Genomic DNA, 144,179 nt, shown 5'->3' on the forward strand with positions numbered 1-144,179 from the left:
AGTCAGCCATTAATATAGACTTCCACTGGGGAAGGAAGTGATGCGCAGTGAAGCTAGAAATCATCCTCTTACGGACGCGCATGACCTGTGACACCATTCGTTCGCCATCTCCGCGCGGCAGAAGGCCGCCATCGATTGGAGTCGACTAGCGAAATGTGTCAACCACCTGACCTGATGGCAACACCTTCACTTGTTTTTGGAAGGAAGTGGTTGATAATTACCACCTAGGATGTAGCCATCTGTGCTGCTCTTTCACGGCCTGTTAAACTTGCTTTTCAAAAAGTTTACTGGCGACAGAGGGCACGCCGTCGAAAAAAAGAGTGTACACTCAAGCATTATTAAAGCCAGAGCTAAGGAGCTCGTAGAAACATGGAATTACTGTAGTGGCTATATACAGTAGACTGCTCTGAGAAACGTGAAATTACTCATAGGTAAATAGGAAGGCTGGAGAGAAAACATGTTATTTCTTAAAAAGGTGAATATTCATTTTAAGTAAAATGCTTACATGTATAAGGATCTAATTTGCTTGAACAGAACAAATGACTCACCCAAAGCCAACAACCTAGTGTCACCATGACATGACAAGAGTCCATCATTGTTTGCTTCATACGTCTCCCACGAATGGCCATTAGTTTGACATCGACCCCGATTCCAGAAAAACAGTCAGCGACTATCAGCATTGTCAATTACATCTGGGTTTTGTCCCTAGCCTGAGACACCGGTGTTTACACAATAAGGCACCAGCTATCAACAACACGCTGCTGGATGTCATCCGTCTGTCAGTTTGAGAGTCTTTGTGGGAAGCGTCACTCGTCAGAACTATTTCTGTCAACTTTCGTCCGGAGTTTTTTTTTTAATGAGAAACGCCAAGCAAAATCCACAAGCAACACGAGAGCAGGAGGAAGGAACAGGTGCATGGCTGGGAGCGCTGGGGTAACTGAACATCCATCGGAGAGCTGTGCTACACATCTCTTCTGATTACTGCCACATCCAATCACACTAATCAAACACACATAAAAGAGAATAAGTAATACAGATGTAGGATCTTACTTTGAGCCGGTTTGCTACAGCAGGAAAACATGAATTCAGGTTCTCTCTACTGCCCGAGGCTGTGCAGCAGTTTGAAGTCTAAAGACAAAATGTACACTTTGAACACTGGCAAATTCTTGGCAAACTGGAGTCCAATCTACTTAGATCCATAACCAGGGGTGGTGTATCGTGGAGTTTAGGGAAAGTGGAAGGCAAATAAATACAATTAGCTTTTTTGTGACAATGAACATCAATATGTAATTGAGCTCTTAACTGTCATTTGACACCTATAAAAGGAAAACTATGCAAAGAATGAGAACTTAAGTCACACAAAATTCTCATAATTTCAGTCATTTCCCTTATGACACATCCCGTCTCGTGTCCTGTGTTCTTATATAATCAATCTTCCCAAGACATAGGTATGGTTGTTTGCAGATTGACTCGGTGATCTCCACTTCAAACATGTTTGTGCATCTGCATTTGCCTGCATTCACTACCAATAAATTCCTCTGGCATGCTCAGGTCTGAGGGCGTGTCAGAACAGACACAGAGAAACAGGGCTTTTTGCCCGTGCGGCAGGGAACAACATTTCCACGGAAGCCAGCAGATATGTCAAAGAGAGAGAACGGCTGAGAAGACTCAGGTGAATGACTGCAGGCGGCCTCAGAGGGAGAGGAGGAGGGTGGAGCCCTTATGGAGAAGAGACATGTCAACACTATTGGCAGTTGTTACATAACAGCTTCTACTGTACATCATGAATGTCGTAGGTCCTACCTTTGGTATCGTAACATTCACTGGAATGGTTACTCAATAAACACACTGTAGAACAATACATACTGTATGTTGATATGAGGTTATTTGGGTGATTTGGTGCAATACACTCTTAGAAAAAAGGGTTCCAAAAGGGTTCTGCGGCTGAGAACCCTTTTTGGTGTCAGGTAGAACACTTTTTGTTTCCAGCTCTTTTGGGTTCCCTCTGTGGAAAGGGTTCTACATTGAACACAAAAGAGTTCTATGTGGAAACAAAAGGAGTTATTCAAAGGGCTCTCCTATGGGGACAGTGTACATAAAGCAATGACTTGGAATTAAATGTATTCTGCCCTGGTATCTGAATGTTTATGCTCATCAATCAATCAATCAAATGTATTTATAAAGCCCGACATCAGCTGATGTCACAAAGTGCTGTACAGAAACCCAGCCTAAAACCCCAAACAGCAAGCAATGCAGGTGTAGAAGCACGGTGGCTAGGAAAAACTCCCTAGAAAGGCCAGAACCTAGGAAGAAACCTAGAGAGGAACCAGGCTATGAGGGGTGGCCAGTCCTCTTCTGGCTGTGCCGTCAGGAATATGGTGAGTTTAGAATTACTTCCATCTGTCAAAAGGAGTATGATGGTAATTTGCCTTATGCTATACATTGATCCCAGAATGGATTTTATTGCCTCCCATATGTGTGACATCATGGGCAGAACATCTTGTCAAAGGCGCAAGAAGACCTTTGGAAAGCCACCAATAAGTGCATCCTTTGTTGGTCGGAGGCCAACAAGCCTTTTCTTCTTCTGCTAATGTCACACAGCGTGAGAGGACCAAGGCCACGCCGAACCACAGGAAGTTAATAGGTGTCATGGGTGACATGGACAAAGAGCAGCACTGTAGCATGCTGGGAGAAAACTGATCAACATGTCATCTGATGACAGTCACATGGCCTCCGGTCACAGCTTGAGTCACATCACCCCGCTCATTATTAACCTTTGACCTTTCGGGGGCGTCCCCGACGGCAACCTGTGTTTACTCCATTCATCTATGTGTGGGAAACAAACAACCCCTGTCAACAGATCATAGCAGGCATGTATGCCTCCACTGACCTCACAACAATCAACACTGTGTCAGCTATGGATATGAAGCAATATATGGGCTACATTCAGGAAGGTTGAAGCGTTACAGAATGTTTAAGAAAAAAGAGGAATATGGTTCCTGGTCCATATGCAACACTACATGTTGTTAAACTCTACTAAATAATTCACTTGAAGCACAACTTGTCGTCATGTTGTGGCCAGAAGGTGACGTACTCTAGGTTAGCTCTATATTCAGGTTATCAGTCACATAATGTGTATTAGTGTGTGTGTGTGTGTGTGGGGGGGGGGGGGGGGGCATGCCGTCTGTGTTGTAGATGATAGCACTCTAGTTCCCTCTTCTGGCAAACTGATCTATAGCATCACCTTGGTCTTCTACATGGCATCCTTTACACTGCTCATATCCCTTGAATTAAGCCCCCAAAGATCATAGAAGCAAAGACAATCACAACGTTATTTACAGTATTTACTGATTTAGTTAACATCCTATAGCACATTTATGAGGACAAGTGAGTTAAAGGAAATAACTTGAGATTAATATTGCACATTTAAATCCAGGTAGATATAAACAACCATGTCACTGGGCCAGTAAAATTGTGAAATTCAACCCCATACATTTCCCAGATGATTGCGTGACACAGTTGATCAACAGGAAGTGATAATCATATTCTATTCATATTGTATGCATTTCTTACAAATCACTGCTGTGAATCTAATGTGTTGTAGGTGGTGGTAAGAAGAACCCGATACATGCTAACTGAAGCGAATGAGTTAGTTTAAGTGATAATGATTATATTCAAAGTTGAATACTTGAACTAAAAATACTATTATTAATTGCCACAGCGCTGCACTCCTTACATGTTTTTAAGTGAAAGTCGGAAGGACCAAAATAACCATTTGCGATGTGTTAATCATATTAACTCAATTCAACACACATTATAGACAATTAACAAAAACTAAGAACCAAAAATGGATCATCACCGACACCTTAAAAAGTTTGAACGTTCCAATATTGGCTAATTCATCTAACCATATGTGCCGTGTATATGAGGTGTGTGAAATGATTAACTACTTACATTGCAAAGGTTAAGGTGAGCTTTACTGATACTGAAACAGAAACCATACATGGAAGTTAAGGCATGAGTAGGTAATGAACCAATAAACTGTGGTCTGTGTCACTCGTCACTGAAAAACATTTTGTGACATTGGGTTGAGCATGAACTGCCATTTGTCAATATCAATGTGACACCCTTATCTCAAGTTCTAACACAACTCAACCACTGATGGACCAAAAGGAGCTCTTCGCTTGCAGTATTATCCAAGCAAAGATGTGCATTTTCCCATAACACGATGGGGGCGATGAATCAACAAAGCCCCATTCATTTTCAATGGAGGGAAGTGAAGTGGGCGGGGGGGGGGGGGGGGGGGGGGGGGGGGGGACCGCTGGGTGATGCGAGAGAGCGTGAACAAGGCGGGACCAAACTTGGTGAAAGCTGAACTTCATGCAAATACACAGCAATATCGCGACGCTACTGACCAGTCGAAGCTCTCTATAGCTCACTGAATTAGCTGTTGATACCGAGCACTCCCTAGCCAGCTTGCTATCTCGCTAGCTCCCACATGAGGGCAAAGATACGTGGCTATGGATAGGATCGGTCCAATACCGGCTGGGCAGCACCTGGGGCCTATTTTACAGTACCAAATCACTTTGAGACATTTTACGGGCTATCCATCAAGTTGCCACTTAGAGATGATGAGAAATTCCAACCACATACCATCACCAGTCCAGTCCAGCCCAGTCTCTCCACAGCCAAGTTTACAGCTGCCTCCCAGCTCCTAGTAGCTTGTTACAAACCACAGAGACAGGAAGAGGACCTCTGAAAGAACAGGCAGGGTCTGCAGATGTAGAACAGAGCAGAGTCCTATCTAAGGTAATATATAATTGTGACATTTTATATACAGTACCAGTCTAAAGTTTGGACACACCTACTCATTTCAGGGTTTTTCTTAATTTTTTTCCCTATTTTCTACATTGTAGAATAATACTGAAGACATCAAAACTATGAAATAACCCATGGAATCATGTAACCAAAAAAGTGTTCAACAAATAAAAATATATTTTATATTCTTCAATGTAGCCATCCTTTGCCTTGATGACAGCTTTGCACACTGGAATGCATTTCAATTAACAGGTGTGCCTTGATAATTTGTGGAATTTCTTTCCTTCTTAAAGCATTTGAGCTAATCAGTTGTGTTGTGACAAGGTAGGGTTGGTATACAGAAGATAGCCCTATTTGGTAAGAGACCAACTCCATATTATAGCAAGAACAGCTCAAATAAGCTAATAGAAATGACAGTCCATCATTACTTTAAGACATGAAGGTCAGTCAATACGGAAAATATCAAGAACTTTGAAAGTTTATTCAAGTGCAGTCGCAAAAACCATCAAGCGCATAATGAAACTGGCTCTCATGAGGACTGCCACAGGAAAGGAAGACCCAGAGTTACCTCTGCTGCAGAGGATAAGTTCATTATCCTCTGCACCTCAGATTGCAGCCCAAATAAATGCTTCACAGAGTTCAAGTAACAGACACATCAACATCAACTGTTCAGAGGAGACAACGTGAAGCAGGCCTTCAGGGTCAAATTGCTGCAAAGAAACCACTACTAAAGGACACCAATAATCAGAAGAGACTTGCTTCGGCAAGGAAAAACACGAGCAATGGACATTAGGCTGGTGGAAATCTGTCCTTTGGTCTAATGAGTCCAAATTTGAGATTTTTGGTTCCAACAGCCGTGTCATTTTGAGACAAAGAGTAGGTGAATGGATGATCTCCGCATGTGTGGTTCCCACCGTGAAGCACGGAGGAGGAGGTGTGATGGTGCTTTGCTGGTGACACTGATTTATTTAGAATTCAAGGCACACTTAACCAGCATGGCTACCACAGCGTTCTGCAGTGATACGCCATCCCATCTGGTTTGCACTTAGTGGGACTATCATTTGTTTTTCAACAAGACAATGACCCAAAGCACACCTCCAGGCTGTGTAAGGGCTATTTGACCAAGAAGGAGAGTGATGGAGTGCTGCATCAGATGACCTGGCCTCCACAATCAGTCAACCTCAACACAATTGAGACGGTTTGGGATGAGTTGGAACGTAGAGTGAAGGAAAAGCAGACAACAAATGCTCAGCATATGTGGAAACTCCTTCAAGACTGTTGGAAAAGCATTCCTCATGAAGCCGGTTGAGAGAATGCCAAGAGTATGCAAAGCTGTCAAAGGGTGGCTACTTTGAAGAAACTAAAATATATTTTGATGCTTAACACTTTTTTGTTTAATACATGATTCCCTGTGATATTTTATAGTTTTAAGGTCTTCACTATTATTCTACATTGTAGAAAATAGTACAAAATAAAGAAAAACCCTTGAATGAGTAGGTGTGTCCAAACTTTTGACTGGTACTGTGTGTATATCATGGGTATGAAGAGGGTGTGTTTGGGTAAGTACAGATACAACTAAATCATGTACGTACATGAAAGATCAACCTAAAAGAAATGATGACCTACTCATGAACCTGCATATTTGCACAATCCAATTACTATGCAGGTCCACTCTAGAGACAGTACAGCAATTATTGTGTGTAACATTTCACAGAAATACACCCTGGAAGACACAAGGAGAAAGAAGTAACCGAAGTATAAAGTACACTCTTTTCCCCAAAGGATAAAGTACAGGAGAGAGCGAAGGAAGGATTTGGCAGAGCAGTGGATAAACCCAGCCCTGCGGCCGGACGCCCACACACGTGTGATTTCAGGACTTTGTGTACCCTAAAGTGCAGGTGTGAGGGCCTGGTGCTGGCTTCCTATCCACTCTCCTTGCTTAATTCGCTCCAGATAACCCATCAGCCTCAGCACCCGCAACCCTGTCGCCATGGCGCCCACAGATGGCGCTTTCTGCGGCCGGGCCCTGCGATTGGTGGGGGCCTTCCAAACAGAGAACAGCTGCTGGGGGATGATATATCACGGAGTTGTTATTTGGCGTTAGCAATTGCATTTCAGGCTCGTCTGCTTGACACTTCCAGACCCACATCTGGCAGGAAATAGAAGCACAATGAAAGAAAGAGGGAGAGAAAGAGAGAGAAAAGAGAGAGTGATTAACAAAGGGCTGAAGAGCAGGTGTTGGTTTGACAGGGCCACACAGGACTACAATGTGTGAGGAGAAATGGAGGTTGCTTGCAGAAGGCTTTTCAATAGCTTTAGTGAGCATGTATTCTATAGCTTCTTGATACTCAAAAAGTTCTACAGCTGCACCATCGAGAGCATCGTGAACGGTTGCATCACCGCCTGGTATGGCAACTGCTCGGCATCTGACCAGAAGGCGCTACAGATGGTAATGCGTACGGCCCAGTACATCACTGTGGCCAAGCTTCCTACCATCCAGGACCTATATACTAGGCTGTGTCAGAGGAAGGCCCAAAACATTGTCGAAGACTCCAGTCACCCAAGTCATAGACTGTTCTCTCTGCTACCACACGGCAAGCGGTACCGGAGCACCAAGTCTAGGACCAAAAGGCTCCTTAACAGCTTCTACCCCCAAGCCATAAGACTGTTGAACAATTAATAAAATGCCCCTCCCCCCTTCCTTTGTTTTTACACTGCTGCTACTCGCTGTTTATTATCTATGCAGTCACTTTACCCCTACCTACATGTAAAAAATAACTTAACTAACCAGTATCCCCGCACATTGACTCTGTATCGGTACCACCTGTATATAGCCTCGTTATTTCTATTTTTACTTTAGTTTATTTAGTAAATATTTTAACTCTTTCTTGAACTGCATTGTTGGTTAAGGGCTTCAACTCGGTATGTACAGTACAGAAACCCAAAGCTATACGAAAATAGTTTGAGACCAAAACAACATTGTGAATGGTACCACACAAACATATTACATTTCTATGAATGTACTGCATTTATTTATTAAAATGGTACCAGGAAATGAATGTTGACTATCCTAATTCTCTGTAGTCTTTGTTAATTCTGAGAATCGGTCTCTGTGCAAAGATGATAACAGGAATAAAATAAAATAAAGGCCATCAGCTACACTATGAATAGACTTGAATGTCGCTCTCTCTTTCCCTCTCAAAAAAAAGATCCTTTGGAAGCTTAGCAACACTAGATTAGAGCCCGGCCGATATGATCTACCTATATTGGCCTTTTAACGCTACATCGGTATCGGCCGATAACTCCACTCATAACCGATATTCCAAAAATAGGAGGGGAAAAAAAGGAAATTATTCTCATGGCGTCTTTGTCACAATGTATGAAATCAACATTTGAAGCATAGTTATTGGACAATTGCTCTTTTTTGGATGCCAATTTATGAGAATTCATTGTGGAAAAATGTCACTTTAGCGATTTCCCTGCTGTAAAACGTCGGACCCCCCCCAAAAAATATTGGTCGGCCTGTCTTCAAACAAGACAAGTACATTAATGGCTCTTGCTCACATACTCAACATTAACTTCTTATGGCTGGGGGCAGTATTGAGTAGCTTGGATGAATAAGGTGCCCAGAGTAAACTGCCTGCTACTCAGTCCCAGAAGCTAAGATATGCATATTATTTGGATAAAAAAAACACTCTGAAGTTTCTAAAACTGTTTGAATGATGTCTGTGAGTATAACAGAACTCCTATGGCAGGCAAAAACCTGAGAAAAAATCCAACCAGGAAGTTGGAAATCTGAGGTTTGTAGTTTTTCAACTCATCGCCTATCATATATACAGTGCGATATTGGTCATATTGCACTTCCTAAGGCTTCCACTAGATGTCAACAGTCTTTAGAACCTTGTTTGATGCTACTACTGTGAAGGAGGGGGGAATGAGGGCTCTTTGAGTCAGGGGTCTGGCAGAGTGCCATGAGCTGACCACACGCGTTCACGTGAGAGTTAGCTTGCATTCCATTGCATTTCTGAAGACAAAGGAATTCTCAGGTTGAAGCATTATTGAAGATTTATGATAAAAACATCCTAAAGATTGATTCTATACATCGTTTGACATGTTTCTACGGACTGTAACGGAACTTTTGGACTTTTCGTCTGCTCGCGTCTCATGAATTTGGATTACTGGGCTAAACGTGCGAACAAAAAGGAGGTATTTGGACATAAATTATGTACTTTATCGAACATTTATTGTGGAACTGGGATTCCTGGGAGTGCATTCTGATGAATATCATCAAAAGGTAAGTGAATATTTATAACGCTATTTCTGACTTCTGTTGACTCCAACATGGTTTTGTTGTCTGAGCGCTGTACTCAGATTATTGCATGGTTTGCTTTTTCCGTAAAGTTTTTTTGAAATCTGACACAGCGGTTGCATTAAGGAGAAGTATATCTCTAATTCTGTGCATAACACTTGTATCTTATATTGAAGTTTATGATGACTATTTCTGTAAATTGATGTGGCTCTCTGCAAAATCACTGGATGTTTTGGAAGCAAAACAATACTGAACATAACGCGCTAATGTAAACTGAGATTTTTGGATATAAATATGCACTTTATCGAACAAAACATACATGTATTGTGTAACATGAAGTCCTATGAGTGTCATCTGATGAAGATCATCAAAGGTTAGTGATTCATTTTATCTCAATTTCTGCTTTTTGTGAGTCCTCTCTTTGGCTGGAAAAATGGCTGTGTTTTTCTGTGACTATGTACTGACCTAACATAATCCTTTTTGAAATCGGACACTGTGGTGGGATTAACAACAAGGTTATCTTTAAAATGGTGTGAAATAGTTGTATGTTTGAGGAATTTTAATTATGAGATTTCTGTTGTTTGAATTTGGCGCCCTGCACTTTCACTGGCTGTTGTCAAATCGATCCTGTTAACGGGATCTTAGCCGATCTCAACCATAAGAGGTTAATCTCTATTCAGTGACCTTTACATGAACCGAGCGCTGACTAGAAAGACAATATCCCATCAAGTGTTGGCTGAGATATGAACATTACATCTTCCAACACCAGAGGGCACACTTGAACATGAGACTCATGTGTTTGGAACTGATGACAGGGACTGGTGAGACATGTATTGCCTTATTCACACCATACGGCCAAAGCTGAGCCAAGCTGTACTGGTCTGGACTGGTTACACATCCACCATAGTTGCTGGAAACGTGCTGGAAAGGACAATGCGAAAAGAAAATCTGAGCCAGCACAGTACGATTCAGCCCGACCTATAGCGTGAACTAATGTCAATATGCTTGCAGCATTTATGTCCAGAGGAGAGGCGAGTCACAAAAAACAACCACATTTATTCCATTTCACAGTGTTAGTGGAACAATAGATACATGGGAGAAGTACAATGTGTTTATCCAATGCTCTCCACACATGCCAATTTACAAGGTTACATCTTTTGAAAAGTTGGAAATATGAATCCTTCCACAGTTAACACAAATACAAGCCATTACTGTATGATTTACTGCATCAAAGCCTACAGAACAAGTATAACACAAAGGCAACCTAAGTACGGTAAGTGTGAAAGTCAAACTTAGAATCCAGGATAAAGGGTACGTCATGACAGAAACCTTCGGACCTTTTGTGCACACAATGTTGTTTCGGACTCCCTAAAATTAAGAGGCACAGTTTGACCTCTTTTTAAAAACATATAGCATTGTTATCATCTGATATAACAGGTTGAAATATAGTTTAGAAGCCCAACAGTGTGAACAAAGAGCAAAATAGGTTTCAAGCCATAGAATATAATTGTGCAACAGGCTTGGTCTCACCTCGAGGTGAATGGAGTTTATTAAATGTTTTGTGTCCCTTCGCTGCATAATGCTGAAAGAAACCAGATGATAACACTAATGACTGTACGAGTCATCGGAGTTTGATTGGTATACTGGCAAAATCAGTTGAGTCAGAGGACTTTGTGACAAGCATTCAAGATTCTCTCAGCTCAAAGCCCCTCTAAACCAAATGGAAGATGAGAACTTGTTTCCACTTCTCTTGAATGTACATTTCCTATAGTCACGCAATGCCATCCTCCCAAGTCTCTGAGTTCTGAGGAAGCCTGGAAATAGAGGCTACATTTCTTAAAATTACAATCCCCGAACCCCTTTAATAAGGACAACAAAAAGTGTCGGTGACAGCTTTACACATTTCCAAAGAGAAGGCAATATTTAATGGGCAGGGCCGGCTATAGCCTTTTGGGGCCCTAAGTGAGATTTGTTTGGGGGACCCCCACCTAGCGGGATCTTTTTTATTAGTGGCCCCCGTCTTGACGATGGGGGATTTCCTGCAGTTCTATAAAAAAATCCTCTGCGTGCGCAGCTTTGAGCAACAATTTAAGAAAAACGTACAGAAAGTTTAACTATACACACATCCCCAGGCGTTTTTTTAGATAACAGCTATTCTAGTTATGCTAATGTTAGCTAGCGAGCTGAATGGCTGAATGCCTATGACTGAATACCTCGATATAACTGGCAATTAATCACAATTCATTCTTTTCATTGTTTGACAGACCTCATTTCCACACTATGAGGTTGGAATAATACTGTGAATGTGTGAACATGATAATTCCCTTTTAGTGTTTAAGCTGTTTGAAAAGACTGTCTGAAATGTCATCCTGTTTTCATGGAATGGTGTTTTGGCCTTCCATGGTGACATCACCATGCAGTAAATTAGTTAATAGACCAACAAGAAAGAGAGTTCCAAACCTTTTTGCCAATAACAGCTACTTTTCAGTTTTCCCCTCCCCACTCAGACCACTCCCAGACAATCCTAGCAAAAATGTTGCCTGAGAAATTGCTCTTAGCTAAGAAGCCATCTTTGTTTATTTTTTACCGTTTTAATTGAAAACAATCACAGAAATGATTTGATATTGAGATGAAAATGGCTGCATTGGACCTTTAAAGCATGTTTTTTTCTGCAATTTTACATACTTTGCCATGGGGTGGGGATAGAACTTTGCAATTGTAGAAATGTCAGGTAATTCTACAAATTTTGCCATGGGGCAGAAAGAAAACATTTCAGGTTTACAGCCAATTTACTGCAATTCTACACATTTTATAATGACTTATGCCATGTTAATATGATATCGGAGTGAGAATGACCAACACAATCAAAAACGGGGGCCCCCTGGAGGTCAGGGCCCCTGGGCACGTGCCATGCATGCCCGGTAGGTATGCGGCCATGATTACTACGAGTTTAGATAGATGGCTAGACTAAGTACCACTCTGAAAATTGTTAACTGACATTGCTAATTGACTGTCAGTGAGTGACATAAGAGAACAACTGCTAATGCACAACAAAATTCCAAAATGGCACCTGGTGTACTCTACTTTTCTTACTCGCAATAGTAAGTCGAGACCCTGATTGGCTTATGCCTGGAACTGGCCATACGGACATAAGATCTCCACTTTTACTTTACAAACCTTAAAACGCTTGAAACTATTCACTCACTCTCGATCTCCACCCACAAGACTTGCTTGGCATGATTGTCACCCAAAGACACGGTCAGCTCAGTGATCCACATGCTCAGTTGGGACCTTCATATTCCCTATTGCCAGAAAATAAGGGTAAATTAGCTCAACTGAAATGTTTTTTTATTTTTTATTTTAAAATCGAGTCTTTGACTACTTGCATGCATTAAGGATTAACGGGAAATGATGAGGCTAAAGGTACGAGGTACTGAAAAGTTAAGGCTAATGTTTTCTTTGTGTGTGGTGGCTACCATGAGCTAGAGGTGAATGGCTAATGCTAGTTCCAGTAACTGCCATACCCACTCTTCAAATGCTACGTGGAGACCAATACGGAAGAGCAAAATAAAAAAATCTGGGATTTCTGCAGAAGAGTATCTCAGCATTCTATATGTAGTCTACAGTAGTCCCGGATTTGTTTGTGCTTTTTCCCTAATCCATTGTCAAGCCAGTTTTGCGTGACAATTTCATAAGGAGTTGGCAAGAGAGCAGAAACAGACTGCCACCCAGGATTTTCTGTACGTGTTCCAAAGTGGCTTATTGATGACGGAACGCCAATGACCGATCTCTTGAGTTTAAATGTGTTTCAGAGTGAGAAATGGTGTCGCTACAGTAAATGCCTCCTCACCACACGTTCTGATGGAACAACTTAAGGGAAAACGATGGTGATGAAATAATGTATGGCTTCCCTGATAGATAAAAAATCAAATAAAATCAAATGAAACGGATGTAAGTCAACCGCCCTTTTGTGAAATTCTACTGTATGATGTGATAAATGGCACATGGAATCTGGTATAACATACTGGACCACTTGATATGACCACACTGTTAGCAAGACTAAGATAGGAAATGTACAAACTTGCATAGATACAGTCATGTGTAGAGCAGTTTTCAGATGTGTCCTAAACAGTCCGGTGAAGTTCTTGACATTTTATATCCCTGCAAAGGTTGCAGTAGCTGCATGTAGTGAGAGCTCTCGACTTGCTCCCAACAAAAACGTTGACAACAATACCACTAACATTATGCAAGTTTGCCACAGATTCACACAATTAAAAAATACATTGTATAGGATTATTGTTCATTACAGTAGTTGGATATATGACCAACATCAATGTAATATAGATCATATGAAGGGACATCTTTGTATCAGAGAGACAATTTAATTTCCTATGTTCTACCTGAAAATAGACAGGTTTTAATGAATGACTGATGCATTAAACAAATTCATTATTTAAGTGTGCTTTCACAAGGACGGAATTGGACAATGGCCATGTGTTTTTGTAAGACAGTTTTTTCTTCTTCTGAATACTGGAGGTGACGTTTTTGGCTTCGTTTCTTATTCATTTAAGGCCATTTGTTGCTATGTGGCTAAATATTATTCTTATTTGAGTTGAGAGGAACTCAGAAGGAAAACCACGACATCTATAGTAAAGTATTCCATTCGACAACACAAGTCAGAACCAGTTCCGGATGGTTTGTTCACGTCTGTGTGGACGGGGAGACGAATGTTCAGGGCCCATGTTCACAAAGTGTCTTGAAGTAGGAGTATCGATATAGGATCAGTTTTGTCTTGCCTAGATGAGCACTCCTACTCTGAGACTCTTCGACAAACACAGGACCAGGAGTCCTCTTTTTGGGCTGTGAGAAGGAGTTTGGGACACCCTCTCAAAAAGACACATATAGGAGTTCAAATCCATTTTGTAAAAAGAATAACTTCTTGCTGATAGTGGGAACAGAGCAAAAGATTACAGAAACACAGACATCACCAAGAGAGCGTGCTGTACAGGGGAGTGAGAGACAGAAAATCTCCCAACTCCCGCCCCGGTTCTTAAAGCGACAAACGGAGAGTCTTTAATGTGCAAACAGAGTAAACACAAAACGTTTGTCAAAACGTAACTCCAGTGCTATTTCCTGTATGTTGAGAGCTAAAAAGAGAGAGAAGAGGGGGGGAAAGCATTGTGTTCGACAAACCAACAAAAACAAGAAACTCGACTGAAACGAGTTAAGGTGAAGCTCCTCCGATAGTAGCAGCTCCTGCATGAAAATGTCTCCGACATCACGTCTTTATTTATCTCTTGATAAAACATCCTCTTCTTCTTCGGTTCTGTACTACACCACTGTCTGTAGCTCACCTCAAGGCCTCAGAGTGGCCCTGCTACAGTAAACGGACACATGCCCCCAAGCCCACAGAGAGGCGCATCATTGTCGTCCTCAAAGCCTGACCTCTGTGAACCCATCTTCCACCAGGCCAGGGAGCACAGGGTCAACACAACTCCTCTCCCACCATGACACTGCGAGCGAGATGGATCGGGACGCGGCTGGGCCCGAGACAGTGCAGCTAGGCCCCAGCCCCGTTAAATGAAGCACCGCAAGAAGCTTGGAGGGAGAAAACAGAAGGGACGAAAAATAAATATGGCCGCCTGCTTAGATGAGTGAGGCGGGGTTTAGGTGGGCAGGGGGTCGTCGTCCCCTTTGCTGCACTTGCACTTACAGCAGAGGACAAAGGGCGTGGCCAGGAGGAGAAAGGGAGAGGCCACCAGCAGGAGAAGGCCGAAGCCAGCGAAGATCCCCACCACCTTGGAGAAAGAGAGAGAGGAGAGAGAGTAAGAGACTGCAAACAAGACAGAGGCACCAGCAAATAAGATACCTTTTGTTTAGCCACACTGCAAACATATAACTAAAGACTATCACTAAGGAAGAACACAATTGGCACTATATGGAAATACTTTGAAAAAAACAGGACTAGCGTATGAGAGATCCCTTAACAAGATAACACACACCAAATTATTTCCACTTCCCTTCTCAAAACTTGCTCTCGTTTGACGTGATCATAACCCGTGCGAGTTATTTTCAATCTTTGTAGTGCAAGTCTCCCATCTCACCACACGGGGGCATCATATACGAGCAGAAACATCTCAGCTACAAAATGGCCTTCGAAAGTAGCAATTGCACGCAATCCTGCCTTCTTAGAATAAATGAATGGACTTCTGCCAGTGTCAGAGTAGGAGAGTCATTTTGAGGATCATCCAGGGCGGGCCAATGAAGGACAAGACAGCAGAGAGTGGCATCCTATGACAAAGACCTTTTGATAAAATAGCTCCATGCATGTACATACATTGTTGTTGCCATCCATTCTTGTGTATTTCTGTCCACTTCCCCCTTTTTGGAGGTCTTAGTAGTCACATTATTTACCCAGACGAGCTCCCCATGAACCTTTAGTTGCACCGGCATACCTGTGTTAACATGAGATCCTATTTGCTCAGATCAACCAACCCTTGGCAAAGCTACCGTACGTAATAGACCATGTCTGGTCTGAGAACAGTAAGCATCGAGAGCGGTGACCTTCATTCCTTCTATGGCGTCCCTAGCGGATGCAACCCCCTCAGCTCAAATCTCAAAACTGATTTGAAAATCAGATACAGAGGCGAAAAGAGAAAACACAGAGGCTGAGCTTTCTTAATAAAAAGGCAGGATATAGTAGGGCCTTTATTATATATTAGGGCCTTAATTCAGAAAATGTCTGAGTAGGAATGCTGATCTAGGATCTGTTTTTGCCATAATGAATAAGATTACATTGACAGGGAGGACCTCATCCTAGATCAGCACTTCTTTTGTGAATAAGGGCCCCGGAGTCCTTTCTGTATGTGTTATGCATTCATGAGGAGCTAAAGAGAGAGACTGGGCTTGGGAAGCAGTGAGGTTGCATGGGCTGGGTGAAGGAGGTGCAGTACCACAAGCTGTAATCATGCTCAAATGACTCAGCCTGTCCTACTGGGCAACAGATGTCAGTGTGTACGCTAGCGTTCACAACGCTCTGTTAAACCCGGGAAATGTGCTCGTCTATGACTAGATATGTGCCGGATGATAGCTAGAGCTGAACAATGACTGGGTGATGACCGGGTGAACAAGAACATATATAACGTCTACTCAATATTCTCATTCGATATTAGAATCAGAATTCTGAAGGATGTGTTGACTTTTATTTCGTAATGTATGGCATGCATTATGTATGTTGTAACTGAACATCTTAACAGTACCATAAAATAATATTGCGCAACTTTGGTTTTAATGAATATAATTTTTTATCCAGTCAACTCGGAGGTGTCCGCATGGTCCTAAAGCACACCGTTGCCTCATTTTGTATCACGTTCCAATGACAAAACTGGGGGGGACAAAAATGACATTTCAAAATGTGCAGTGAAAGTTGCGCCCCCTGCTTTTTACTTTAGAGATTGTGCCAAAGTAAAAGCATTACTCTAACCCATAAGTGACGTGCAAATGTCCACATATTATACACAGAAAGAAATCAACTATAAGAAAGCAATGCTGGAGACATGTTGACACTAACAACAACGGGCCAACACACAGAGCACATCGACCAAGCTGTGCTCTCCTACCGACTAGTGTTTTCACAGAGCACCATCCATGTTTATTCATGTTAAACATGTGTGTGCGTGTGTGGAAGTGTTTGTGTGAGGTGAAAGGTGTGTGCATGTTCCCTGCCACATGCTGCAGACATAGGGGAAGTCCAGTGTGTGTGTGAGTGAGTGTGAGAGAGAGAGAGAGACAAGGGAGGAAAGTGGGCGCACTAACTTTACTCACCTGTGTTCTGTGCCAGATGACAGACGCCCTGGAGTGGCCCAGTTTGTTTCGACAGGGCCCTTTGTCATAGTGGATCAGGAGGAAGTCATCCTGTGTCACACACACACACACACACACACACACACACACACACACACACACACACACACACACACACACACACACACACACACACACACACACACACACACACACACACACAGAAAGAGGAGAAAATAATGATCTATCATTAGTACTGAGAGGTAGGCTGCTTGGAGAAAATTGCTTTTAAATTACCAGTGTGGTGTAAAATCGCCTGTGGTCTGCAATTAGAATTGACTTAAGCCACTGCCAGTAAAGCCTCCTAGCCTCCTACAAGCCCAGATAAAATCCCTCCGTTTCAGTTCCATTGTCTTGTATCAAACATCATAAAAACGGGTTTGGATTTAGAAATCCATCCGCCTGCAGCCTTATCACACCTCCTGCAGTGCTGTTATTCCCTGATAACACATTGGATCACTGCTCACACTGCTAACACCAGACATGCGAAATATACACAGAGTGAATTCTATGCACATTTCAGACTGCTGTATTGAAGTCAGGACCAACATACTGAATAGGGAAATTAAGACCCAAAGATACGTGTGTATTATTCTATACGAACATGTTGCAGCAGCACAGATGTGGGGAGGTGTTTTGGGGAAACATTGGGACAAAGTTCTACTCATATCCAGGGGCTCCAGAAAGTTCCACTAGAAAGGGGTGTGTGTGCGCGTGCGACAAGGTTCTCTACTCACGTCCAGTGACTCCAGACAGTACCAGCAGAAGGCGTGTTTGCAGTTCTTGCACATCATCTGGGCACAGCCCTCGTCCCTCTCGATGTACACCTTACACTTGGGACAGCGCTTGATGGGACCACCGTCATCGTCACTCTTGTAGAAGGATCTGAAGAGACACGGTGAGCGCGCGTGAGAGAGAGAGCAATGTTCAGTGTGTTACGTTTCTTAAACAAATGTTGGTTGAAACAATTGCTTTTGCTGAATGACGCTAAAGAACAAAGACCATGAGACATCAGAGATCCAGAATGCCACAAGAGATTATCCACTCAGAGTTTATCATGCCACAGATCTTGAACAGCCTTTGTTAATGTACAATAGATCTAAGCTTGCAATAAACATCAACAGAATTTGCTCCTAACACCTGAAATGCAAACGAAATGAGAAACGAGAAACTCCTTCTTCTATTCATCTTAAAGGCAGGTCTTTTGTGTCCTTTTCCCACCTGAGTGCTGCTGACTCTTGAAGGCCAGAAAGGAGAGCAGGTGATGCTGTCGGCTGTCCTCTCAAGTGTCAGAGAGGCGGACAGACAACAAGCACATTCATTTTCTGAGCCAATTCTCCGGCTATTGATCGCATCTGGCCAGAGTGAATTAATGCACACCTTTCGTGTCCTACTTCATTTGACACCCTGGCAGTCATTTTGTAACTAAACAGGACTTTCGGATCCTAGCTTTTGCTCTGGAAGGAACGGGATAGAGGCCTGAATGTAATGGAATACTGGCTAAAGATCAGAAGGTAAAATACCTGGATCAGTGTGAGGATTAAGGAGAGAGTGTCCTTCTCCTGAATGCTGGCTGTTATGTCAGAGGAATATCATGGGAATAAAAAATCGTATCAGCAAAAGGCAGCAAGATCCAGGCAAAATGGGAAAGGTCCACAGAGTAATACATTTGCCCTTTGCAGTAATTGCTGCATGTGTCAGCTGGGTGCAGATCGGGCTAACAGTGTACGTGGAGTCCATTCGAATTAGGACACTAATTTCCCACACTCTTGAAGGGGAGAGAGGAGAAGAACGTACTCCAGAGCTTATTGTTTAGATAAGTGCAGTATGTACAGTAATCACAGTAAGAGCCTTACAAGCCACACTTGGAGTCCTGACAGGGGTAGAGAGAGAGAGAGAGAGAGAGGAGGCGCCAGAGTTTAAAGGGGAAGTTCAGGATTTTACAACTTGATGTTAGATGGTTCGCAAGCTAAAAGTAGTCTATGGGCCTGGAAAAACTGTAATCCATGGCTAGAGTTCAAGTTAGATGAAGTTTGTTGTGGCTGTTTAGAGAAAACAACTATGGATTACAGTTTCTTCTGGCCCATAGACTACTTTTTCAGGGTGAGGAACCATCTAACATTAAGTTGTAAAGTCCAAAACTTTCCCTTTAAACCACTGTGGCCTTTCGTGACATCTGAGGACAACTCCACAACCCTCCCTCTCTCGCTCTCGCTTTATTTTTAGATATACTTTTGTGTGTGTATATATATATATATATAGTGTGTCTACACCCCTTCAAATTAGTGGATTCGGCTATTTCAGCCACACCCGTTGCTGACCGGTGTACAAAATCGGGCACAAAGTCATGCAATCTCCATAGACAAACACTGACAGTAGAAGGGCCTTACTGAAGAGCTCATGGAATTTCAACGTGGCACCGTCATAGGATGCCACCTTTCCAACAAGTCAGTTTGTCAAATTTCTGCTGTTATTGTGACGTGGAAACGTCTAGGAGCAACAACGGCTCAGCCACCAAGTGGTAGGCCATTCATTTTCACAGAACGGGACTGCAGAGTGCTAAAGCGCATGGCGCGTAAAAACAGTCTGTCCTTGGTTGCAACACTCACTACTGTTCCAAATTGCCTCCGGAAGCAACGTCAGCACAAGAACTGTTCGTCGGGAGCTTCGTGAAATGGGTTTCCGTGGCCGAGCAGCCGCACACTAGCCTAAGATCACCATGCGCAATGCCAAACGTCTGCTGGAGTGGTGTAAAGCTCGGCGCCATTGGACTCTGGAGTCGACAGACAAAATCTCGGTTTGACTCGTGGCTAAATGGAAGCCAGTCCCCGCAGCAATGTTTCAACCTCTAGTGGAAACTCTTCCCAGAAGTGTGGAGGCTGTTACAGCAGCAGAGCCCATGATTTATGAATGAGACGTTCGACGAGCAGATGTCCACATACTTTTGGTCATGTACTGTAGCTTAGCCACTGGGCCACCACATTCTAGAGTTTTAAGTAGACAAATAGTCCAAATGCAGGTTGGCTAAGAGTTACGGCCTTGACTTCTATTGGCTCCTTATACTGACATATTATGCCTTCCTCTATGACCTTGGTCAACCCCGGCTAGCCTTATCTGAGCCCACGGGTCCCAGCACTATCATCAGGCAATCTGCTCCAGCAATACACTCAGTCATATTAAATATGCACTAGAAGGCACTAGATGACTAGTGCCTGGATGGTTATGCATGAGAGCAGCTGGCTTCATGGAGACATCAACACAGCGGTAGCTAGGCTGGTATCCAGGGTGGTAAATACAGGTTCCCACGGGGACCAGAGGCTGTGTCCTCACAGTGTCCTCAGTAGAGGGGTGAGAGCAGGTGAGGGCAGATCATCAACCACAGGAGAAAACAACTACGAGCTGTTTGTGTGTGTGCGGGCGCGCGAGCGCGTGAGTGTACGTGTGTGTGGATAATGGCACCAGGGTTTCCAGGGTAAGGACATCATTCCTGTCAAACGTACGAGTTTATTGTCTCAACAACACAGTGTTTACAGTGTGGCTCATTGCGGAAAGCCAGTTACCCCGATTGATTGAATGAGAACCTAATGTTTTTTGGGATGAAATGTCATTCAACGGTCACGGAGTCTAACCTCTCTCAACTAGCTTGAGGAGGTGATGGGGAGGAGAGTGCGATTGAGATGGTGAAGACAGAGGAGGAAGAAGAGGAAAAACTCCAGCTCCCTCTATACCTGGTCTCTAGGGATATCAAAGAATTGATGAGGTGGAGAGGAAGTGATTGATATGATGAAGGAAGGGGAGAGTCCAGTTCCATACCTGGTCTCTCCGGGTAGGAAAGCGGTGATGGGCAGGTTGTTCTCCTGGGGTGGGCAGACCTGCCCGGGGTGCCAGTTAGCCTTGCAGGCCGAGCAGAACTCCAGGGTGCACACGGCACACTTCACCAGCTGGGGCTGCGCCACCTCCATCTCCTTCAGCTGGCACACTGCCTGGCACGACGACGATGGGCACCACGTCCGGCACGGGTCCAGAAGCACCTCTGTGGTGGCACAAAACCAGGTGTCACCACCAACAGTTCTGTATACAGTGACTGCTTCCAAAGCATGGTGACAGGCCATGAGGTCACGAGGTGATTATAGCACCTATGTCTCTGTGTTAATACACACACACACACACACACACACAATTTCTCATTTGCAATGGCTTTTTGCACAGATTACAGATGGATCCATCTGTAATCTGTGCAAAAAGCCATTGCAAATGAGAAAGTGTGTGTGTGTGTGTTAACAAAGACATAGGCACTATGTGCCGGACGTGGTTTACTACTTTACTGTTGATAGTTGTCTTTTTTCGTGTCTATTAATAAAACATTTATCTTTTTATTTCATGCTTTTGACCGATGCACAAGTACACACTCTCGGAAGCACAAGTGTCATTTGACATCTGCACACACAGATCAGCGGCTAAATCAACATCTATTTTTCTCCAATCACCCTATTTAAATGTGCTTCTACCAAACTAAAACAAAGTTGGCAGACGCTCAATGTTTGGTCTGTGGCTACAAAACAAGTCCAACCATCCTGTCCCAATGACTAACACACACTGCTTGCCATCACATGGCTCTGTTCTGTTGACTCTCGCATGTTCCTCAGTCTGTTGCTGTTGAACCAAAATGGCAGCCCCCTGCCCTCCTGTCTGTGCTGCTCTGGCTCTGCGTCTCTCCATCCCTGTGTGTCTGTGTTTGTGCCTTTGGGTGGGTGGAGTACCTTCGAGGCACATGCCATATAGAGTGGGTGTGCAAGTCTGGCTGAGGTTAGCGTGGGAACCCCATGTCACAGATTAGCACATATCAATCACAATATTATTCACATTTTTGATGGTATTTGAGGTTTGTTAATAATAAAAGTTCTAAATGTGCTTTATGAGTAGCGTATGACCTTAGGGTGGCATTTGTATGACCATAAATGGGGCTTTGTCCATTCTGATTGTTTTATACTGTTCAATGAAACTTCAACCAAAAGTTGGAATATAGTAGGCACTTTGAATAGTGAAAAAAACAGGGCTATTGGGACAGGGAAGGAACCAAAGTGTTGGTCAGTGTTTCCCAGTGGACAATAATGAATGCTACATAAAAAAAAAAGTATTTTACTGTTGCTTTGATGTAGCTAAAATGTCCATGCTTTGCCTATTCCTCTCATATTTAGAATATACCATTGCGCAAACATGCTGATCTAGGCCTACACCAGCACTGGTATCAGGCTGTATTAGCTAGCTAGCTACTTTTGCTCTGACTAAGTACATTTAGCTAGCTAGCTGGCTAGCTGACTAGCCAGATCTGCAGCATTGCATCTGCACCATTGACCATGAAGACTGACTGCGAGTGGTTGTTGCGACTCATTCACTCGTGGTAGCGCAAAAACTGCTCTCCTTGAATGACAGGGGGCGGGGAATGGTGTGTGTGGAAGGAGAGAGACGACTCACGTAGCAAACGGAGTAAACAACAAAAACGGACATTATTTCACCGCCGAAGAGCCGGCGTTAACACGTTTAACAAACCAAACATTGAAATACCGTTATACAAGACTACATTTAGGTAGGGTGGCCTAGTGGTTAGAGTGTTGGACTAGTAACCAAAAGGTTGCAAGTTCAAATCCCCGAGCTGACAAGGTACAAATCTGTCGTTCTGCCCCTGAAAATAAGAATTTGTTCTTAACTGACTTGCCTAGAAAAAAAGAAAAAAAGGTATACCGCCCAGCCATACACCATTCACAGCAGAATGGCAGAATACTCCTCAGTGAGACTTTAACAACACTGCTCACATTCGAAAGGTATAAAAATATACCTTATTAAATATACAGACAACCACAGATGATGAATTCATAACCGAACACAGGGACTAAATATTAAAGGCTTTGAATTAGGATATTTAGACATACTGTATAGACATATAGTCCACAGCCAGACACAGTTTAGGTTATGATATAGCACTACCTATCCAATTAACATCACTTTAAATGTACCTGAAAAGGCTTTCCCCTCATGCATTTTTGATGGTGGCTGTGTTAAACTTTGATACAGAATTTAGGTTAAATCAGAACACAATAAAAAAGTTAGAGGGCTGTCATTGTCCTCCAGGTCAAATTGATATTGGACTCCAGGAAGAGTAGTTTCTGCCTTGGCAGCAGCTAATGGGGATCCCTAATAAATTCTAAATGGTGTGGGGAGACAAGGGAGTCAGGTGGGGCTCAATTACCTACACGCCCCACACACGCCTATGAGCAGCGATGCGGTCAGTGCGGTTACTCTCCCACTTACCCCTCTCAAACTGCAGCTTCTTGTATCTCTGCATAATCGCTGTAGCCACTATGCACTCAATCTGCAGGAGAAAGAAGAGGAAGAGTTAGGAACGTGATAGCTTACCAAACGAATACAGGAACATGATGCTTTCAGCCACACTACAGTCTGAAGATGATCAATTACAAAACCCCACTCAATTCCAGCATAATTAGGACTAGCCCACCGGTTTTATTCACATGTTCCGTGAGAGGTATATTTGCATACTGGCTACATATGCTAAAGGTTAAATGTAGTCATTATGCAATGATGAAAAAAACATTCGGGGGTGGGGGGTTTGAGTGTGAGAACAGTCAATTATGAGTCAAAGACATATCTGTCACAGTGGCTGGATGAGAGACGCCTCGTCTCAAGCCGGGTCCCATTAAAAGCCAGTGACTATGATTGATTGAAAACATACGGTCGTGCCGCCGGCCTCCGAAACAGAGAGTGAGAGGTGAGGCGCAGTGCCCTCAGCTTGACCTCAAATCGGGGAAGGACGCAGACGAGCGGGGCCCATGCACTCTGTATAAACACGCTGACACGTCTAGAAGGTGGGCCAGAGCTGAGACGGAGCTAGGCCAGACTGGTTTGTGCAGGTAGTTTTGGAGAAGACGGAGAGCGATATTCACAGAGAGGGCTAATGTCTGCTCGGCAAGGGACCCCAATTAAAAACACTGTCCTTCTGCAGCCTCAGAGGTCTCTGGAATGGATGTGGAGGTCTTTGAGGTCATGTTAAGAGATTTCTTTGATCTAAATAAAGCACATACATCATATGTATAGTATATGTATAGTAATTAGTAGTAGTAATAGAAAAAGTTCAACAGGTCTAAATATCAATAAAAGTAAATAAGTATTGGGCCAGGAAAGACACGAATCCCCGATATATATATATTTTTTATGTCTTTCAAATCCACGAAGGCCACTTGAAATTCATTGGTTTTGGTCATCAATGCTAATATTAGCAGTTGATAGCAGCGGCTTAGTAAATAAATCTGAAGAGTGAATTAAAGTTTCTCTTGGCCCATACAAGTTTAAAGGTAAGGAGACTATTTCTGTAACTATCCCTTTAAATTGGAACTTTCCACTTCCCCCGCATGTGTAAATAACTACCGTACTAACTGTGTAAATATGGAAGAAAGAAAATACTTAAATATATATTCTTAAATTGTTTTTACCTACAGTACATCCGGAGAGTATTCAGACCCCTTGACTTTTTTCACATCATATAACGTTACAGCCATATTCTAAAACAAATTAAATTAAAGAAATAATGACAGTGAAAAAAGGTTTTTAGAAATGTTTGCAAATGTATACATTTTTAAACAGAAATACCTTATTGACATAGGTATTCAAACCCTTTGCTATGAGACTGAAAATTGAGCTTAGGTGCATCCTATATCCATTGATCATCCTTGAGAGGTTTCCACAACTTGATTGGAGTCCACCTGTGGTAAATTCAATTGGTTGAACATGATTTGGAAAGGCACACACCTGTCTATACAAGGTCCCACAGTTGACAGTGCATGTCAGGGAAAAAAACAAGCCCTAAGGTCGAAGGAATTGTCCGTAGAGCTGTCTGCAGAAATGAAGGTCCCCAAGAATAGAGTGGCCTCCATCATTCCTAAATAGAAGAAGTATGCAACCACCAAGACTATTCCTAGAGCTGGCAGCCCAGCCAAACTGAGCAATCGGGGGAGAAGGGCATTGGTCAGGGAAGTGACCAAGAACCCAAATGGTCACTCAGACAGAGCTCCAGAGTTCCTCTGTTGAGATGGGAGAACCTTCCAGAAGGACAACCATTTCTGCAGCACTCCACCAATCAGGTCTTTATGGTATAGTGGCCAGACGGAAGCCACTCCTCAGTAAAAGGCAAGACAGCCCACTTGGAGTTTGCCAAAAGGCACCTAAAATAGTCTCAGATCACGAGAAACAAGATTCTCTGGGTCTCATGAAACCAAGATTAAACTCATTGGCCTGAATGCCAAGGGTCACGTCTGGAGGAAACCTGGCATCATCCCTACAGTAAAGCATGGTGGTGGCAGCATCATGCTGTGGGGGTGTTTTTCAGCGGCAGGGACTGGTAGACTAGTCAGGATTGAGGGAAAGATAAATTTAGCAAAGTACTAAGAGATCCTAGATGAAAACCTGCTCCAGAGTGCTCAAGACCTCAGAATGGGGCGAAGGTTCACCTTCCAACAGGACAACAACCCTAAGCACACAGCCAAGACAACACAGGAGTGGCTTCAGGACAAGTCTCTGAATGTCCTTGAGTGGTCAGAGCCAGGACTTGAACCCGATCAAACATCTATGGAGAGACCTGAAAATAGCTGTTTAGCGACACTCCCCATCCAACCTGACAGAGCTTGAGAGGATCTGCAGAGAAGAATGGGAGAACTTCCCCAAACACAGGTGTGCCAAGCTTGTAGCATCATACCCAAGACTCAAGGCTGTAATCGCTGCCAAAGGTGCTTAAACAACGTAGTAGTAAAGGGTCTGAGTACTTAAGTAAATGTGATATTTAATTTTGACTTTTTTGCAAAAATGTCTAAAAACCAGTTTTTGCTTTGTCATTATGGGGTATTGTCTATAGATTGAAGAGGATCATCCGTCTGTGCTGAACAAAGAGGGAGCCCCATACGCACTGAGCCTGGCCAACCATCTGTAAAGAGAGCAGTCTTTCCTCAGTGAAACCAAGAAGTACTACGGTGCCGAGTTGGAGGTCCAGTGCAGAGGCTGCAAGGGGGTACGTATAAAGCTGGGTGGAGAAATAGAGGGTACAATGAATTACCTGATGGGAGGGGACTTTCAAGTCTTTAACAAAACTAGTGTTGGTGACTGCAATCTACTTCAAGGGCAAGTGGAGAGAGGCATTTGAGGAGTCCTGAGAAGATCAGGTTCAAAGTGAGCAAGATTTAGAAACTGCCAGTGGAAAATATGAAATTTGCATTCAATGTCCACTTGACCTTCATCCCTGATATCAACTTCCAGATTCTGGAGATGCCCTATGAAGGAACCAATGTGAGCATGCTCATTATGCTCCCTGATGAGGGCTGGAGGAGCAGCTCACATATGAGAACTTTGCGGCGTGGACGGGGCCAGTGAGGATCCAGTACATGGAGGCACGAGCATAACATCCACAATGTAAGTTGGATGAGACCTACAACCTGAATGACATTTTGTCTAGGACGGGCATAGTTGACACCTTAGTCTGGTCTAGCGACTTCTCAGGCATGTCGCCCGATGACGACCTGCAGTTGGCTGGAGTGGTGAAAAAGGCCTTTGCAGAAGTGAACGAGCAGTGCACCAAGGCCGCTGCCATCACCGCTCGCTTGCTTGAATAATATGACTTATGTTCTTCTTTTTGGAAACCTAAAGTACACACCTTCAAAGCCGACCAGCCCTTTTTGTTCTTCACCCGCCACAACGACACACAGAAAATCCTCTTCTGTGGCAACTACTGTTCCCTTAAGGCTTGGTCACATGGTTTTCCTTGATGATCTGATGGTACACATGTAATGCATTGTGCCTCACTATGAAATAGTCAGAGTTACCCTACTTTGTAGTGTCTCCATAGCCAGGTCCCGGATCTGTTTGTTCTTGCCAACTCCATTGCTCAACGTCAAGCCAATCATTGGCATGACAATGAATGACAAGAAGTTGATATGATAGCACAAACAGACCGGCCCTCAGGCTAGTTTCCCCATCATCTATCATGACTGTGTTGTGTCTGTGTAACCTCCCTGTTGTCGTCTCGATATGAACACACTTTATGAAAGAGACTTCTGTCAATTCTGCATCGATTCTGTTTTGTTGCTGTAAAACGCAAGCATCGAGTCCAGTAAAATCAAATGCAATTATCCTCCAACTTGCCACAACTTTGTGTATTGTGATCATGAATTCACTCACATGAATTATGAAGATGTGCGTGTTCTGATGTAAGAAAGGATTTCTTACAATTAAGCAACTGTTCACTGGAAATAAGCGCCAGCTGAAGTGTGATGGTACAATACATGACTGTTTTTCGTTGAATGTATCAATATCATAATTGTATCTTCCCCTCAATCAAATTATTAAAAGTAAAATACAAATAGTTGGAAATAATACCTCATTTTCCAATAAGTGTCCTCGTTTTGGACAGGCAGAGTCTGGACAGCTAATAGCAGTTTCAAGGCCCTCTTTGATCAGGAGTTCCACATACTGCTTCAGGCACTGAAAGAAAAAAAAAGAGCATAACATTGATCTCATTCTATGGCCAGAATCAGAAAATGTGTAGGCATATTGTGTGGTGCGATGACAAACTCCACTGTGCCTCTCCCTCTCTGAAACCCATAGTAGATGTTCTCTGCTTTCTTTATTTACAGTGTCTGGTTAGCTGAAGAGAAGCATGCTAACCACATAACATTCTAATGAAAGTATTTTTTTAATGAATGAGATAATGATAGAGGGACTTCTAAACTAAGGCTCCTCTCAGCTACAAGATGAATGCTTGTATTGTGGTACAAATCCTGCCCATTCCCTATAAGCAACTGCAGTGAACATTAGTTTACTCCCAAACTAAAAGCCATTGCTCTTTCATAGCTCTGATTGAGCTCCAGTGAACAGGAACGGTATAATCAAAACTTGTTAATGGCGCGATGCTTCACTGTTCAAATAGGCCATCGTCGTAAAATAAGTACAGCAGACCTGATATTTATCACTGAGTTATTGACTTTTTATGCCTCATTATTTTTACGGTTCCGAAAACAAATGTTTTTTCATGTTTTGTATTTCTCCCACTCTCCAAACACTGAGTGGCAAGAGAAATAGCATGATTCATATTAAGGCGGAGGATGAAAGGGACTGAGTTTTCAAGCATGTTTAGACATTTCCCATGCTGGGAGAGTCATGGCTGTGGTATCTGTACAGCACTTCGAGATATTAGCTGATGTACGAAGGGCTATATAAAATAAACTTGATTTGATTTTTGATTTTGGTACCAGCTTGCTTGTCAGGTAAAATGTCCATTTGCCTCTCTGTCTTCATGCAGGACATCAGTCCAGATTGACTGCAGGAGAAATGTAGTTCAGTGGAGTTTAATGACATGTAAACACTGGAAGATACCAGTTATATTTCTGTACATGCAATGCAAACAAAATAGCAAGATCAGGAAGTCGAGAAGGGATTTAAAGTTGCAGTGAGATTTCAGATTTACCCTGGTAGATGGACCATGGACTTACGTGTGTAGGAGTTGCTCACTCCCAATAGGTCCTAGATCTAAGTATTAACTAAGTATGTGAGGTACAGTGGGGTCCGAAATTATTGGATCCCTTGATAAAGATGAGCAAAAAAGACTGCATAAAATAAATAATAGAAATACTGAGATGTATTGTATGCACATTATTTTATATTAATACAATTGCTCAGAGAAAGAGATTGTTTAAAAAGAATCAAATATCAAAAAAACATTATCAAAATTATTGGATCTCCTGATTCTAATACTCCAGCAGCCTCACCTTGTGAGGATAACGACACTGAGCCTTGAATATATTTTATGACATACATGATTTTGTTAACTAGTAAATAGTAGCCTACAGCAAAGTGTGTTCAAATCATTTCTAACTTGTTAACAATTTCTGCTAGTTATTTTTTGCTACCATGTGGGTTTTAGCTTGCTTGAGCCTGCTAACTGAGGAGTGTTAATTCACCTGTTTCCAAACATGTTATTATTATTTTTTTTTTACTAGTTTTTTTTCTAATCTTAACAGGAAAATGCCACGGGCACTATCTGATGTGTGGAGACATTTCACTGCAGCTAATGTAGAAGGAAAAGCTGTGTACATTTGCAAATACTGTGCCAAATCATGTGAAGAATGCAACAAAGCTGCAGAATCATCTGGCCAAGTGCATAAAGTTGCCTCAGCGGTCACAACTAGCAACTTCTGACAAAAGTCCCTCTACTTCTATTCGAGGTGAAAATGATGAATCAGACACCTTATTGATAGCAACAGCTCATGGTCCTCCTGGAATCAGAAGTTATTTTGACTCAATGGAGGGACGCAGACAGAGAAATGCTGATGAATGTCTTACTCGAGCTGTGTATGCAACTGGTTCACCTCTGATGCTCACAGGCAATGTGTATTGGAAGAGATTTCTGAATGTTCTTCGCTCAGCATATACCCCTCCAACCAGACATGCTTTATCTACTCATTTGTTGGATGCAGAGTTCAAGTGAAGGTCAAGAAAATCATAGAGAAAGTAGACTATTGCAATCATCTCTGATGGGTGGTCGAATGTCCGTGGGCAAGGAATAATTAACTACATAATTTCCACCCCTCAACCAGTATTCTACAAGAGCACAGACACACCATTCTCTACATTGCAGATGAGCTGAAGGCAGTCATCAATGACCTTGGACCACAGAAGGTATTTGCACTGGTGACAGACAACGCTGCGAACATGAAGGCTGCTTGGTCTAAAGTGGAGGAGTCCTACCCTCACCTCACATCACATCCATTGGCTGTGCTGTTCATGCATTGAATCTGCTCCTCAGGGACATCATGGCACTGAAAACAATGGCTACACTCTACAAGAGAGCCAAAGAAATGGTTAGGTATGTGAAGGGTCATCAAGTTATAGCAGCAATCTACCTCACCAAGCAAAGTGAGAAGAATAAGAGCACCACATTGAAGCTGCCCAGCAACACCTGTTGGGGTGGTGTTGTCATCATGTTTGACAGTCTCCTGGAGGGGAAGGAGTCTCTCGAAGAAATGGCCATATCACAGTCTGCCGATATGGACTGCGCCATCAAGGGGATCCTCCTGGATGATATATTATGGGAGAGAGTGGTAAAAGCAGCCTTAAACTCCTGAAACCTATAGCAGTAGCCATTGCGTGGATTGAGGGAGGCAATGCCATCCTGTCTGATGTTCAGACTCTGCTTGCAGAAGTAAGAGAAGAAATCCATACTGCCCTGCCCACTTCACTGTTGCTCCAAGCAGAGTACACCGCAGTTCTGAAATACATCAAAAAGCGTGAAGACTTCTGCCTGAAGCCCAAATACGCCACAACATACATGTTGGACCCCAAGTATGCAGGCAAGAGCATCATGTCTGCTGCAGAGATCAACAAGGCCTATGGTGTCATCACTACCCTGTCTCGCCACCTTGGCCTGGAAGAGGGCAAGGTTCTTGGCAGTCTGGCGAAGTACACTTCCAAGCAAGGGCTTTGGGATGGAGATGTAATATGGCAGTCGTGCCAACATATCTCCTCAGCCACCTGGTAGAAGGGACTTTGTGGATCTGAGGCTCTTTCCCCTGTTGCCTCCATCATCCTCCAAATCCCACCAACATCAGCCGCCTCAGAGCGCAACTGGTCCTTGTTTGGGAACACACACACCAAAGCACGTAACAGGTTGACAACAGGGTTAAAAATTGGTGGCCATCCAGGCAAATTTTAGGCTTTTTGAGCCTGACAACGAGCCAAAACCAACAAGGTTGGAAAGTGACAGTGAAGATGAGGCCTCAGAGTCTGACGTTCAAGAGGTGGACATTGAGGAGGTCCAGGGAGAAGACATGGAAGCCTAAGAGGAAGACAACCAAAGCTTTTGTTTCTTGAATATAATTTTACAGATGTATGTTGAAAACTTTTTGGGGAGATGCGATGGATCATTGGGGATCATTCAATAGTCCCTTTTGTTGTTCAGTGAAATCATCCCATGTGAAGAGTCAACTCATTTAATTAAAGTTCAATTCGTAACTAAATCAAATCAAATTTATATTGGAAGGATTTTATCATTTGCAATTATGTCTACTTAAAAGATAAGGTAAAAGGTTTATGTTTCTGTCTCCATATGATATGGTAAATATATCTAAACATAATATTTACTAACTTAATATTAATTTGCATATATTTCCACAGAAAGTTTACACCTCTGAATATTCCCCAAAATGTGCAACCTGAGCTGCATGTGGGACATAACTTATATCATAAATATGACTGGTGGAGTTATGAAGATTAAACCTGTTCTCTTTGTTGTTTTGTTGTTTTCCCAATTAGTACATTTGAGTTTAACCACAATATGTATTGTATTATTTGTTCTGTCTTTTCTGGTGGATTAAATTGAAATCGCAACAAACTTTCTAGGTCTCGTTTTAAAAATAGCCATATTTGAGAGATTATTTCCTTTTCAAATAACTGAAAGTGAGACGTTGTAATCTGAATAAAGGGGAAAAGGCCATTCTTGAACATGGGGTGAGACATTCTTATTAATTTGCTATACAGAATCTTTACAGATCCTTGATATCCTTCGTCTGTGTTAATGGAGTGCCCTCTTCAAGAATAATTAAAAAAAATTAAAAAAGGTTTTCAAGTCCAGAGACTGATTTTGTGGTCAATTAACCATTTCTTTGTGGATTTTGATGTATGCTTTGAGTGAATGTCTTGCAGCCAAGCTTCAGCCCACCCACCCACACAGTGCATTGGGAAAGTATTCAGACCCCTTGACTTTTTCCACAATTTGTTACGTTACAGCCTTATTCTAAAATTGTACAAAATTATACATTTTTCCTCAATCTACACACAATACCCCATAATGAAAAAAGCAAAAACAGGTTTTTAGAAAAACCTTATTTACATAAGTATTCAGACCCTTTGCTATGACTCGAAATTGAGCTCAGGTGCATATTGTTTCCATTGATCAGCCTTGAGCTGTTTCTACAACTTGATTGGAGTCCACCTGTGGTAAATTCAATTGATTGGACATGATTTGGAAAGACACCTGTCTATATAAAGGTCCCACAGTTGACAGTGCATGTCAGAGCAAAAACCAAGCCATGAGGTTGATGGAATTGTCCGTTGAGCTCCGAGACAAGATTGTGTCAAGGCACAGATCTGCAGAAGGGTACCAAAAAATGTATGCAGCATTGAAGGTTCCCAAGAACAATGGCCTCCATCATTCTTAAATGGAAGAAGTTTATAAAACGGCAAGACTTGTCCTAGATCTGGCCGCCCGGCCAAACTGAGCAATCGGGAGAGAAAGGCCTTGGACAGGGAGGTGACCAAGAACCCAATGGTCACTCTGAATTCCTTTGTGGAGATGAGAACCTTCCAGAAGGACAACCATCTCTGCAGCACTCCACCAAAAATCAGGCCTTGGTAGAGTGGCCAGACAGAAGCCACTCCTCAGTAAAAGGCAAACGACAGCCCGCTTGGAGTTTACAAAAAAGACTCTAAAACCATGAAAAACAAGATTCTCTGGTCTGATGAAACCAAGATTGAACTCTTTGGCCTGAATGCCAAGCGTCACATTTGGTGGAAACCTGGCACCAGCCCTACGGTGAAGCATGCGGGTGGCAGCATCATGCTGTGGGGATGTTTTTCAGCGGCAGAGAAACTCCCCAAATATAGGTGTGCCAAGCTTGTAGCATCATACCCAAGAAGACTCGAGGCTGTAATCGCTACCAAAGGTGCTTCAACAAAGTACTGATTAGAGGGTCTGAATAGTTGTGTAAATGTGATGACTTTTTATTTTTAATGCATTTTCCAAAATTTCTAAAAACCTGTTTTTGCTTTGTCATTATGGGGTATTGTGTGTAGATTGATGAGGAAAAACTGACTAGTTTTGCTACTCTCGTGTCCTTATATCGGTTGTTAGATGTAAACCAGGCTTACTTTTTTTACTCAGTTTGTTGACTTGAATATGAATTTGATTAAGATTTTTTTTTTTTATTACATTTTGTAATCTATAAAAAGCGGTCATTTAATTTTGATGACGGTCTTCAACCATAAATCGGCGGTTACACGATTATACAATTACTGAGCCAGCCCTAATGCATACAGAGGACATTTTGACAAGATGGGTAAAAGACGATGAAAGGGCACTCACTAGTGTACAGAAGACACATTGGCACTGCGTGATGGTGGTCATCTGCTCCAGCGGGAACTCTCCAAGGCACAGTTTGCAGGAGACCAGGGGGTCCAGGGCCAGGTCCCAGGTGGGCCGATACCTGGCTGTGGTCATCTTGCCTGGCACAGAGCTGACAGAGACAGAGAGAGAGACAGAGAACGAGGGGAGTTAAAGAAATAGGTTGGCTAATGTTTGTTGTTTCACAGACAACAAAAGGAAACTGATATGATATTCACGAGGTGTGAATGAAGCTAGCTCAATATGAGCATGTATACACGATCTGTCCCCTAATCCAAGGCGTGCACATATTTTCCTGTGATATTATGCATTGGACAAAAAGGCTTAGTGAGTTACGTCCAAGTGAGGACACAGAGACACAGGACAATGCAGAGTGACACCAGCTCTTTGCCTAAACGTCCCTCGTCAGTAACTATCATTTCCGTTCTGTTCTGGTTGCTCACAGACAGAGAATACATTTAGGGCCCTTTAAAATGCGTGATACGGACAGAATCACGGAACCCAGACATTTAAACGGAATTCAACAATAGCATTGAACTTAGTAGGGAATCAACTAATTGAATCACTTGTTCATATCTTATGATAAACTTGGGCAAACGTAATACATTTATGCGGAAACACATTTCAGTTGAATGCATTCAGTTGTACAACTGACTAGTCAGCTGAATGCATTCAGTTGTACAACTGACTAGTCAGCTGAATGCATTCAACTGAAATGTGTTTCCGCATAAATGTATTACGTTTGCCCAAGTTTATCATAAGATATGAACAAGTGATTCAATTTTCCTGCAACTTTCTGAAGAGGCAACGAAATCCCCCCCCGGGCTGTGTATGTACAGAGCGCACATCTACCACTTTGTGTAGCCGTTAGCGATGATGCTAATGAAAAGTCTTCTGGTAGATGAAAAGGCTTTTCCCAAAAAACCTTCTCAATTGAATGTTAACTATAAAGTAGCCTATGCTGACCTGGCAGAATGATATCATGATTATTTGCATCAATCCAATGGGTATTTTGTTTTGAAAACTCTACCATCACATACAAAAACATCAAAACAACATCCCCTTGCTAGGGAATTAAAGGGTAACTACACCCAAAAATCTACATTTCTCAGTTCTCCCAGACCTCAAAAGTGTTCTCCTGATGTGGTTAAAGCTTTGTTGTAGACTTAGAACATCCAATTTAATCGATTTTCTATTATCAATTGTGATTTTCAGAGGGTAAACCTGGAAAAAAAAAACAGGTGAAAACAGAAACCTGAAAAAACGAAACGGAGAAATTTGAATTTTGGAAAAAACTAAACGGAATCAGTAAAAAAATTCAACATTTTATAGAGCCCTAAATAAATACATCTCAAAACAAACAGTCCTGCAGCAAGCGTCTTGTTCCCCCATATGATAAAAGCATTCATATTAAAAAAGTACCCTTTCCAGTCATCTCCTTTCTATTTGGAGAAAGTGGTTTATTTTGGGCCACCTCAACTCTGATTCCCACTCTCTTTCTTCCACCGTGGATGAGAGCGGAGGCGGCGAGATAGAGAGACACAGAAAGAGAGCGAGCACAGAGTGGCTTAATGTCTCTGAGTGTTTACAGGGAGTGCCCCCATGCAGGCAACGTCAACACTGTCAAAATCTCCCATTGCTGCTAGGCAACTGGGGGGAGAGACGAGGGAGATTAGAAGGGGCCGACCAAATAAATAGTAGTTACTGCTTAGACAAGTGAAAGCTAACAGAATAGGGTCCCTCTCAGAAACATAAAAGGGGAAGGAGGTGGAGTAGGAGGGAAGGAGGAGGGGCTGCTGTGGGGGATGGGAATGAGTAAAGGCAGCCCAACGCTGTCTACATGTGCTGCGGGGAGATAACGTGTCCTGACCTGTGCTAGGGGCTGACTGACAACACACTGGCCAGAGTGAGTTGCCCACAGGAACAGTGTGCTGGTATTGTAGCTGTATGTCAACAAGGTCAACACGCTGCATGGGAAGTCACCAAAACCACCCTGTGTCTACTCGACAAAAACATGGAGACAACAGTTGTGGGAATCATTATGTGATAAATTATTATACTAATGATATGACCCCTCCTGTCTCAGCCTCCAGTATTTATGCTGCAGTAGTTAATGTGTCGGGGGGCTAGGGTCAGTTTGTTATATCTGGAGGACTTCTCCTGTCTTATCCGGTGTCCTGTGTGAATTTAAGTATGCTCTCTCTAATTCTCTCCTTCTCTCTTTCTTTCTCTCGGAGGACCTGAGCCCTAGGACCATGCGTCAGGACTACCTGGCATGATGACTCCTTGCTGTCCCCAGTCCACCTGGCCTTGCTGCTGCTCCAGTTTCAACTGTTCTGCCTGCGGCTATGGAACCCTGACCTGTTCACCGGACGTGCTAAAAAAGCCAACTGACATTTACTCCTGAGGTGCTGACTTGCTGCACCCTCGATAACTACTGTGATTATTATTATTTGACCATGCTGGTCATTTATGAACATTTGAACATCTTGGCCATGTTCTGTTATAATCTCCACCCGGCACAGCCAGAAGAGGACTGGCCACCCCTCATAGCCTGGTTCCTCTCTAGGTTTCTTCCTAGGTTTTGGCCTTTCTAGGGAGTTTTTCCTAGCCACCGTGCTTCTACACCTGCATTGCTTGCTGTTTGGGGTTTTAGGCTGGGTTTCTGTACAGCACTTTGAAATATCAGCTGAAGTACGAAGGGCTATATAAATAAATTTGATAGCAAGCAACTGAAATGTGCACTTCCTAATTAAAAAGTGATTACCCTTGATTTGTGGACTCTGGTCTTCCCTTCAGCTCAGTGGAGGCAACCAGGTTTTTTGTGTGTGTGTGTGAGTGAGAGTGAGAGTGAGAGAGAGAAAGAGAGCTTGAGGAGATCCTCCCCTCTATCCATTAGCGTACTACACTGGGCCTGCTTTCATCAGGACAGGCAGTGAGGCTAGCCAGGAGCTCTAAAAGCCAGTACTCTACACCAAATCAGACCGGAGGTGTCAAGAGAAGAGTCACTGGCTGCTCAGTGACTACCTGCCAGGGCCAGCTGAGATGGCAGCAAGTGTAAGCGGAATCCCATTAGCACTATAGATAGCCATATAATTGATGAAATTCTACGTGCATTATACAGCAGTCTTTACAGCGAGAGCCTCTTTGAAGAGGTTGTGTTGTCTGTTACAGTAGTACCAGGTAGATGGACTGCCATAATACAGACCGCGTACTCAATCACAGTACTATAAAGCTTCCTCCTCCCTTTTTCCCACCACCATCTCTGTATTGCTGAGGTTAACAATGAGAGTTAAGACGGACAAAGGAGCGTTTCATAAGGCGAGCCAGACGAGTGGAAAAGAGCAGAATTTTCTTGACAAAAAGGTGGTGCAATGCGAAAGGGAGCACTCCCACCGCTGCATTATTTACAAGGCGGTCCATTATCGCTCAGCGAGAAAAACACACACACATACACACCAAATGCATGATCTCGGCTCCCCGCTTTATGAAATGCACGTCTGGCAGGTCACATGTCGGCACCAATCAATACGCAGGGTTCCGTAAGTGAACATGGTTAACCACTGCTAGACGAGGAAGTTGCCAGTCTTATCATATAGATGAACTAAACGGAGTGGGAGTGATGAGTCTGGTGTAGCAGTCTAAGCTTCCAACCACATATGCCCCCTGGCAACAGGGGTTAGCGCCTGCAAAAAAATAACACAAATATATAAGGGGGAGGGTCACATTTCTGACAACAGAGTGTGATTCTGTGTGTGTGTCTACATTTTGTAGTGTCCCAGGGGGTTTGAGGGCAGTTCCGTCATTCTGTTACTATAACTGCACAGAATGTATCTCTGTCTCTGTCAGTGTTGAACTCTTCCATAACATATTACGTGAGCAGCCTAGATAGTGAATGTGTACAGTAGAGAGTAGGGCTGCACGGAAAGTGGAGCAGTGGGCCTTTCTGAGATGAGCTAGCCAAGTAGGCCATCTATAAGTGGACATATCCTGTCCAGTTTATAATGGGCTACAGTATCCCTACGGTCGCTACACAATTCATCTTCCATCAGAGGAAAATGGGTCATCTTCAAAATGTATAGTCCATGACCCGAGTTATGACATGCAGAAACACATGACAATTCATCGTATAGGCCTAGTCGAACCTCCTTTTCGTTCTCAACGCGTCTGTCACTACACTCTACCAGAGACCACACAATAGCCGAGCTCTGCATTAAAATCGATGCGATACGCGCTGCCATCGCTCGTTAATATCAATATTAAAACGCCTACTCGGCCGCGATGCAGACGGAGACCGGTCAAGAACGGCTCTCATTTGAACCTAGAAGCTTTCTCTGTAATTACATAATGTCGTATCAAACTGGGTTGCGTAAGGTCTATTTATACTCTACCTAGGCTAATGTGAGAGAATGCTTATGGCTGCAGCCTCCCGGAGCGGATGCACTCTGTGTTCCACACTCCAAACGCAGGTTCACTTTTGTGAAACGGCCAAGCCACAAGCCGTCGCTGTGCGTTTGTGCAAAACGCAGAGGCTGTGATGGTGGATAGGTGTACTTTCTCAAAGAGACCAAAGCGCTGTTAAACAACTGATGACCTGCCCCTGGTCAATTCAACCTTTGAAGGACATTTAAAATAAAATAAAAAATAGAAAAAGACACAATGGCTTAGAGATGGAATCAAACTGTATTTGTCACATGCACCGAATACAATAGGTGTAGACCCTACCTGAAATGCTTACTTACCAACAATGCAGTTACGAGAAATAAGAGTTAGGGAAGAAAAAAAATATATATATAAAAAATAAGTAACACAATAAAATGAGGCTATATACAGGGGGTACCGGTTAGTCTAAGTAATTGAGTTAATATGTACATGTAGGTACGGGGGGGGGGGGTCAATGCAAATAGTCTGGGTAGCCATTTGATTACCTGTTCAGTTCAGCAGTCTTATGGCTTGGGTGTAGAAGCTGTTAAGGAGCCTTTTGGACCTAGACTTGGCACTCTGGTACCGCTTGCCGTGTGGTAGCAGAGAGAACAGTCTATGACTAGGGTGGCTGTAGTCTGACCATATGTAGGGCCTTCCTCTGACACTGCTTGGCATAGAGGTCCTGGATGGTCCAGGAACCTTGGCCCCAGTGATGTACTGGGCCGTACGACCTACCCTCTGTAGCACCTTGCGGTCGGATGCCGAGCAGTTGCCATACCAGGAGATGATGCAACCAGTCAGTATGCTCTCGATGGTGGAGTTGTAGAACTTTGAGAATCTGAGGACCCATGTCAAATATTTTCAGTCTCCTGAGGGGGAATAGGTGTTGTCGTGCCCTCTTCACAACTGTCTTGGTCTATGATAGTTTGATGGTGATGTGGACACCAAGGAAATTGAAGCTCTCAACCTGCTCCACTACAGCCCCGTCAATGTGAATGGGGGTGTGCTCAGCCATCCTTTTCCTGATCATGTTGAGGGAGAGGATGTTGTCCTGGGACCACACTGCCAGGTCTCTGACCTCCTCCCCATAGGCTGTCTCATCGTTGTCGGTGATCAGGACTACCAACGTTGTGTCGTCTGCAAACTTGATGGTGTTGGAGTCATGCTTGGTCACGCAGTTGTGGGTGAACAAGGAGTACAGGAGGGGACTAAGTACACACCCCTGAGAGGCCACCATGTTGAGGATCAGCCTGGCAGATGTTGTTACCTACCATTACCAGCTGGGGGCGGCGCATCAGGAAGTCCAGGATCACGTTGCAGAGGGAGGTATTTATTCCCAGGGTCCTTAGCTTAGTGATGAGCTTTCAGGGCACTATGGTGTTGAATGCTGAGCTTTAGTCAATGAACAGCATTCTCACGTAGGTGTTCATTTTGTCCAGGTAGGAAAGGGCAGTGTGGAGTGCATTAAAGATTGCATCTGTGGATCTGTTGGGGCGGTATGCGAATTGGAGTGGGTCAGCGCATGCGCTGAGTACATGTCCTGGTAATCCGTCTGGTGAATGTTGATCTGTTTAAAGGTTCTTACTCACATAGGGTACGAAGAGTATGATCACACAGTTGTCCGGAACAGCTGGCGCTCTCATGCATGCTTCAGTGTTGCTTGCCTCGAAGCACGTATAGAAGTAATTTTGCTCGTCTGGTAGGCTTGTGTCACTGGGCAGCTTGCGTCTGGGCTTCCCTTTTTAGTTCATAATAGTTTGCAAGCCCTGCCACATCCGACGAGCATCAGAGCCGGTTTAGTAGGATTCAATCTTAGTCCTTTATTGACGCTTTGCCTGTTTGATGGTTCATCGGAGGGCATAGTGGGATTTCTTAAGCGTCCGGGTTCGACGCCGATACCGTTTATTGGAGGACCAAAAAAAGCCGATACCGATTAAATCGGCCATTTTTATTTATTTATTTGTAATAATGACAATTACAACAATACTGAATGAACACTTTAACTTAATATAATATATAAATAAAATCAATTTAGCCTCAAATAAATAATGAAACATGTTAAATTTGGTTTAAATAATGCAAAAACAAAGTGTCGGAGAAGTAAAAGTGCAATATGTGCATGTAAGAAACATGTAAGAAAGCTAACGTTTAAGTTCCTTGCTCAGAACATGAGAACATATGAAAGCTGGTGGTGGTTCCTTTTAACATGAGTCTTCAATATTCCCAGGTAAGAAGTTTTAGGTTGTAGTTATTATAGGAATTATAGGACTATTTCTCTCTATACGATTTGTATTTCATATACCTTTGACTATTGGATGTTCTTATAGGCACTTTAGTATTGCCAGTGTAACAGTATAGCTTCCGTCCCTCTCCTCGCGCCTACCTGGGCTCGAACCAGGAACACATCGACAACAGCCACCCTCGAAGCAGCGTTACCCATGCAGAGCAAGGGGAACAACTACTCCAAGTCTCAGAGCGAGTGACGTTTGAAACGCTATTAGCGCGCACCCCGCTAACTAGCTAGCCATTTCACATCGGTTACACCAGCCTAAACTCGGGAGTTGATAGTCTTGAATTCATAAACAGCAGAGCTGCTGGCAAAACACACTAAAGTGCTGTTTGAATGAATGCTTACGAGCCTGCTGGTGCCCACCATTGCTCAGTCAGACTGCTCTATCAAATCATAGACTTAATTATAACATAATAACACACAGAAATACGAGCCTTAGGTCATTAATATGGTCAAATCCGGAAACTATCATCTCGAAAAGAAAACATTTATTCTTTCAGTGAAATACGGAACCGTTCCGTATTTTATCTAACGGGTGGCATCCATCAGTCTAAATATTCCTGTTACATTGCACAACCTTCAATGTTATGTCATACTTACGTAAAATTCAGGCAAATTAGTTCGCAATGAGCCAGGCGGCCCAAACTGTTGCATATACCCTGACTCTGCGTGCAATGAACGCAAGAGAAGTGACACAATTTCACCTGGTTAATATTGCCTGCTAACCTGGATTTCTTTTAGCTAAATATGCAGGTTTAAAAATATGTACTTCTGTGTATAGATTTTAAGAAAGGCATTGATGTTTATGGTTAGGTACACGTTGGAGCAACGACAGTCCTTTTTCGCAAATGCGCCCTGCATCGATTATATGCAACGCAGGACACGCTAGATAAACTAGTAATATCCTCAACCATGTGTAGTTATAACTAATGATTATGATTGATTGATTGTTTTTTATAAGATAAGTTTAATGCTAGCTAGCAACTTACCTTGGCTTCTTACTTCATTCGCGTAACAGGCAGGCTCCTCGTGAGGCAGGTGGTTAGAGCGTTGGACTAGTTAACCGTAAGGTTGCAAGATTGAATCCCTGAGCTGACAAGGTAAAAATCTGTCGTTCTGCCCCTGAACAAGGCCAGTTAACCCACCGTTCCTAGGCCGTCATTGAAAATAAGAATGTGGTCTTAACTGACTTGCATAGTTAAATAAATAGAAATCGGCGTCCAAAATGACCGATTTCCGATTGTCATGAAAACTTGAAATGGGCCCTAATTAAAATCGACCATTATGATTAATCGGTCGACCTCTAGTCCGGGTTAGTGTCCCACTCCATGAAAGCGGTAGCTCTCTCCTTTAGCTCAGTGCCGATTTTGCCTGTAATCCATGGCTTCTGGTTGGGGTATGCATGTACGGTCACTGTGGGGACGACGTCATCGATGCACTTAATGATGAAGCTGGTGACTGATGTGGTGTACTCCTCAATGCCATCGGATGAATCCCGGAACATATTCCAGTCTGTGCTAGCAAAACAGTCCTTAGCTTAGAATCTGCCCAGTTCCATATTGAACGAGTCACTGGTACTTCCTTCTTTAGTTTTTACCTGTAAGTAGAAGTCAGGAGGATACAATTATGGTCAGATTTGCAAAATGGAGTGCGAGGGAGAGCTTTGTACGCGTCTCAGTTTTTTCCTTTGGTTGCACGTGACATGGTGGTAGAAATGAGGTAAAACGGATGTAAGTTTTCCTGTAATAAAGTCCCCAGCCACTAGGAGTGCCACCTCTGGATGAGCATTTTCTTGTTTGCTTATGGCCTACAGCTCATTGAGTGCAGTCTTAGTGCCAACATCGGTTTGTTGTGGTTAATAGCCAGCTACAATAAAATATAGATGTGATACAATTACTGCTGAAAGTGCTTGTTTCCTACTGAAGTGAACTCTCTGGAGCACTGCATCAAAGGAAAGCTGTCATTCTGAGGGGAATTATCCATCGTCTTCCACTGAGGAGGGAATGTGAAAAGAAACAACAAGGTTGGTGTGCATTCAGCCAGAGAGGGAATGAATGGCAGTTGAGATGGTTGGATCCATGCTTATGATGTAACCTTCAGGGAAATGGTTTCTGGGTTTATAATGCAGTGAAATTAAAAATATTTTTTTGCTCTCGCAAATGGCCGTATCAATAAAGTACAGATTGGCTCAATGGTCAGCCTCTATGTTCCTATCAAACTGCCAAATTACATCCTGGTCATCCAAAAGCTGCCACTAACCTCATTGAACGTTTAGCCTCTGTAATCTCCCACTTACTGGAAGTTCGTCAACACCAAACATATATTAGGTTGTGATCATAGTGCGAGTCCAAAGATCGTTCGAGTCCAAACCACAAAACTAAAATGACAAACAGGCTAGGTTCATTCTTAAAAGTCTAAGCTGACATATGGAATTGCTTAAAGATGGTCATACTATGGATCATTTAGTTATTTTATGTAGAATTTTAGGACCCCTTCAGGTATCAAAAATGTTTCATCAGTCGCTATCGACAAAAAGGTCAGTGGGAAAAAGTTGTGATGGACTACTTTCAGGAGGACGGTCGTACCACTCTCTGACTCTGAAAATGAATCAGACGATGAGGAAATCCCTGATTTAGGTAAAAACATTTTAATTGAAGACATTGTAGAGTCTTCTGATGACAGTGATGGGGAAGAAACAGCGATCAACAGCGTTGTCACAGAAGAAATTGACCGGGTTCTGAAATCAGTGGAATTTCTGGTAGAAGCATAGTATGATATGGAGATGAATTCAATTCTGGCGTTTGACTGCAAATGCAGAGGGATTCGAAAAGGGAACACAGAAGGCTGTTGTATAAAACACCTGTCTCCGGATTACATCTTCAAACTATGGGCAACCATGGCATCCATGACAGAGAGGGAGAAATATTTTATGATTCTTATGGCATTGCACACAATCAGTGTGAACCAGAGTGACTTGACACAACGGGCCAAGCAAGCTGTACAAACAAAATGGAACACAGGACGTCTTATTTAATGAAAGAGGTTGCGGTTTGCCGTGAAGCATTCATCCATGTATACGGGTAAGAGTCGAGCTACAGTTTCAGATATTATACAATTCAAATTGTGTCAGAAAGTTGTTTTAATTTCAAGTTAAATCTTACTGTTAGCTAGCTAGCTGACATTAGGTGGCTGGCTCGCTAGCTAACATTAGCTATAAGTGTATGATCTGTGTAGTTATATTGTCTCAAAGCCATTCGCATTGCTAGTTATAGCCTAATGTTAGCTAGCTAACATTGAACCTATTTGGTTAACTTTAGCTAGCTATGACAATCAGTTTGTTTTGCTAGTACTCCATGGATTGGGATTATGGTTCATTGTTTAGCTACATGTCTAAACAAAAAGACCAAGTTAAAGCGTACTGTTAGCTAGCTAGCTGACGTTAGATGGCTGGCTCGCTAGCTAACATTACATGTATGATCTGTGTAGTTATATTATATCAGCAAGCCATTTGCATTGCTAATTATAGCTTAATGTTAGCTGGGGGCAAGTTCACAGTCATCAGCACTATCTGCAGTGTCTCTATGCACATTCACATGACTCTCTCCTAACACACACGCCATACGTTGCTGCTACCATTAATTTGTTTATACTGATGTGGGTATAGACAAAAGAGCTCTCCAGTGGGTGTACCAAAACATTCAAATGGTCTTTTTCTCAAAGTGGTGTTACAAGTTATCATCAACTTTCAAAGCAGAATTACTTTCCCATTGTTCCTCAAATGCAGTGCATGATATATCATTTTATCCAATGTAAAAACAGTCAATAAAGAAACCATATAAAGTGTTTGTCCTTTATCTAATGGATATAAGAAAAGGTCAGGAAATATTTAACCCCTTTTTTTGGGTAAGCACAAAACAACTTTCATACTTCCATTCATTTTTAAAAACCGGAAACATGTTACCTTCAGACGGGTCCCGTGACACTCGTGGGGGTCGTAGAGCTAAAAGTATTTGTGAGAATCTCCCCTTTCCATAGAGTGGTCATAATAGTTTTGTAGGTAAAACCGTTCAGACGCTACAGACGTTTCGTGAGAATACCTATTTTTCGGGATGTCTCATGGTCTGACAAACACCGCTCCGGTAGGGTGCGTGGGTCAAATCACTGAGGAAGCCAGAGGGGAAAAAAAGCCATATTACAACCTGTGTGTGATAATTGCGTTGTTTGCTCTATAACCTGTTAGTTCATATGCCTTGCCACTGTGATATATAGGCCTAAAGGCCCAGACAATAAGACAGAGTGGCAGAATAAATTCAATCACACCTTTGTTTCATCACAAAACCGGAGAGCAACCACTGTCTGGTGAAGTCCACAAAGCATTTTACATGTAACAACCAGTTACATGACCTACAGCATGGTCAAGCAAGTGAATGCCTCCGATATTTTCGGACCACTAAACAACCATTGATTTAGAACCACGGAGAGTTTAGAACCATGTACGCTCTCGATGCAAAGTGATTGGATTTGGCGTCACTCCAAACTGGCTTCCCTTGACACTTTTTTTGGGTGCGCCAGGTCCATTCACAGTTGAGCTCACTCAGTTTGGCGCAACGCTGATGGGCTATTGCTTTATACTTTTTTTGTTATCAAGGGAGGCCAAATGCTCGCTGGCTTCCCTTGCAATCAATGCTACAGGTGGCAACAATGTCAATCTTTTTGACCAGACAGCATCAGATAGATGGCCTACACATACAAAGACAGAGTGGCGCTGTGTCGCTTGCTTGGGTGCTGTCTCCGGTGAGATGCATAACTTTCAATTCAATTCGCAAAAGGCTGAATGTAACATAGAAAGACGAAATATACATTCTTTTATATGATTATTATTAATTTCTTTGGTACATTTTCGGGGAAGCCTGGCTTCCCTTTGCATCCATTAATATACGCCACAGCACAACTCTAGCTCTGCCACCTTGCAAAAGTGCGACATCGGCAGATGCGCTGGATTGAGACACACCCAATGCAAAAAAAGTATATCTCTTAAACTGACATATTCATGGGGATTTATTACGTTACTAAGATTGACCTACTCGACTCTAGGGGGTTAACCGGCTAGGCTAATTGAGGCTTAAGGCTAGGCCAACAATCACAATATGATTTTGTCCACAGGGTGATTAGAGTCAGATCGAGGCCTCTAATAGACGTGCTTAGTGGGCCTGCCATCGTCTCGTGTTCCTTCCCTCGCTGCGCTCCTTGTTCTAGAACAGGGATAGGCAACTGGCTGGTCCCCGGATCAATTCCAACCCCCCCAAAAAAATTACTCAGTTGGGTACTTAAATTACTGTTGAAGTGTTAGAATATACAAGATGCAATTTCGAAATTTGGTTTAGCAGTAGAGATATTTCTCTTGTTATGTCAGTAATCAACTAGCCGACGTCAGCTAAGCATTTTTAGATTGGTAAGTTAGCTGGCTAGACTCTCTAAAATTGTAGTAATCATGGTCGAATTTAAAACTGGGGGGGCCAGATTGATTTTGTTAGTCAGTCACTCACCAATACACTACATGGCCGGAAGTACATGGACACCTGCTAGATGAATATCTCACTCCAAAATCATGAGCATTAATATGGAGATGGGTCCCCCCTTTTCTGCTATAACAGCCTCCACTCTTCTGGAAAGGCTTTCCACAAGATGTTGGGAAATTGTTTGGGGCACTGATGTTGGGCAATTAGGCCAGGTCGCAGTCGGCGTTCCAATTCATCCAAATGTGTCCGATGGGGTTGAGGTTAAGGCTCTGTGCAGGCCAGTCAAGTTCTTTCATACACCGATCTCGACAAACCATTTATGTATGGAACTCGCTTTGTGTACAGGGGCATTGTCATGTTGAAACAGGAAAGCTTATTCTCCAAACTGTTGCCACAAAGTTGGAAGCACAGAATCATCTAGAATGTCATTGTATACTGTAGCGTTAAGACTTCCTTTCACCAGAACTAAGGGGCCATAGCCCGAACCATGAGAAAAACAGTCCCAGTCCCTTATTCCTCCCCCACCAAATGTTATAATTGTAACTACGCAGGTAGCGTTCTCCTGGCAAACCCAGATTAGTCCGTCGGACTGCCAGCTGGTGGAACGTGATTCATCACACCAGAGAACGCATTTCCACTGCTCAAGTCCAGCCAACGCTTGGCATTGCTCATGCTGAGCTTGTGTGGACTACGACTTTGCTGCTCCTAGACGTTTACACTTCACAATAACAGCACTTTCAATTGACCGGGGCAGCTCTAGCAGGGCAGACATTTGACGAACTGGCCATGTAGTGTATCATATAAAAAACGTTATACTACTCTGACATTTAATCCACAGATAACAGGGGGAACCTAGTTAGTTTCTAGTACTGTATTCTCTCCTTCAGTAGTAGTAGTAGTAGTAGTAGTTGTCATCGTCTTCTTCTGTAGACTTTATATGTCGGTTGGCAACCAACTTTAAGGTGCATTACCACTACCAACTGGACTGGAGTGTGGACCTCAGTTCATCTTTCAATCACCCACATGAGTATATGCTCATAAAAACAAATGAGGAGATGGGAGAGGCGGGACTTGCAACGCGCCAAGCATCAAATATACAACTACGTTTTATAGTAGTGCCTGGCTATGCAGACGCTCGTTGACGCACGAGAGCAGTTTAGATGAAATTATTGAATAAAATGTGTCAATGTATTTAGCAACGCAAGCGGTGTGATCAGCATGTCATTCTCAGATGAACTAGCTGAAATCATAAGGAAACGGAATGCTACGTGGGCTAAAGCAAGAAGGTCTGATTCAGCTGGTGATTGGATGGAATCATGGTGTGGCTATGACCCGAAAGCAGACCACTACCTCAAATTGTATTTATCACATGCGCCGAATACAACAGGTGTAGACTTTACAGTGAAATGCTTGCACACAAACCTTTCCCAACAATGCAGAGTTAAAAATAATACAAAATAGTAACTAACACAAGAGGAATACAATAAAATACACAAGAACAGAGCTTTAATACAGGAAGTACCAGACCTCAAACCTTCTGCTGATAATCTGAATAATCCTTCAAAATTTGGGGAAGTAAAGACAAATGTAGAGCGCAAAACACAGCTCCCTAAACAACTGTGGGTTGACTTCAGGTGGCAACTGAGAAACCTCTATTCTGAACATCTTTAACCTCACCACAGAATCGAATGAAATCCCCATGTGGTAGAAATCAACATTTGTCCTACTGTACCCCTTTTGAAAGGAAGTGATCCCGCTCTACTGAATAACTAAAATCGGCCAATCTAAGTGGTCTATTCTGGCAAAGGCATTGGAGTCCCTAGTCAATAAGCAGGGCCTACCTCCAGGAAAACAATATTTTGAGTGGTATACAATTAGGTTTCAGGTCAGCACTGTCACAGCAACTTTAAAGGTTTTGAATGATGTTGACTGAGCCCTGGACAGGAAGCTGCATCGTGTATCTGTATTCATGGACACGTCAAAGGCGTTTGACACGGTCTTGGTGCAGAGATTGAAGTGTGTTGGGAATACTGGTCATGCTCTGGCGTGGTTTGTGTGAATTACCTGTCAAATCAAACGTAGTGTGTTAAGGCAGGTGGTGCCTCGAGGATACATTTTAGACCCCCTGTTGATTATTATCTATATCAACAACATTGGGACACAGAGTGAGACAGCTGATGTATATTTTTATGTGGATGACACTGTTCTCCATTCAAGTGGCAGCAGTTTGACTTTGGCTTATGAAAAAGCTCAGACAGCGTTTTAATGTCATTCAACAGAATCTGTATGATTTGAAGCTTGTTCAGAATTCCTCTAAAACAAAATGCATGGTCTTTTCCAATATTAAACACTCCGAAAACCATGTAATTACTACACTGGAAAACGTACAAATATCTTGGAATTTGGGAGGATGACAAGTTGAGCTTCACCACCCATGTAGAGAACCTTATCAAGAAACGCAAGCCTGCGTATTGGGTTTTATTACCGGCACAAAGCTCGTTTTTTCTTTGCCGCCAGAAAATAGTTAATTCATTGTATTTATCTCTGTATTGGACTAGTGATACTATCTACAGTATGGGCAAGCGACAAGCTCTACACTGAAGGTTCTTGTCTCTATATCACGTAGCCCTTCGTTTTGTCACCAATCAGATGTGTAACCGACCATTTTGATCTCTACAGTGCTGTCAGGTAGATATCCCTAGCAACACGTAGGCTCAAACACTGGTACATTCAAGGTTGTTTTATGCTACGAGTCCCGAAAATTAAAACCGAGCATGGAAAAATGTCCTTTCATTACTCAGCACCCTGCTCTTGGCCTTTTGTCTCTTGCCGTCATTGTAAATACGAATTTGTTCTTAAAATGGACTTTCCTGGTTAAACAACATTTTAAGAATTCATCTTTAGCGTCCAGTTTTTATGTCTAGTCCTGGCCATCTGCCAATATCCTCAGTCTCCCGGGTCACCTGGTTTTCGGCAGCGCTGCCTGTTTTCCGGGACACCTTGCTGTGTCTCTCCCACTGGGCATACATTGTACAACACGAGCACAGACATACCTCTGTTCGCGGTCAAGCCCTGCAAGCACGGGGAGGGGGTCTATCTAGTTATCTAGTGTTATGAAGTCAGACAGTGTATTCTATATCCATGTACAAATGAATGAAACCCACAGATGATTCGAAGCCTGCATGTACTTCAACGTGTGGTTGTGAACATTTTCTGTGAGTTTTCCTGTTGTTTATCAAACTGAAATTGCCATAAATGACATATTGTAATGTATAGAGGTATTGGAATAGGGAAAGGATACAACAAGTCACTGCAATCTCTTGGAATCCTGAAAGAGAACAAGATGACAACAGCGTTGACATATTGAAGTGGAACGACGCCGCCTCTGACAGGCAGTCGGAGTACGACATCTTTGATGTTGCAAGCCAGACAAAGGACAAGTCAACGCTATTTCATTGTCTTTGCCAAGGGATTTATTATGTGCAGAGATCAGGGATTTAAAGCATAATCCCAACGGAACATGAGAAACACGTCTCTTCATTTCAAGCCTAGTTGTACTCCAAAAGAAAAGATGGAATCTTCGCTCAACGACCGCAATACATTTTGACAGGAACCAACACACAAGTTGCACCACAAAGGAAGGACACAGTATATTTCCGGATGGTGATTTGGTGCATCCCACTTGCGCTAACCGTGCTCCATGCTATATTAACTCGTTCATCAGTACAAGCAGATAAAGATGAACTCAAATCTGGAGAGCATTCAATCAAATGCACCAGAACATAGCGGCCTTATTCCCATCCAGCCTGCATGTTTGGCTGTGTGTGTGTGTGTGTGTGTGTGTCAGGCTGGTCTGAGGGCCGCCGATATGGTGGACTCGGTGTGGAGTCAACCTGCTCCTAATTTGTCCGTCTCTGTAAAAAGGTCACCCCCCCCCCCCCCCCCCGGCCCTGTGCCAAGAACACGACGACTCATTAACTTCTGGTTGCCATGGAAGTCATGCTTTCACCGTTTCAGGAGGAGTGGAAGACTGTGGGTAGGAGCAGGCGCACGTTGCAATGTGCGACAGTAACACCGCTGTGACGGTGTTGGTTCTAAACGCAGCTGGGCTTAAGATAGACGCTCTCATTATTCCTGAAGCGGTCATTGACATGCGAATTGAGGAATATAGGTACTGTGGTGGTAAGTCAATCCCTCGACCCATCTCACCCTCCCCCAAACATAGGCTCAAGGCACACCAAAAAATGGCACACATTATTCAACACAGAACATTATGAAAGCAATAAGAGAATTCAAAGAATGGAACACTGTTTCTGCTATAGCGACATATGAATTCAGTATAATACATTTGAATGTGCTGGGCCCGGTCGTTATGGTAACAAAATGCCGTGACTGAAATGTTTCAAGCCGCATATTTCATGTCTCTCACGTCGGTCACATTGTTTGAATGTAGGACACAGGCTGCCATTCCTCCGTCATCAACGCTTCTGTAATATAGTGCCTGTGATCTCGGGAGGCCACACACACACACACACACACACACACACACACACACACACACACACAGACTTCTCCAGCCCCAGCCAAATGACCCAAATGTATTACCCAGAGAGATCCAGGGGTCCTTTATTTTGGGTTCGCTCTTTTTTCCCTTAATGAGGATCTCGGAGTTGACATGACATGCATGCCGAGTGTAGTGTAGTACGGGGCGGGCCCAGACATTGAACAACTGGCCTTCTGTCCTTGATGCTGTGGGGGGACTGAACTGGACGCTTAGTTGAGTGTGACAGTAGAGGTCTATTTATTCCATAGCTGGAGGAGTTAGTTACACATCAGACAGACCACCGTCCAAATGTAGAGTTGTAGATTTGATGGAAGGGTATATACAGTGTTGTGCTGTTTGGGATTGAGGTATTCATTCAGACAGGCCAATGGACAGACAGTGGCCAGGCCCGGGTAACTAGGACACAACCAGTCTCATGCCTATTGGGCACGTCACCATCCCAGTGCAGGCCTTGTGATGCTTTCTCTATTCTGGAGGAGAGGGAGGGAGGGAGGGATGGCAGGAGGAAAGGGGTGGCGGTAATGAATGCTGCCGTAGGCCCTAGTCCACTTTCTACACCTTGATAAGTCTCCTAATGTGCCATTAGCCAAACGACCCAGGGTTTAGGCAGAGCTTAATGAATCAGCGTAAATATTCATGAGATTTTGTGCCGCTTTAAGTGGGGCTCCATTTATTCCTTTCCGAATCTCTAAAACGCAGAGGCAGGGACAAAACCCATCTTTCATCTGCTGTGTCTGATTGAAATCCCTCTTGGTTTTGGTTGGCAGTGTGCAATTGTGGCTCAAAAACGCATTCCCCCCCCATAACCTGTGGCTTACTAAGCACACACACACACACAAACTAGAAGGCACTGTTACCGTCAGTGCTAGTCTTGAACTCATCCATACTACTATGTCAACAACAGTCAGCTTGACAACAGTGTTGTTGCCACAGAGGCATTTTGAATGCTGCACACATACGCAGTGCTGGAGAATTCTAAATGGCTTCACACAGCCCGAAAGAGAATGACAACCACAGACTAAACAAAAGCCCGGGTTGTTTTGATTTCGAGTAGGACGAGGTCACCCTAAGACGAGATGACTCATTTCAAAGCAACGTTTGAAGAGGCACAACGACGGAATTAAAGGAGAACAACTGGCTTGAAAGAAAAAAAATGTGAATTGGCTTACTACAGTATATTCATTGTGTCGAACCAAACACAGTAACACACTGACATTGGTCCACACTGAGTAGCAATGGTCATGAAAATGGATTAACAAAAAAAAAGTATAAAATAGAGTTGTAACAGCTGAATAATAGAGTAATATACTCAACTCACTTAGATTTTTTTTATTTTATCCATCAAATAGACTGTATACTATAGGACACAAACAATGAGACAACGGAATCCAGACATTTTGGAAGAACTTCTGGTATTCAATGGAATGTCAAATTTGTTCTTCTTTGAAAACATAAATGCCAAGGTTTTTAATCCACATACACCCTTGTTATATTTTTTGTTATTATGTTGCTGAACAAATAACATCTAATTAGCATTTAAATATGGGCATAATTTAAAACATTTACATTATTCTATCCAACCAGCTCTTTCTAAAGGTACCGCCTAGTGATGAGGGAAAACATCAATAGTTACATATCCGGATATTATTTGACGATACATCGTATTGACAATATGGCAATAGTATTTTTGCGCTAGTTGGCTGTACCTGCACCAAAACTCCAGCATTTTCCCTTCATAGCTTGTTCTCGATCTTCTTTTAAATAGGGAGCTAATTTGTTTACAGCACTTTTATTTCCATGGCTTTTACTCAGACGTGCGGCTTTACTTATTCATGATTGATGTCATCTAGAATATAAAACATGAGGTGGAAATGTTTCGTACCAAATTAGCATAGACCTGTTGTGAACATCAACATATACAATCGCTCTAGAATTAAACAATGTATATTTATTTGACAATAGGGGGAAGAAAAAGTTAGATTTATGTGGATTTTGTGTGTCCGCTTTCTTTTCTGACTGCCGACTTGATCATAAAAATAAAATAATAAATCAGACAAAGGGGAAGACTTACAGTAAGTAGACCATTTTTTGTTCTCTCTTATTCTGTTATCTCATGGCTACCGAGTGGCGCAGCGGTCTAAGGCACTGCATCTCAGTGCAAGAGGTGTCACTACAGTCCCTGGTTCGAATCCAGGCTGTATCACTGTATCACATCCGTCCATGATTGGGAGTCCCATAGGGTGGCGCACATTGGCTCAGGTCTTGTTAACAACCTATAGTTTTGGCAAGTCGGTTAGGACATCTACTTTGTGCATGACAAGTAATTTGTCCAACAATTGCTTACAGTATCACAATTCCAGTGGGTCAGAAGTTTACATGCACTAAGTTGGCTGTGCCTTTAAACAGCTTGGAAAATTCCAGAAAATGTCATGGCTTTAGAAGCTTCTGATAAATTATGTCAATTAGCCTGAGTCAATTGGAGGTGTACATGTGGATGTATTTCAAGGCCTACCTTCAAACTCAGTGCCTCTTTGCTTGACATCATGGGAAAATCTAAAGAAATCAGCCAAGACCTCAGAAAAACAAATTGTAAACCACAATCTGGTTCATCCTTGGGAGCAATTTCCAAACGCCTGAAGGTACCAGGTTCATCTGTACAAACAATAGTATGCAAGTATAAACACCATGGGACCACGCAGCCGTCATACCGCTCAGAAAGGAGTTCTGTCTCCTAGAGATTAACGTACCTTGGTGCAAAAAAGTGCAAATCAATCCCAGAACAACAGCAAAGGACCTTGTGAAGATGCTGGATGAAACAGGTACAAATTATCTATATCCACAGTAAAACGAGTCATATATCGACATAACCTGAAAGGCCGCTCAGCCAGGAAGAAGCCACTGCTCCAAAACCGCCATAAAATAGCCAGACTACGGTTTGCAACTGCACATGGGGACAAAGATTGTACTTTTTGGAGAAATGTCCTCTGGTCTGATGAAACAAAAATAGAACTGTTTGGCCATATTGGCAATCGTTATGTTTGGAGGAAAAAGGGGGAGGCTTGCAAGCCGAAGAACACCATCCCAACCGTGAAGCACGGGGGGGATAGCATCATGTTGTGGGGGTGCTTTGCTGCAGGAGGGACTGGTGCAATTCACAAAATAGATGGCATCATGAGGAAAACAATTATGTGGATATATTGGAAGCAACAGCTCAAGACAGTCAGGAAGTTAAATCTTGGTCGCAAATGGGTCTTCCAAATGGACAATGACCCAAAGCATACTTCCAAAGTTATGGTAAAATGGCTTAAGGACAACAAAGTCAAGGTATTGGAGTGGCCATCACAAAGCCATGGAAAATCAATCCCATAGAAAATTTGTGGGCCAAATTGAAAAAGCGTGTGCGAGCAAGGAGACCTACAAACCTGACTCAGTTACCCCCAGCTCTGTCAGGAGGAATGGGCCAAAATTCACCCAACTTATTGTGGGAAGCTTGTGGAAGGCTACCCGAAGCGTTTGACCCAAGTTAAACAATTTAAAGGCAATGCTACCAAATACTAATTGAGTGTATCTAAACTTCTGACCCACTGGGAATGTGATGAAAGAAATGAAAGCTGAAATAAATAATTCTCTCTACTATTATTCTGACATTTCACATTCATAAAATAAAGTGGTGATCCTAACTGACCTAAAACAGGGAATTTTTACAAGGATTAAATGTCAGCAAATGTGAAAAACTGAGTTTAAATGTATTTGGCTAAGGTGTATGTAAACTTCCGACTTCAACTGCACATACAAGCATACTGTTGACATGTAGGCTATGGTGTAATGAAATGTTTTGCCTTGTGTGGTAGGTTTTGTGGGTTTAACACTTATGTACAGTAGGTGACATAAGCAGCTATAAAGTAATGCAACAGGTCTAAATATACTGTATGTGTCATGATAGTGTTATAACTTATAACCATATTATAACAACTTATGTCAGCCGTTATGACATACTATGACATGGTCATAACCATGTCATAACATGTTATGGCGCTGGGTGTCAAGTAAAGTGTTACCATTTAATCCCCATCGATATATCAATTTTGATAAACACGTGGGTCAAAACTTTGTCCCATGTCTACAATTTCCGACGAAACTCCAATCCTTCTGAGACTTTTCCCCAATAGTGAAGACCAGGAGGAAAGGTTGTTTGCACAAGTAATCGTATGAACATGGTCAGTTTCTATTTTGAACGCAAATCGGTGACATGACAATTAGTAGACAAATAGATTATCCACTTCTCAAACACAGCCAAATGAACAGAGGTGTAATCTCAAGGGGGCGTGACTTGAGTCTTGCACACAGACAGAGAAAGAGAGAGCGCGAGAGAGACAGAGAAGAAAGCATTTGCTGTGCCGTCTTTCCACAGAGGACAAACTGCCACAGTGAATAATGAGATCTTAGAAACAAACAAGAGAAGGCAACATTTTTGTCTTGGTAAACTGCAGCAGGATAAATAAAATCAGTCTTGCCACAATCTTTAAAAAAACGGAGCGCAGAGCAGCTCGAGGACACGTCCTCTCCCCCGAAAAAAAGCCTCTTGGCACATATTAACGACGGAAAAGCTAAGAGGAGACGACGTGTGCACTCCAACGTGCATATCCTTATTGACAGATGCAGAGAGCAAAGGCCCAGGGTTGAATGTGTCTACAATCTGTTGTCTCTCACGCCTCTCTGTGCTCTACTTCTTCCAACAGCTCAAGTCGCATCACAATATATTCACAGTCATCATCAGACAGGGAAAGTGCATTTTAATGTGCTTCCAGGTAAATAAATAAATATACACATACATATATATACACACATATATATACACACACACACACACACACACACACACACACACATATACATATATATACATATATATACATATATATACATACATATACATACATATACATACATATACATATATATACATATATATACATATATATACATATATATACATACATATACATACATATACATATATATACATATATATACATATATATATATATATATACATATATATATATATATATATATATACACACATACTGTACATACATACACTGCTCAAAAAAATAAAGGGAACACTTAAACAACACAATGTAACTCCAAGTCAATCACACTTCTGTGAAATCAAACTGTCCACTTAGGAAGCAACACTGATTGACAATACATTTCACATGCTGTTGTGCAAATGGAATAGACAAAAGGTGGAAATTATAGGCAATTAGTAAGACACCCCCAAAAAAGGAATGGTTCTGCAGGTGGTGACCACAGACCACTTCTCAGTTCCTATGCTTCCTGGCTGATGTTTTGGTCACTTTTGAATGCTGGCGGTGCTTTCACTCTAGTGGTAGCATGAGACGGAGTCTACAACCCACACAAGTGGCTCAGGTAGTGCAGTTCATCCAGGATGGCACATCAATGCGAGCTGTGGCAAAAAGGTTTGCTGTGTCTGTCAGCGTAGTGTCCAGAGCATGGAGGCGCTACCAGGAGACAGGCCAGTACATCAGGAGACGTGGAGGAGGCCGTAGGAGGGCAACAACCCAGCAGCAGGACCGCTACCTCCGCCTTTGTGCAAGGAGGAGCACTGCCAGAGCCCTGCAAAATGACCTCCAGCAGGCCACAAATGTGCATGTGTCTGCTCAAACGGTCAGAAACAGACTCTATGAGGGTGGTATGAGGGCCCGACGTCCACAGGTGGGGGTTGTGCTTACAGCCCATCACCGTGCAGGACGTTTGGCATTTGCCAGAGAACACCAAGATTGGCAAATTCGCCACTGGCGCCCTATGCTCTTCACAGATGAAAGCAGGTTCACACTGAGCACATGAGCACATGTGACAGACGTGACAGAGTCTGGAGACGCCGTGGAGAACGTTCTGCTGCCTGCAACATCCTCCAGCATGACCGGTTTGGCGGTGGGTGAGTCATGGTGTGGGGTGGCATTTCTTTGTGGGGCCGCACAGCCCTCCATGTGCTCGCCAGAGGTAGCCTGACTGCCATTAGGTACCGAGATGAGATCCTCAGACCCCTTGTGAGACCATATGCTGACACCTGCACATTTGTGGCCTGCTGGAGGTCATTTTGCAGGGCTCTGGCAGTGCACCTCCTTGCACAAAGGCGGAGGTAGCGGTCCTGCTGCTGGGTTGTTGCCCTCCTACGGCCTCCTCCACGTCTCCTGATGTACTGGCCTGTCTCCTGGTAGCGCCTCCATACTCTGGACACTACGCTGACAGACACAGCAAACCTTCTTGCCACAGCTCGCATTGATGTGCCATCCTGGATGAGCTGCACTACCTGAGCCACTTGTGTGGGTTGTAGACTCCGTCTCATGCTACTACTAGAGTGAAAGCACCGCCAGCATTCAAAAGTGACCAAAACATCAGCCAGGAAGCATAGGAACTGAGAAGTGGTCTGTGGTCACCACCTGCAGAATCACTCCTTTATTGGGGGTGTCTTGCTAATTGCCTATAATTTCCACATTTTGTCTATTCCATTTGCACAACAGCATGTGAAATGTATTGTCAATCAGTGTTGCTTCCTAAGTGGACAGTTTGATTTCACAGAAGTGTGATTGACTTGGAGTTACATTGTGTTGTTTAAGTGTTCCCTTTATTTTTTTGAGCAGTGTATATACACACACAGTTGAAGTCGGAAGTTTACATACACCTTAGCCAAATACATTTAACCTCAGTTTTTCACAATTCCTGACATTTAAACATAGTAAAAATTCCCTTTCTTAGGTCACTTTATTTTAAGAATGTGAAATGTCAGAATAATAGTAGAGAGAATGATTTATTTCATCACATTCCCAGTGGGTCAGAAGTTTACATACTCTCAATTAGTATTTGGTAGCATTGCCTTTAAATTGTTTAACTTGGGTCAAACGCTTCGGGTAGCCTTCCACAAGCTTCCCACAATAAGTTGGGTGAATGTCGGCCCATTCCTCCTGACAGAGCTGGTGTAACTGAGTCAGGTTTGTAGGCCTTTTTCATGGCGGATTTGGAACAGTGGCTTCTTCCTTGCTGAGAGGCCTTTCAGGATATGTCGATATAGGACTCGTTTTACTGTTGATATAGATACTTTGTAACTGTTTACTCCAGTATCTCCACAAGGTCCTTTGCTGTTATTCTGGGATTGATTTGCACTTCTTGCACCAAAGTACGTTCATCTTGAGGAGACAGAAGGAGTATCCTTCCTGAGCGGTATGACGGCTGCGTTGTCCCATGGTGTTTATACTTGCACACTATTGTTTGTACAGATGAACGTGGTACCTTCAGGCGTTTGGAAATTGCTCCCAAGGATGAACCAGACTTCTGGAGGTCTACGATTGTTTTTCTGAGGTCTTGGCTGATTTCTTTAGATTTTCCCATGATGTCAAGCAAAGAGGCACTGAGTTTGAAGGTAGGCCTTGAAATACATCCACAGGTACACCTCCAATTGACTCAAATGCTGTCAATTGGTCTATCAGAAGCTTCTAAAGCCATGACATTTTCTGGAATTTTCCAAGCTGTTTAAAGGCACAGTCAACTTAGTGCATGTAAACTTCTGACCCACTGGAACTGTGATACAGTGAATTATAAGTGAAATAATCTGTCTGTAAACAATTGTTGGAAAAATGACTTGTGTCATGCACAAAGTACATGTCCTAACCGACTTGCCAAAACTATAGTTTGTTGACAAGAAATGTGTGGACTGGTTGAAAAATGAGTTTTAATGACCCCGACCTAAGTGTATGTAAACTTCCGACTTCAACTGTATATACCTTCACTGTAATGTCAGGAGAAGTGTACACATTTACAAATCCTTTCTAGAACACTCCACAAGGATACATTCTAAATACATGTATACAAAATAGGTTCACTTCCTGTCTTTTTTGGGGCCTTTTGTAAGCAGATGTTGTTTTCCATTACATGACTCAGAGAGCATGCCATAACTGTTAACTCGTTCTTAATGCACATTTAACCCTGTGGGCACAGTCACAATGCGTCTGCCCCGAGTGCCTACTCACCCCTGTTGTGTTGACTTGTGCATGCCTTGTCGGTCATCACGCACACCGGCTAGCACATCGTATGTTCACACACAGCGCTCGATGCTCTCACACACAGAGCTCACTCAAAGTACTGCACACACTCCACGGACCAGAGCATCCAGCGTGTGACTGGCCTTGCTTCCCCCTTTGCCTCCAGACTCAGTGTCCTCAGCGTCCTCTCAGACGTCAGCAGATTCACACTCTCCCAGAGCCCTGGGACGAACACACACGCACACAGAGGCTGGAAAAGCCAATACAGCACAGCTATGCTAGACCACATGTTGACGCTAGGGAAAAGAGCTGGATGAGACCGGATCTACAAGGGTAAAAATACATAAAAGCATCATTCAAGATAACATACCATACAATTGTGTGAAGACAAAATGAACTGACATAAGCATGCAGCAACTAGACTGTAAAACACAACCATACTAGACCCGGCTAATCAGAACCTCCATATTTGAGATGAAAGTGTAGGTCAAATCAAACTCATTCTAACACCAATGTCAACACTAAAGAAGATTCTGTGCACTCTCTCCCATTGCACCAAAAAACCCAGGGCATAAACGGTGCAGCAGATCGTCACTCCCTTACCGTTTTGCCAGGCAGCAATGACACTCTTATTTTTTCACTTTAAAATGTACGTCAAACAAAAAGCAAATGATTGCCAATTTAAACAAACCATACCCATCTATGCACAATAACTACTTTGAACAATTTCCACTGAACATTTGACAGAAACACATTTACTTGAAGAACAGTGCAGACGCAAAGGTTGGTAACAGAATGACAGGTAACGCTGTTTGTGCCGTCGTTCTGTAGAACTCGTCCTACCGGCTGTATTTCTGCCTGCTTGAACGGCGAATAGCTCAGATACACATGAAAATATGAATCTCTGAGCGATAGACAATATAACATAAAAAAACAATATAACATTCAAAATGGTTGAATATTTCCTTTCAGGGACTCCTAAGAGGGAGGCTCTCATCCTGACTGGGCTCAGAGACAGAGACGGTTACATCATCATCACCTGCATTCCACAAGTGCCTGGGCAGGCGGGACACCATGCTATTTTACCACAGAGAGAGATATATAAGGGGGAGACAGAGAGAGAGAGGGGTGCAGATAAAGTGGGAATAAGAGAGAGAGACAAACAGAGACAAAGAAAAACAGAGAGAGACAGATATATAGAGAGAGGGACACAGACAGGGATAAATATATATAGAGACAAACAGAGAAAAACAGAAGGAGAGAGAGAGAGACACACACACACAGATAATATATATACACACAGAGAGAAACAGAGAGAGCGACAGATATATAGAGAGACAGATTTATATATAGAGAGACAAGGAGAAACGGAGAGAGACAAAGAGAAAGAGACAGAGACAGAGTGTGAGTGTGTGAGAGAGACAGACACACACAGCGAGAGAGAGAGAGAGAGAGAGAGAGAAACAGAGGGAAAGAGAGAGACACAGATATAGAGAGAGAGAGACCGAGAGAGTTTATTGTGTTAATTATATACTTCACTTGCTTTGGCAATGTTAACATATGTTTCCCATGCCAATAAAGCCCTCAAATTGAATGACACACAGAGGGGTAAAGACAGAGGGGGAGGGGGAGAGAGAGTTTAATCCAAAGGGCATGGCACAGGGTTATTTTCTCAAGCATAATGCTGTTTGGTAAATTGACAGGAATTTCAAAACTTCTAACCGTAAAAAAAAAATATTCAGTGACGGTGAAAGCTGTCTTTAACAAACGGAAACGGTCACAGATAAAGACATCCTTTGTGTCATCCCGGCACCCGTACCATGGGACTGACACGTTTAAGGCACTTTCTGATTTTCCCAACACAGCACTTCACGGATAATCAGTGGGAAGACTGACTGAGTGGGCACTGAGTCTCACTGAGCCCAACCCCCTCATCCGGGTAAACACTTCCATGTGGCTTGAATGAGATCCAGCAAGGCCACACTGGGCCATCCCAACTACACACTGGGCCATCCCAACTACACACTGGGCCATCCCAACTACACACTGGGCCATCCCAACTACACACTGGGCCATCCCAACTACACACTGGGCCATCCCAACTACACACTGGGCCATCCCAACTACACACTGGGCCATCCCAACTACACACTGGGCCATCCCAACTACCTAGCAGTTCACCACACAGTAAACGCAACGGCAGAGTAAAAGGTCTTTCAGATGGAATGCAATCTCCATTTGCATACTATTGTCCATTAAAACAGATGCAAGCTCTATTGATCACGCTGTACATACTGAAAGGCCTTACGACATACTGGTAAATACAATGCTGCTAAACATGCACCCCTAGTCTGTGGAAACACATTTGCTGTTGTCTGACATTGATAAAATGTACTTCTCCTTAACTCTCTCCCTATGGGCCTAGGCAGCCTGCGATAACACCGTACGCAGCATGTTGGCTCACATCTCCCCACACCCTATTTCAGAATCCAAGTCCGGAAAAAAATGATGGCCCAGCACAATGTACTTCTCATCTCCCCCTTTTCCCCAGACTAGTTCTGCGGCCCTCTCTGGTGTCGACCACAGACTGACTTATACACTAAAGGCCTGGGTCATAATCATTAGGCACCAAATGAAAGAAAACTGACTGAAACACGGAGGGCTAGAGATGGAGAGAGAGGAAGTGAAAAGTACCTAAGGAAACACACACACATCCTATTTGTTTTGTTGAATGCACCGACACAATTGAGCCTGTAGATAGACAGAACACACTCGCTTCAAGTAAGGAACACTCAAAAGAGCAAGGTCTCCGACTTACCATATCAAAAAGGGAGAGACAAAACACCATGGTGACTGACTTAATAGGGAGGGAGTGTGGGCTTTAAGGGCGGTTACGACTAACACATTCATTTATCTGATCAAAGCATTCCCGGTTTTCTCCAGTGGAATTACATAAGCGTACGATATATATTGCTCACTCTAATGGTTCTTTATCGTAGCCTACCAAGCAAGCCTATTGCCTTTTTATTTAAAAATCACACACGAATCAAAGCCCAGGCATACAGGCATCATGTTCAAAAGGTTCAGGTTTGTAGTTCTCCTGAAAATGTGTGAAGTGCGTATCCATTGTAAGGGTGTACTACTACTTTAAACTCCACCGCAGCAGTATGAGTGTACACTCCACTACGTATTTATTTGGACACTAAAGCTAGAACTTTTAATTTGGGTTTATACCCCAGTATTTTGGATTTGAGATCCAATGTGTTCAAATGAGGTGACAGTACAGAATGTCACCTTTTATTTTAAGGTATTTTCATACATATCTGTTTTACCGTTTGAAATGAAAGCACTTTATGAATCTAGTCCCCCATTTGAAGGTGTCATAAGTATTTGGACAAATTCACTTCTAGTGTATTAAAGTAGTCAAAAGTATTTGGTCGCATATTCCCAGCACAGAATGACAACACCTAGCTTGTGACTGACTACATCTAGCTTGTGACTGACTACATCTAGCTTGTGACTGACTACATCTAGCTTGTGACTCTACAAACTTGTTGGATATATTTGTGGTTTGTTTTGGTTGTGTTTCAGATTATGTTGTGCCCAATAGAAATTAATGGTAAATAATGTAGGGTCATTTGCGTCACTTTCATTGTAGATAAGAACAGAATGTGTTTAACACTTCTACATTAATGTGGATCCTACACTGATTATGAATAATCATGAATTAATTGTGAATAGTGATGAGAGGCAAAGATCATACCCCCAAAACATGCTAACCTCTCACTATTACCAATAACAGGGAAGGTTAAGCATTTTGGGGGGGGGTATGATAGTTGTCCTCTAACTTTCTCTCCCAGCCGGCCTAAAAGCATTTACAAGGTAATGGCCTAAAATTAGGCCCTGCTCAGAAAAAATAAATGCTAACCTCCTGTTATTGGTAATGGTGAGAGGTTAGCATGAATGTAAGAATGTCTAATTCACCAGCCCTGTCGCAGGGTGGTCAGTCAGGGCTCTACAGTGCAAACATTTCATTAAAAAATTGTCAAAAGTCAAGTATAAGCAGTCACGTGCAAGTTGTGATTATTAGCAAAAGAATTGCTGCAGTAGCTGTTTTCAAAGTATTTCTGCCATTTTGTTTCATGTCTGGTAATGCATAAAGAAACACACATCCTAACGTTATATCCCCCCTTGTGCAGCAACACAGCCTGGTTGGGGCAAAAAAAACGAAGTTTTAGGCCCTGGCAATGAAGAACTGAAGGTAATTAGGCATTTATTAGCCGGTAACTGCTTCTGTTAAAACTGAACGAGTGTCACATTTCTGGAATGGTTGTGCATGCAGTCACAAGTAACCTGAGCTACTTACACGAGTAACTTTTCATGTTTAACAAGTTTAAAATGGCACGAAACAGATTCATGGCATTCCAATTCTGTGTCAAGGCGTGAGGAGCAGTGTTTTCAGTTACTCCCTCCATACTTATGTGAATGCAATGTGGCAACCTTAACTCCCATTCGGGTAGTCCAGTGCATGGTACAAGCATACCCACAATTTCAGCATGCTACAATTGCCCAGTCACGAATAACATTGATATGGTATTTCTATAAACAAATACCATATCAGAGGGATAGTTTTTCTGCTTATGGCAAAGTAAGCCCTAAATGTTTATCTAGTGACGATGACCAATACATTATAATTGAGTTAAAGTTTGAAGTAACATCTTTGTTGTTTCACCGCTATGGATTCCAGCTTTAAAGTACAACAGTCATAAATCCCTTCATTCAAAAACAACATAAGAGGCTCCCTTCTCGAAACGGAGCAACTAATGGGCACTTCCACAGAGTGATGAGACTCACTCCCCCCCCCCAAAAAAGTATTTCAGACAACTACTTTTAACAATTGCCACTTGAGGAACAGTGCAGAGTAAAGTTTGGTAACAGAATGACAGTAACATCTCGGGCAGTTTTTTTTTTTTAGGCAAATGCGTTTTCGAAAAACTCTTACATTTCTGCTCTGAATTAAGATTCAAAGATGTCTGCAGAAAGAATGGGGTGTCAGCTGTGACGTCACACCTTGAGTTAGAAAAAATATATATATTTTAGTTATTGAACTACAGTAAGTGAAGTGGTTCACGAACCGTTAACAGAATGGTATCATGGGTCCTAAGAAATGCATAACTATGAATGTCATTCTCTTCATGGTGATGTATGCTGAATAGGTACACAAAGGTAGAAAAATATCCTTATTTTGCATGGTATTATTCTGCACACTGGCTTTTAATCTATTGAGCTCCACCCTCAAACAAGACCACATATGGTTGGCCCAGACCGGACCAAATCTGTACCAATCATAGACATCTACACTGAACAATTATAAAACGCAACAATTTCAAAGATTTTACTGAGTTACAGGTCACAAGGAAATCAGTCAATTGAAATAAATTGGGCCCTAATCTATGGATTTCACATGACTGGGAAAACAGATATGCATCTGTTGGTCACAGAGACCTAAAAAAAAAAATTGGTAGGGAAGTGGATCAGAAAACCAGTCAACATTTGCCCACTGAAGTTGGTTACAACGCCGAACTGCAGTCAGGTGAAGACCCTGGTGAGGACAACGAGCACTCAGATGAGCTTCCCTGATACGGTTTCTGACAGTTTGTGCAAAAATTCTTCGGATGTGCAAATCCACAGTTTTTTCAACTGTCCGGGTGGCTGGTCTCAGACAATCCCGGGGGTGAAGAAGCCAGATGTGGAGGTCCTGGGCTGATGTGGTTACACGTGGTCTGCGGTTGTGAGGCTGGTTGGAATACTGAAAAATTCTCTAGGTCGCTTATGGTAGAGAAATGTACATTCAATTATCTGGCAACAGCTCTGGCGGACATTCCTGCATTCAGCATGCCATTTGCACGCTCCCTCAAAACTTGACACATCTGTGGCATTGTGATGTGTGACAAAACTGTATTTTAGGGTGGCCTTTTATTTTCCCCAGCACAAGGTGCACCTGTGTATTGATCATGCTATTTAATCAGGTTACTTTATATGCATTACCTGTCAGGTGGATGGATTATAGGTAAATGATAAATGCTCACTAACATGGATGTAAACTAATTTGTGCACAACACTTCAGAGAAATAAGCTTTTTGCGTAAGGAACATTTTATTTTAGCTCATGAAACATGGAACCAACATTTTACATGTTGTGTTTATATGTTTGTTCAGTGTATATTTCACAAGTTGACATCAGAGTACAGTAGAGTTCAACAGAGTATAGTAAAGTACAGTAAATTAAAGTAGAGTTCAGTACAATACAGTAGAGATGCTAAGCTACAAGACTGTTTCGCTAGCACAGACTGGAATATGTTCTGGGATTCATCCGATAACATTTAGGAATTTACCACATCAGTCACCGGCTTCAATGATAAGTGCATAGATGACGTCCTCCCCACAATGACCATACTGTACATACATATCCTTATAAAAAGCCACGGATTACAGGCAAAATCTGCACTGAGATAAAGGCTAGAGTTGCTGCTTTCAAAGAGCGGGACACTAATCCGGACACTTATAAGAAATCACACTACGACGTCCAACGAGCCATCAAACAGTTAAAACGTCAATACAGCACTAAGATAGAATTGTACTACGCAGGCTCCGACACTCGTTGGATGTGGCAGGGCTTGCAAACTTTCACGAATAACAGAGGGAAACCCAGCTGCGAGCTGCCCAGTGACGCTATGCCTGAATCGAGGCAAGCAACACTGAACAATGCATGAGAGCAATAGCGGTTCCGGATGACTGATCTCGCTCTCCATAGCCGATGTGAGTAAGTTAAAACAGGTTAAGGTTAACATTCACAAGGCCGCGGGCACAGACGGATTACCAGGACTCAGAGCATGCGCTGCCTAGCTGGCAAGTGTCTTCTTGACCAAGTCTGTAATATCTACATGTTTCAAGCAGACCACCGTAGTCCCTGTGCTCAAGAATGCCAAAGTAACATGTCTAAATGACTATCTGTAGCCATGAAAGGCTTTGAAATTCACATACCGCCCCAACAGATCTACAAACGACGCAATCTCTATTCAACTCCATACAGCCCTCTCCCACCTGGACAAGAGGAACACCTACGTGAGAATGCTGTTCATTGACTATAGCTCAGTGCTCAACTGACTCAAATCAGGACCCTGGGACTGAACACCTACCTCTGCAACTGGATCCTGGACTTCCTGACGGGCCACCCCCAGGTGGTGAGAGTAGGAAAACAACCCATTCGCCACACTAACCCTCAACACGGGGGCCACCCATGACTGCATGGCCACGCACGACTGTAACACCATCATTAAGTTTGCCGACGACACGACGGTGGTTGGCCTGACCACCGATGACGATGAGACAGCCTACAGAGAAGAAGTCAGTGACCTGGCAGTGTGGTGCTAACCTCTCCCTCAATGTCAGCAAGACAAAGGAGCTGATCATGGACTACAGGAAACAGAGGGCTGAGCACACCTCCATCCATGCCGACGGGCCTGTAGTGGATCGGGACGAGAGCCTCAAGTTCTTCGGTGTCCACATCACTAAGGAATTATCATGGTACTCACACACACCAGAGTTGTGAAGAAGGCATGACAACGCCTCTTCCCCCACAGGTGGCAGAAAATAAATTGCTATTGGCCCTCAGGTCCTAAAAAAGGTCTACAGCTGCACCATTGAGAGCATCTTGACTTGCTGCACCACCGCTTGGTATGGCAACTGCTTGGCATCCGACCACAAGGCGCTACAGAGGGTAGTGCGTACGGCCCAGTACATCACTGAGGCCGAGCTCCCTGCCATCCAGGACCTCTATACCAGGCGGTGTCCGAGGAAGGCCCTAAAAACTATTAGACTCCAGCCACCAAAGTCATAGACTGTTCTCTCTGCTACCGTACGGCAAGCGGTAACAATGCAGCAAGTCTGGAACCAACCGGACTCTGAACAGCTTCTACGCCCAAGCCATAAGACTACTAAACAGTTAGTGAAATATTTTTTTACATTTACAGAAGGCAAATAATTTCTGCAAAACTAAATATAAATGTTGATATTAGTTGGCAGGGGGCTTTACTTAAACATGATTGCTTGTGTTTTGATTTCTTACACCTTTTTAGACGTTTTCTAGTAATGTTTTTTTAAAGACCCATTTTCCGTCTGTGTGACAAGAAATCAAAGCTGCTTATTGAAAATGTTTAGGATGAAAATTGGTTGAAAAACGGATGTATGCCTTAATTTCACCAACATAGACTCTTAGCTTTCATTTGACACTAAATGTGTTATGTTCCTTTAAGATTCACGTTGGTGCTCATGGGTCCTTTTACATGGAAATGACCTAATCATTCACTAGCAGTCTTTTAAAAACACGCCAAGCCAAGGTCAACGGCCATAAAATGCTTGGACGCACATTGCGAAATGCCCATGTACTTATTACTGAAAAGGAGGCTTGTGCTGTTTGAAGCCAACATAACAAACACACCCACACCCAGATACATGTAGTGCCTGTTTAAATGAAAAGGAATACTCAAGGACGCAGTCAGTATCATTCACCTGGGCTTTCTCCTGGTAAAGGTGGATGCTTGAGGCAGGACTCACAGTCTGAGGGATTGGGGAGTGCAATGTTGACTGTGTTCCCAAGAGGCTGGCAGGTACAGTGGGTTCTCAGCCTGCCTCTCATAACCAGCATATCACATCCATTGAAAAACACATCCATCTTCCTCTCATGCACATCCAGGTCCATTTCCCCCCTGAGAGTGGCTTGTCACTCAGTGAACGCATTTCAATACAACCATTCTTCTCAGAACAATCATTTTTCTTAACGAGAAAACCTTTGGCCATGGAGTTGGATGTGTTTTGTTCCCTAATGGGAATGCCTGCCTCATTCGACTAGGAAAAAGAAAAATGGAAACTCCATCACTTTGCATGCCTGTCTGTGAGGCTGTATTTACTTAACCTTTGAAGTGTTTGATACAATACAGAATCATTTAAGGGAAAAATAATCAATTGTAGAGCATGGGCCAGATAAGAGCAGTGATGGTGAGAGAGAAATGGGCATGTATGTACAGTATAACAATGTGTTCCTCAGCCTTGACCGTGACTGTGCAGACATGCTCTTTGTTCAGTAGCAGGATTTCATGTGTAGGCCTAATCTTTACCACTGAGGTTAACTAGCTGATTTAAAGATGCACTACGCATAAATCACACCGCTATTTCCTGGTTGCTAAAATTGAAATAGTTTGCCTAATTTCAGTTTATGTGACAAAACAAGCAGTCATTGCGTACCATTGTACCATCTAAACCACTGTAAAATATATTTTCCAAAAACAAAAATTATGTATATTCAGCTGCTTGAAGCTGGTGTACAAAACCGAAAGAAAAAGATGCAAAAATGAAACTTCTAAACGGGAAGCATAGAAATGACACACAAAACAGATCTACCTCTTCTTAGAGTTGCTTTCAACAGGAATGAAAGACCTATAACTCATATTTCTATGTGAATTTGGTCAGGTAGTCCAAAAAGTTAGATATTGTATCTTTAAAAATGGAACTGCCATGGCAAGGCACAATATGACATTTTGGTGCCCACAAAGAGCAGTCAACCAGTCTAAACAACACAGGTTGAGATTAATATTGAAATTAACCTCTGCAGTGTTACTGTGCCACCAATGATCTTTTGTGTCTCAATAGGTTTACCTTGAATAATATCATGGATTAACTTTATCTAGAATCTTTGATATTCATTTTTATAGTATCACTATATAGCATTTAATGTTACCTTACTCTGGGTGATGACACTCACTAGAACAACAACCCAGGGGGATATTAGACTCAAACATGTTTTAAGGTGGGGGCGTACGTACGTTCAACTAGCTGTGCATCATATTCAACAAAAAACAAGCAGCCTATCGGATATCAGCACTGTATCAGTCTCGTGGTTGCCGAGGAGCGCTGTACTTGGGCTAATGATAATGTGGCTGCAGTGTCAACAACAGAGAGCAGCAGCTCATGAAATCATAACAGTTGTCACCACCTGAGTGGATCGACAAATAGAGTCGTGGCTAAATGAATTGGAGAGTTCGGGGTATAGACAAGACAAGCAAATGACAAATGCAAAAGAGCTTATTAAACAACAGGTCATTGCAGAACAAAAGCCAATCCTAATGTTGGCACCCTCTCAGTTCATTTTCAATAGGCCTAATTTTATAACAAAAAGCCTACCGTAGGCTGCAACGCTATTAAACACTATTTTCCTGCACCAAGACTATCCCACTGGTCACAGATGTATGACTTTTTGTAAATCCAATCAGTTTTCCACGTTGATTCAACGTCATCAATGAAATGACCTGGAAACAACGTTGATTCAACCAGTTTTTGCCCAGTGGGATGCTACTGTAATCTACCTGTACAATGTAAAAGGTGAGGGATATTTCAGCTTGAATTGCGATAACAATGTAAGCCTATATTGCAAAGCAAATTCGTTCAAAATTGTCCCTCAGCTTATTACAAGATAATGTTACAAAAACAGTGTAGCCTCGCCTGTACGAGAAACACAGCGCAAGGAGAACTGTCGTGTGAACATTACATCTCGGTGCACATGTTGGAAATAAACAAATATTACCTGGCCTTTTGTGACAGCGCAGTCCTCTTGGTTAGGAAATTACTTCAGGAGCGATGAAAGCAGAACTTCAATGGTTATCTCCTGGAAAGATGTAGGTGGCTGATAGCCAGCTGCTACTCGAGAGGCATCGTGAAAGGCAGGTTACAGAGTATCGTTTTTGGTGGTGACTGACATTCTAAATGAATCCATGAAGGTATCTGAAAGATTCGACCATGTATCACCTGGAAAGAAACGAATATGATATTCAATGCAAACAACGACTACCGTTATGTGGGTAACGAAAGCAGCACCACAGCTGACAAGCACTATCGACTGACAGCTACAGTATTAGTAGCTGCATGTGAAAATACTGAGGACTCACTTGCAACGTCCAGAACGTCCCCTTTACCCGCATCGAAACCGTTTGCTCACATAACACAAACCGAGCTTATCTCTGCACATAATATTGTGAATGTCACAAGGTGATGTGCCTACCTTGAAAATGCCCTGCAGCACTACACAAATCGTCACCAGTTACCAAAGCCATAAACCCCGCCCAATTCTACGATTTATATTTTAAAAAATTGATTTTGAACCTAACCATAACCACACTGCTAACCTTATACCTATCACTAAACTGTATTAAATTATGGCCAAAAAGCTAATTGTTGTCTTCATGATTTTCGCGGCCGACGCGCTGGAATGTCTGTAAATGTCTGTGAATGTGACCGGTTCTGTTGACTTCTTCTTCTTCGTGTGTCTTTCCGGCAGACTAGACGCTGTGTTGCGTATTGCTTGCAGCCTTTCACAGATCGTGCGCAATGCACGTTTCGGTCACCCCCCCCCCAAAAGGGAAAAGGGGAATAGGAAACACTTAAATTGCACCATCATCTAACCCTGCACCTATACATTATCTCCCAAAACCCACCACCCCATCCCACTACTTTTAGGGTGTAGGCTCCGCTAATGGTATATATATATAGAGTACAGGCCTCAGTGTAACGCTTATTCCTTCGATGATAAACGCAAATCCGACCATCACCCCTTGTGAGACAAAACCGCGACTCGTCAATGAAGTGCACTTTTTGCCAGTCCTGTCTGGTCCAGCGACAGTGGGTTTGTGCCAATAGGCGACATTGTTGCCGGTGATGTCTGGTGAGGACCTGCTTTACAACAGGCCTACAAGCCCCCAGTCCAGCCTCTCTCAGCCTATTGCGGACAGTCTGAGCACTGATGGAGGGATTGTGCGTTCCTGGTGTAACTCGGGCAGTTGTTTTTGCCATCCTGTACCTGTCCCGCAGGTGTGATGTTCAGATGTACCGATCCTGTGCAGGTGTTGTTACACGTGGTCTGCCACTGCGAGAATGATCAGCTGTCCGTCCTGTCTCCCTGTAGCGCTGTCTTAGGTGTCTCACAGTACGGACATTGCAATGTATTGCCCTGGCCACATCTGCAGTCCTCATGCCTCCTTGCAGCATGCCTAAGGCACATTCACGCAGATGAGCAGGGACCCTGGGCATCTTTCTGTGTTTTTCAGAGTCAGTAGAAAGGCCTCTTTAGTGTCCTAAGTTTTCATAACTGTGACCTTAATTGCCTACCGTCTGTAAGCTGTTAGTGTATTAACGACCATTCTACAGGTGCATGTTCATTAATTGTTTATGGTTTATTGAACAAGCATGGGAAACAGTGTTTAAACCCTTTACAATGAAGATCTGTGAAGTTATTTGGATTTGTACGAATTATCTTTGAAAGACAAGGTCCTGAAAAAGGGATGTTTCTTTTTTTGCTGAGTTTATATATTTATGTATACAGTGCCAGTCAAAAGTTTGGACACACCTTCTCATTCCAGGGTTTTTCTTTATTTTTACTATTTTCTACATTGTAGAAAAGTAGTGAAGACATCAAAACTATGAAACAACACATATGGAATCATATAGTAACCAAAAAAGTGATAAACAAATCAAAACATATTTTATAGTTGAGATTCTTCAATGTAGCCACCCTTTGCCTTGATGACCCCTTTGTACACTCTTGGCATTCTCTCAACCAGCTTTACCTGGAATGCTTTTCCAACAGTCTCGGTGGCCTACAAACCTGACTAAATTACACCAGCTCTGTCAGGAGGAATGGGCCAAAATTCACCCAACTTATTGTGGGACGCTTGTGGAAGGCTACCCAAAATGTTTGACCCAAGGTAAAAAATGTAAAGGCAATGCTACCAAATACTAACTGAGTGTATGTAAACTTCTGACCCACTGGGAATGTGATGAAATACATTAAAGCTGAAATAAATAATTATCTCTCCTATTATTCTGACATTTCACATTATTAAAATAAAGTGATGATCCTAACTGACCTAAAACAAGGAATTTTTACTGGGATTAAATGTCAGTAATTGTGAAATATCTGAGTTTAAATGTATTTGGCTAAGGTATATGTAAACTTCTTCAACTGTATACAAAGACTTTTCAATAGAAAACAGGTAAAAACGAAATGCAGCTAGTTTGCAGTCTTTCCAGCTTCAGTTTGAAGCTATTGTGTTAGCTGTGTTAATGGCTAGCTTCTCTGAAAAACAGTGAGCAGAATTTCTGTGCCAGGCAAAAAATGTGCATCGTTAGCGCATTGTTATGGATGAATCCAAATAAATGTCACTAGAAAACAGCTTAAACAAATGCAAATGTGGCTGCTTTGATGTTATTCTGGCTGCACTGTTTGACGTAACTGTAAGTTGGCTAGCTAGCAAGGAAGGGATAAGAACGTTCCCAGCCAATTTGGCAATGGAACATTTAGAACGAACAACTGGGTCGCGGTCATACATACTGTGTAGAACAAAAAATACTTAATGACTGGGTCCCGTCTAGATAGAACGCTTGGGTAGCAACCTTAGATTTGTGTCGGGACTATATCTCGTGGAAGGATGAAATAGTATGAATAAATTCATTTTTTATGAAAATAATGTCAATCATCATTTAAATATGTTGGTAACCCGTTGTATAAAAGTGATAATGCACTTGAAGCCGGTGTTTGGAGGATGTATTGGCACGGTTTGCCAGCCCTCAATTTTGTCTCTGGCCTAACAAAACCCGTGCCAATATATCCTCCAAAACCCGTGGTATATTGTCTGATATACCACAGCTTTCAGCCAACCAGCATCCAGGACCCAAACACCCTGGTTAATATATAGCTACTGTGTTTAACTTTTTTTTAAATGACAAATGGCATTTTGCTTTCAGTGTCGATGGCGCATTATGAATATGTAGGATTACGCAACTGAGTACATTTTGTAGAATTGTAATTTTCAGATGTTTTATTTTATTTTTTGCTATATTATGGACCAATATCAATAAATGGAAAAAAGGTGTTTACTGTAGGAAAGCACTAACATTGATCAGCATAGCACTAGCAAGGAAGGAAATGTCTAATGTTTTAGAACAGAAAGAAGAATATTAAGAAAGGAAAACAAGGAAAGAAAATTAAGCTTTACTTGATGCAGGTATTCAGCTTCAGTAGCAACAGAGGTAAGCCTATAGGTCTGCTTAATATAATAGGTTTTTATCAGGGGACTGACTATTGTCCCATTAAGAATCTACAGATCTGATGAGACAAAGATCAAGAAATGATTACAACATACTGTAGTAAACAGAGACATTATGTCAGTCCCAAGGGAACCCATCCTCATAGTGATCCAGTGAGCAATCTTATCAGGGGTGGGGATTTGAGTTATCCCAATACACATTTACTGCACATTTAGGCTACAGTAGGCCTACAACACACTGGGGCAGCAGGTAGCCTAGTGGTTAGAGCATTGGGCCAGTAACCGAAAGGTTGCTAGATTGAATCCCCGAGCTGACAAGGTAATATTCTGTAATTCTGAACAAGGCAGTTAACCCACTGTTCCTAGGCCGTCATTGTAAATAAAAATGTGTTCTTAACTGACTTGCCTAGTTAAATAAAGGTAAAACCCCCCCAAAAATTACATTTACAGAAAACTGAACTGCATGGAGAACAAGAGCATATAACTTTAAGCTACAGTAGTCGCCTCTTAAAATTGGAATGGTTGTATGCCATCAAACCTGATAAGATACTGAATAAATGTGCTTCCTGTAAATTGATTGTGATTAACAAACATCATTCTGTATCATGCAAAGTCATAATTTTGTATTTATTTGAGATACATTACAAACACAGAGATGTAACACTGCAATTAATAAATTCCCTACACTTCAATCAAAGTGCTAAATTCCAAATGCTAAATGAAAGTGCAAATAAGCCTCTTGGTTGGTGAATAGAAAATGTAAACACATTTGGATAATAGGGTATATAAGAAAATTCAAACAAAACTGGGCATACAAAAAGTTTGTATTATCTTGTGGGATAGTGAGTGATTGAATAGTTGTCCCTGTAGAATAGCTGTGTTGTGTGATTTTACTACTAATTAAAAGGTACTCAAACGCCTCAACATATAGCAGTAAAAGATTCCAACATAACTTTTAGAATATCATAAATATTTAAGTGTAAAGTGCAGTTATACAGGCGGGAACTATTTTTATAGAAAAACATACAGAAAATACATACAGAAGTGTAGCAATAGCTGATTATAATGTGTGGATCACCACTCGAGCCGCATGTCAGCTTTGCTCCACACATATTTCCCTCCTCTCTTTAGGAACATCTTCTCGTCAAAGCCACTGAACTGAATGGCCTCTTCCACGCCAACATCAAGGATGGACTTGGATGGATCTTTCTTCCCCTCTCGGCAATCCAGGAAACGCATCTAAAAAAGCATTTAAAAAAAATTCTAATTCATAAGCATTTAGAACATGAAGAATCATTTATAAAGTATTTTATAAGCATTTATAAAGGCTTAATCATGAAAGTTATTATAAAGTGTTACTAACTGGTCATAGAAGAGCCTCTTGACAATATAGTCCATTATCAAAATATCACTGCTATGAAACCTCATACCTAATACTAATAAATATAAAATATCTACAAAACGGCATCTAATTTCTTCCTTCTCAAAGCCTGTAAATCCACTCTGATCAAGATTGAAGCCACTATGTGAAGGTACATGTCTATAAATCTCAATCGATGAGAAGCATTTAGACAGCTGTTCAATAGTTCTGATGGATGAGGACTGTCTCCTTTAAAGGGCATGCTAAGACTTGGAATGTAGAGTGAGTATCATGTAAAATAACAGATTGAAAAAAAGGACTTACATATTCATCCAGAATGAGGTAGGAATCTCTCATCTGACAAGAGAAGACAACAAGGAAACATGTTAATGTCAAAACTATTTTGTATTACAATATTGTCCACATAGGGTTCTACATGCAACCCAAAAGATTGTTCTACTTGGAACCAAAACGGCTTCTCCTATAGGGACAGCAGAAGAACCCTTTTGGAACCCTTTTTTCTAATAGTGTACTTTAAACCTTAATAGCATTTGGAAACAACTTAAATAGAGTAGTAGTTGTTGAATCATCATAATATATATAACGGACAATAAAAAAATATAATATTGTGTTCTCTTTGTCTTAAGTCCAGTCCCATACCTTCTGATTGGACTCTGGTACCAGGCAGCTGATGCTGCTGTGATTATCCAGGAAGTCCTGAAACTGCTGGTCACTGATGAGAAACCTCTCTGCCTCCCTCAGACTATTCTCCCCAGCGTTCTCACCATCGATCAGCAGACACTGGAACACCTATACAGCACACACTGAAGTCAAGGCCAAAAAACTCATTTGTTACATCTATGGTATGAGAAGACGCCTCTATTCACAGATACAGCATTACTGGTGTGTAATGTTAATGCATTGGAACACCCTAACCTTCCAGCGTACAGGGTTGAGTTTGGTGATGTTTTCTCTCATGTCTTCATCCACATTGAAGGTGTTGATCACAGAGTTGATTTTGAACGCCACTTTGTACTTCCGGCACCACTCACGGACCTTGAAAAGGTTGTCCAGGTGGCTCTTCCTGCCCTGGGCTCTGCCAATAGTCTGGTTGGTGTCCTCGTCAAAGCTGTCACAGGAAATGGCCAGAATGTCCAGGTATTCGCCTGTGAGGACAAGGAGAGTTGTGGACATCATCTCAAATAATTGTATTTTGAAACCCCAATGTATTGTAAATGTATAAATATCCACACATTCACGTGATAGTTTAGATTTATTGAGATAAAATATCAACAAGTCTTTTTTAAAACACTTTGATGATCAAAGTATGCATTTTATGATGAGTCCTACATTTTGTAAGGAGTCAACTGTGAAGCCTTTCAAATAAAACGTGTGAAATGCTTCTCTGAGTTTGCATTTTGTGACCTCATATCAAAAACTAACCCGGTGCTGACATCTAGTGTCAATCAAATGACCTTTTTTTTCCTGACCGCATGAGAATAATGAGGATTGTTTGTTTATTATGAGTGCTTTATGATATAATGACCATCACATGGGTAACGTTGGTTGGCCTACCATATTTGATTTTAACACAAAAATTAAAATTAAAACCATCTTACCGTATGTTTGGAACCACTTTTCTCTAATCATGCTGCCATTGCTGACAATACTGACACTTGGGAGCTGGAGGTCATGTTTGCAGTATTGGACTAATTTCCCCAAGAAATCACCTCTGTCGTGTATGAAAGGCTCTCCGCCTGAAAAGTTAATTTTTTCCAGTCCTGCAAAAATAATGAAATTCTGAATTGTAAACACTGAATATAATATTCAATTACATAGCAATAGGCTGTAATAATACTGTCATAACATATCATGTGAAATTAAATATGAATTTTAAATAGCATAAATATAATATTTGGGCAAACTTACCTGATTCCTTCAGAAGCTGTAAACCTCTCTTTGCTTCCTCAATAGGTAGGACAAAAGACGTTTTTGCAGTGTGGAAACAAAAACCGCACTTATAATTGCACTGTCGGGTAAAATGATAATTGACACTGCTTGGAGTTGCCGCCGCTTGAGAAATAACATTGTTCACCTCCTTGATTGCAGCTGGATTGACTTTTCCTGTAGAAGAGAACTGTGATGTGCCGTGCACCTGCGGTACGCGCACACCGATCCAGGCCAGAACAGCTGCAAAGATGCACTGGAGGTAACTTATGCAGAGCTGTAGGAACATCTTCACAAACACAATTTGAGTAGAGAACAATATCCTTAGTCTTCACCTGTCCTGTCCAGTTGAAACGTCTGATGCAGGGCTCACTTGACTCTATGTGTACCGCGATACACGACGCGTCGCCTGTTTTGATGAAACTGACTGACGTTTCATCAAAACATCATCTGGGTTTCTATTTGCGAATAAGGAAACCGAAATTTCCACATTTGAATAGGCCTCCCACAGGCCGAAAACAGGTTGAATCAACGTTGTTTCCACGTCATTTCAACCTCCCAAAATGTAACTTGATTATGTTGAATCAACGTGGATAACTGATTGGATTTGTAAAAAGTTTTTTGTCGATTTCACATTTAATTCACGTTTGTTGAAAACTGAACCAAAAGTAGGCTAAATCAAAACTAAACATTGAACTGACATCTGTGTCCAATGGCTACCAACTGTATGAGTAGTGGTGCAATTAGGCGTAATGGCCATCACTGCAGTGCTCTAAAAACTCGAAAATAAAATTATGCCTTGATTCAAATTCAGTCCTATTACATGCCTACATGCGTAAGCGCTTATAATAAAAAAAAACCTGCGCTTTGAATAGGCTATCATACCCTAATAGTGCCATGCAAATTAGCTGACTCATTAGCGTAATTTAGGTGAGGACATGGGACAGGATGAAACAACCATATTATGATAGGCCCACCTCTGCGTTCCAAACACTTAAAAAACCCTATCCCCGCAGCCCTCAAATTAAGTGGACACTTCTGATGACGTATCATGACGTCTGACGAGTATACAGTACACTTGCAGGGCGATGGAGGAAGGAAGGAATGACTTTTAAATGGACCGCCCTTGCATGGAAATTCGTCACTCATTCATCCCGCGATGATTGTGTTTTCAGCTACAGGTAGCTTGTACGTGCTTTATATGCGCTACAGTCAATTATGATTGCATGCCTATGTAACAGTTGTTAAAGTACTGTGTGAATTTCACCAGGTTCATATATGAATATGTCATGTTGATTTGTTATAATGCATGCCTGCATCCTGGGAGTAGGGGAGTGTGCACTTACGTTATGCCCTGCGTGCTCGTGCTCAAATCATTTTGATGCACTATGAGAGGTAGGCACGCTTTTTCTGTCGTCTTCAGAAAAGTTTGATTATTTTAAGCACAAAGTCATACACAGAGTGTTTTGTTCATGAATAATGTTGTATATTTAGAGGTTACTCATATGTGGATTGTATTGTTAAGATGCACTTGTAATTGTACCTTTTAGGATGATATCAACATTCTGAATTCAACATGTGGTTAATAGCTAGCTAAGGTATTAGCATGTGTATGTGTGAACGATGGCTAGCTCCCCAAATGATCCCAGTCCCTTGTATTGTGCATCTGTTGTAGAAAGAGGCGACGATTCGCAGAACATATGTGCTCTACAAATGTTTTATTTTCTTTTGGATGTGTAACAGTATAACTTTACGTCAGTCCCCTCGCCAGGCGCGAACCAGGGACCCTCTGCACACATCAACAACGGTCGCCCACGAAGCATCGTTACCCATCGCTCCACAAAGGCCACGGCCCTTGCAGAGCAAGGGGCAACACTACATCTAGGTTTCAGAGCAAGTGACGTAACTGATTGAAATGCTACTAGCGCGTACCCGCTAACTAGCTAGCCATTTCACATCCGTTACACTCACCCCCCTTTCAACCTCCTCCTTTTCCGCAGCAACCAGTGATCCGGGTCAACAGCATCAATGTAACAGTATAAATTTAAACCGTCCCCTCGCCCCGACACGGGCGCGAACCAGGGACCCTCTGCACACATCAACAACGGTCGCCCACGAAGCATCGTTACCCATCGCTCCACAAAGGCCGCGGCCCTTGCAGAGCAAGGGGCAACACTACATCTAGGTTTCAGAGCAAGTGACGTAACTGATTGAAACGCTACTAGCGCGTACCCGCTAACTAGCTAGCCATTTCACATCCGTTACAGATGCAGGTATGTGGTTTTATCTATGTAAAATATGTTATGTATAATAAGGAGAGGCTGTACTAATTTTTGTATTCAAAAATCATTTTGATGCACTATGAGAGAAAGAGGCGACGATTCGCAGAACATATGTGCTCTACAAATGTTTTATTTTCTTTTGGATGCAGATGCAGGATGCAGCGAGTGAATTCTGCTTGATTAAAACTATCTGATCTCCAAAGTCCACATCTATAGTCCCAATCAACCACACACAACGCAGAGTTACAGCGGTGCAGTACAGCACCTGTTACACCTACTTATATTAACTATATAATTATTAATATACGCCTACTGTATTATAGCTAGCAAATTAATTAGCTAACTAACGTTAGCCTGCCTAGCTGGAACTTCTGAAGAAGGAACTTTTTTATTTCTACAATTTCCAAAAGCTAACCAAACAAAAACATCATTACTTTTACGAGACGTGTTTGTGCCATCGTTTGCATTAGTAGCACAATTTCTAACCTTTTATCGTTCGTTATTTCTACTTACACTTGTATATTGACTTATCCATATTGATGTTGAGGTTTTATGTTTTGGCTAACTTTTCTTAGCAGATGTACAATCACCATGAATTGAATTATGGGCTGTTTCAGGCCCGACGTGAACATAAATGTACACTCGCAAACTCAATCAAAAACGACGGCTGAGGAGCTTACATTGCGAACTAACCTTGTTTGGCTATTCGTTTGGACCGATGTCCAAGAGGGTGACAGGGTTTCCCCCAAGGACATAAGGCGAGGGTAAGCGGACAGGGTGTGTCTTTTATGATATTGAAACGCAGCCCTTATCTCAGACAGCCAGGTGCACATTGCATCACTTTCGTTTTTGGTATTATGGCTCAAGTTTCGGTTTGCTTGTCAAGCGCGCCAAAAGTTTCGTTTTCTCCTCAGTTTCCAAAATCAGGCGTGCTATTTTGTGATTTTAAACCTACATTTAACCACACTGCTAACCGTATGACTATCACTTAGCTTATTTAAATTCTGACCAAAAAGCTAATTGTTATGAATTGTATTAATGTTTAAGGACTCTTGGAAGATTAGTCCAAATGAGGACTAAAAGCGATCCTAATAAAATAAAATAAATTGTTTCCATGATTTTTACGCAGTGACGCACCGGAATGACGTAATTTGAATGTGAATGTCTCTGGCTGCATTCCAAACACCTAAAAGACACACCCTATCCCATCAGCCCTCAAATTAAGTGGACACTTCTTGTGACGTATCATGACGTCTGATGAGTATACACTTGCAGGACAAGGGGCGACAGAGGAAGGAATGATTTTTAAATGGACTGCCCTTGCCCGGAAGTGCTTTATATGCGCTACAGTCAATTATGATTACATATAGACTTATATTAACTATATAATTATTAATATATGCCTACTGTGATAGCTAGCAAATTAATTAGCTAACTAACGTTAGCCTGCCTAGCTGGAACTTCTGAAGAAGGAAAATGTTTTATTTCTACAATTTCCAAAAGCTAACCAAACAAAAACATTACTTTTACGAGACGTGTTTGTGCTGTCATTTGCATTAGTAGCATAATTTCTAGCCTTTTTACATTTGTTTTTACTTACACTTGTATGTTGACTTATCCATATTGACGTTGAGGTTTTAAGTTTCGGCAGACTTTTCTTAGCGGATGCACAATCATTGCTAATTGAATTATGGGGCGTTTCAGGCCTCAAAGTGAACATAATTGTACACTCGCAAACTCCATTAAAAACGAGGGCTGAGGGGCTTACGTTGCTTGTCTAATCATTTGGACCGACGACAAATATGGCCGCAGGGATTCCCCCAAGGGCATACGGCAAGGGTAAGTGGACGAGGGTGTGTCTTTTATGATTTTGAAACGCAGCCTCTGTTGACTTCTTCTACTTCTTTTTCATGTGTCTTTCCGGCAGAGTAGACACTGTTGCGTATTGCTGCCTTTCGCAGATCATGCGAATTGCACATTTTGGTACCCACCAAAAAAAGGGACAAGGGGAATGTGAAAAACTTAAATTGCACCATCTAACTCTGCACCTATACATTATTTCCCAAAACCCACCACCTCATCCCACTACTTTTAGGGTGTAGTCTCCCCTAATATATATATATATATATTCAGTGCCAGTCAAAAGTTTGGAAACACCAAGTGTATAAGGCTAACTTAATTTGATTATATTTAAGCAATAAGGCCCAAGGAGTTGTGGTATATCGCCAATATACCAAGGCTAAGTGGTATATTGGCTATATACAACAAACCCCAGAGGTGCCTTATTGCTATTTAATATAATGGTTGGGTCTAATCCTGGATGCTGATTGGTTAAAACTGCATTCCAGCTGGTCTCTATTCCACAAACGATGACATTGAAATGCCGATTTACTATGTTCCATCTAACTGCACAATCCAATGCCTCATCAGCCCAGCCATGGAAATGTATGAACTTGATCTCCACTATAAAAAACATCTAGACATTATTTCACATTTCTTTTAGACTAACATTTGGTTTTCAACAGCGGAGATTTGTATTAACCTTGCTGCCTGTCTCTCTGATATTTGCAACATGGTTTCAATATGGAAATTCAATCTCCAGCTGTCCCATAGTAATGAACGTGTCGGGACAATACAGACAGGCAGACAACTTTTCTCAGCCAGTCGAAATCATGAATCAGCTGGCATAATTTTTATGGATATAAAGAAATGTCAATAGAAAACAGCTTAAACAAACGCAAATGCAGCTAATTTGCTGTTATTCTGGCTGCACTGTTTGACGTAACTGTATGTTAGCCGTAGTTGGCTAGTTAGCAAGCAAGGGATAGGAACGTTGCCAGCCAGTATGGGCAATGGAACATTTAGAATGAAAAGCCGATACTGAACAAAAAGACTTAATGATTGGGTCGCGTCTCTGGCAACCAAACTGATAGAACGAACGACCAGCCGGTTTGGGTAGCACCCTTAGATTTGTGTTGGGTCTATATCTCATGAAAGGATGAAATGGTATGAATAAATTCAACAAAATAATGTTTTTTTATGAAAATATGTCAATTGTTTGAATATGTTGGTGAATATGTTGGTATAAAATATGTTGGTATAAAAGTTGGTATAAAAATGTTGGCCAAACATCGAAGCCGATGTTTGGAGGATATATTGGCACGGTTTGCCAGCCCTCAAATTTGTCTCGGACCTAACACCCATGCCAATATATCCTCCAAAACACCGGCTTCGCAGGCATTTTCACTTTAAAAAAACTGGTTATCAATGCAATTGAAACAGTAAACAAGTAATTTTGCATCATATCCATGGTATATTGTCTGATATACCACAACTTTCAGCCAACCAGCATCCAGGACCCAAACTACCCAGTTTATCAATAGCTACTGTGTTTAACTTTATCTAAATGACGAAAGGCGTCACTGGCATTTTGCTTTCAGTGTCGATGACGCATTATGGAGAGGATTACCCAACTGAGCAAATTTCACTATCAAATGTTCACTCATCATCGGCCTGGTCGGAAATTAACTCATTTTATAATGCAATTTCTGAATTACATTTCCTATTGATAGGCCTATTACATTTTGAAACAAGTTACATTTTGATGTCCAATTCCATTGTGGTCAGGCGATTAATTTCAGAATTGTAGGCCAATTCGTTTTTGTTTTTTTTGCGATTCGTTGCACTCACCTGGACTACAACACCTGTGTCATTACCTCCCCTATATCTGTCTGTTCCCCAGCTCTATTCCCCACTTCCGCATTGATTGTCGTATGTCGTTTTGTTCCCCCGGTTCTGGAACTATTCCTGTCCTGTGCAAGATTAAATGTTCACTCCCCGTACTTGCTTCTCATCATCAGCGTCGGTTCTTACAGAATGCGGAAGCCACCAAATGAAGCAACGGAGAGTGATAGCTTTTCGGTAGGTGGTGACGTCGGTTCCGGGGGCCGCCGCAGATGGAATGTTCACTCTCCGTACCTGCTTCTCATCATCAGTGTCGGTTCTTACAGAACGCGGAAGCCATCAAATGAAGCATCGGGGAGTGTTGGCTTTTCGGTGCCTTAGTTGGCTCGTTGGGCTTCCACACCCTAGCTGGCTCGAGGTTTTCTTGCCCCGGTTGGCTCGGCAGGCACCCATCCCACGCCAGGCCCCTGCCGGATCGTCAGGGTTTTACGCCTCAGCCGGCTCATCAGGCTCCCACGTCCCAGCGGGATCATCAGGCTATCACACCTCAACCAGATCGTCAGGCTCCCACGCCTCAGCTGGTTCGCCAGGCTCCTACGCCTCAGCTGGTTCATCGGGCTTCTACGCTCCCAGCCGGCTGGTCCAGCGCCATGCCTCGGCCGGCCCGTCAGGCTCGTCCAAGTGGGATGCCAGGTGGCACCCTTAGAGGGGGGGTGGATTACTGTCATGCCTGCTCCCGCTCTCCCTCCCTGGCGCTCGAGGGCGCAAGGCTGCCCAGTACTACGCACTCCTGCCACCATCATTACGCACACCTGCTTCCCTCGCCACGCGCATCTGCGATTCATTGCACTCACCTGGACTCAATCACCTGTGTCATTACTTCCCCTATATCTGTCTGTTCCCCAGCTCTGTTCCCCGCTTCTGCATTGATTGTCGTATCTCGTTTTGTTCCCCCGGTTCTGACGCTTTTCCTGTCCTGTTCCATGTCTGTGCAAGATTAAATGTTCACTCTCCGTACCTGCTTCTCATCATCAGCGTCGGTTCTTACAGGAAGGAAATATCTAATGTTTAGAACAGAAAGAAGAACATCAAGGAAAACAAGGAAAGAAAATTAAGCTTTACTTGATGCATGTATTCAGCTTCAGTAGCAACAGATGAAGGCTTATAGGCCTGCTTAATATAAGGGGGACTGACTATTGTCCTATTGAGAATCTCCAGATCTGATGAGACAAAGACCAAGACATGATTACAACATACTGTATGTAGTAAACAGAGACATTATGTTAAGTCCCAAGAGAACCCCTCATCGTGCTCTAGTGAGCAATCTTATCAGGGGTGGGGATTTGAGTTATCCCAATAGACATTTACTGAACATTTAGGCTACAGTAGGCCTACAACATTTTCAGCAAACTGAAATGGATGGAGAACAATAGCATATAACTTTTAGCTACAGTAGTTGCCTCTTAAAATTGGAATGGTTGTATGGCAACAAACCTGATCCAGATACTGAATAAATGTGCTTCCTGTAAATTGACTGTGATTAACAAACATCATTCTGTATCATGCAAAGTCATCATATAAAAAAAAAAGCGATACATTACATACAGAGACAAATGTAACACACTGCAAATAGTAGTAACTGTATTCATAAATTCCCCACATTTCACTCAATTTGCTAAATTCCAAATACTACACGAACGTGCAAATAAGCCTTTTGGCTGGTGAATAGAACATGTAAAAAAAAAAATGGATAACGACATACAAAAAGCAAGTTATTATTATCCTGTGTGTGATTAAATAGTTGTCCCTGTAGAGTAGCTGTGTTGTGTGATTGTACTACTAATTAAAGGTACAGTAAACAAACTCCTTAAGGTATAGCAGTAAAAGATTCCAACATAACTTTTAGAATATCATAAATATTTAAGTGTAAAGTGCAGTTATACAGGCGGAAACTATTTTTTATAGAAAATACATACAGAAGTGTAGCAATAGCTGATTATAATGTGTGGATCACCACTCGAGCCGCATGTCAGCTTTGCTCCACACATATTTCCCTCCTCTCTTTAGGAACATCTTCTCGTCAAAGCCACTGAACTGAATGGCCTCTTCCACGCCAACATCAAGGATGGACTTGGATGGATCTTTCTTCCCCTCTCGGCAATCCAGGAAACGCATCTAAAAAAGCATTTAAAAACTTCAAATTCATATGCATTTAGAACATGAAGAATAATTTATAAAGTATTGTATAAGCATTTATAAAGGCTTAATCATGAAAGTTATTATAAAGTGTTACCAACTGGTCATAGAAGAGCCTCTTGACAATATAGTCCATTATCAAAATATCACTGCTATGAAACCTCATACCTAATACTAATAAATATAAAATATATGCAAAACGGCATCTTATTTCACCTATACAGCACACACAGTGAAGTCAAGGCCATACATCTCATTTGTTATATCTACGGTATGAGAAGACGCCTCTATTCACAGATACAGCATTACTGGTGTGTAATGTTAATGCATTGGAACACCCTAACCTTCCAGCGTACAGGGTTGAGTTTGGTGATGTTTTCTCTCATGTCTTCATCCACATTGAAGGTGTTGATTACAGAGTTCATTTTGAACACCACTTTGTACTTCCGGCACCACTCACGGACCTTGAAAAGGTTGTCCAGGTGGCTCTTCCTGCCCTGGGCTCTGCCAATAGTCTGGTTGGTGTCCTCGTCAAAGCTGTCACAGGAAATGGCCAGAATGTCCAGGTATTCGCCAAGGAGAGTTTTGGTGATAAAACTGACATCATCTCAAAGAATGTTATTTTGAAACCCCAATGTATTGTAAATGTATTAATATCCACACATTCACGTGATAGTTTAGATTTATTGAGATAAAATATCAACAAGTCTTTTTTAAAACACTTTGATGATCAAAGTATGCATTTTATGATGAGTCCTACATTTTGTAAGGAGTCAACTGCGAGGCCTTTCAAATAAAACGTGTGAAATGCTTCTCTGAGTTTGCTTTTTGTGACCTCATATCAAAAACTAACCCGGTGCTGACATCTAGTGTAAATAACATTAACTTGTTTTTCCTGAGAATAATGTGGATTGTTTGTTTATTATGGGACGATCACCGGGGTAACGTTGGTCGGCCTACCATATTTTATTTTAACACAGAACCTAAAATGAAAACCATCTTACCGTAAGTTTGGAACCACTTCTTTCTAATCATGCTGCCATTGCTGACAATACTGACACTTGGGAGCTGGAGGTCGTGTTTGCACTATTGGACTAATTTCCCCAAGAAATCACCTCTGTCGTGTATGAAAGGCTCTCCGACATTAATAAACACTGAATATAATATTAAATTAGATAGAAATAGGCTGTAATACTAATCTAATAACATATAATGTGAATTTAAATAGGGATTTTAAAATGCATAAATATAATCTTCGGGCAAATTGACCAGATTCATTGAGAAGCTGTAAACCTCTCTTTGCTTCCTCAATGAGTAGGACCAAATATAATTGACACTGCTTGGAGTTGCCACAGCTTTAAATACTGTCTTTTGCAACAACTTGATTGTAGCTGGATTGACTTTTCCTGTAGATGAGAACTGTGATGCGCCGCGCACCTGCTGTCCTCGCACATTGATCCATGCCAGGCCAGGCCAGTTGCAAATATGCACTGGAGGTAACTTATGCAGGGCTGTAGGAACATCTTCACAAACACGACTTGAGTAGAGAACAATATTACTAGTCTTCAGCTGTCCTGTCCAATTGAAACATCTGATGCAGGGCTAACTTCACTCCACAATAAATGAAGCGTCTCCTGGCGTTGTAATGTAACTGATCTTCAAAACGTCACCTGGGCAGTTTCTATTCCAAAGTTGAATAGGCCTCCCACAAAAACGTGTTGAATCCACGCCATTTCAACCAAGCAATTAAATGTGTTCATGTTGAATCAACGTGGATAACTGATTTGATTTTCAAAAAGTGCTTTGAACCTAAATCCAATGTCATGGTCATTTTTTGTTGTCGATTTCACCTTCAATTCACCTTTGTTGACGACTCAAGCAAATGTAGGCTAAATCAAAACTAGAAGTTGACTGACGTCTTTGTCGTGCCCAGTGAGCTACCTACTGTATGAGTGTGGTGCACTCGGCTAAATGACCATCACTGCAGCGCTCTAATAACTTGAAAATAAAATAAAAAATAGTGTATTTATTCAAATACAGTCATATTACATACCTACATACGTAAGTGCTTATAATAAAAAGCCTGCGCTTTGAAAATGGCCTTCATACCGTAATAGTGCTAAGCAAATTAGCTGACTCATTTGTGTAATTTAGGTGAGGCCATGGGACAGTAGGTAACAAACAGCCATATTATGATAGGCACACCTTATTACTTTCGTTTTTGGTTTTATGGGTCAAGTGGCTCAAGTTTCGGTTTGCTTGTCAAGCGCTATAAGTTTCGTTTCCCCCTCAGTTTCCCAAATCAGGCGTGCGCGTCAATGGTGATTCAGATGAGTGCATTTTGTTCGTGGTTTGATTCAAGATGGCAAGACGCATGATGTCTCGGTTGGGCCAGTGGTCTTCTTATGTTTTTGCAGTGGACTTCGATATGAATTCTGACCCAATCTACTTCGCCCTAGCAAGCAAGCATAGCGAGCGGCCACAAGTGTTCAGGAATGTCCTCGCTGATGAAATATGCTACTCGCTCCATGTCCAGAGCGATGACAAAATTGAAAGAGCAAAGTTTTATGGAGGACTGAAAAACAAACTTTCAAAAGAGTTACCTCCGGAATGTACGATTTTGGAAATGTCCACATTTCAGCCTAATGTCAAAGATTCTGTCATCAAAGGATATTTTCTAAAAGACGCATCTAAGTCCTCAGCGACTGAACGAGTATTAGGAGAGTTGCTTCGCAATGACCCAGTCTATGTATGCTCCTACTTGTGCGAGGGAGAGGACAGACAGTGGTCGCAACACCTGTGGTCCAATACAGAAGACGGTTGGGGGGAGGTGTTGGAGAAATACTGCGTGGTACCTGCTGAAAAGCCAGAGCATCATCCTTCAACTCTCAACATCATCAACTATGACGTGTTCTACAGTTTTGAGGATGCCTACAAAGTTCTGCAACAGGTTTGAATAGTGACACTTTTATGTTTCAAATCAGTTGACATGTTGCGCTGTATTTGTGCAGTTGTCATTATGTGTATAGAGCTGGCCAGTTTGTAATCCTAAAACCCTCGAAATTAGTTACATCTGGTTTGCATAGCATTTTGGGTAGTGATGCACCAATATGACATTTTTGGCCAATACTGATATCCGATATTTTCCTTGTAAAAAAAAAGATACCAATAACCGATATTTAAAATTTTAGCTGCTTTTTAAGCATTCTAGTACAGTTAAATAGTTAACACACACACATGGACGCAGTGGTCTAAGGCACTGCATCTCAGTGCAATAGGCGTCACTACAGTCCCTGGTTCGAATCCAGGCTGTATCACATCCGGCCGTGTTTGGGAGTCCCATAGGGCGACGCACAATTGGCCCAGCGTTGGCCGGGGTAGGCCGTCATTGTAAAAAAAAAAATGCAGACGTTTACTGACAGTTTGCTGTGCGTTCGTATAGTCATCAGTTATTCTGCACTCTGGCACACTCAGTCGATAGTGGTCTGAAATCGGAGTAGATAGCCAGAGAGAATTTACGAACGCACATTTTTTCGGCGTTTATCCCAAAACTAGGGATGCACGATATATTGGTGAACATATCGGAATCTGACAATATTAGCTAAAAATGCCACCATCGGTATGTCTAGGTTAAAGCCGATGTTAAAAAACGATGTCAAAGCTACCGTGCGTACCTATATAACGTAGGTACATGACATAATAACGGCACGTATAATTTTGCGCTACACGTGCAACACAGCATTCATAGCCTAGCCCACAAAGTATGCTGTGTGGATCAAGCAGTCAACAAGTCGAGCAGTCATTTGAAAGAGTAAGAAAATTTCAGCGAGACAACTCAAAAGGCAAAACCCATTAAAGCCAAGATAATGGGATTCATTGTCCTTGACAATCAACCGTTCTCTGTCATGGGTGATGTTGTCTTTCGCCGACTGGTCGGCACCGGTACATACTACCAAGTGCGCTATTTTTCAGATGTTGCCCTACTGGAGTTACACAGTAATAGCGTCACTGCTATTAGCTTAACGACATATATACTATGGAACGCCGTTTGGGTCTTCGCATGTCAAAACAGATACAGTAGCACTGTCAAAGCTGTACAAAAAAGTCGGCAAACAAGCAAACACCGGCCACGAACGATGTGTTTACAATACTGCATTGGTAATAAAGGATCATTTGTTCGACCGCAACTTCTGGGGTAGCTAGCTTTAGCTTGGTACCTAGCTAGCACCAATACAACCAGCCTGAAAACAATGACCAGTTGAAACTAGTCATTTTCATTATTCTTAGCAATGATTTAGGAATCCTTGTGAGTAAGTATTAGCTAGGTTGCCACTTGTTGTTCGCCTATTGAAATTGAACTTCAGTTCATGAAAATAAATAGCTAGCCAGCTACTTAACCCTGTTGCCCAAAGCTAACGTTATGAGCAGCCAGCTAGCTTCATCTGGCTAGTGAGGCTCGACCGGAGTTGGTTATGTGTTGTGAAGCTAGCCACAATAAGGATTAGGCACAATAGTGGACTTTGCGGTTTGCCTCCAAAATAATAGTATGTCATTGACAGTGATGCAAATGAATACGAATAGTGGAATTATGCAATACTATTATTTTGAAGGCTAACTGCAAAGTCCACTATTGTGGTTAATCCGTATTGTGGCTAGCTTCACATAGATGATTCTGACCACCATTAATCAAATAAGAACTGTCATATAAATTAGGGTTATTTTAGATGATGACACCTAGCTATATAGTTAGCTAGCTATAGCAACTGAAACAGATTATGTTGTGTTATTTGACACATCAAATAGTGTTATTTGATGTGTATTTTTTTTGACACGCAAAGACCCAAACAGCGTTTGATAGAAATTAGAGGTCGACCAATTAATTAGGACCGATTTCAAGTTTTCATAACAATCGGTAATCGGCATTTGTGGACGCCGATTATGGCCGATTACATTGCACTCCACGAGTAGACTGCGTGGCAGGCTGACCACTTGTTACGCGAGTGCAGCAAGGAGCCAAGGTAAGTTGCTAGTTAGCATTAAACTTATCTTATACAAAACAATCAATCTTAACATAATCACTAGTTAACTACACATGGTTGATGATATTACTAGTTTATCTAGCTTGTCCTGCGTTGCATATAATCAATGCGGTGCATGTTAATTTATCATCGAATCACAGCCTACTTTGCCAAACGGGTGATGATTTAACAAGCTCATTCACGAAAAAAGCACTGTCGTTGCACCAATGTTTAACTAACCATAAACATCAATGCCTTTCTTAAAATCAATACACAAGTATATATTTTTAAACCTGCATATTTAGTTAATATTGCCTGCCAACATTAATTTATTTTAACTAGGGAAATTGTGTCACTTCTCTTGCTTTCTGTACAACCAGAGTAAGGGTATATGCAGCAGTGTCACGACTTCCGCCGAAGTTGACTCCCCTGCCTGTTCGGGCGGTGCTCGGCGGTCGTCGTCACCGTCCTACTAGCCGCCACCGATCCCTTTTTCGTTTGTCTGTTTGTTTTGTCTTATTTAGTTGCACCTGTTTTCTGTTTCGTAATTAGCTTCCCTATAATTAGGAGTTTAACCCGCCCTTGTTTTGTGCGGGATTGTTTTTTTGTTACGTGTGTGTATTTTGAGTGTTTGGCAAGTGTTCTCTCTGCGCCCTGGATGTTCGGGCTTATTCAGTTTTTGTTAAGTAAAAATATAAGGAATATTTTTCCCAAGCGGCTCTCTCTCTCTGCGTCTGGTTCTTTCGCCAACCTAGTCCCGCGTGACAGAATCCCGCACCAAACAAAATGGAACCAGCAGGAGCAGCCGCGTCTCCTCTCCCATCGATGGAGGAAAGGGTCCTCCATCACACCAGTGTTCTCCACAGAATTGGGTCGGCTATGGACCAAATGATGGAGAGGATGGATCGATGGGAGAGGAGTGGCCTTCCCACCTCATCTCCAGCACCCCCTCCTCCAACACCTCCTGTTCCTGTTACAGCATCCGGCTCCGGGGCTCTTCGGCTGGCGCTCCCACGGGAGTATGATGGAACGGCGGCCGGGTGTCAGGGGTTTCTTCTCCAGCTGGAGCTTTACCTGGCGACCGTTCGTCCTACTCCCTCCGGAGAGGAGAGCGTGAGTGCCCTCGTCTCCTGTTTGACTGGACGAGCTCTTGAATGGGCCAACGCAGTGTGGAATGGCCCAGACTCGGCGAGGGATCATTACCCTGAGTTCACCCGCCGATTCTGAGCTGTGTTTGACCACCCACCAGATGGTCGTGCGGCGGGTGAACGGCTGTTCCACCTGCGTCAGGAGACGAGGAGCGTACAGGACTTTGCCCTGGAGTTCAGGACCTTGGCTGCAGGAGCAGGGTGGAACGACAGGGCCTTAATAGACCATTTCCGATGTAGCCTTAGGGAGGACGTCCGCAGGGAGCTAGCGTGTCGGGACACCACACTCACGCTGGACGAACTTATTGACATGGCCATCCGTCTCGACAACCTGCTGGCTGCCCGCGGACGTTCGGAACAGGTCCTGTCGTTTCCACCTCCCAGCACTCCTGCTCCTATCCCTATGGAGTTAGGGGGGGCAGCGTCAAGGGGGACCGGAGGAGGAGTGTCCTCCTGCACCAGTTGTGGTCGGCGAGGGCACACGGCCGACCGGTGCTGGAGGAACTCTTCTGGGAGTCGGGAGGGCAGGCGGAACACTACTCGATCACCCCAGGTGAGTCAGCACCAGACTTACCCAGAGCTTCCTGTTAGTCATATGTATGTGTTAACCTATTTCCCCGGGTTTTCTCCCTCTCTACAGCATAAGGCGCTAGTCGATTCAGGCGCAGCTGGGAATTTCATTGATCGGGGGCTCGCATTAAGGCTAGGGATTCCCCTTGTGTCGTTAGACATACCTTTCCCCGTGCACTCCTTAGATAGCCGACCATTAGGGTCAGGAATGGTTAGGGAGGCCACGGTACCACTGGACATGGTAACGCAGGGTAGTCATAAGGAGCAGATTAGTCTGTTCCTTATCGACTCACCTGCGTTTCCAGTGGTATTGGGAATTCCCTGGCTAGCTCAGCACAACCCGGTGATTTCCTGGAAACAGGGGGCTCTTAAGGGGTGGTCAGAGGAGTGTTCAGGCAGGTGTCTAGGAGTTGCCGTTGGTGCGACTACGGTGGAGAGTCCAGACCAGGTTTCCACCGTGCGCATTCCCTCTGAATATGCCGATTTGGCTATCGCCTTCAGTAAAAAGAAGGCGACCCAATTACCACCCCATCGACGAGGGGACTGCGCGATAAACCTCCTGGAGAACGCTGCACTTCCTAGGAGTCACGTGTATCCTTTGTCCCAGGAGGAGACAGCGGCTATGGAGACATATGTTACTGAATCACTGGGACAGGGATACATTCGGCCCTCCGCATCACCTGTCTCCTCGAGCTTCTTTTTTGTGAAGAAGAAGGATGGCGGTTTACGCCCGTGCATTGATTATCGAGGTCTAAATTCCATCACAGTGGGGTTTAGTTACCCACTACCTCTCATCGCTACGGCGGTGGAATCATTTCACGGGGCACGCTTCTTCACAAAATTGGACCTGAGGAGTGCGTATAATCTGGTGCGTATCCGGGGAGGAGATGAGTGGAAAACCGCATTTAGTACTGCATCTGGCCATTATGAGTACCGCGTCATGCCATATGGGTTGAAAAATGCTCCAGCTGTCTTTCAATCCTTCGTAGATGAGATTCTCCGAGACCTGCTCGGGCAGGGAGTGGTAGTGTACATTGATGACATCTTGATCTACTCTGCCACCCGCGCGGCGCATGTGTCTCTGGTGCGTAAGGTACTTGGGCGACTGCTGGAGCATGACCTGTATTGCAAGGCGGAGAAATGTGAGTTCTTCAAACAGGCCGTTTCCTTCCTGGGTTATCGTATTTCCACCTACGGGGTGGTGATGGAGGATGACCACGTTACAGCCGTGCGTAATTGGTCGACTCCGACCACGGTGAAAGAGGTGCAGCGGTTTTTAGGGTTTGCCAATTACTACCGGAGGTTTATCCGGGGTTTTGGTCAGGTGGCTGCTCCCATTACCTCACTGCTGAAGGGAGGACCGGTGCGCTTGCGTTGGTCAGCAGAGGCGGACAGAGCTTTCAGTCGTCTGAAGGAGCTGTTTACCAATGCGCCCGTGTTGGCGCATCCGGACCCCTCTTTAGCGTTCATAGTGGAGGTGGACGCGTCCGAGGCGGGGGTCGGGGCCGTGCTGTCCCAGCGCTCGGGCGAACCACCCAAGCTCCGCCCTTGTGCCTTCTTTTCGAGGAAGCTCGGTCCGGCGGAGCGAAACTATGATGTGGGGGACCGGGAGTTGTTAGCTGTAGTCAAGGCTCTGAAGGTGTGGAGACATTGGCTTGAGGGGGCGAAACACCCTTTTCTCATCTGGACTGACCATCGTAATCTCGAGTACATCCGGGAAGCGAGGAGACTAAATCCGCGTCAGGCTAGATGGGCCATGTTTTTCACCCGGTTTCAGTTCACCATCTCAGGCTCCCAAAACACCAAGGCCGACGCGCTGTCCCGTCTCTATGATACCGAGGAGCGGTCCGTTGAGCCAACTCCCATCATTCCACCTTCATGTCTCGTGGCACCGGTGGTATGGGAGGTGGACGCGGAGATAGAGAGAGCCTCACGGTTAGAGCAGACCCCTCCTAACTGTCCAGCGGGGGTTCAGTACGTGCCAGGAGGGGTCCGGGATAAGCTAATCCGTTGGGCTCATACTCTCCCCTCCTCGGGTCATCCTGGCATCGAGAGGACAGTGCGGAGTCTTAGAGGGAGATACTGGTGGCCCACGTTGGCTAAGGACGTGAGATTTTATGTCTCCTCCTGCTCGGTGTGCGCTCAGAGCAAGGCTCCTCGGCACTTGCCTAGAGGGAAGTTACAGCCCCTCCCCGTTCCACAACGGCCGTGGACACACTTATCGGTGGACTTACTTACCGATCTTCCCCCGTCCGAGGGAAGCACTACGATTTTGGTCGTTGTGGATCGGTTTTCTAAGTCCTGCCGTCTCATCCCGTTGCCCGGTCTCCCTACGGCCCTGCAGACTGCGGAAGCCTTGTTTACCCATGTCTTCCGGCACTATGGGGTGCCTGAGGACATCGTTTCTGATCGGGGCCCCCAATTCACGTCCAGAGTTTGGAGGGCGTTTATGGAAAGACTGGGGGTCTCGGTCAGCTTGACCTCGGGTTTTCACCCCGAGAGTAATGGGCAGGTGGAGCGCGTAAACCAGGATGTGGGCAGGTTTCTGCGGTCATATTGCCGGGACCGGCCTGGTGAGTGGGCGAGGTATGTTCCTTGGGCTGAGCTCGCTCAGAACTCCCTCCGCCACTCCTCAACGAACATGTCCCCGTTTGAGTGTGTGTTAGGTTACCAGCCGGTCCTGGCCCCATGGCACCAGAGTCAGACCGAGGCTCCTGCGGTAGAGGAATGGGTACAGCGCTCCAAGGACACCTGGAAAGCCGTCCAGGAATCGCTAAAGTTAGCAGGACAACGGCAGAAGAGGAGCGCTGACCAGCACCGCAGTGAGGCCCCCGTGTTCACACCGGGGGACAGGGTCTGGCTCTCGACCCGAAACCTGCCTCTCCGCCTGCCCTGTCGGAAGCTGGGGCCGCAGTGTGTGGGGCCGTTTAAAGTCCTGAGGAGAATAAACGAGGTGTGTTATAGGTTACAACTCCCTAGGTATTACCGTATTAACCCCTCGTTTCATGTGTCTCTCCTCAGGCCGGTGGTGGCTGGTCCCCTGCAAGAAGGTGAGGTGCCTGAGGTCCCTCCACCCCCTCTGGAGATCGAGGGGTCCCCGGCGTACACAGTACGTGCCATTCTGGACTCGAGACGCCGGGTGAGGGGCCTACAGTACCTCGTGGACTGGGAGGGGTACGGTCCGGAGGAGAGATGCTGGGTTCCGGTGGGGGACATTTTAGATCCTACTCTACTGAGAGACTTCCACCGCCTCCACCCGGATCGCCCGGCACCTCGCCCTCCGGGTCGTCCTCGAGGCCGGTGGCGGCGCGCTGCGGGAGCCGCGCGTCAGGAGGGGGGTACTGTCACGACTTCCGCCGAAGTTGACTCCCCTGCCTGTTCGGGCGGTGCTCGGCGGTCGTCGTCACCGTCCTACTAGCCGCCACCGATCCCTTTTTCGTTTGTCTGTTTGTTTTGTCTTATTTAGTTGCACCTGTTTTCTGTTTCGTAATTAGCTTCCCTATAATTAGGAGTTTAACCCGCCCTTGTTTTGTGCGGGATTGTTTTTTTGTTACTTGTGTGTATTTTGAGTGTTTGGCAAGTGTTCTCTCTGCGCCCTGGATGTTCGGGCTTATTCAGTTTTTGTTAAGTAAAAATATAAGGAATATGCCTTTTTTGGTCCTCCGATAATCGGCATCAGTATCAGCGTTGAAAAATCATAATCGGTCGTCCTCTAATAGAAATCCTGGTTGAGAAGAAAACAAATGAACAATGAAACAGCACAGCAAGTAAGTGAAGGAAATAGGTTTTGATTATGTTTTACTGGTAATGGGGACATACGTAAATGCCACCAAAATAACTTTTTGGTCAGTGTGTGTGTAACCTTTTTTTAACTAAGCAAGTCAGTTAAGAACAAATTCTTATTTACAATGACGTCCCGGACGACGCTGGGCCAATTGTGCGCCGCCCTATGGGACTCCCAATCACGGCCGGATGTGATACAGCCTGGATTCGAACCAGGGACTGTAGTGACGCCTCTTGCACTGAGATGCAGTGCCTTAGACTGCTGCGTCCATGTGTGCATGTTAACTATTTACCTGTACTAGAATGCTAAAAAGTGTCTGTCACGACTTCCGCCGAAGTTGACTCCCCTGCCTGTTCGGGCGGTGCTCGGCGGTCGTCGTCACCGTCCTACTAGCCGCCACCGATCCCTTTTTCGTTTGTCTGTTTGTTTTGTCTTATTTAGTTGCACCTGTTTTCTGTTTCGTAATTAGCTTCCCTATAATTAGGAGTTTAACCCGCCCTTGTTTTGTGCGGGATTGTTTTTTTGTTACTTGTGTGTATTTTGAGTGTTTGGCAAGTGTTCTCTCTGCGCCCTGGATGTTCGGGCTTATTCAGTTTTTGTTAAGTAAAAATATAAGGAATATTTTTCCCAAGCGGCTCTCTCTCTCTGCGTCTGGTTCTTTCGCCAACCTAGTCCCGCGTGACAACCAGTTTGGGCCGCCTGGCTCTTTGCGAACTGTGTGAAGACCATTTCTTACTAACAAAGACCGTAATTAATTTCCCAGAATTTTCCATAATTATGACATAACATTGAAGGTTGTGCAGTGTAACAGCAGTATTTAGACTTAGAAATGCCACCTGTTCGATAAAATACGGAATGGTTCCGTATTTCACTGAAAGAATAAACGTTTTGTTTTTGAAATGATAGTTTCTGGATTTGACCATATTAATGACCTAAGGCTCATATTTATGTGTGTTTATTATATTATAATTAAGTCTATGATTTGATATTTGATAGAGCAGTCTGACTGAGCGGTGGTAGGCAGCAGCAGGCTCGTAAGCATTCATTCAAACAGCACTTTCCTGCGTTTGCCAGCAGGTCTTCGCTGTACTTCAAGCATTGTGCTGTTTATGACTTCAAGCCTATCAACTCCTGAGATTAGGCTGGCAATACTATAGTGCCTATAAGAACATCCAATAGTCAAAGGTATATGAAATACAAATGGTGTAGAGAGAAATAGTCCTATAATTCCTATAATAACTACAACCTAAAACTTCTTAACTGAGAATATTGAAGACTCATGTTAAAAGGAACCACCAGCTTTCATGTTCTGAGCAAGGAACTTAAACGTTAGCTTTTTTACATGGCGCGTATTGCACTTTTACTTTCTTCTCCAACACTGTGTTTTTGCATTATTTAAACCAAATTGACCATGTTTCATTATTTATTTGCGACTAAATAGATTTTATTTATATTTTATATTAAGTTAAAATAAAAGTGTTAATTCAGTATTGTTGTAATTGTCATTATTACAAATATATGTATAAAAATCGGCCGATTAATCGGTATCGGCCTTTTTTGGTCCTCCGATAATCGGCATCAGTATCAGCGTTGAAAAATCATAATCGGTCGTCCTCTAATAGAAATCCTGGTTGAGAAGAAAACAAATGAACAATGAAACAGCACAGCAAGTAAGTGAAGGAAATAGGTTTTGATTATGTTTTACTGGTAATGGGGACATACGTAAATGCCACCAAAATAACTTTTTGGTCAGTGTGTGTGTAACCTTTTTTTAACTAAGCAAGTCAGTTAAGAACAAATTCTTATTTACAATGACGTCCCGGACGACGCTGGGCCAATTGTGCGCCGCCCTATGGGACTCCCAATCACGGCCGGATGTGATACAGCCTGGATTCGAACCAGGGACTGTAGTGACGCCTCTTGCACTGAGATGCAGTGCCTTAGACTGCTGCGTCCATGTGTGCATGTTAACTATTTACCTGTACTAGAATGCTAAAAAGGTCGCAAAAATGTTAAATATCGGATATCAGTATTGGCCAAAAGTTTAATGTCGGTGCATCACTAGTTACACTAGCAGCACCGTTACAGTCACTAACACGCTACTATGAAAACAGTCTTAACCAGCTCTGCTAGTTTGAGTAAAATAGTCAGAGTGAGGTTTTTTCTCATTTGTGTCTGTAAGTAACTAGCAAGCTAGCCAACTTTAGCCAGTTAGCTTTGGTGCTTGACTGCCGTTGAGAGGTCAGAACACTCGGATCAACCCTACCCCTCGACCAGAGTCCAGTGTGCGCTCTGAAGGCTCCAAGAGCGAAATGCTCTGAATTTATGAACTGACAATCTGACAACGCTCTGAATTTACAGACAGGGCCAGCACTGGACGTTCTGCCGCACTAGGCGAGACAAGAAACTGCAGCCCCCCTCCTATCCCAGCTAAACTGTGTACAGCAGGGGTCGGCAATAGGTTTTGCTTTGGCCCAACTTTTTTCTCAGCTAAAAGTCTCAGGAACTGAACATAATAGCAGCCCAATTCATAGGCCTACGCTGCAAATTAAACAACATTTTTAACACATCTGGTTAATAGGCTATATAATCAGTTAAATGTCAATGACATAGCCTAATATAGATTACGTTGATAAAATCACCAATGACTCTATTACATTTATTTTTTATATTACTTTGTGTGTTGATTAGGGAAAAACGGCTTGCAATCAAGAGAAAATGTTGGGCTGAAAAAGTCTCAAAAGAAAGGTGGATAGTGAAAATAGGGAAGAATGGACAGAGAAATAGGCATTCTTACCATATTTTTCCAATGTCAAACCAGAGTGTCTTGTTTGCAATGCTGTTCCAATTCCGTGTTTGAGTATGGGTATTATAACTCATACTGTGGTAAACTATATAAGCCTAATATACTGTGTGCAGTCAGAGACAAAATAAAAAACCTAGCAATGTCACACTCCAGTGGTGGACAAAGGAATAACATGATATTCAAACAGGCCAACTCCAACTTTATCTCATCTCTATCTACTTTCCTCCTCATCTGTAGTGTGTTGACATCATCCCCGAGTCCAAGGCAGTGCTGGAGCTTGTGGACCAGCGACTCAAGTCTAAGGAGAAAACAGACTTTCCTGTTATTGTCATAGAGGGATTGGATGCTACAGGTTAACACCATCACTACTTCACTATTGTCCTTGCCAATTCAATGTAGCCGATTGTATACGGCCAGGAGTTTTCCTTTCTGATCACGTCACATGGTCAGGAAAAACTCAGGTCATACAAAACTGAATGCTCTTTCAGTCAGTTACAATGCCTCTCTTTTTTTTCCTTCTCTAATTTCTCTCCATCCACTACTGCTCAGGTAAAACCACTCTGACTGAGTCCCTGACGGAGGCACTGGGGGCCACTCTCCTGAAGTCCCCTCCGCAGTGTCTGTCCCCATGGAGGGCCCGCTTCGACACTGAGCCCCCCCTCATCCGCAGGGCCTTCTACGCCCTTGGGAATTACCTGACAGCAGGACAGATAGGCCAGGAGGCCAGACAAACACCTGTCATTGTAGACAGGTAAGGGCAGGATGAAATAGCTTTGGTATTGTAGCAAGTTTGATGAGTTGGGATATGTCATCCCTTCTGAATGCATGGCTGTGTCTGAAATCTGTTTTGCCTACTCCTTACTAAAACTACATACCGTGTACTAACCATCAGTGGCTGTCGGTGCCGTTTAAGATGAGGGAGGACAATCTTTTTTTTTTTGGAGCATGAACTTATTTCTATTACAGCATATTGGATGAATGTCATTCATATTCCGTTCACCCAGTTCAATGTAACATCGATATGTTTAGGCCGCTACATGATACTCAACTTTTCCCTATACCAATCATGAGGGGGCTGCAACCTAGCCTACGAATGAAAGTTCATCATTGTTATTTTTCATTTTTATGAGCGTTTACAGTATGCTTACACCAGAGATCTGTATATACTGATGAGATGCACGTCTCTGCCCTAACAATGGGAGTCGTCCCAAAGACGGGAAGGCAGGCGACAAGCTTAGGTCGAAAATAAATATCCCATACTATAAAACTTTCTATTTTCACATACCCAATCAGCCTACTGTTTAGAAAGCAAGTACGGGTATTCGGACACGGCCATTGTATGGTGCAAATCGTATGTGTAACTCAAACACATTGCCTTAGTAGGCTATGCCACTTTAATGTCATAAAAGTGGAAAAGCACAGCAAAGGTTCCAATTTTCAACATGTGAATGAACCACCAAACAACTCCAGTATACCAGACATAGTCTCTGGTCTTTGAGGCTCACAACAACCCACTATCTCCCTATACTCTCCATTCCTCCCAGGTACTGGCACAGCACGGCAGCCTACGCCATTGCCACGGCGGTGGGTGGTAAGCTGGGCAACCTGCCCCAGGCTGGCAGTGAGGTGTATGGCTGGCCGGGGGACCTCCTGAGGCCCAGCCTGGTGCTGATGCTCAGCCTCAGCTCACAGGAGAGGATGAGGAGACTACAGGTCAGAGGTCAGGACAAGACCATGGAGGAGGAGGAGCTGGAGGCCAATCACCTGTTCAGACAGAAGTAAGATTTCTAGTGCAGAGCCTGTGGTCTAGTGGGAACACACCTGTCTCCAGCGCACATGTCGACCGCAGAGGCCGGGGTTTGATCTCTGTGTCCAACCTTCCTACAGTGTCTCCCCTTCATCTATTTGACCAAAAAAGTAAGATGACTGAAATTCAGACGAAATTATACTGCAAGTTTACCACTGTATTAGAATGTGATACAGCTCACACTACGGAAGTGTGTAGATATACAGTAGTACATATTACATGTTCTACTCCAATATATTGACAGCACCTACTGTTTCGGTGTATGTATAACGACGTGGGGAACGCACACACTTTACAGCGGTTTATTAACATACCTTACACACTGCTGAATTGAAGTGGTCAGATGAGCATCACTAACTGTGATCTGCACGCACGCACGCACACACACACACAGTCTTGTTTAACCAACCTTGGGGGCACATACAATTGATTCCCATTGAAAATCCTACTTTCCTGAACCTAACTTCTAATTCTAACCATAAACCCCCTAGAATTAACCTTTTTCCTTGTGGGGACTGACAAAATGTCCCCAGTTGGTCAAATGTTGGTTTGTTTACTATTCTGGTCCCCATAAGTTTAGTTAAACATGTCCGCACCCTATACACACACACACACACACACACACACACACACACACACACACTACTGTACTTAATTGAGTGAGGACATCAGGTCCTACTCCGTCTTAGTCTGACCCATCAAACACTTAACAATCAATTACCATCCCGAGGGGAACCATCTGATGAGGAAAGAACAAGTGATTAGTTGCTGAGTTGGTCTGCTCCATTACGCACTGCTAGTAGTAGTCAGACTGGTCGATGGCAACTTTCGTTCATTCTACCCGCCGACATCCTGGGCTTTGTCCCAAATGGCACCCTATTCCCTACATAGTCACTACAAAAGTAGTGCGCCATATAGGGAATAGGGTGCCATTTGGGATGAATGCTTTTCACATGGGCTCACCAGATATTCAACCAGCAGTCATTATCCTCAAGGAAGACGGCTGTTGATCACTGTTGACAGTCTGGACTCTGGCTCTCAGTCCATCACCTGTCCAAACCTCTGGCATGATGATTGTGTGCTGTCAGTTGTTGTTTTTTAATCTTCTAGACCATTGTTCTTACTATTGCTCAGTGTCCACTATGGCCATATGTTTTGGTACTTATTGTGTGAAATATATTACGGTATATGGATGGACCAGGCAAAGGCATAGCAATTTGCAGTCTACAATTGACATACAACTATCAAAAACCATTGTGATCATTATTTTATTGCTTTACTCATCCTTATGGCCCTTAGCTTTTTCCTGGCTAGTTCATGTGATCAGGAAAAGCAATTCATTTGGTATACCATCTCAAAAGTACTGCTGACCCAGATTTGAAGTGCTTTGTTAATTTGTGGAACATAATTACTTATTCTCTTTGTCTGCAGAGTGGAGGAGGCTTACCAGCGGATTGAGGGCCCGGCCTGCGTCACTGTGGATGCCAGTCCTTCTCCAGACCAAGTGCTCCAACAAGTGCTACTTTTAATTAGGGAAAAATGCCACTTGTAAACAGCTCCTCTCCTCCTCTCCCAGTCTTGCCCCAGATGGCTGATATTCCGTTGTGGTCCACTAGGTGGTAGTAGAGTGCCATTGATTTGACAGAGGCAGGGCTAGTGAGAAGAGGGCAGGGTGTAGTAGGGGGTCTGGACTGTGGATAAGCCTTATATGGCAAAGGGCCAGTACTACACACTCGCACGCACGCACGCACACACACACACACACACACACACACACACACACACACACACACACACACACACACACACACACACACACACACACACACACACACACACACACACACACACACACACACACACAGAGATCGAGCCAAGACCCCGACCAGTGCATGTCACAACATGTCCTATTCTGTATGACTGCCATCAGTGAGATGAGGAGAAACGTTATTATGAATGCCATTGTGTTCTGTCAGTGGTGATACTTAGGGATATGCAGCCAGACAGCCCGCGGTGACAACCATTTTTATTAGGCCTGAGATTCAGGAAATGAAAGGGAGGGTTTGTATATTCATCAGTCACTTCTATTTCATTGAAACGTATGGGCCAGCAGCTAACTCTACATTTTCCTTTTGAAGTCGCTATATGGACCGAGGGATTGAAACGCACGCACAGAGCAATATGATACATTTCACATTACAATAACACTGCTCATTTGTTTGAGTACTATTTCAAATTAAAGGAAACATGTTGCATATACCAGACGTCTGGCTCTGAGCTGTTCTTGTCCGAGTGTCTTATATAAGGAGTATTATACAGTGCAATGTCAGGAGTGTTTTCTTTATGCACAGGTACTCTGATGCTTTGATGCAGGTAGTTGTCAACTACAGTGTAAGTGAGTGAGCTGTGTGCATTTGAAAAGCACACCTCACCTCTGTGACAGATGCCATGTATTGTGCCACTGGAAAATAACTGCGTATGAGGCAGTGAAAGCAGCGCACATTATGTGCTTATGAAAATGCAAACTGTGCACTCATGCACATACACACATGTACACACACACACACACACACATAAATGTACACAAAAACAAATGCACACAAACACTCCCTCTTTCTCTCCCTCTTCGCTCTCTGTATCGCTCCCTCCCCTTTATCACCAATGCACACACACCCACACTTAAACATATACAGTAACTAATTTATATTGTAGGAAGCTGTATTTGGCCAGTGATGGGACGATTAATTAGAGGTTTTAGTTAATATGATCTTGACAAGACTGTGGGCCGGAGAAGACAGAGTGACCCATCTCTTTTACAGTGATGCACCAGCAGAGGCAACCTCTTCATCCAATTACTGCGTTCAGTGTTTTCAATGGCCGGAGAGATGCTATCATTTTGAATACTAACATCCAGAATTATTTTGTAACGTATATTCCTGGGAATTATATAATGTTTGTTGAAATTATTCAGGTAAGCCAAGTCTGTGCAGTATAGTCAAAACAATTGGTATTACAAGGAGTGAAAATTGCATTGCTTTGGGTTAAAACCTGTGGTACTGAAATGTATCAGTCCGGGGCAGTTTCCAATTGTTTACTGTAAGTCTGACTAAAAATTTATTGAATTTAAACAGTTACTCAGAGAAAAAGCTCTGCTCATGTTTATAGATATTTCTTTCAAATCTAAAATGTAAAACTGAGTAACACAGCTTCTGTCTCAAGAGTACACTAACGTTCTGTGGTGGGAAAGCAGAATGACTGGTGCCAGTAATGCCACAGGCCAATCTACTTTGGCATCATGTGTCATAGGCTCAAGGCAGAACTGTATAGTTATGTGGTAGTAGCATGATGTCTAACATATTTCTTAGATGTTGTTAATTTCTTGTCATTCTTGGCGGCAGAACATTCAAGAGTGATGTTACTGAATGTTCTACCCCAAGGCGTAATGAAGTCCTAAGCAATGTACGTTACATCCAAACAAGATGACACTACCACACAAAGATCCAACTTTTGTTTTCGAAAAAAGTTATTAACTCAATTCAAGGGAACATTTCAGTACATAAACGTACACTTTCAGAAATATAGGTTTAGTTTTGTTCCACAAGGGGTACAACCGCTTGTCATTAGCGTGGTACACTGTAAGGTCCTTCTTTTTACTTTTAGTTATAGGTACATAATTGTACCCCAGTTATAGGTACATAATTGTATCCCAGTTCATAGCTCAGATAGTACCTTTCTCCACAGGTACAAAAGCATCATTTTTGCTTTTATATAGTACCACCACAGTAACAAAGCCATTTGTTCCTTGTAAGTGGCAAACATGTACCATGGACCACTTAAACTGGTACAACACTGCTTACCCCTCCCATTTCCAGGAATTTCCCTAACTGCTTAGGGTTGCTAAACAACCCTAACAACCCTAACCCTAACCAGTTCTCTGCTGCCAATGACTGGAACGAATTGCAAAAATCACTGAAGTTGGAGACTTATATCTCCCTGACTTCAAGCATCAGAGCAGCTTACCGATCGCTGCAGCTGTACACAGCCCATCTGTAAATAGCCCATCCAACCAACTACCTACCTCATCCCCATATTTGTTTTTGTTTTTCTGCTCTTTTGCACACCAGTATTTCTACTTGCACATCCTCATCTGCACATATATCACTCCAGTGTTAATTGCTAATTTGTAATTACTTCGCCACTATGGCCTATTTATTGCCTTACCTCCTTACTTCATTTGCACACACTGTTTACAGATTTTTCTATTGTGTTATTGACTGTACGTTTGTTTATCCCATGTGTAACTCTGTGTTCTTGTTTTTGTCGCACTGCTTTGCTTTATCTTGGCCAGGTCGCAGTTGTAAATGAGAACTTGTTCTCAACTGGCCTACCTGGTTAAATAAAGGTGAAATATATATATTTTCTTAAACCCCTAACTGCAAGTCACATTATGCTCGCTTGCTAAGTGATTTGTAATTCCTATTGGAATACAGCCAGAGTTAGCATACTCAACAGTTGGAATTTCTTTTCATCCGCAACCTGTATTCATAATGACTGTCAGGGTTAGAAACATTGTGTGGAGACTACCTAAGCCTTATAAACTGGAACAACCATTTCCATAAAGGGTACAAAAAATCTAACTAACCAATTGGATTTGTTTAGGAAAAGGTATGTTATTTATCTTTGTGTAGTATAAGATTAATCAATCAATCAACGTAGGTCTACATGCAAAAACACATATATTAAAAACAGCTCTACTAAAAATCTACCTGTTAGAGGATACTGGGTAATATGATGATGATAATAATTATGGTACAAATTTGCCTTTTTAGGGTACCACCCCAGTGATAAAGCCATTCGTTTTAGCTGACAAAATACATTTGTACCCTGGGAAACAGAAATCTACCTTCACATTGTACCCCTTTTTTGAGAGTGAGAGTGTGATGATTGTACCTACAGACGTGGATGTCGATTAAGGCAGCCCCCCCCCCCCCCCCCCCACCTCTCTGATTCAGAGGGGATGGGGTAAATGCGGAAGACACATTTTAGTTGAATGCATTCAGTTGGACAACTGACTAGGTATCCACCTTCCCTTTCCTTTCCCTTACAGTATATATTCAAAATATGGAGTACAAAAATGTAGGATTATTCTCTTTATCCACACATGTACCCTAAAAGATAGTTTATTACGTGTACCTCTGAATGTACTTTGTGTATTGTGATTATTTTGTACCTCAGGGGACACCGTACCCTTACTTCCAAGAGTGTAGCACACTGAAGGTTCAAGAAAAAAGTCACCCCCAGTGCCCTTCTGGATAAAGGAATGAGTGGTCTGTCTGAGAAGAACAGGTATAGTCCAGCATGGGGACCCTTTCCACTACACTACTCCCTTCAATATTTCATCAACACAACAGAGACCCAGCCGTAGAAAAACCTCCATCAAATAATGAAAGATCCAGGCGGGACGCAGCAGCAAAGCAACCCTGGTCCCATTCTAAGTAATAGATCAAATGAAAGCTGTCCCTCAGAACATGAATAATGAGCGTGGTGTGGAGAGGAGCGATGGGGACCGTGATGTGAGGGGAGTGGGAGGGCATGGGGGTGGGGATGGTAGTAGGGGAGGGAGAGGGGGGAGTCTGGTGCCCTGGCATGGATCCTTCCACTGGGCTTGGCTGCCAGATATAGCAGTATGGAGACTGACTCGTTTGGTGGTGGTGGGGCCGAGTTGGCCCGTGCAGACAGACAGGGATGGGTTCTGTCTGTCTGGGTAAGGGGAGGCTGGGACAAGGGGGAGATTCCTTGGGCCCCATCATGGCCCTTCAGTGGCTGCACAATCCTTCAGCCCTCCTCAGAATCCTCCAGCTGGCAGGTAGGCCCTGCCCCCACCCTTCCTCCTCCGCACTGCCCCCTAGACACAGTGGGAGGGTGGCAGCAGCCGCCACTGGCCCAGCACCATCATCATCTCGGTGGAGGATTAGTGGGGGAGAAACTTCATTTTTCGATCTGGAGAAGACAACAGTGAGGAACGGGTTTAATTTGATCAAGGGACAGTGTTTTGACATTGATGTATATAGGAGATAGAAGGATTAAAATAAGTGTGTCTTGATATTGTACTGTAAATGACAGAATTATCTTGGTTTTCTAGATTCTGGTCATACTTTACATTCATAGACTCTTTATGACATTGTACTAACACTGTAGATAGTCAATATTTAGGGTAATATTCAGTGAACTGTCCTTTTCAAATCAAATTGTATTTGTCACATGCGCCGAATACAACAGGACCTTACAGTGAAATGCTTACTTACAAGCCCTTAACCAACAATACAGTTTTAAGAAAAATAAGTGTTAAGAAAGTATTTACTAAAATAAACAGAAGTAAAATAATAAAAAAATAAAATAGGAAAGAAGAAAATAGAAAAATAACAAATAATTAAAGAGCAACAATATAATAACAGTAGCGAGGTTACTGTATATACAGGGAGTACCGGTACAGAGTCAATGTGGGGGTGTACAGGCTAGTTAAGATAACTGAAGTAATATGTACATGTAGGTAGAGGTAAAGTGACTATGCATAGATAATAAACAGAGAGTAGCAACAGCGTAAAAATGTGTGCGTGGGGGGGGGGGGTAACCATTTGATTAGCTGTTCAGGAGTCTTATGGCTTGGGAGTAGAAGCTGTTAACTTCTTGACGCTAGGGGTCAGATTATTATAATTTTTTTAAATAACGTTCCAAAGGGTAAACGGACTATTTCTCAGGTCCAGATCGTAGAATATGCATATAATAAGATTATGATAGAAAACACTCCAAAGCTTCCAAAACTGTCAAAATATTGTCTGTGAGTATAACAAAACTGATTTTGCAGGCGAAAACCTGAGGATTTTTTTTTTTTTAAATCTGTGTTTCATTGCCCGTCTTTCTTCCATTTAAAGGGGTATCAACCAGATTCCTTTTCCAATGGCTTCCTCGGGCTGTGACCAGGCTTTAGACATAGTTTCAGGCTTTTATTTTGAAAAAATGAGCGAGATTTTTCAAAACTAGTCAGGTGTCCTTTGATTAGTTCCTGCGCGCGAGGGGTAGCTCTCCATTTTCTTTCTCTCTTTGATTGAATAGGTTACGGTCCGGTTGAAATATTATCGATTATGTATGTTAAAAACAACCTGAGGATTAATTATAAAAAACATTTGACATGTTTCTACGAACATTACGGATACTTTTTGGAATTTTCGTCGAACGGAACGAGGCTGTGGTTTTCTGAACATAACGCGCAACCCAAAAAGTAATAGAAGTAATAAAAATGAAAGTAATATTTATCGAACAAAAATAACATTTATTGTGTAACTGGGAGTCTCGTGAGTGCAAACATCCGAAGATTATCAAAGGTAAGCGATTAATTTAATTGCTTTTCTGACTTTCGTGACCATGCTAATTTGGGGCTAGCTGTTCTAGCAATGAAATCTGACACGATAGGTGGATTAACAACAAGCTAAGCTGTGTTTTGGTATATTTCACTTGTGATTGCATGATTATAAATATTTTTAGTAATATTTGGCGCCCTGCAATTCAGCGGTTGTTTAGGAAAATTATCCCGATAAAGGGATCCGTAGCGCCAAGAAGTTAAGAAGACTTTTGGACCTAGACTTGGCGCTCCGTTACTGCTTGCCTTGCGGTGGCAGAGAGAACAGTCTATGACTAGTGTGGTTGGAGTCTTTGGCAATTTTTGGGGCCTTCCTCTGACACTGCCTGGTATAGAGTTCCTGGATGGCAGGAAGCTTGGCCTCAGTGATGTACTGGGCCGTACGCACTACCCTCTGTAGTGCCTTGAGGTTGGAGGCTGAGCAGTTGCCATACAATGCAGTGATGCAACCAGTCAGGACGTTCTCGATGGTGCAGCTGTAGAATGTTTTGAGGATCTGAGGACCCATGCCAAATCTTTACAGTCTCCTACGGGGAAAAGGCATTGTCGTGCCCTCTTCACGATTGTCTTGGTGTGTTTGGACCATGATAGTTCATTGGTGATGTGGACACCAAGGAACCTGAAGCTCTCAACCTGCTCCACTACAGCCCTGTCGATGAGAATGGGAGCTTGCTCGGTCGTCCTTTTCCCATAGTCCACAATCATCTCCTTTGTGGGATTTCTTATAAGCGTCTGGGTTAGAGACCCGCTCCTTGAAAGCGGCAGCTCTACCCTTTAGCTCAGTGAGGATGTTAACTGTAATCCATGGCTTCTATTTGGGGTAAGTACGTACGATCGCAGTGGGGACGACGTCATCGATGAACATATTGATGAAGCCAGTGACTGAGGCAGCTGTTCTATCTTGCCGATGCACCGAAAACCCAGCCAGCTGTATTTTATCCATGTCGTTGTTCAGCTCAACTTGGTGAAACATAAGATATTACAGTTTTTAATGTCCCCTTGGTAGGACTGTCTTGATCGGAGCTCATCCATTTTATTATTCAATGACTGCACGTTGGCTAGTAGGACTGATGGTAGAGGCGGATTACGCACTCGCCAGATCCTTACATGGCACCCCGACGTATGTCCCCGATATCTCTGTCACTTCTTCATGCGAATGACGGGGATTTGGGCCTTGTCAGGTGTTTGAAGTAAATCCTTCTCGTCCGACTCATTATAGATGTAGCGATTGTCGTCTGGAGAAGGAGAGGTGGACCAAGGTGCAGCGTGGTAAGTGGTCATATTTTTTAATAAAATACGAAAACACTTGACAAACAACAAAAACGACAAACGAACAGTCCTGAAAGGTGAAACAAAACACTAAACAGGAAACAACCACCCACAAACAAAAGTGGGAAAACAGGCTACCTAAATATGGCTCCCAATCAGAGACAACGATAGACAGCTGCCTCTGATTGGGAACCACACCAGGCCAAACACACAGAAACAGAAAACCTAGACCTACAACATAGAATACCCAGACATAGAATACCCACCCACATCACACCCTGACCAAACTAAAAATAGAAACATACAAAGCAATCTACGGTCAGGGCGTGACAATAGAAAAAATCTTTGTCCAGTATGAGGTGAGTAATCCCTGTCCTGATATCCAGAAGCTGTTTTCGGTCATAAGAGACAGTGGCAGAAACATTCTGTACAAAATAAGTTACAAATAATGTGAAAAACACACACACACAATAGCACAATTGTTTAGGAGCCCGTAAAACGGCAGCCATCTCCTCCGGCGTCATCTCAGTTTTAGGGGAAAATTCTTACAATACGGACTCTTTAGGACATTGTACTAACACTGTAGATAGTCCTTTTAGGGGAATATTCAGTGAACTGTCCTTTTTTAGGGGAATATTCAGTGAACTGTCTTTTTTTAGGGGAATATTCAGTGGACTTTACAATACAGACTCTTTATGACACTGTAGATAGTTTTTAGGGACATCTTCTGTGAACTTCTTTTCATTCATCAACATTTGAATATCTTTCAATTTAAAAAGAAAACTTGATATTTCTGAATGCATAATTCATCACTTTACTTAAAGCTCTGTGTACATATCATTTCTCAGGTAGAGGGTTGGTGAATATGATAAATACCAATCTCATTTCCAGACGTAGTCTAGTCTAGATATTTTGGGGGGATGGATGATGCGGGGTGATGGAATGAAACCTCTCCGGTTGGCTTCCCTGGCGGCTGTCAGAGAGGCTACACCAGGCATTGTTAAATATTTAAACACGCTGTGAGATCTCATTAAAAGCTGCACAACGGCCCACTTTAAGCCCTACACACACAGCGTTCCGTCACACACACACATATACATGCATCCTAGTGCCTAGTTAGATAAAGGTTCAATAAAAATATATAAAATAAATATAGACATGCACACACGGCTCACATGCACACACACATTCACACACACGCGCGTGCGCGCACACGCACACACGGCTCACACGCACATACACACACACACACAAACGCTTGCACACAGATAGACACGAAGACATAAACACACAGCCATAGACACACACCCGCACACACACACACACACACACACACCACACACACACACACACACACACACACACACACACACACACACACACACACACACACACGGCTCACATGCACATACACACACACACAAACGCTTGCACACGGATAGACATCGAAGACATATACACACAAACACACAGACATAGACACACACCCGCACACACACACACACAAACACACACATGCACACACACACACTGAAACCCAGTTATAACTCAGTGGAGTGTGACAAAACACTTATTGCCTATTGCAGTCTCTTGCTCATGATAAATCCTCATTTCCTGTCAAATAAGGCAGTCTTCAACTGTTCGTCATCATATCTGCGAGATGATTGAGCTTCAGCGGAGCTCTGACAGTGGCAGACAATAAGAAAAACACAAGCCCAAAACATGACAGGCCGACTAGACTAATATTTCCATAACACCGACACAAAAACAAGACGGTAGAACAAACTTTGGCTCTCTGGAGTCTTCTCCGTCTTCTCTCACTCTCTCTCTACAAAATCTGGGCAATTAATTCTGTGTATTGTTAGGAACTCCCTATTTTTATTCCGGGCTGCCCTCTCAAATAAATTGATTTCCTGTGGTGAGCTTAGAATGTTCCTTGTGTGCTGTGGACTTTTTTTTTCTCCTTTCCACACATGCATACCATCCTGCCTGTCCCTGAGGGATAAATCAAAGACAACGCTGCTGACTTCTCTCCTCCGCAGCTGTGTGTGTGTCTCGATTTATACTTGGAGATGGTTTATTTTTGTTTCAGTGCCATTAATGCTCAGGCAACTTCATCAGTGTCACCCGTCACCAGGAAGCAGAGGAGCTCGCTACTTGTTTGGATAGTGTTCATCCTTTTCATTCTCTTCGTGCTCTATTTCTTTTCTCTCTCTCTCTCTCTCTCTCTCTCCACGCTGTTTTGAGTTTTGTGCTCCCTGTCACAGAACTGATGGTGAGGTCAAAACAAACTAAGCTCTCAGATTGCGAAAATATTTAAACATCCATTGCTACACATAAATAAAAGTTGAGCAACTTCATCCCAGATTCGTGTAAAAGTGTCAGGGGAGAGACTCGTCTTTGATGAACACTACCGAAGAGAGACGCTGATACTACCACAGTGGTTGGGGGGCTAGACTCTGATTTCAGGAAGAGAGGAGAAGAAATTAGAATGCACAGTGTGACAAAGCTCCAGAGAATACTGCAGCATATGAATCATTGGCTAGAGCTAATGTTTGCTCGACTTCACGAAGACCACACAGCAAAACTTCCCTACATAATCAAACTCATCTTAATTATTACACTATTACTCCCATATGGTGAGGCAGCATGTTTACTGGCTGCCGAGGTGCTGAGCGGCATGTCAATGTTTCATGAGTACAATTTCTCATTCCAAATGACCTGGGATTGTGCGTATAGATCACATTTCCATCTCGCTCTCTCGCCGCCTTTGTTGTAGAATGTGGAAACTGCGAGAGAGAGAGAGAGAGAGAGAAGCCCCACGGTTGTGGAGTAAAGAAAAACTTAACTATTAGATCCTAGTTCCTTAACCTAACTAACCCATATGAATCCATTACACCCATTTAACTGGCTCGCTCTGTGGCAGTGGTGGAAAAAGTATTCAAAAGGGGATTACCGTAATAGAAAATGACAAGTAAAAGTGAAAGTCACCCAGTAAAATATTACTTGAAAAGTCTAAAAGTACCTGGTACAGTGGTGAAAAAAGTACTTTAATTGTCATACTAGAGTAAAAGCAAAAAGTAAAAGTAAATGCTATACATCACATTCCTTAAATAACAGATTCACTAGTGTCACATCCTGACCATAGAGAGCCTTTATTTTCTATGGTAGAGTAGGTCAGGGCGTGACTGGGGGGTTAGTCTAGTTTATATTTTCTATGTGGGGTTCTAGGTAGTTTTTTCTATGTTGGGGGTTTTGGTATGATTCCCAATTAGAGGCAGCTGGCTATCGTTGTCTCTAATTGGGGATCATACTTAAGTAGCATTTTTTCCACCTGCGGGTTATGGGATATTGTTTATGTTTTGAGTTAGTGCACATAGCACCTCAGTAGTCACGGTTTGTTCGTTTATTGTTTTGTTTTGTTAAGTTTCACTAATATTAAAGTATGTGGAACCCATATCGCGCTGCGTCTTGGTCCGACCATTATTTACGAACAACGTGACAACTAGGCAGAAATCCCTCTGCCATTTCCTCATTTCAGATTATGTGACAAAACAAGCAAGTACAACGTAGATAATAATTCTACCATCTAAACCGCTGTGAAATATATTTTCTATAAACAAAAATATTGTATTTTCAGCTGTTTGAAGCTGGTGTACAAAACCGAAAGTAAAAGACGCAAAGGTGACACTTAAGAACAAGAAGCTTATAAATAGCACACATAGAACAGATCTACTAGATCTTAGACTTGCTTTCAATGGGAATGACAGATCTATAACGCACATTTCTATGTGAATTTGGTCGTGTCACCCCAAAAGTTATAAATTGCTGCTTTAAGCAAACCAGACGCCACGATTTGTATTTTAAAAATAATTAAATTACGGACAGATAGGGACACACTCCCACACTCAGACATAATTTACAAACGCAGTATTTTTGTTTAGTGAGTCTGCCAGATCAGAGGCAGTAGGAATGGCAACGCGTTGTATTGATAGGTACACAATATAACAAGTTATATTTTTCACAACTCCACTACATTCCGAAAGAAAATAATGTACTTTTTACTCCATACATTTACCCTGACACCCAAAAGTACTTGTTACATTTCAAATGCTCAGGCATAACAGCAAAGGTTCCAATATACGCACCTATCAATATAACACGTGTATTGGAACATTTCCTGTTATGCCTGAGCATTTGAAATGTAACAAGTACTTTTGGGTGTCAGGGGAAATGTATGGAGTAAAAAGTACATTATTTTCTTTCGGAATGTAGTGGAGTGAAAGTAAAAGTTGTACAAAATATAAATAGTAAAGTACATATACCCCAAAAAACTACTCTTTTCATCTAAGTACTTTACACCACTGCTCTGTGGCTCTCCTGCGCAAGAAAGCAGCTGTTTACCGACTTCACAGTCCTCTCACCTTTGTTATAAAAATATTGAGTTGATAGTGGTTAATCTCAATAATCAACAGCTCTATGTACCCGCTAGCCTTTTCATCTGGAAGCTTAGTCAAAAGAATCAGTTTCCCCCTACTCTTCCCAACACACAAGTCATCAGGTTTTCAGAAGCAACAGTCAAGAAGAGAACAGCTCATGGATGTGTTCTAGGTGTTATAGAAAAATATACCTCCCCGACTCTAACTCCCTCTGTGCATTGCGACGAGTCCTGTCAATCCATTTTTTTTCTCAGATAAGCCTGTAGCCAAAAACAACCTAGAATAATAAACAAGAGCTATAAACCTGGTATTACACTGTAAATCTCGTAAATACAGTAGCTTTGCATGCAACAGCCAACACATGGACTTCAATAACACCTGCTACAAAGTGTGTTCACCCGTAAAAAAAAAAACTCCCCAACTTGCCTTCCAAACATCCTCTAACATCAGTGATAGAGCGTTTATCCACATCGCCTCGCCAGTGCACTGTCAGAGTTACAGAGATGCTGCACGCGCCCGTGGCAGGTGTAATCAATATGGATTCCGGTGGGAGATTGTGTACCAGAGGCAAGTCGTTTCCTCTATCACCGGCTGGCTCTCCAGGGTATAATGCCAGTCAGCCAGGCAGGGTTTGTCTGATGTCTCCTGGCAGAGCTATCCCATGCCAAGCCCACTGATTAATCTTACTGTGAAATAATGCATAATGTAGCATCATGTTTATATTATAGGAGCTGTACTACTATATCAGGCTGGGATGGTTCATTGTTGTGTTAGAGAAAGAGAAAGGGGAATCAGATTGCTGTGTGTGTACAATTACCTGAGAAGGAAAAGCAGGGCCCAAGGTTTTTAGAAGTGGGTGAAGTTATTAGCCACTTATGTGTTACTACACTGAAAAAGAAATGATGATTCTTAAATGGTTCTTCCTCAGCTCTGAAGGTTCCTTGGAGAACTCTTCCCCGATAAAGAACCTTTGAGTTAAGTGTGGGTTTCGTGACGTGACATCTACGGTTCTTCAGAATTCTAAACGTTTATTGAAATGTATGGAAGCCTGCAAATGTGTCCCTTTCATAGCACACAGCAAATTGGCCAGTGTTAACTAGTGTTGATTTTTCACTGTAACATTTCTAGTGTTGATTCAAGACTTAAATTGACTCTTAGGTGCTAGCATGCAAATACTCATAGACTTCCAGTCATTGCACTAATCCTAGTTAGCATTGGCTCACAAAACTACCTCTAACTAGTTAGCATTGGCTCACAAAACTACCTCTAACTTTCTACTTGACACAGAGACATACAAATTCACGAGTTCATATGACTCTGGGAAAGTAGATTGACAAAATCCTGAAGTATCCCTTTAATAACCAGAGTTGAACCAAAACCACGTCAATATCTATGTTTTTGCATGCACATTGTTTGTAACATTCTCTGTTGCACAGAAACATGGCTCACTCCGGATATGTTGTCAGAGTCGGTACAGCCACCTGGTTTCTTCATGCTTCGCACCGACAGAAACAAACATCTCTCTGTTATGAAGAAGGGCGGGGGTGTATGCCTTATGATTAACGACTCATGGTGTAATCATAACAACATACAGGAACTCAAGTCCTTTTGTTCACCTGACCTAGAATTCCTTACAATCAAATGCCGACAGCATTATCTTCCTAGAGATATCTCTTCGATTATAGTCACAGCCGTGTATATCCCCCCCAAGCAGATACTGCGACAGCCCTGAAAGAACTTCACTGGACTCTATGTAAACTGGAAACCATATAAGCTGAGGCTGCATTTATTGTAGCTGGGGATTTTAGCAAAGCTAATCTGAGAACAGTTCTTCCTAAATTCTATCAGCATATCGAATGCGCGACACAATTTGGTAGCACTCTGGATCACTACTACTCTAACTTCCGCGATGCATACAAAGCCCTCCACCATCCTCCATTTTGCAAATCTGATCATGACTACATTTTATTTCTCCCCTGCTACAGGCAAAAGCTAAAAGAGGAAACGCCCGTGCTCAGGTTCATCCAACGCTGGTCTGACCAAATGGATTCCACGCTTCAAGATTGCTTCGATCACGTGGACTGGGATATGTTCCACATAGCCTTGGAAAATAATATTGATGTGTATGCTGACTCGGTGAGCGAGTTTATTAGCAAGTGCATCGGAGATGTGGTACCCACTCTGACAATTAAAACGTTTCCTAACCAGAAACTGTGGATTGATGACAGCACCACCGCTTTTAAACATGGCAAGGCGACTGGAAATATGACCGAATACAAACAGTGTAGCTATTCCCTTCGCAAGGCAATCAAACAAGCAAAGCGTCAGTATAGTCTAAGTAGAGTCGCAATTCAACGGCTCAAATACGTTTAGTATGTAAATAGTATGTGGCAAGGTCTACAGTCAATCACGGATTACAAAAAGATAAACAGCCCTGCCGTGGACACCAACGTCTTGCCCCCAGACAAATTAAACAACATCTTTGTTCGCTTTGAGGACAATACAGTGCCACTGACGTGGCCCGCTACCAAAGCCTGTGGGCTCTCCTTCTCCGTGGCCAACGTGAGTAAAACATTTAAACGTGTTAACCCTCGCCACGCCGCCGGACCAGACGGCATCCCTAGCCGCGTCCTCAGAGCATGCGCAGACCAGCTGGCTGATGTGTTTACGGACATATTCAATCAATCCCTATCCCAGTCTACTGTCCCCACATGCTTCAAGATGGCCACCATTGTTCCTGTTCCCAAGAAGGCTAAGGTAACTGATCTAAATGATATTCGCCCCGTTGCACTCACCTCTGTCATTATGAAGTGCTTTGAGAGACTAGTCAAGGATCATATCATATCACCTCCACCTTACCTGATACCCTAGACCCAATAGGTCCACTGATGATGCAATCGCCATCGCACTGCCCTATCTCATCTGGAAAAGAGGAATACCTACGTAAGAATGCTGTTCATTGACTACAGCTCAGCATTTAACATCATAGTACCCTCCAAACTCGTCATTAAGCTCGAGACCCTGGGTCTCGACCCCGCCCTGTGCAACTGGGTCATGGACTTTCTGACGGGCCGCCCCCCAGGTGGTGAAGGTAGGAAATAACATCTCCACCCCGTTGATCGTCAACACTGGGGCCCCACAAGGGTGCTTTCTCAGCCCTCTCTTGTACTCCCTGTTCACCCATGACAGCATGGCCATGCACGCTTCCAACTCAATCATCAAGTTTGCAGATGACACCACAGTGGTAGGCTTGATTACCAACAACAACGAGACGGCCTACAGGGAGGAGGTGAGGGCCCTCGGAGTGTGGTGTCAGGAAAATAACCTCTCACTCAACGTTAACAAAACAAAGGAGATGATCGTGGACTTCAGGAAACAGCAGATGGAGCACCCCCCCATCCACATTGACGGGACAGTAGTTGAAATGGTCCACCCACATAGACAGCGTGGTGAAGAAATCGCAACAGCGCCTCTTCAACCTCAGGAGGCTGAAGATATTTGGCTTGTCATTTAAATCACTCACAAACGTTTACAGATGCACAATTGAGAGCATCCTGTCGGGCTGTATCACCGCCTGGTACGGGAACTGCACCGCCCTTAACTGCAAGGCTCTCCAGAGGATAGTGCTGTCTGCACAACGCATCACTGGGGGCAAATTACCTGCCCTCCAGGACACCTACATCACCCGATGTCACAGGAAGGCCAAAAAGATCATCAAGGACAACAACAACAACCACTGCCTGTTCACCCCGCTATCATCCAGAAGGCGAGGTCAGTACAGGTGCATCAAAGCTGGGACCGAGAGACTGAAAAACAGCTTCTAAATCAAGGCCATCAGACTGTTAAACAGCCATCACTAACATAGAGAGGCATAAAGGAGGATTTTTAAGCTTTGAGAAAACTGAGACATGGATTGTTTGTGAGACATTCAGAGGGTGAATGTGCAAGACAAAATATTTAAGTGCCTTTAACAGGGTATGGTAGTAAGTCTGTGGCCTTCTCCAAGTGAGACCCTAATGGAATATTGTACACAATACACTGAGTGTACAAAACATTAAGAACCGCCCCCCCCCCCAGCCCCAATTTGTCAGGGTATGGACTCTGCAAGGTGTCGAAAGCGTTCCACAGGGATGCTGGCCCATGTTTTTGATACCGGTTTGAAAAACCCAGCTGCTTTTCAGTTTTGACACAAGCCACCGGTTTGTGTCAAAAACTGAAAAGCAGCTGTGTTTTTCATGTGTGTATCAAGAATGGTCCACCGTCCAAAGCACATCCAGTCAACTTGACACAACTGTGGGATGCATTGGAGTCAACATGGGCCAGCATCCCTCTGGAACGCTTTCGACACCGGTTCTTAAAAAAAAATCCTATTTATTGTTCTTCAGAGACCCTAAAATGATTCCTCAATGGCATCGCTCTCAAGAACCTTATTTGGTTCCAACTTGCACCTTTATATTTAAAAGTGTACATGGACTACATGAATCTTGTGTGAGTAACCCAGTGGTAATGATGTTAAATGGGCTTCGCACACACTCTACTCACCCCTGTGGGTGTATACTTCCTCATGTAATTTAAAGGAACCTGCGAGCATAGCAATAGAAGAAAATAAACAGCCAATGGAAGACAATCTCCTATTTTAATGACTTGTTGTTTTGAAATGTTTTAAGGGTATATGTGGAGGGGTAATTCAAATACTGAGATAATGTTTGCCTCTGAACTGAGAATTATATGCATTTGCACGGTGCACAGTAATAGCAGTATAATGGCGATTTGATAAGCTTGAAAAAGTTGGAATTTGTTTTTATGATTTGATTCAAACCTCAATGACAAAGGGACATACAGTTTGTCTCGCAATTGTTTTTTGACTTTGATTTACCTCTATGTTTGGAAGCATGACATGAGAATATATTGTCTGAATGATGTGGACACAATCTTGAACATCCCCATATACATTACATCCTGTTGAGATAACTATAATCAACTGATAACCATTCATTCACAGTATTTCTCAACTGATGCATTCACAGCCACTGTAGTAACTCTCCCCCAAAAAGAGACACCCCAACTGGCAAATCTCAAAAACACCTGACAAACTGTGACCCATAGGTCCCCCCTTAGGAGACAAAAGCTGGAGATATAATTACAAGGTTATCCGACACAGCACTTATGAGTCAGTGGGAGCCCCACACAAACCATGACATCAATAACATTCTTGAGACTGAGTGAGGAGGTAAAGAAGTACAAAGACAATATGAGAGCTGAGCTCCCCAAACACAAGCGCCACTTGAGTGGAATAGTTGGCCGACTTGTGTGATGAATATGTGCAGTGTAACATTGTAATGTGAAAAGTCAACTCGGCTCTACCTACGGCACGCTGTTCTATTGGCCTATCTCTGTTACACTGACTGACCTTTCCGGGACAACACTGCTCTCAGGGAATCTGACACGGCATTTCTTGCCAAGACACACTGTGACTCTCTCTCTCTTCTCTCTATCTTCTCTCTTTTCCCTTTTTTCAAAACTCTGTCTCTTCTCTCTTTTTCACCTTTTCTCTATTCTCTCTCTTTTTGTCTCTCTGTCTTTAATTGTCTCCTATTCCCCTCCCTCTCCTCTTTTCTCTCTTCTCTCTCCCCACTGTGTGAGCTCATGAAGGTGTCAGCAGGAACACCCAGCCAAAAGAAAGTGGATTTACTGCCTGCCCCGGCTTGGCCAAAGCGCTGAGAAAAACGAGAGACGAGAAGACGAGTGTGGCCACACGGACAGGGAGGACAGGTTGTCTGAGACCACCCCTCCGTCTCTTTTTTCCTATGTCTTGTCCCTACGCCATGTCATGCACTGACCACTTCAGCCACTCTTCCTCTCACTGAGTTCTTCGAACTAGAGTGACAGCTCAGGAAATCACCTAGGAAATGAGAAAGAGTGGATGGACATCCAAAGTGGATGGATGGAATGGGAGACTGTAGCCTGCCCCCGGTCACCCACCAAGGATTCATGGCAGCACTTCCTACAAATACCATCTTCATAACGGGATATAAGCACATTATAACACCCTATGAGCTGTGCATAATGCATGACATAGGCGAATTGTGGATAGATTTTAAATTGTCTTACAGGTCACTTGGATGCATCAGGTGATATTCAAGTTGTTATGATAATGTAGGGTAATGTAGGCCACAAGTTGTTATGATAATGTAGGGTTGAAGCAGCGCAGCAATGTGTTATATTTTACAGTGAAGGCTGCAGCAGAAGCAAAAATAAAATAGTCGGTGACTCTTTCATCCGCTAGTTTCAATGTATCTTTTTTCTCAATTGGAGTTCAGGCTGGTGGGGGAGGACTTTGAGGCGGGTGCGTGTCTGAAAACCTTAGATTGGTCACTTCCACTTGAGTGATGGATGAACTAACAAATGCTTTCCCTTGGCCAGTCCAGTGTTGTGTGATTGGTCGAGTCTTCTTGGGTGCATGACATCAAACAGGTGCGCTTCAGAGCCGTCTGTTTAGCTTGCTACCCGGCTTGAACAGGAAGCGCCACATGACTTGAGAAAGGCAGCTTTAACTTGATACATAAGCAAAATAATTGGGAAATAAATGAAATAGCTAAACTATACCTTGAGTTGAGTGGAATCTACTTGCTAAAGTTAGCTAGCTAATTACTTGTTAGCCAGCAACATTTGTTTGTCTGTAAGATGACAAGCAGACAGTCGGCTATAGCTAAGTTACACCACAGACCACCACTAGCTAATTGTTTTTCTTCACCTTTCCACAAAGTGTCTGGTATGTCTTTGCTTGATATGAGGGAGTTAACCCCAATGTATAAAATAATAGGTGGATTATGGGCATAATGTGGCTGTGATCTAACAAGTTCATTCATTATACACTAGGTACTGTAATCCTTTAATCTAGCTAAATATAATGACTCCATTGTTGGGAATAACACACATTAAAATTGCGTATTTGATGATAACATTGAAAGAAAGGAAGGACTAGTGGGCTAGTTAAGAGAGAACGTGTAAGAATTGAGATGAAGGCAGGATCCAATATTTAGGATATTTATTAAGCCCAAGGGCATACATACACACAGCATTATGGGGAATGTGAATTATATGGAGAAACTGAAGGGCAGAACCTAATGTAAACTGGCACTAATATGATTAACCAGCTAAATGCAGGTTAACGTGTCATCATGGTATACACGCATGCAAAGAAGGTCTAAGGCATTCACCAAACATTTAACTTCTTCTCAATAGGGGGTGCTGTTTGGACTTTGTAATAATTTCGTTCCCAAATTAAACTGCCTCGTACTCAATTCTTGCTCGTACAATATGCATATTATTATTACTATTGGATAGAAAACACTCTCTAGTTTCTAAAACCGTTTGAATTATATCTCTGAGTGAAACAGAACTCATTCTGTAGCACACTTCCTGTCAGGAAGTGAGATTTCTGAAATCGAGGTCTCTGTTCTAGGGTCAGTTTATAAATTCCCATGTAAGCTATGGGGCTACATGCACTGCATACGCCTTCCTCTAGATGTCAGTAAGCGGTGAGAATTTGAATGGAGTGGATTGCACCATCTGGGGCACTATAAAAGCTCTTGGAACGGAAGGTCCGACCTTTTCAACGGGGGGCCTGACGCAGGAGGGACATCACCATGGCGTCCTGAAAAGCTTTCGTTTTTAGCAGTTCTATATCTCCGGCTCTGATTTAATTTGATTTTTGTCTTAAAAACTTCATAAGGTAGTTAATTTAAACCGACTTATAGCAGTTTATATCAGTTTATTGCAATTTTCTGGAATTTCTTTGTCACGCGCTATCACGAGTTGGACACCTCTCCGGCACATAGCTAGCGTTAGCTGCTAATTCTACAGGAGAAGAGGACATCTTTCAACCAAAAGACGATTGTTCTGGAGAAAGGACACCTTGCCCAAGATTCTGATGGAAGCTCGTCAAATAGTAAGAAGTCTTTATGCTGTTAATTCGTATTTATGTTGAAAAATGTTAAACAATAATTCCGCCATGAATTTCGGTGCGGTCTCGCTTTAGCGCACGCTGTATGTAGTAGTAACGTTAATTTTAAAAATCTAACACATCGGTTGCATTAAGAACTAATGTATCTTTCATTTGCTGTCCAACCTGTATTTTTTAGTCAAGTTTATGATTAGTTATCGATTAGATTAGGTGCCTCTCCAAGATGGCGCCGGACAGATTGCTTGAAGTTTGGCTACTAATCACATTGTATAACCACGATTTGTGCCGCTACATATGCACATTTTTGAACAAACCCTATATGCATTGTGTAATATGATGTTACAGGACTGTCATCTGAAGAAGTTTATGAAGGTTAGTCAAAAATTATATATCTTTTGCTTGTTTGTTACGATCGCTAACCTTTGCTGCTGGTAAATGGCTTGTGTTTCTGGCTATTGTGGTAAGCTAATATAATGCTATATTGTGTTTTCGCTGTAAAACACTTAATAAAAAATCTGAAATATTGGCTGGATTCACAAGATCTTTGTCTTTCTTTTGCTGTACGCTGTGTATTTTTCAGAAATGTTTTATGATGAGTATTTAGGTAATTCACGTTGCTCTCTGTAGTTATTCTAGTCGCTTTGGTGAGAGTTGTGATGGTGGCTGCAATGGTAAAGTATGATTTATACCTGAAATATGCACATTTTTCTAACAAAACATATGCTATACAATAAATATGTTATCAGACTGTCATCTGATGAAGTTGTTTCTTGGTTAGTGGCTATTTATATCTTTATTTGGTCGAATTTGTGATAGCTACCTATGCAGGAAAAAAATGGTGAAGTAAAAAAAGTGGTGTCTTTTGCTAACGTGGTTAGCTAATAGATTTACATATTGTGTCTTCCCTGTAAAACATTTTAAAAATCAGAAATGATGGCTGGATTCACAAGATGTGTATCTTTCATCTGGTGTCTTGGACTTGTGATTTAATGATATTTAGATGCTAGTATTTACTTGTGACGCTATGCTAGGCTATGCTAGTCAGCTTTTTTACTGATGGGGGTGCTCCCGGATCCGGGTTTGTGTGGAAGTAGAAGTTAACTGAGAAAAACAGATTTGTTTCTATAGTAATTTATCAAGGCACCAGGCGAGACCCAGATGCAGACACAGGAGGGTGATGGTTGGAGTCTTACAATGTGTATTCATCCAAAAAGGGGTAGGCAAGAGAACGGTTGTGTACAGGCAAAAAGGTCAAAACCAGTTCAGAGTCCAATAGGTACCGAAGGGCAGGCAGATTCAAGGTCAGGGCAGGCAGGATGATCAGACAGGCGGGAAAGTAGTCCAGAGTCAGGCAGTGGTCAAAACCGGGAAGACTAGCAAAAGAGAATAGAAAAGGAGTACAGGGAAAAAACACGCAGGTTGACTTGACTAAACGTACAAGATGAACTGGCACAGAGAGACAGGAAACACAGGGATAAATACACTGGGGGAAATAAGCGTCACCTGGAGGGGGTGGAAACAATCACAGGGACAGGTGAAACAGATCAGGGCGTGACAGTAATTGTCTGATTGGGAAATACCATTGTTTATGAAATTACAGTGCCAAATTATTTACATTTGGCATTGGACGTTTTATTGAGTACAGGCAGTAATAAAGTCGTATAGGGAGTCTCATCAGATCAGATGTTATGAGCAAGCCAGAGCCATCTGTGGAAAGAGCACAAGTAGAACAAAGATATATAGTTCCAGTTAAAAGTTTGGACTCACCTACTCATTTAAGGGTTTTTCTTTATCCTCCACAATCACCCAACCTCAACCCAATTGAGATGAGTTGGACTGCAGAGTGAAGGAAAAGCAGCAAACAAGTGCTCAGCATATGTGGGAACTCCTTCAAGACCGTTGGAAAAGCATTCCAGGTGAGGCTGGTTGAGAGAATGCTAAGAGTGTGCGAAGCTGTCCTCAAGGCAAAGGGTGGCTAATTTGAACAATCTAAAATCTAAAACATATTTTGGTTATTTCATAGTTTTGATGTACTACAATGTAGAAAATAGTACAAATAATGAAAAACCCTTGAATGAGGAGGTGTGCCCAAACTTTTGACTGGTGCTGTATGTGCAAACAGATTAAATGAATCAATCAACAACATAAGATTCCACCTAAAACAATGACATGAGCTCTGTCCCAGTTAATCTCAGCTGAACCTCTCACTTCCCCCCTACTCACATCCTTCTCAAAGCCCATTGGAGGTCTAAGGGGAGGAACCTTGGGCCATCCACTCTGATGGGGTTTTAGAAGGAGGCACAGATAAAGGATGCAAGGAATCGAGGAAAGATTAAAGGGCACGGAGCTGTTGCATGTTTGCCTCAATATGAAATGGGTCTGAGCAGAGGTAAACAAATCTGCACCGTTCGTATTATTGAGCCATAAGAAACCTTCCTCAGACCTTTAGTTAAGAAACACATACATGAGCATACAGTATGTTTAAAGATGTTAAGCAGTCATACATGACTTCTGGGAGTGCTGTTGAATCAGAACTGACAAGCTAAAGATGAAGTTACAGCAGTTGTCTGTGGAGACGGTCTGGCTGTTCTCCAAACAGCTGTAATGCTGGAACGTGTCCCAGGCACTGTTGGTGGCCACGTCACCTCCCTCAGAACCAGCAAAGATCTCCAGGTTCTTACAGTGGGGCATCAGCACAATCTATAGACAGGACAGAAAGATACAGAGGATGGAATTAGATTGAATAGAGTAGAATGCTGAATCCCGACTGAAAATCCTTGTAGCTCCAATTTTTATGCAGGTGACGTCAATGCACGATTTACGCAAAAGACCCAGTTGTGTCTCGGTGTAAAACAGTGTGTGTGGGTGGGAACTAACTGACTTGATCAGTGTGTATGGGGACTGGACATCACAGAGTGCAGAGTGGAGGGGCAAGCTCAGATGAACAGTGTAGTCCATCCTGCCTCAAAACACTGGTCTGGGGAGCACCACATATCTAAGGAGACGAGCGAGAGAGGGATGTCACAAAACACGCAGAAAAAATCACACATAAGAAAAGTGTGTGAAAACAAAAACACAGGCATGTAATAGAGGGTGTACACGGACTCAGAGTAGACTCATATACACAAAACGTAAATCCTACACTGTACACACACACACTTGCATATACAGACCCATTACTCACTCGCTCACGCGCAGCAAACATACACACAGAGAGAGACTAGGTGTGTGTTTACAGTGATCCAGGGTGAAGAAATAGTATCTGGTTGTCATCATCAGGCATGGTGTTGGCACAGCGGCTGTTTGTTGAGATCACACCGGGACGCATAACTGTCATCAACACCTCTTCCCACTGGTCCGGTAACTACGCCAACAGAACAGGTACATCCCGTACACATTGGAGTTTGATACCCCTGGTCAGGACTCCACTGAGGAAGGTGGAGTGATACACATAGTAAATGTAAAATTGTTAACCAGAACGAGGACTCATCTTTATGTCTGTGCCATAATAGTGTCTGTGACAGCATGGGCAGCACCGTCGAGGCTACAACCCATAAGAATTCCCACCCAGTTGACTGTCAGCGAGAAATCATTTTCAAAAAACAAAAGGTGATATTGATACACTCTTTCATAGGGTTAGGGTTAGTGTTCCCACATGGCCATATCTTCATATTCCAGCTTACGGAAAACAGACGGAAGACAGAGGCGAACACCTGTGTGTAGGCGGAAGGGTAAGTGTAGTGGAAGTCAAGTGTAGTTTTGTAAGTACAGTAAGTATTTCATTTTTTTTATTTTGAAAGATTCTTTCTATCTGATGAAAGATAAGGGTTTCGAAAGCCGTATCGCAAGCGATGATTATTGACTTTTGTAAATGTTACAATAGAGCATTGGAATTGTAGTTCACTTGAGCCAGTAGTGGGCGAAGCTAACTGCTGAAAACTGTAGGGAGAATGCAAAACGCCAACTAGAGTTTTCGAGAGCTAGGCTAGGCTATTGCACGAACACCCAATGATATTTTTATTTTTATTATTCAGGACACAGCGTAGTACGTTCAACAAAATGTTAGGCTAAACAAAAAGACACTTAAGCCTGTAGGGTAGAGTAGACAATCACTAGTTGTTATGATACTGTAGGGTAGAGTAGACCATCACTAGTTGTTATGATACTGTAGGGTAGAGTAGACCATCACTAGTTGTTATGATACTGTAGGGTAGAGTAGACCATCACTAGTTGTTATGATACTGTAGGGTAGAGTAGACCATCACTAGTTGTTATGATACTGTAGGGTAGAGTAGACCATCACTAGTTGTTATGATACTGTAGGGTAGAGTAGACCATCACTAGTTGTTATGATACTGTAGGGTAGAGTAGACAATCACTAGTTGTTATGATACTGTAGGGTAGAGTAGACCATCACTAGTTGTTATGCTACTGTAGCGTAGAGTAGACCATCACTAGTTGTTATGATACTGTAGGGTAGAGTAGACCATCACTAGTTGTTATGATACTGTAGGGTAGAGTAGACCAATCAATCAATCAAGTTTATTTTATATAGCCCTTCGTACATCAGCTAATATCTCGAAGTGCTGTACAGAAACCCAGCCTAAAACCCCAAACAGCAAGCAATGCAGGTGTAGAAGCACGGTGGCTAGGAAAAACTCCCTAGAAAGGCCAAAACCTAGGAAGAAACCTAGAGAGGAACCAGGCTATGAGGGGTGGCCAGTCCTCTTCTGGCTGTGCCGGGTGGAGATTATAACAGAACTATGCCAAGATGTTCAAAATGTTCATAAGTGACAAGCATGGTCAAATAATAATCATGAATAATTTTCAGTTGGCTTTTCATAGCCGATCATTAAGAGTTGAAAACAGCAGGTCTGGGACAGGTGGCGGTTCCATAACCGCAGGCAGAACAGTTGAAACTGGAATAGCAGCAAGGCCAGGCGGACTGGGGACAGCAAGGAGTCATCATGCCCGGTAGTCCTGACGTATGGTCCTAGGGCTCAGGTCCTCCGAGAGAGAGAAAGAAAGACAGAAGGAGAAAATTAGAGAGAGCCAAGATGTTCAAAATGTTCATAAGTGACAAGCATGGTCAAATAATAATCATGAATAATTTTCAGTTGGCTTTTCATAGCCGATCATTAAGAGTTGAAAGCAGCAGGTCTGGGACAGGTAGGGGTTCCATAACCGCAGGCAGAGCAGTTGAAACTGAAACAGCAGCAAGGCCAGGTGGACTGGGGACAGCAAGGAGTCATCATGCCTGGTTTGCCGTGACGTATGGTCCTAGGGCTCAGGTTCTCAGAGAGAGAGAAAGAAAGAGAGAACGAGAGAATTAGAGAGAGCATACTTAAATTCACACAGGACACTGGATAAGACAGGAGAAGTACTCCAGGTATAACCAACTGACCCTAGCCCCCCGACACATAAACTACTGCAGCATAAATACTGGAGGCTGAGACAGGAGCGGTCAGGAGACACTGTGGCCCCATCCGAAGATACCCCCGGACAGGAAGGATATAACCCCACCCACTTCGCCAAAGCACAGCCCCCGCACCACTAGAGGGATATCTTCAAACACCAACTTACAATCCTGAGACAAGGCTGAGTATAGCCCACAAAGATCTCCACCACAGCACAAACCAAGGGGGGGCGCCAACCATCACTAGTTGTTATGATACTGTAGGGTAGAGTAGACCATCACTAGTTGTTATGATACTGTAGGGTAGAGTAGACCATCACTAGTTGTTATGATACTGTAGGGTAGAGTAGACCATCACTAGTTGTTATGATACTGTAGGGTAGAGTAGACCATCACTAGTTGTTATGATACTGTACAGTTGAGTAGACCATTTCCAGTTGCTATGATACTGTAGGGTAGAGTAGACCAGAGGTTCCCAAACTGTTTCACTCAGGTCCCCGTTCCAGCACTGGGGAACATTCCGTCAGCGCAACGGGCACAAGCACTGTTCATGACACAAACCTCATGATTTTGGAGAGGTTTAAAGCTTATCTCCTGCAATTCTATACATTTTGTCATGTCTAATGTGTAGTTATGGGATATTTGAGTGACTCAAACACTACAAAAAAATCCTAGCTAGAAATTGTTAGCTGACATGGGCTAGATGATCTGGACATTTCTGACAAGGTATAAATATCTTTCTAAGGTTTGTAATAATTTACATTAAAAAATGTTTTTGGGGGGGCCCCCGCGCCCCCCTGCTGTCCATCACCAGTTATTGTAATGTAGGATAGAGTAGATCATCACCGATTATTATACTGTAGGGTAGAATAGACCATTACCTGCATCATTTGGATGCACTATAAAGAGCATATGTTTCTCTGCCCTACATATGAATTCTAAACCCACTGGTTCTTATTATCTAGCCATTGTTAGTGAGCACATCAACTGAGATGGCATCTGTTTATACAGCATTAAAACCTTCTTGGAGGGTAATTGGAGCTTGATAACCATGGACTACCTGCATTGTATAGGGAATAGGGTGTATTTGGGACACAACCCCACCATTGAGTTTATGAGAATAGGAACCTAGGTGCAATTACATAGTAATTGCGTACTTTAACATTGCTGGAAAATAAATCTGTCAGCTGAAAAGGCAGAGATACCGTAGCATTGAAAACCTAAAAGAAATCATTCATCAGAAACCCAATCTAAATTGTATCTCCCTTTGCTGATTTCATCAGTGGTACGTGGAATGACAAACAACGGTGAGTCCTTGTGAGTTACTGCATGATTATGGGCCATAGCCACAGCACTGATATGCCTGTCTGTCTGGGCCCCAGCACTTGAATACAGCACTGAACAATGAAACTGTCAGGCAGGTCTGATATTACCAGCTGTATGACATGTGGTGGTGGCATATCTCATGTAGCAACCACAAGTCATATGGAGGCATGTTATTTTACACTGCACTGTCTCCAGCTAGTCTGCATGGGCCAGCGTACAGTAATCAGATAAGATAATGGTGTGTGGAGCGCTTTGGGGTTGACTGGGTGTACCATTCTGGATGGTGGGAGAGAGGGTTGGAGTTGGGGTGTGTGTTTCTACACGCGTTTCTTGTTTCTTGTATGTGTGTGTGTGGCGGTATGCGTGTGTGTATGCCTAACCGTACACGTGTGTGTGTGTGTGTGTGTGTGTGTGTGTGTGTGTGTGTAAGGACCTGACCCACTCACTGTGCATGATCTAACTCACAGTGTCGAGCAGCAGAGCCTGGTGTCTGATCTGGAGACACGGCGGATGTTTATAAAGCTGCCAGGCGCAGTGCATCATTCAGGGTGCATTATCGGAACTATTTAATTGGCTAGGAGATGAGCCTCAGAGGAGGTTCACTGAGAGGCTAGCAGTCTCCAGCATTGTACCAGCTTCTATTTCACTGCAGTCTGATGAGGGGGGCAGTCTACAGTACCTCCCTGCTGCCTGTCACTCTATAACACACACACACACACACACACACACACACACACACACACACACACCACACACACACACACACACACACACACACACACACACACACACACACACAGCTTTTCTATCCTTCCAGAGCATTGCCTTTTATTACTTAGTAACCACATGCTGGTGCTGCGTTTTCCCATGCTGTCATGCTTCACTCTCTAATTACTTTATCTGGTTACGCAACACGCTTCATAATGTTTCCAAGTTTCATTCATCTGCGATCTTGGCTTAGCTACTGTATATGCTACTATGGAGACCAATGCTAATTGTTACAGTAATGCATATAACTGCATTGGATAAAACAGGAAAGGAAACATTTACAATCTGCGTCATGCTTATGACCTACAGATTTATTCAATATAATTATCTATCATACAGTCTCTTCCAACATTTCAAAAAGCAACCTCAGAGGACATAAGGTACTACAGAGGACATACGATTGGTGAAAATTCTGAATCATCTCTCATCTTTTGTAGGTTGTGATTCCTGGGGCCTAAGGAGGGGCGAACCAACCCCACGCTATCCCAGAGGTAGGGGAATGTTTTGGGGCACACGTCTCCCAGCTGCAGGCAAGAACCATGTCCAGTCCTCCCCTCCCTTCCCTTCCGCTCCACTCCAAACAACAGTCTCAGGGACACCAGCACCTGAAGGAGCCCGAGCCGTCTATATGTTCACACATACATCCCCTTCACCACCTCCACTCTACTACCGCCTTCCTCTCTCCCCCTTTCAACTTTCAACCAATGTGTTTAATTTCTGATATCAAATATCCCTCATCCCCTGTTCCTCAATGTAGCAACTAGCCAGCTACCAGATCTCTCCGCCTTCTCTGTCCCAGTAAGAGGGACGAGAGGGATAAACTGTGTGATTAAGCAAGCCATGCTTTCTACAAGAGAAGCGGGGCAGCAGATGTTCTCATAAAAAAATGCAGCAGCGTTTGCAGCGAGACTCATTTTCAGCCAGAGCCAGGAGAGCCGGGCCTACTCTTTAAAGATTTTCATTTTCGAGAGAGTGGAGAGTTGAGTCACCCCCACGAGCCAAGCAAAGTTGCAATGGCTACCACTTCTGAGAGAAAGACCAAGAAAATGAATTACTGAGACAACATTTCCTCTAATCTTGAGATATTCCGTTTTTTCCATGGCAAAAGATCTCCCTAACCTCGGTGTTAAGAATTTTGCTGTATAAACTTGTGAATTGCTAGTTTTTCAGTGTTTGGTAATTACTTTGAAAAAGTATCCACGGGACGACAGAGCTAGAATATCACAGTTTGTTAGGGACCTCATGGAATATGAACTTATAGCATGGATCCTCAACTAGATTCACCCGCGGGATGATTCTTTCTTGAGCGAATGGTCAGGGGGCCGGAACATAATTACAAATAATTTGTATACTGCAAATTGACCGCAAGAATCCCAAACAGATATAGGCCAAACAGACGAAAACATAATAATTCCAAACCTGGCTCACGATCACATATATCTCTCTATTTTGTGTGGGAATACTTAGGAACAGATTTCCAAAATGAAAATCACTTGGAGCTGATTTTCTGGTGTTTCTTCTGTCTTTTATGTCCACTAATAAAAATATAGAAAAAACTTGGGGGGCCAAATAAAATCACCAGCTATTTACACTTTGGGGGAAAAACGTGCCCAATTTAAACGGCCTCGTACTCTATTCTTGCTCGTACAATATGCATATTATTATTACTATTGGATAGAAAACTCTCTCTAGTTTCTAAAACCGTTTGAATTTTGTCTGTGAGTAAAACAGAACTCATTTGGCAGCACACTTTCTGACCAGGAAGTGGAAAGTCTGAAAATTATGCTCTGTTCAAGGGCCTGCCTATAAATGGGCATGACACGTATGAGTATACATGCACGTCATACACCTTCCCCTAGATGTCAAGAGGACGTGAGAGAAGAAAGGAAGTGTTTATCTTGGTCTGAGGTGGAATAAATCATCTTGGCACGACGAGTCATCCATTTTTTTTTTCTGGAGAGCGCGCAGATGGACCTGGAATTGCCTTTTGAAAAGCCGTCGTTATAGGCGAATACTATCTCCGGCTTTGATTTTATTTGATACATGTCACAATATCATCGTAAAGTATGTTTTTTCAATATAGTTTTAATAGATTCTTGAAATTTTTTCGGGACGTTAGGCGTGTTGCGTTGTCTGTGTTTGTTGACGATGGCGAGCTTCGCGCCACTTGGCCAGTGTGCTTGCTAAATCAAGAGGGAAAAACGATGTTCTAAATCCAAACAACGACTGTTCTGGACAAAGGACCCCTTGTCCAACATTCTGATGGAAGATCACCAAAAGTAGGACCCATTTTGTGATGCTATTTCATATATGTGTCGAACTGTGTACTAGTAGTTTTGCGCCCAGGTTTTGGCCACTCTCCTCGCTATAACATAAGCCTTATGTCGTAATGAAGATATTTTTAGAATTCTAACACTGCGATTGCATTAAGAACTAGTGTTACTATCATTTCCTATACAACATGTATTTTTTTGTAATGTTTATGAATTGCTATTTGGTCAGAATAGGTGAGAGTCTAATAGAAATATCCGCACATTCTGGGAAATAGAAGCTACGTTAGCATAATGGATAACCACTGATTTCAGCTCTAAATATGCACATTTTCGAACAGAACATAAGTGTATGTATAACCTGATGTTATAGGACTGTCATCTGAGGAAGGTTTATGAAGGTTAGTGAAAATTAATATCTTTTGCTGGTTTATTCGCTAACGCTAACGTGCCTATTGCTATCGCTAACGTGCCTTGATGAATGAATGCGGAAGTGTGGTAGGCTATTGTAGTAAGCTAATATAATGCTATATTGTGTTTTCGCTGTAAAACACTTAAAAAATCTGAAATATTGGCTGGATTCACAAGATGCTTGTCTCATTTGCTGTACACGATGCATTTTTCAGAAATGTTTTATGATGAGTATTTAGTTATTCCACGTTGGTCTCTATAATTACTCTGGCTGCTTCGGTGCTATTTTTGACGGTAGCTGTGATGGTAGCTGCAATGTAAAACTGATTTATACCTCAAATATGCACATTTTTCGAACAAAACATAGATTTATTGTGTAACATGTTATAAGACTGTCATCTGATGAAGTTGTTTCTTGGTTAGTTTGGTTGGTTCTTGGTTAGTTAGGTTGGCTTTGTGCATGCTACCTGTGCTGTGAAAAATGTCTGTCCTTCTTTGTATTTGGTGGTGAGCTAACATAAATATACGTGCTGTTTTCGCTGTAAAACATTTAAAAAATCGGACATGTTGACTGGATTCACAAGATGTGTATCTTTCATTTGCTGTATTGGACTTGTTAATGTGTGAAAGTTAAATATTTCAAAAAAATATTTTTTGAATTTCGCGCTCTGCTTTTTCAGTGGAATGTGGGAGGAGTTCCGCTAAAATGTGCATATTTCAGGTATAAATCAGTTTTACATTGCAGCTACCATCACAGCTACCATCACAAATAGCACCGAAGCAGCCAGAGTAATTATAGAGACCAACGTGAAATACCTAAATACTCATCATAAAACATTTCTGAAAAATGCATGGTGTACAGCAAATGAAAGACAAACATCTTGTGAATCCAGCCAATATTTCCGATTTTTTAAGTGTTTTACAGCGAAAACACAATATAGCATTATATTAGCTTACTACAATAGCCTACCACACAACAGCATTGATTCATGGCAACAGTATTGATAGCGACAAAACCAGCAAAATATATTAATTATTTCACTAACCTTCATAAACTTCATCAGATGACAGTCCTATAACATCATATTACGCAATACATATATGGTTTGTTCGAAAATGTGCATATTTAGAGCTGAAATCCGTGGTTATACATTGTGAAAACTTAGCATCTTTTTCCCAGAATGTCCGGATATATTTCTGACACTCACCTATTCTGACCAAATAACTATTCATAAACTTTACTAAAAAATACATGTTGTATAGGAAATGATAGATACACTAGTTCTTAATGCAATCGCCGTGTTAGAATTCTAAAAATAACTTCAGTACGACATGCAGCTTACGTTATAGCGAGAGAGCGCCCAAAATCTGGGCGCAAACTAATAGTAAACATGTTCGACAGATATATGAAATAACATCATAAATGGGTCCTACTTTTGATGATCTTCCATCAGAATGTTGTACAAGGGGTCCTTTGTCCAGAACAATCATTGTTTGGTTTTAGAATGGCCTTTTTCCCTCTCGAATTAGCAAGCAAAACTAGCCAAGTGGCGCTAAGCTCTCCTTCGTGAACAAACGCAGAGAACGCAACACGCCTAAACTCCCGAAAAAATTTCAATAATCTGATTAAACTATATTGAAAAAACATACTTTACGATGATATTATCACATTTATCAAATAAAATCAAAGCCGGAAATATTAGACGTCTATAGCGAATGCTTTTCAGAAGCCAATACTGATGACCTTTATGCGTCTTCCTGAACAAAGGAATTCGGGGTCATGTCATTCCAAGATCTCTCTTTTGACCATAGAAATACCTAGAAACCCCATTTCACCTCTCACAGCCTATTGACATCTAGTGGAAGGCGTATGAAGTGCATGTATAGTCATAAATTTCAAGCAAATTGATAGGCAGGCCCTGGAACAATCTGAAAAATTTCAGATTTTTCACTTTCTGACAGGAAGTTTGCTGCAAAATGAGTTCTGTTTTACTCACAGATATAATTCAAACGGTTTTAGAAACTTGAGAGTGTTTTCTATCCAATAGTAATAATATGCATATTGTACGAGCAAGAATAGAGTACGAGGCCGTTTAAATTGGGCACGATTTTTCCCCAAAGTGAAAATAGCGCCCTCTATCCTCAACAGGTAAGACATGAAGGTCAGTCAATCCGGAACATTTCAAGAACTTTGAAAGTTTCTTAAAGTTTAGTCACTAAAACCATCAAGCGCTATGATGAAACTGGCTCTCAGGAGGATCGCCACAGGGAAGGAAGACCCAGAGTTACCTCTGCTGCAGAGTTCATTAGATTTACCAGCCTCAGAAATTGCAGCCCAAAGAAATGCTTCACAGAGTTCAAGTAACAGATACATCTCAACATCAACTATTCAGAGGAGACTGTATGAATCAGGCCTTCATGGTCAAATTGCTGCTACTAAATGACACCAAGAAACATGGGCTTGGGACAAGAAACACGAGCAATGGACGTTAGACCGGTGAAATCTGAAATGAGTCCAAATTTTTGGTTCCAACCACCATGTCTTTGTGAGACGCAGAGTGTAGTTCTCCGCATGTGTAGTTCCCACCATGAAGCACAGAGGAGGAGGTGTGATGGTGTGCAAGCCCCCCGAACCTAGCATTGAGGAGCCCATGCAGCTGGGATGCACACGTCTGAGCTCACAGGTGCGTGACAGACGCATGCGCGAACGCTGCTGCCTCTGCTGCGGAGGTATCGGCCATCTCCGTGCTACATGCCCAGAGCTGACAGGAAATGCCAGGGCTCGCCAGGAAAAGATGAGACCCTGACGAGCTGTGCAGTTACCTCCCGGCTACCCAGTCACAGTCTGTCACTACCCACAACCCTACCCTGGGACAACTGTCAGCACCAGATTCAAGCCTTCGTGGACTCCGAGGCCGCAGATAATTTAATTGGTCAGGACCAACAGAGAATTCCAAATCCCCTGCGTGAAGTGTTCCGTCCCTCTGCAGAGTCAAGCCCTAGATGGACGGCCCATTGGCTCCGGTCAGGTGGAATATCAGACCAAGCCCCTTCTACTGCAGGTTGGGTTGAACCACTCAGAGACTCTTAGTTTTCTTTTGATCACTGCTCCCAACCCCCCCCCCTTATCCTAGGGTACCCCTGGTTAGCGCTACATAACCCACTATTCTCCTGGTTCATGGACACCTATTAGACTGGAGTAAGGACTGCCAGATTAAATGTCTAAGACCCCGACTAAGAGCCTCACCGTGTCCTCTTGCATCCATTGAAGACCAAGACTTCTCCGCTCTCCTTCCCGACTACTTCGCCCTCCGGGAGGCCTTCAGTAAGGCGCAAGCTGCCACCCTTCACCCCATCATCAATACAACTGTGCCATAGAACTCCTACCCGGCTCCACAACTCCCCGGGGCAGTCTGTACTCCTTCTAGACCCATGAAGAAGTGGTCATGGATAATTACATCCCGGAGTCGTTGGAGGCAGGTTTCATTCCTCCTTCTACATCCCCAGCTGGTGCAGGCTTCTTCTTCATGGGTAAGAAGGATGGAGGCCTGCGTCCTTGCATCGATTACAGAGGGCTGAACCGGATCACAATCAAGAATCGTTATCCCCTATCCCTGATGTCTGCCGCCTTGGAGATGGCCCGAGGGGCCCAATTCTTCACCAAACTGGACCTCCGCAACGCTTACAATCTGGTGAGAATCAGGGAGGGAGATGAGTGGAAAACTGCCTTTAACACCCCTAGTGGTCACTATGAGTATTTAGTCATGCCCTTTGTATTATTGAACTCACTGGCAGTCTTTCAAGCATTGGTCATTGACACTCTTAGGGATATGTTGAATCGGTTCATCTTTGTTTACCTCGACGACATCCTGATTTTCACAAAACCCTTCCGAAATCAGAAAGCAGACGCCCTGTCCCGCCAACACGATGTCTCTAACGAGGATAGGCACTCCGAGCCCATCATCTCCAGCTCTGGCATTGTGGCCCCTGTGATATGGAGTATTAAGACCACGGTCCGACAAGCTCAGATCCGAGAACCTGACCCCGGCGGGGGACCCACTAACAGACTTTACGTTCCGCGATCAGCCTGTTCCCGAGTACTACAATGGGGTAACTCCTCTAAATTAACTGGGCATCCAGGGGTTAATCGGACACTGGAGTTCCTGAGGCGGAGATTCTGGTGGCAAAACATGATTGAGGATGTGAAATCATTTGTTGCGGCCTGTTCCACCTGTGCCCAAAGCAAGTCCTCGCGATAGCGACCGGCTGGGTTGCTCCAACCTCTGCCCATCCCCAGCCGGCTCTGGTCCCACCTGTCCATAGACTTTATCACAGGGTTACCTCCATCCCAGCCCATTTCTCCAAGGCGGCCCATTTCATTGCCTTACATGATTATCCATGTCTTTCGACTACACGGACTGCCCCAGGACATTGTCTCGGATCGTGGGCCCCAGTTCGTCGCACGCAATTGGAAAGCCTTGTGCTCCCTGTTGGGGGCGTCAGTGAGTCTCTCCTCGGGGTTCCACCCACAGTTGAATGGGCAAACGGAGCTGTTTCGACTCCACCCAGGCCACCAAATGGAGCAAGTACTCACAACACACTGCTGAACTCGTCCCCCCCTTGTTTCCTGAACGAAAGCCGAAGCAGGGGTGCCATCAGCTGAGGCTTTCCTTCAACAATGTTGCCGCACTTGGATCAGAGCGCGATCCTCCTTGCTCTAATCCTCTGCCCGACACCAACACCAGGCAAACCGGACCCCGAAGTCCTCTTCGGTTTCTCAGTAAAGTATTATGTTTATCCTTAACCTCTGATTTCTTGTCTAGTCTCTTCTCTGCATTTGGGTCCAACCTTACCACGTCACAATCTGGTTTGTGCTTATTGGGACTATCATTGTTTTTCAACAGGACAATGACCTCCAGGCCGTGTAAGGGCTATTTGACCAAGAAGGAGAGTGATGGAGTGCTGCATCCGATGACCTGGCCTCCACAATCACCCGACCTCAACCCAATTGAGATGGTTTGGGAGGAGTTAGACCGTAGAGTGACGGAAAAGCAGCCAACAAGTGCTCAGCATATGTGGGAACTCCTTCAAGACTGTTGGAAAAGCATTCCTCATGAAGCTGGTTGAGAGAATGCCAAGAGTCTGCAAAGCTGTCATCAAGGCAAAGGGTGGCTACTTTGAAGAATCTAAAATCAAAAATATATTTTGATTTGTTCAACACTTTTGTTGGTTACATCATGATTCCATATGTGCTATTTCATAGTTTTGATGTCTTCACTATTATTCTACAGTGTAGAAAATAGCAAAAATAAAGAAAAACCCTTGAATAAGAGGGTCCAAACTTCTGACTGGTACTGTATATTTAGAAATGTATGCAGATATGAATGCTTTTATTTTTCTAGGATAGCCTAGTCACAACATGAAATGTCTTAGGCTAGGTTTTTCTGCTGAATTCTCAAGTCCCCCAATTGAGCACATTTCCATCCTTTTATTCAAACTAAGCTGAAGTGCCTTTAAATTCCTATCTAACATGTACATAATAATGCAGAATAGAAGTCATGTGTAGCCCTTAATTCTGAGGACAGATGCACCAATGAACCGCTCTGGAGGGCAACTGGCTAATAGAACTGGCGGTATCCATCACAGACTAGTCTAAACGCTTACTGGACTTAAACCTCGGCTAAACCAGGGGAGCTGCAGGGGGATAAGCGCAGTCATTACATATTGTCAACAAAAGATACAGTTTTGCTTATAATACCTTAGTGTCTTCCATGTCTTAGTGGAGCTAAAGGGGGATTTGGAGGGCTGAATGAACACTCTCTGTCTTTCCTCAAGCGGACGCTGGACTGGGGGTGTGGCAGGGTGTGTTTGGGGGGGACTGATAGATTGCAGTCCTCACCTCTGGAGTTGACCCACCCCTCCCCAACACACTACTCTTCCAACGAGGAAGTGAAACCTGCCATAACCCGTATCACCCTACACACGCAAGCGCACACAGGCCCACACACACAAACACACACACCCCCACAAACACACGCACACCCCACCCCCCACACACACAGAGGTGATTTAACATGACAAATGTGCATAACAGTCTTCCCTTCTCTTTGACATTGGTGGCCGTACACCGGAGAGGGTCAGAAATGTTATTTTATTTTATTTGTGTCAGAACATTTCCTGAGATGTTCGAGCTGGGAAAACAAACTGTGCATTATGCCAATGTCTCGCCCTTACACATACTGTAGTTGGCAGATAATGAGAGGGACTGACTGCGCTGGGACACCATGTTAAAGTTCCACACTTCATTCTTGGCTACTCAAACTGTTCAGATAGGAGCTTCCTGTTGTTCTAATGAAAAATGCCATGATTATAGAGAAGCCTATGTCATTTCTATGCAGTTGTTATTAGTTTTCTTTTCATATCTTTCTTTTTTTCTTTTTTTTGTCTCTGTGGCAGATTTGAGCACTTGTATAAAAAAGGACACAGTTATCTTCATAAAGCCATGCTCACTTCACACTAATAGCAAAAAATTGCTGGTTACTGTTGCGAAACGCCCGATAACTCATCAACTTTTGGAGTAAACAAAGAGCGTAATGACTACACAGATGTGTTAATGAGTTGGTGTGCGACTTTCCCGCCCACGATGAAGATGCATCAGTGTCATTACCCATGAGTCTCGGGGAGCAGGCCACACCGAGATCTCCCCTAACGATCACTTCGTATCAGGAAGAGTGTGTACCACGCACACACACACACAAACACACACTGAGATTTATGAAATATCCCACACACAAGCACATTTCCCATGATGCTCTCTAATGATTTACTACAGCAATATGTGGTGGGAAATATTGCCAGGCATTTTACATAATTTACTCTATTGCTCTTAAAAATGGGTGTTGATGTCACCGGGTAGATTATTGGAGAGGAGGTAGTTAATTAGGCTTAGCCTTTGCTCTGTTGCTCTCGATTTCTGAAACGTATATAGTCTATAAAACAAATGGCTGTTGTTAAGAACAGATTGCATTGGTAAACCAAACATTGTTTGTAACACTCGGAGGCAAGCAGAATTCTGACATAAAAAGAGCAATAACCTGCATGTTACAGAGATTTATGCATCCTTGCTGTTTCGGCTTTGTACATTCTGGATATTGCCAGGTAGTAAATTAAAGGAATGCCATTTGGCAAAGATTGTGCCTCCTTCTGCCATATGCACATACACATACAGAGAAATGTATGTGTGCATGGCCTCTCGCTCTCCCTCTCACTTTGCACACACGCACGCACACCACAAAAAAATACAGAAACTCTCACACCCACACCGACCATTATCTTCTACCCCTTACCACAATATTCTTATTTTTTATGGGCAAAACCTGTGAATCCAGTTTGGGACTACTTTTTCACAATCCAGAGTTCAGTCTCTTTAATGACATCACAAAGATTGGTTTCACTTTCACACAACCTGGAAAACTGCTCATCGCTCACGCAAGCCTGGGAGAGAAACAATGAATGAATGACAGTCTTCTGACTAGGTTTTAGGGGGTTAGCGTAATGCTCTGACTAGGTTTCAGGGGGTCAACATAATGAGAGAAGTGTTGTCTCCTCCGCCCCCCCTTCCCCGGGTGACTGTGCTTTACTGATGGAGTGATAAGCCTGGAATAACTAATGGCAGGAGAGAGTGAGTTAGAGTGAAGTGCAGGCACACTGTGATCCATTTATATGCATGTTAATAATGGATCCTCGTCAGGCTTCAGGACGGGCGGGAAGAACTCTCTCTCTCCTCCATCCATCATTAAGATGTGACTTTCCTGTCCTGCTCATCACTGCATCATTACTCTTTATGCACTATCGTGGAGGCCCAAAATACTATCTCCAATCATTTAAAATCAAATGAAATAATTTATTTTCTTTTATCCGTTTTTTTCCCCGTTCCCTTCTTCATATTCTGGATCTAAGTGGGACGAAGTGGGACGTGTGTTTTGAAAGTCAGCAAGCTTTATCGACAGTATAACTCAGATCAGGAATGGCTTTGAGAATGACTTTTCTTCTACAGTAATGAGACTTGAAACTCCACAACAGAGTATGAGATCACTGATGTTGCTCTGGGCTCCCACTGTACAGTAAATGTCAGGCATGTGTTTCGCCGAGGTTGGCCCCCCTTAGAGTAGTTCAGTGGTTGTGGAGTTGGGGTTGAGGTTAAGGTTGCAGGTCTCCAGTGGCTCTCAAGGCCGTGTCAAAACCTCAGACCTTAGCTATAGAACACTGTGGAAGGGGGTCTGGCTTCTGACCAATGAGTGAGTGCACTGAGGCCCCTTTACTTTATAGAATGCCACATTTCAAACCGACACAGCATAACCACACCAGGCCCTCTCCAATTGAAGAAAGTAAAGCTTGACCTCTCTGGATGGAATGGGCATAGTTTGCGGGTGACTTCACTTTGTATGTTTGATACCCAATATGGAGCGTCTATATTGTTTTATAAACCTGGGCTATGGGCATATACAGTATACTGTACATGCATGCACACGCACGCCCTCATGCACGCACGCACACACACACTAACACACACACTCACCTATACACTCCTCACACACATGCCCACACTACAACACATGCATAAAGCAGACTGTGCGAGGGCTGGCTGGGCAGCTGGCCGGTATTAAATTGGATCCCTGGGTTCCCCACTGTTCAATGGGAGTTAAAGCCATATTAAAGGGATCTCTTGCAGTCCCACAGCAGTGGGAGAGCATGGACAGAGGCCAAGGTAAGCAGTAATGTGCCAGCCACACCCCTGGAGGACCGCATCTGCTCATGCTCTTTACCATGGTTTCTTTATGTTAACATGACATATACGGCCCGGTACATACTGTACCGTACGCACGCCCATGCCCAGGTTATATGTGCCAATACCCACATAGCAATAGCGCTCTAGCGGTTCTACCTCAGTAGTATCATTAAAGTTAACTAAGTACATGTCCTATTACATGCATCAGTGGGCAGAGAGAGGCCCTTCTTTGAGTTATATGTCTGCAGATAAATGTTCGGGCTGCATTGTTTGTTTGGATTTCATTCCAATTTGGAGGTTTCCTCCTTTCTCCTTGAATTTATGTCGGATGGTACTCTCTATCTCTGCGTGTGTGTGTGTGTGTTCCTTACGAAAGAAAAAAAAGCACGTCACATTTGCATTTTCACATGTGAAATAGCTGTGTTCACATGTTGAGCTTAAATTTCACATTTGAAACCATAGAGTTCACGTGTTAACACCACTTTTGCACAAAAGGTGAAAAACATGCACCTCACGTCAATTGCAGTTTCACATGTACAGTATGAATCGGATATGCAGATTCACATGTGAAAAACACAGCACCCTGCACCCCACTGCTGGTTTGCCTTTGAAGCTAAGCATGGTCGGTCCCTGGATGGGAGACCAGATGTAGCAGGAAGTGGTAAAAAAATATATATAATTTGCGAAGAAAAAAAATCACGTGAGAAAAAAAAATCTGAAGGAAAAACACGTGAAAAATTAACATGTGATACTTCGCACGTTTCGGATAACCACGTGTTATGTTTTTACATGTGATTTTTTAATGTTTTTTTTGTAAGGGTGTGTGTGTGTGCGTGTATGGGAATGTGTGTGTGTGTGTGTGTGTACTGGAAATGCAGTGTGGTGCGGACTGCGTGGGCAGCTGTTTTATGTGCCTCTCATTTTTATCATCAGCAGCTTGTACTTCCTCCAATCACATCAAGCTACCAGAGCAGTCATGCCTGCAGAGAGAGAGAAGGAGGGAGAATGTTTGCCAAACCATCTCGCCATATCTGCCACATCAAAGCACCACCGTTGAATTCTGTCAAAACAAATATGGCAGCCATAATTTCTGAGGTAGCTGATAAAAATAAAATAAAAAATCTAATAAAAGAACAGACTGTCTCTTCATGGACTTCAAGAAAGAGGGAAAACGCCTGAATGAACGATAATTTCTTCCATGAGCAGTCTAACCCGGTTAGTGTGAGAGGGAGAAGGTGTGAGGCGGCTGGAGGAGGGGCCTGGGAGACCAAGGCAGGGATAATGGGAAGAAGTCGAAGAATTTAGGTTTGCCATGTTAGTCTGATTATTTTCCTCACAAAGCTAATTAACTGCCATAGCCTTAGTACCCTCTTTATTTCCTAGACCCCCCCCTCTCTCCCCTCCCCCCACACACCCCAACATCCCTCCCATCCCCACTTCCTTTCTCTCCCTCCCTTCACACCAGCAGCAGCACTCGTTCCTGTCATGTGGAAATTGATGGAGGGCCCACTGATTGTCTGTTTGGTCCCAAGGTGCCTTTCCTCACTACACAGACATCCCTTCCGAATTCCTCCTGGCTTCCAGTTGATTACAATAAATCAATCAGGCCGGGTCAGACATCCTCCGGCTTGGGGGTAAGCAACGCAGGGGGAGCAAAGGGAGGGGGCGGGGCGTTCCTGGGACCCTCTTGACCCTCCTGGACCACTCTCGTTTCCACGGTGAGACCTTCATTAAGGGCCAGATCAGTGCCAGGAGCAAAATAGGGTAAAATAGGGAACTGCGGGGCTCTGCTTTCCTCAATTCCCACTTCTCGTGGCCTTATTGGACTCTCTTCTTAGGACTCAAGCAGACAGGCAGGCTGGGGTCAGAGCAACAGCAGCAAAATGCAATAATGCTATTCCTTTTCCCTGTCCAGGAGAGATAATGCTGGAGATGTGATCAGGGTAATCAGGGAAAAGCAGGAGCCAAATCAATAGGAGCCTAGCTTATTTGCTCCACATGCTTTTGAAGGTGAATCCTAGCCTTGCTACATAAATTGGACTAATTGAACAGCATGCTCGGGAAACAAGCCCTTTAAAAAGCATGTCAATGTCATCGTGATCCTTGAATATCATCCAGCAACACCAACAGAGGAGGAGAATAAGTTGCCATGAAACTGAATTGGAAAATGGTATGGAAGCAATATATTTGGGATTAAGGTGGATTGGATCCTAGAAAATCCCTTCATTCAGATATGTCAACATGTAATATCCATTAACTACACTGTACCACAACATCGTTATGCATGGCGCACAAATGATTGCGGACTATGCGGACTACAGCAGGGTTCTCCAACCTTTTCTAGCATGAGAGCCACTTTTAAATTGTGAAACATGTTACTCCTAAAAATGTTCCTAGCGCTCTCTTTGTATTTTCCAGAATTCTGTTTTATACTCTCAAAATTGCAATTATTCACGGGGAAACAATGAAATTGCTTGTTCTGTGCCCATGTCAATGCTTAAATCACATCAGAAGAACATTTATGAGGGCTGAAATGTTCGCAGAAACAAGCTTTTAAATGATGTATGACACTTTTGTATTTTCCATGAATGTTAAACATTACGATTTTTGTATTTTGAATTTCGCGCTCAGCAATTTCACCGGATGTTGTCGAGATGGGGCGCTAGCGTCCCACTTAGCCCAAAGAGGTTATTAAATCACATCAGAAGAGAATTTGTTAGGGCTGACATGTTAGCAGATACTGTGTTACATTTGGCTTTTTAAGCCCATTGTGGCTAACGTGGATTTGATTGTTTAGTAGCCGGGAACTTGAGGTGTCTGATTCTGCTGAGATTTGTTTTTTAACAGTTTGCGGTGGAACACGTGAACAAATGCACTTTCACAATTGTTTGGGAAGCTTCTCATAGGTGGGCTGCAAGCTACTGGTATTGTAGCTCGTGATCGACCTGTTGGAGACCCTTGATCTACAGTGTGTGTACATATCTTTTTGTGGACTGAAGAAGCCTATCCAGTGACAGTGATACATTTCATCGACACTGACAACAAATTAAAAACACACCCATGAGACTCCCACTGTTCAAGAATTAGCCGTATTATCCAAGAAATGGGGCCTGCCCAACACAAAACAATCTATCAAAGTAAATGAGCCTGCTATTCACAAATATGGCACGATAGCCGCCCCGTACAACACCATGGTATTATCCAGCAGTCCAATCAGTTTGAGGGAGATCCTACTAAAGAGGCTCATCCAATCTCCAGTCTCAGGGGAAGGAGAGAGAAAGCCCCCAAGAGCACCCGAGTCTTAGTCTTCTTGCTCTGGGCTTATTAATACGTTTGGTAGTAATGGCCAGAACAACAGTAGGTTTTAACCCTGTTAGCAGAGTGGCATGTCTGCAGCTCGACGTGTTAGAGCTCTGTGATGGGGAGTGGTGTCTGAGGAATTAAAAGATCTGGGCTGGGGGATTGCCTCCCTTCAGCCCATGCACCAGGAAGAAGATTTGAGCCCAAATTAAATGATTGTATCAGAACAAAATCGATAGCAATCCATGGCTTCCTTAATCCAGCTGTAGCTCCCAGATCACTCCCTGATGCAGGCAATCTCTCAGCCATCATTACGACAGGCGGATCGATTCACCCACCCGCACTGTTGGCCAGAGAGCTGTGGTCCGCTCCTCTTCTCCTTTTCCCCGTGCTGAGAAGAGAGGGATGAGAAGAGGAGGGGAGATAGTGAGGTGAGAGGCCTACATGGTTAGTGGGGCTCAGAATGCCTGACAAGGTACAACGATACTGTTGTTAATGGTAATTAACAAAAAGCAGACAACAGCCCGGGGGTAGTGAACATGGGCCTAAAAACTTAAAATCGAACGGCCAAATTAAAAGTGCTGTTTGTGCACATATCTCAGGTCCAGTTTCATGTCACATTTTGTTTTTGTAAGGGCACATATAGTACATATAGTACAGCACTTTTAGGTTGGCCATTCAATTTGAATTTGTTTGGCCCATATTTGCCACCACCGGGCTGAGTTTAAATGTTATACATTAAACCATATTTTCACATGTATTACATTTTGCGGTTTCAAATGTTAAAAACATTGTGGATTTGCCACCGCATCACAGGAAAACTCCAAATGTGAAAATGTCATTCTCATATGTGGAATTGCAGCTTCACATCTTGGGCTGAAATAATGTCATCCTCCTCCATGTTGCAGTAGCAATGTTTCCACCGGTGGATTTAGGGTGACTACATCTAAAAAGCACAAATGCAGGACAAGGAAGCGATTTTGCGGGACATTCGCGGAACAGTGGACAGACTACATTTTTGGGGGGCAGGTTAATGGATCATGTTCAAATGGCGACACACACTCAGTGGCCAGTTTATTATGGACAACATCCCGTTCACGAAAATGGTTCAATCCAACAGACAGTGAGTCATGTGGCCGTAGCTTGCTATGTAAAGCAGGCAGACAGGCATCGAGACATTCAGTTACTGTTCGATTGAACGTTAGAATGGGCAAAACGAGTGACCTAAGCGACTTTGAGTGTGGTCTGATTGTTGTTGCTAGGCACGCCGATTCCAGTATATCAGAAACGTCTGGTCTCCTGAGCGTTTCACGCACGGCGGTGTCTAGGGGGATACCGAGAATGGTGCAACAAACAAAAAACATCCAGCCAGCTGCATGTGGCGGTGGTGTAATGTTGTGGGGAATGTTTTCCTGGCACAGGTTAGGTCCCTTGATACCAATTGAACGCCATAGCGTTTGAACGCCACCTCATATCTGAACATGAAAAGATGGTGTTAACATGTTGACATGTCCCAAATAATTCAGACTCTTTTGGAGGAAACGGGGTGTCCGACCCAGTACTAGATTGGAGTACCTAATAAACTGGCCACTTAGTGTAGTTCTGCTGTATGAGGTGCACTTTAACGTTACTATTTAGTTGCTACATCCATTTATAAATGAATGATATGTACCCATTGATTCTTAAAGAATAAATAAATGCCTCATGAGCTTAGTTCAACTGTCGTACCCCACCAGAACCCAAAATATAAGCTTGTTTTACTCCAATGTTTGTAAACAAAGTAAATATAAACAACCATTGTATAGCCTAAAAACATGGTTAAAACTATAATTTTGATATCATAGATAGTCAGTCCTTGCATCCATAGTGTAATGCAGTGATACTCAACTCCAATCCTCAATGACCCCCAAAAGCACACATTTTTGTTGTAGCCTTGGACAAGCACACCTGATTCAACTATTTAACTAATCATC

General features: G+C 43.0%; 3 protein-coding genes and 1 pseudogene across 4 annotated transcripts; 1 reads left to right on the forward strand and 3 right to left on the reverse strand.

Annotated features, from left to right (window-relative positions):
* Window positions 1–10,163: 10,163 nt before the first annotated feature.
* Window positions 10,164–68,976, reverse strand: rnf144aa (ring finger protein 144aa). Of its 2 annotated transcripts, XM_038967884.1 has the most exons (8): window positions 68,721–68,976; window positions 33,183–33,333; window positions 27,425–27,529; window positions 23,300–23,360; window positions 20,804–21,023; window positions 17,728–17,875; window positions 16,952–17,041; window positions 10,164–14,925 (listed from the first exon to the last, which is right to left on the reverse strand). In XM_038967884.1, the coding sequence occupies exons 2-8, from the start codon at window positions 33,315–33,317 to the stop codon at window positions 14,794–14,796; spliced, it is 891 nt and encodes a 296-aa protein (XP_038823812.1). In that variant the 5' UTR covers window positions 33,318–33,333; window positions 68,721–68,976; the 3' UTR covers window positions 10,164–14,793. The 2 variants fall into 2 exon arrangements, with proteins under 2 accessions (XP_038823812.1, XP_038823813.1); XM_038967885.1 differs by lacking the exon at window positions 68,721–68,976 and having other exon boundaries at window positions 33,183–33,482.
* A 3,866-nt stretch (window positions 68,977–72,842) lies between these two features.
* On the reverse strand, window positions 72,843–76,254 carry rsad2 (radical S-adenosyl methionine domain containing 2). The gene is made up of 6 exons (XM_038967388.1): window positions 75,524–76,254; window positions 75,214–75,375; window positions 74,531–74,760; window positions 74,255–74,404; window positions 73,919–73,951; window positions 72,843–73,473 (listed from the first exon to the last, which is right to left on the reverse strand). The coding sequence occupies exons 1-6, from the start codon at window positions 75,828–75,830 to the stop codon at window positions 73,309–73,311; spliced, it is 1,047 nt and encodes a 348-aa protein (XP_038823316.1). The 5' UTR covers window positions 75,831–76,254; the 3' UTR covers window positions 72,843–73,308.
* Window positions 76,255–84,008: 7,754 nt separating this feature from the next.
* Window positions 84,009–85,436, reverse strand: LOC120023341 (annotated as a pseudogene).
* A 531-nt stretch (window positions 85,437–85,967) lies between these two features.
* On the forward strand, window positions 85,968–101,100 carry cmpk2 (cytidine monophosphate (UMP-CMP) kinase 2, mitochondrial). Its single transcript, XM_038967439.1, has 5 exons — window positions 85,968–86,653; window positions 97,267–97,381; window positions 97,579–97,780; window positions 98,574–98,807; window positions 100,268–101,100. The coding sequence occupies exons 1-5, from the start codon at window positions 86,066–86,068 to the stop codon at window positions 100,386–100,388; spliced, it is 1,260 nt and encodes a 419-aa protein (XP_038823367.1). The 5' UTR covers window positions 85,968–86,065; the 3' UTR covers window positions 100,389–101,100.
* Window positions 101,101–144,179: the final 43,079 nt, after the last annotated feature.

The sequence above is a fragment of the Salvelinus namaycush genome, chromosome 28 (assembly GCF_016432855.1).
Source record: "Salvelinus namaycush isolate Seneca chromosome 28, SaNama_1.0, whole genome shotgun sequence".
NCBI lineage: Eukaryota > Metazoa > Chordata > Actinopteri > Salmoniformes > Salmonidae > Salvelinus > Salvelinus namaycush.

Bases quoted from the DNA above. Each gene is read 5' to 3' on its own strand.
- rnf144aa (XM_038967884.1), bottom strand. From the start codon at position 33,317: ATGACCACAGCCAGGTATCGGCCCACCTGGGACCTGGCCCTGGACCCC. The intron at 27,530-33,182 runs GTGAGTGCCCTT...TTTTTCTTTCAG, and splicing joins AATGTGTCTTCTGTACACTA to TGCCTGAAGCAGTATGTGGA. The intron at 17,042-17,727 runs GTGAGTAGAGAA...TGTGTGACACAG, and splicing joins ACTGTCTGGAGTCACTGGAC to GATGACTTCCTCCTGATCCA.
- rsad2 (XM_038967388.1), bottom strand. From the start codon at position 75,830: ATGTTCCTACAGCTCTGCATAAGTTACCTCCAGTGCATCTTTGCAGCT. The intron at 75,376-75,523 runs GTAAGTTTGCCC...TTATTTTTGCAG, and splicing joins ACAGCTTCTGAAGGAATCAG to GACTGGAAAAAATTAACTTT. The intron at 73,952-74,254 runs GTATGGGACTGG...TTCTCTTGTCAG, and splicing joins TACCAGAGTCCAATCAGAAG to ATGAGAGATTCCTACCTCAT.
- cmpk2 (XM_038967439.1), top strand. From the start codon at position 86,066: ATGGCAAGACGCATGATGTCTCGGTTGGGCCAGTGGTCTTCTTATGTT. The intron at 97,382-97,578 runs GTTAACACCATC...ACTACTGCTCAG, and splicing joins AGAGGGATTGGATGCTACAG to GTAAAACCACTCTGACTGAG. The intron at 97,781-98,573 runs GTAAGGGCAGGA...CATTCCTCCCAG, and splicing joins ACACCTGTCATTGTAGACAG to GTACTGGCACAGCACGGCAG.